Below are 142,353 nucleotides of genomic sequence, written 5' to 3' on the forward strand. Positions count from 1 at the left end.
TGGGCATTAGGTGGATTAAGTCTTTCCACCAGAAGGAACCACAAGAGTCATGTGCATGTGGAATGGTGTCATCATAGTAAGAATCCCAGATAAGTTGGACCCAGGGGATATCGTGCCTGTTGTAGAACTTGTGGAGAAACTTCAGGAGCAAGGCGTCGTTCTGCATCTTAAGGTCGATGACGCCCAGACCCCCATTCTTCTTGGGCCTGCATACCATATTCCAAGCAGCGAGGGAGTTGCTCTTAACACCATCGTCGGTTCTTTTTTGCCAGAGGCAGTGGCGTCTAATCTTGTCAAGTTGGGCGACAATTTTCGGTGGTAGACGAATGGTCCCCATAGCGAACATGATAAGAGAAGTGATCATCGAGTTCATGAGAGAGAGTTTCCCTGCATACGACATTAAAGACATAGCAGCCGTGATGTTTCTTTCCGCTTTGCAGACAAGTGGAGCCAAATCTTGAACCGAAGGTCGAGTGGTGCCTAAGGGGAGGCCAAGATACGTGAACGGCATGGAACCCACAGTACACCCTAGGAGGTCAGCCAACTCTTTGCATTTATCCGGCGGTGTGTTGATCGGTACTATAGTAGATTTATGAAAATTGATCTTGAGTCCGATGGACGTGGCAAAGTCTTGAAGGATCTCCTTAATCTTTGCAGCTTGACGGACGCATGCGGGCATGACGATGATCGTGTCGTCAGCGTACTGGATAACAGGATAGTCTCCATTGGTGTTGCGTGGGATGGGAAGTTCCAGGAGATTATTTCGAAGGGCATCATTAATTGCAGACTGGAGAAGATCAGCGGCAATGACAAAGATCAGGGGTGACAGAGGGTCACCTTGTCTAACACCACATTTGCACTGAAAGGATTTCCCCGGAGTACCATTGAGCAGAACAGAAGATTTACCAGAAGTGAAGATGCACTGGATCCACTGAAGCCATTTGTTATTGAAACCCACCTTTTTCATAATGTGCAGCATTGCAGAGTGCTGTATGGTGTCAAAGGCTTTGGCAAAATCTAATTTCAGCAGAATTATCTCCTTTTGTGATGATTGGCATTGGTGTATGTATTCGAAAGCCCACGCAAGACAGTCATGTATGGATCGACCCCATAAGAATCCGTACTGGTTGCGGTGTACAATTTGCAAAATGATTTTTTGGAGTCGATTGGCCAGCAGTTTGGTGATCAACTTGAGGCAGCAGTTTAACAAAGGGATCGGGCGAAAGTCATTGACCGACTCTTGTGAGGAATTCTTTGGGATCAGGGTAATATAACCATAGTTTAAGCATTCTAGGTTCAAATTTCCCCTATGAAACTCGTTGCACAAGTTGTAAAAATCGTGTTTGATGATTGGCCAACATGCTTTCAGGAAGGCGCCATTGAAGCCATCCGGGCCCGGTGCTCTGTCCGGGGGCATATCTTTGATCACAACATCAATCTCATCGTGTGTGAAAGGGGTAGTAAGGCTATGAAAATCAACTTGCTGTCTTAATAGAGATGAGAGATTGAACTTCATGTTTGGTTTGGAGCACGTACCCAGTCTTTGTTTAAAGGCATTAAACAGAATAGCTTCCTTGCCAGCATGATCCTCCACAACAGTCCCTAGGTCAGATTTTAAGGTGGCAATGCAGTTCCTTCTGAATCGTTTAGTGGCTATCGACTGGAAGAACTTTGAGTTTTCGTCTCCGAACTTGATCCAACGGATTGTGCATCTCTTCTTCCAGTATTCTCGTTGATAGTTAAGTAGCCTGAGGAGGTGGTTTTTGAGGATGTTTCTGAAATTACGTTTAGGGACCGAGAGGGTGCGACGCTCTTCAATTACATCAAGCTCGAGCAGGACCTTGTTAGAATTGTCAATGGCAATCTTGAGGCGAGAAATCTTTTTACTCTAGTGAGTTAAGGCATATCTAACAGCTTTCAGTTTTTGACAGAGGATAGATGCCGCATTGTTGTCCTTGCCAAATTTCATAGGCTTATTCCAAGCTTGTTCAACAACAGACAAAAAACCTGGGTGCGCAATCCAATAGGATTCAAATCTGAAAATTCTGCTCTTGGGGATATTGGATTGAATGACCACAGAACAGGGTATATGGTCATATACAGGGTGGCCCAAGGGGTTTACCATAGTGTTTGGAAATGATGTAGTCCAATTGAGAGAGGTGAAGAACCAATCTAATTGTTCAAGCAGTGGATTAAGCTGCATGTTAGACCACGTGAATGCACGACCTTTAATAGGCAGTTCAACTAATTCTTGCTCGCGGATGAAATCGTTGAAGGTAAACATATCCTGTGTATTCCCCCCCCCCCCCCCCCCCCCCCCCCCGCGCGTAAATTTCAGTTGTCAGGTGATCGAATGTAATTGAAGTCGCCCAGAAGAAGCCAATCTTCAGACGAAGGGATGGAGAGGTCGAATAACCATTGAGTATATGCGTTACGTTGGTCCCCTTGGCACGGCCCGTAAATATTGATCAAAGTCCAGCTATGAGCATTTTGGGTGGACATGAAGTTGATGCCTAGCGCAAATTGTTTCTCAATAGTGACCGTACCAACAAAAAGAGCACTATTCTAGATCGTGACAAGACCCCCCGAAGCGCCAACAGATGGGATATACGCATAGCTATCAAAGCGTTTAGGGCAAAGCGATTTGAGAGTACTAGCATCAAACGTCTCCATTTTAGTTTCTTGTAGACAGATAACCGCACATCCACTCGACTGGATAGCATTAGATAGCGCTAAATGTTTTTTGTCCGAATTAAGACCACGAATATTCCAACATAGAACATTCCACGATTGCAAAAGTACCATTTAAACGAGGAAATAAAGAAAGAAACCGAGCTTAGGCCGAGGAAGATGTCCCCACCGGATCTTCAGTGAGTGCAGCAACAGTGAGCTCCTCCTCCGGAATGGCGCACAGATGAGTGCCAATAGCTTGCATAGTGGCGATTGCAGTAGGTGGGGGGATTTCCTCATTCAGCATCTGCATGGAGGGATTGACTGTCGAGTCCATGGTAGCAACAGAAGGTACAGCACGCGGTTTCACCTTGGATTTGGTGGCTTTAACTTCTGAGAGAGAGTTTGTACGGAAGCCATCATATTTATTGGAACGGTTGCTGCTACGAAGAGTAGAGGTGTCGACTGGCGTTGGCACTTTCCCTTTGCGTTTGCGAGCTGAAGATCCAACAGCTGTGAGAGGGGGTTCAGAGATTGCACCAGACGCAATCTGAAGCAAACCGGTCTGAGTTTCAGAATGATAAGCAGCCAACCCAGTCAAAGAGGAGCCATTGTCAATATCTGTCCCAATATTAAGAGTTTCAGAATTATCAGGAGGACAATCAGAAGCATCAGCAATTTCAGTGATCACAGCCCTAGAATTGTACCTCGGCCCACGAGGCTCCTGCATGTTGTGACCACTGCTGGACAGGGTATCTGCTTCAGGGTTATTCATGTTGTCAGAAATCTCCTCAATGATGACCGTAGAGCTTGTGACAGGAGCAGGCAAACTGTGCTGTGTGAATTGCAGTCCCGTGGGGCTAGCAGCCACCTGAACCTCAAGCTGTAGGACATCCTGCCTGAACCCAAATCCAGTAGCCCAAGGTCCCCTCGTAGCAAGCAGAGGGCGAATAGCATTGAAAAGGGCAGTGTTGAGCTGCTGTCGGGGTATGGGATTGGATAGAAGAACTTGTAGGAGAGAATCTCCTTGAGCAGATAAACCAAAACGCATACCTTGGTCATGGATTTCCACAGAAATAGTGATCATCTCAGCAACATTAGGAACCTCCTGATTGAGCAGAGCAGCAACAGTGTTCTCATGAGAAGCAGCAGGAAGAATGAACAAGTCTGACTCAGTGGAAGAGGTATCTTCAGAAGAAGTAACAACATCATGCCAGGCCTGCATAGGATTGTCAGTGACATTATTCTCAGGAACAACACCATGCATAACAGTCAGTCCCTGGGAAGCGAGCCAAGCTTGGTAGTTCATGAGATGAGGTGACATCGGAGGAGCAGGAGGTTCTGACCAAGCATCCCACCCATGGTTTGGAGCATCACCATTGGCATGAGCAGGTTGGTTAGGTGGAGCAGCATTTTGCACTAGCCAATTGTGAACTTGCTGCTGATAAAGCTGTTCAGCAGTAAGTTCAGGCCCGAACTGAGGATGAGGATTGCCATCAGGGGGCGGCGGCTCCTCATTAGCTGGCAACACTTCAGGGAGCAGGCCATTCTAGTCATTGCTTCTTAAGATTGTGACCTGCACCGTCCAACAGTCCCTAGCACCACCAAGCTGCCAAACAATGAAACTTTTGGGCACTAAGTTCAGACGAATCACACGTGCTTTGATCAGCATATACCTCCTATCTTGGTGTGGGTTGTACCACGAAACCAGAGAACCATAACCCCCTAGAGCCTTAGTGATGTAATAATCTGTTTGGTAATCGTATGGGAAACCAAAGAACATGAGCCAAATCTCTGGACCAAAGGAGGTCGTGCGTCTGTTGAGGACCTCATTATGAGGCACAAAGGTAATAAGCAGGTTGTCATCCTCTAGCTCTAGAGGAGTGTTAACAGTCGTGTCCCTCAAGAACGAGTTTGCAAATCCAAAAATCCCAATCCCAAGAGGATGATCACTAGATTCAGTTGTAAAGAGATGGGCTTCATGCAACAAACCTTCAATCTCAGTCCGAATGGCAGCTCGTCGCTGCAGAGGAACGTAGGCGCTCGCCTCCGCAATCACCAAGTAATCATGGTTCAGAGGCACAATCGGTCCAACCACCATCCCAGACCTTACTAAGCGGTCAGCAGGGCCAGGCTCCACAGCAAAACCAGGCGGCAGGAAGGGGACGGGGTTGAGGGGGTAGTTTGCCATGGCGGAGAACGGAGTGGGTGGAGGTGTCAATGGCGAGCGAGGCAGAGTGATGGCATTGGTGGCAGGGGAGGTGGGCTGCAGACTGGAGCGAGGCGTTTGGGCAATCGAGGTGGAAGGTGGAGCGTGAGGGGTAGAATCGGCAGGTCGAGTAGATTTGGGAATCCACTTCCATTTTGCTTTCAATCGTTGGAAACACTGCCGAGCCAGATGACCGTAAAAGCCACACGATTGGCATCTAACGGTGCGTCTCTTACACTGTTTGTTGGGAAGGGAGGCCAGAGCTGCGGAATTGATGTGGGGGTGATTTGATTTCTCTAGTTATCGCCAACATGGTCAAAAGATTGCGTCGATGAGATGGGGCAGTTAATTGCCTTGTGATCCGGCGTAGAGCATTTAAAACATATTAGGCGTGCATGACAGCTAGCTTTTTTGTGCCCCCATTGCAGACATTTAGAGCAAAGCGAGGCCCAATTAGTGTCTATCTCCAAAATGTCCTCCAAAGAGTAGTGGGCTTGGGCCAAATCGGCCTTGTGCTGATTGCTTAGCGTAGGAGGCCAGCAATTATGCGGGGGTGCATATTTGAACGCAGATGACAAAAAACACTGGGGCAACGTTGGATATTGAGCATGAAGAGAGCATTTGAAGCTACCCAGGTGAATAAAATCCGCATTATGATTGTCCACCAATTGCTCCTGATTGAGAAAATGCTGCATTAATTGAATATGGGAACCCAATTCCTGTGATGTAGCCGAATCTTTACTAGGCTGAATCACAGGATCCTCAACAGAATTCAAATGATGAACCATCGAATGGGAAGATGAAGCTTCGTTAGAATTCTTGTTCGAAAAATCCATCTTGTCAATTGGAGCAATATTGAACTTGCCAAGCACCTGAGCGGACCTGGAACCCGAGGCAGTGATCGGAGTGGTGGAGCGTAGACCGGTCTTGATCGCTACAGGGGACCGAGAAGAAATGCCCAAGATTTCCTGATCTGCATGCCAAGAAGAGGCAGAGGCAGGAGCTCTAGCATACCGGCCATTAAAGAGATGGAAGTGACAGACAAAATCTGGCCAAACTCGATCTTACAAACCATAGATGAAATGTCCAACCTTGTTGCTTGCAACAGAGAATCGGAAGGAACGATCCATGATCTTAGTAACGCTGAAACCCGAGCTTAAACCTCCTAGGCAACATTGCAAAGCAATACCAACAGACTCCACCGAGAGAGGAAAGGATGCTGAGGAGAACGTGACCACCAAAAAGAATTCCTTGGAGCCTTGAGAAGGAGAGAAATGAACCGTCGAACCAAACCTGTGCCTCACCTGATTTGCAAGGGCAAGGCCCGGGGCAAAGTCCCAATGCAGAAGACCATCCATGATTCCTAGAGCTAGAGATCTCCATTGTTGGTGGAGGTGAGGTGGGCTGGTGAGAGGTGGGAGGGGGAGGAGAGGAGCCATCCGTTCGATCCTTCCTGACACATTGACTCTTATACTAATAAAAGGGCTATTGCTTTTGTCCGTTTACGTTTTCCGTACCTAAAAATCGTTCGTAACACGTTTCCCGTACCTAAAAATCGTTTCATTCAGTGTTTCCGCCGATGCGGAAAAAACGACTCACTTGGTGTTACGTTACTAAGACCAGGGGCGGATCCACAATGGGGCATGGGTGTACAGATGTACACCCAAATTTTTTGGCAAAAAAAATGTAAGTAGGCATAGGCCCAGTTCACGTAATCAGGAGCAGCCCACTACTTCTCCACGCAGCCCACTACCTGGCCAGCCCACTACTTCTCCATGCAACCCACTACTTCTCAAAGATTCTATTAGGATGGAAATTTGTTTTTGAACACCCAATGTTGAATTCCTGGATCTGCCACTGACTAAGACCGACCTCTTATGGGCCGAACAGCTCAACGGCTGAACAGCCCGACCGCAACTAAGGAAAAATGTCTGAGCCAGGACCTTCTTCACCTTCCTCTAAAAAAGGACTCTTCTTCAACCCGTCCTCTGGACTCGAGGAATCCTCCTCCATGATGGCAACTCCTCCGCCCTCCTCCTCGCCCGAACCACCCGATTTGCCGAGACCATGCTAACACCTATGGCGAGTGCGGCGCGGAGCTCGCTCAAGGTCGATGCGCCCTGTGGTGGTGGCGTTCGAGGCGGGTTGACTCGAGCTGGGTTGATCCGACCGCCGCCGCCAGCCATGTCTCTTGATCTCGTGGACGACCTCGCCGACAACAAGCATGGATAGCTGCGATAAATTGTGGACGGGCGCAACAGCGTCCTATGGGCGGGCACCGACGATGTTCTTCGCCTCGTGGACATGCTCCGCATCGATCCCGACGAGGACGTCTACATCTCCCTCCCCAGGGCTTCTATCGACGCTGTGAGGTCGCCGACATCACCGCTGGATGCGCCACATCTAGCTTTCTCCTACTGCTAGCCAATGGGCTGCTGCTCTCCTAGACAAACTACGGTGGCTGCCCATAGGGTGTTTGACGAAATTCCCATCAAGGATGGCATCACTTTTTCGACAGGCGGAATATATTAATATCGTGGATATATCAATTACACCCGGCCTATGCAACAACGCAATATCGTAAAGACAATACGGATGCACTCAATCAAAGACAAAAAAAAAAAGATCCCGCTATGGTGATCAATTCCTTATAGCTACAGCACGAACCACCACCTAGACCACACCCGCAATCCAAATTCCTCAAAAGCTAGATGGCTCTGATGGAGGCTTCCATGACGAAGCAGTAAGGCTTTTAACCTGCATGTGTCACGAATGACAGGGACTCGCTGGTGGTCTGCTCGGCCATGCCATTGTGGCTGTACTTGGGTGAGCAAACCAAGGAACATCAGTGAGCTGTTGCACACGCATAAAGAGAGTCTGCAATGATATAGGTAGTTCGGGCCGCTACACCAGACGCGAGGTCGCCATCAAGATGTCAGCAAGCCTGAGGGGGGCACCGCCCTCGCCGCCGAGCTCGAGCACTAGTTTGCCTCCGAGATCACCTTACTCCTCCGCCTCCGCTAGCACAACATCAGTCTCCCTATGTAAAATTGTTTTTAACTTTTCCTATCGTTCTCTTACCCTTTTTTTCACTTTCACTTCCACTTTCACCACTCCAGGGATTGTTCTCACAGATTAACTAGATAGATAGATAGATCAGCGCTGCTGACAATATTTAAAAAATGCATAAGGGAAATTGATGATATATGTAGGTATGCACGATCTTTATCTGTACTAATACTGAAAAAACAGATTAGTGCTATTGACAATTCACCCAGAACAAGTAGATGATATCCATCCAACTATCAGCTATTCAGAGAAAAGTAAAAGGTACTATTTGAGAAGAAGCACGGAAAATGGCATGCTCTACCCTCGTACTGCTTTGGGCTGCAAGTTGCAACTCTCTTTGTTTCTTCCCATTAGTATGTACTTGACAAGTTAGTGATGTTAATAAGATATTATGCTGATCCCATCTCATTTTTTTTTCTCAAATGATAAGTGTCACATGTGTGTTACGCAGCACTCCATGATTTTTACAACTAAAGTTGCGAGCCGAAGAGAAAAAACAACCCCCCCCCCCCCCCCCCCCCCAAAAATTGAAACTTGCCATCCGAAAAGAAGTTGCCATTCTCGCGTCACTAAACTTGCCATAAAAAATGTTCGGAGTTGCCATGTGGTTGTACCACACTGTGACACTTATCATGGTCCTTTTTTTATGTAACTTTATGGTTACTACCGGACTATGGTACATAAAAAAAATTTGCCAAAAAACTTTTGATCTATTCATCTTCAGTCATGGCGGTACAACGAACACCAGCAATAATAAAAATTATATTCAGATCCGTAGACCACCTAGCATCGACTACAAGAACTGATGTGAGCCGAAGGCGCGCCGCCGTCATCGCCCCTCCCTCGCCGGAGCCAGGCGAAACTTGTTGTAGTAGACAGTCGGAAAGTCGTCATGCCAAGGCCCCATAGGACCAGCGCAGCAGAACAGCAACCGTCGCCGATAAAGAGTAGCGTAGACCGGAAGGATTCAACCTGAAGACACATGAACGTAGACGTACTACGACCAGATCCGAGCAAATCCACCAAGACAGATCCGCCAGAGACATACCCCCACACGCGCACCGACGATGCTAGACACACCACCGGGACGGGGGCTAGGCGGGGAGAACTTTATTCCATCTTCAGAAAGCCGCCGCCGTCTTATCTTCTCGAGCAGAACACAAACCCTAACAAAACTTGAAGGAACATCTAAAAACAGATCCTCCCGCTGGCAGGGTCAGGAGACGAGTCGGACCGGCGACAGCGTCGATGGTAGGCAGAGGAATCCTAAACTTTTGTTAGGGAAGGAGGCGGCTGCGTGCCACACAGTACATAAAGTTGACCACGAGGATATCTATATTCCTACTGAATATAGTTACTTTTTTCCAAAGTATAAGTAATGGGGAAACTACCAAATTTATGTAATTTTGACCATATGATTGCTCTTTGAATCATACTATTCAACACAATTTACTCCAAATATATATTTTACACATAGTATGGTCAAATCTTAGCCGAAGTACAGTATATAGCACCAATATTAAGCACTCATAATTTTTGATGTCACACTCACAAGAATACATCCCGGTAGATTATGGAGTCACTAATTCACAAACTTTATTCTAGCACACAACATGCATAATAATGCTGGGACACAGCATTGCACCGATCGAGTTGCTACTACTGATGGAGCATCTCGTTGGCTATCATCTTGTATTTGTCCTTGTTCGCGCTGAAAACAGCGACGAGCTGCTCCCTCGTCGGCAGGCACTCCTTCACGGTTTCATTCTCGGTATACTCCTTTGCCCAGCGGCGCAGAGCAGGGAACTCGTCGTTCTCGCCCATCAAGCTCACCCCTGTCACCTCCTCGAACGCATAGATCCAGTGAGCCGGCCCGCAGGCGGCGACGTCGAGGTAGCCAATGGAGTCGCCGCCGAAGAACCTCTTCCCTTGGAGCTGCCCTTCCAGCAGCGCCAGGTTCTCCTTCATCTCCTTCACGTAGGCCTTCTGCTCCTCGCCAGCGTCCAGCCACATGGCTAGCCAGAACGGCCTCGCGCACTGCTTGCATGGCCATCAAGTGTATGTTGGATTGTTGGGTAAGTGCATGCTCACGCAAAGTTTTTTTAGAAAAGATGCTCACAAAAAGATGGCGGCTATAATTATGATGGCTATGTCCATCGTTTGATGTAGAGGCCGGGGGTTATCCTTAAAAGAAAAAGATTGCAGCTAGCTTGTATGGACAATAGGGGGATATAGGAGATCACCTTCTGTTCTAGGAACTGAGCCCAGAAACGGGCCATGGCACGGGCGTAGGGATCAGTCGGCAGGAGGGGCGGCCCGTCGAAGGCCTCATCGACGTACTCCATGATGAGGAGGGACTCGCAGATGGCCCGGCCGCCGTGAAGAAGCACCGGCACCTTCTGGTGGATGGGGTTGTGCTTCAGCAGCAGCTCGCTCTTGCTCTGGAGATCTTCCAGGACCAGCTCGTAGGGCACCCCTTTGAGCCGCAGGGCGGCGGCAGCCCGGTGGACGAATGGGCTCCCCAATGTGCCGATGAGCTTAACCGGTTCAGCCATCTTTCCTTTGCTAGCTTACTGCAGGTTCTTGCTTGCTGATATCTTGGCTGGTTAAGCTACTATATAAGATGTGAGTACTTATAGGGATATGATGGAGAGGTCCTCTTGATCTGCACTGGATTTGCAATTCAGATGGTGGGTGCTACTGCTTCTTCTCCAAGAAAGATTGAATTGTCAATGGCCTTTAGTTTCTTTGTCAATGGTCGTATGAGACATGCTACTCCGTTGCTCCAATGTAAACAAATGGATTGATATGATATGATAGTGCAAAGATAATATGAGATGATAGTGACTTTGTTTGACATCTGTATCATTATATGTTTCTCAGCTAGTAATGCAATACTAGTCAAAGTTTCTTGATGGGCAAGCAGCAAGCTGGATAAGTCCGATCATGGACTTGCCTATTGTTTTAATCTGGGCCATTTATTTATTTATTTAGGACAGTATAACCGAACCTAAACCGAGCTCTCTCACGCACCCGATGATTTCGGCCGTCAGATTTCGCGTCTGAATCGGTTCTGACCGTCAGATCTCTGTTTCAGCGTCAGTTTACCGCGACGTGGGCTGCCTGTCCTAATGGGCTGCTATTCTGGGGACTTTTTTGGAGCCCTGGCATTGATCGGGCTTTATTGGCCCATTTATTTGTCTAACCGATGACCTTTCAAAGAAAAAGCGGTATCAGCCGAGGCGACGCGAGCTGCGAGATCCAAACCGAGGCGACGCGAGCGAGGGGATCCGGCGTGGGAGGGGCTGAAGCCGACGCGACACACGCGAGGGATCCAGCTGACCCGAGCTTCGTTCGAGGGGATCCACTTCTCTGCATCCATTGATCCCCTCCTCTACCTCGGGAACAAGCCTCCCCCCTCTCGCCCCGGATTCCAATGGGCTGCGCCGGCATCGCCATCGACATCCCTGCAGGTTCTTTCTTCCCTCCCAACCTCCGGGCATATCGCCATCGCCTTATCGTCCTTGCGCTGCCGCAGATCTTCTTCCCTTGGTTCACTTGATTCCAAGGCGGCGAACCCTAGACGGCATGAGACGACAGTGAATCAGTGATGAAGCCCTCCTCTTGTGGTGGTGTGAAGTGACGACATAAAGCAAGTCCCTATCCCTCTCAATTCCTCTCCTCTCGCGGGGTGAATATTTGTGTTCTGCCACCATGGTATTGTCTGTACGTCCCCTTGCCTGAAGAGATCTTTTTACATAGCCACCTCAAGATTTAGTGTTGATTCCAGACAGATTGATGTGCTGCATACTTAATCACCACGCTGTAGATGAATTATTATTTGTTTTTGTCATATATGTAGTTCATCTTGTCCAACTGCCAGGCCACCGCCGTGGTAGTGCCCATGTCTCTTCTCCAGTCAGTCAGATCGTGCTATGATGCACACATCCTCAAGTCTGGGAAGCAACCCTGGTAAGCCAATTATTAGAAGCGCATTTTTTTAGTCCTATCACATGCGCAATCTCATCAATGGTTAATTTTCCATTATCACGTTTAAGAGTTTCTTGGTCAGCTCTGATAATTGGGATCTCATGGATGCCACCAATGCACACAATAAATAAACATATTTGATGATGCCTTCTTGAACAGATCAGCCTCCCCCCGGCAAAAGAAAAAACGATCAGCCTCCCTAGATTTTTTTTGAATTTTCACCGGGGTGGAGAAGTAATCCTCCCCACCTGAATTGTATTCATTTGTTGCCTATAGACTTTGCAGCCTAATACAAGATAGGGTTCAAGTGAACCAGAAGTACAAGGGGGCACAAGAGGAAGAAATAAAGCAAAAAACAACACATGGCGAGGGGGGACACAACACAACAAGGGCCACTACAGGTGCTCGAACTGCAGCGGCGAGCCGAGACTAAACCATGACACTGCACCGTCGACGCAATCGAAAACACCGGGCAACCAAGATTGCACAACGCCGCGACACCACTTGTGTGATGGGGTACATTCGAACGGTCACGCCGGGCCAAGACGACACCATGGCACCTGTGTGGCACTGATCGTAGTTGAAGGGCATCACCAAGCATAGAACACCACAGAGCACGCCCAAAACATCACAACAAGGGGCACCATAGTCGCTCGAGCTGCAGCGACGAGCCGAGACTAAACCACGACACTGCACCGTCGACGCAATCGAAAAGCACCGGGCAACCAAGACTGCACAACGTCGCGACACCACCTGTGTCATGGGGTACATTCGAACGGTCACACCGGGTTGAGACGACGCCACGGCACCTGTGTGCCACCGGTGTAGCCGAAAGGCATCACCAAGCATAGAACTCCACAAAGCACACCCAAAACATCACAAGACCGGGGGATGAAGACAACGCCATCAAGACGGGAAGGACGGGGAGCGTCGCCCCCATGGATTTCTCCCAAACCCCGGTCACATCCTCCTCACGACGCGACGCAGGGCAACCACCAATAGCGCCAGGCAGCGCTGGGATGGATGGCCCCAGATCCAGGCGAATCCCACCTGCAGCGACGCCGGCAGGCACCCTTGACGCCGAGGGCACCAGTGAGGACCACTGGTGCGATGCCCCCTGCAGGTGAAGCCACGAGACAACGGCAACCCACCGGGGGATCTGGGAGGTGGAGGGCTCCCAAGATTCAGGAGCCATGACGCCACCTTCGTTTGGCGAGCGCACGGAGGAGCACAATGACAACAGAACGGGCGGCGGTGGAGGACGAGGGAGGAGGCCCATGGCAGAGCACGGGACGGGGCGCAGGGGCAAAGACATCCAGATCGGACCCTGCCATGGAAGCCAACACGGCAGGGCACGAACGCGGAGGGGAAAACCACCGGTCTCGGGCGCTGCCGGAGCCAGCTCGCAGTGCAGCATGGGGAGGCGGAGGTGGTCGATGCCAACGGTGGAGAGGGACGAGAGCCAGCCAGGGAGCCAGCCGGAGCCGAGGCAGCCAAGCGGGAGGGCATCAGGTCCGAATCCGGCCACGGACAACCCCCCCCCCCCCCCCCCCCGAGCAGGAGGAGGGCGGATCCAGAGGCTGGAATGCCAGATCCGGCACGGGAGAGGGAGGGAGACACTAGTGCAGAACCGGGCTTTAGCGCCGGTTCGTAAGGGCCTTTAGTGCCGGTTCCACAACCGGCACTAAAGAGTGGGGACTAAAGGCCCCCCCTTTAGTACCGGTTCATCACGAACCGGTGCTAAAGTGCCACCACGTGGCACGAGCCAGGCACCAACCGGTACTAAATGTTTGGGGGTGTTTTGGTATTATTTTTTATTTTTCCTTTAATTTTGTGTTTTCAATTTAATTTAGTGATTATTTTAGTTGTTAAATCATTAGGTGAAAGTACCGCAGATTAGTTTCGACTGGATGCATGTGGATCCTAGCTAAGTGATCAAGTATATGCCATATCCATATTATACTTGATCACCTATAATTAAGTGATCAAGTATAATATGGATATCGCATATACTTGATCACTTAGCTAGGATCCATCCAGCTGAAACTAATCTGCGGTTTCTTTTATAAATGATATAATAACTCATCATCATCATCATCATATTAATATAAAAACTCTTGCATCATATCATCAACAGCAGTAAATTAGCTAGCTAAAAATCATCATAGTCGTCATTACCATTGTTTAATCATCATAGTCATTACCTCTATCTAATCAGCACCAACACTAGCTTAAAGAAAAAACATTCACTTGTACCAGAAGCAAAGATATCATCGAGTTCAACATGGTCATCATATTATAAGCGTTCATAACACCACAAAAGCAAATCACCCTTTGAGATTAAGTTCAGGACGAAGAACACGGACATGAGAGGACAAAAGTACTAAGAGCATGAAGTAGCTAAATCACTCCTGCTGCTCTCTCTCAGGTAAAATAGCATAGAACATGTATAGCTCTCCGGATTCATCATACTGGAGCATGCAGATGAACCTGTCTCCTAATCGTGGGCTGCGCTTCTCATTGCTGCCCCATAGTGAAAGATCGTGGATGTCGCCTAGAGGGGGGGGGGGGGTGAATAGGCGCTTTAAAATAATTACGGTTTAGGCTTGAACAAATGCGGAATAAACCTAGCGGTTAATTTGTCAAGCACAAAACCTACAACAACTAGGCTCACCTATGTGCACCAACAACTTATGCTAAGCAAGATAAACAACTAGGTGATAGCAAGATATATAACAAGAAACAATATGGCTATCACAAAGTAAAGTGCATAAGTAAAGGGCTCGGGTAAGAGATAACCGAGGCACGCGGAGACGATGATGTATCCCGAAGTTCACACCCTTGCGGATGCTAATCTCCGTTTGGAGCGGTGTGGAGGCACAATGCTCCCCAAGAAGCCACTAGGGCCACCGTAATCTCCTCACGCCCTCGCACAATGCAAGATGCCGTGATTCCACTAAGGGACCCTTGAGGGCGGTCACCGAACCCGTACAAATGGCAACCCTTGGGGGCGGTCACCGAACCCGTACACTTTGGCAACCCTTGGGGGCGGTCACCGGAACCCGTCAAATTGCTCGGGGCGATCTCCACAACCTAATTAGAGATCCCGACGCTTGCCCGGAGCTTTACACCACAATGATTGAGCTCCGAACACCACCAACCGTCTAGGGCGCCCAAGCACCCAAGAGGAACAAGCTCAAGGGTACCAAGCACCCAAGAGTAATAAGCTTCTCAACTTGTAACTTCCACGTATCACCGTGGAGAACTCAAACCGATGCACCAAATGCAATGGCAAGGGCACACGGAGTGCCCAAGTCCTTGTCTCTCAAATCCCACCGAAGCAACTAATGCTAGGGAGGGAAATGAGAGGAAGAACAAGAAGGAGAACACCAAGAACTCCAAGATCTAGATCCAATGGGTTCTCCTCACATAGAGGAGAAAGTGATTGGTGGAAATGTGGATCTAGATCTCCTCTCTCTTTTCCCTCAAAAACTAGCAAGAATCCATGGAGGGATTGAGAGTTAGCAAGCTCGAAGAAGGTCAACAATGGGGGAAGAACACGAGCTCAAAGGATGAAGTAGAATGGGGAAGAAGACCCACTTATATAGTGGGGGGAACAATCCAACCGTTACCCCCACTTCAGCCCCGCAGAGAGCGGTACTACCGCTTGGCCAGCGGTACTACCGCTTGCCCCTATAAGCGGTACTAGCGCTCCCCCTCGCGGTACTGCCGCTGGGCCCAGAGCGGTACTACCGCTGGCCCTATAAGCGGTACTACCGCGGTGGCAGGGCGGTACTACTGCATACGAGCGGTACAACGGCCCCCACTACCGTGGCTAGTACCGTAAAACCCGACACGAAAAAAGACCCCTCGAATCGAGGCGGTACTAGCACGAGACCGCAGCGGTACTATGGCTGGGGGCTCCCAGCGGTACTACCGCTCTAGAGCGGTACTACCGCTTGTAGCACCCAAGCGGTACTACCGCTCCGGCCCGCGGTACTACCGCTAGGAAACCAAAACTGCCATAACTTCTGCATATGAGCTCCGAATTGAGCAAACTCAAGCTTGTTGGATAGAGGAAGACGAGTAGCATCAAAACAGCGAAGAGGCAGGGGAGGTATGCCAACAAATACAGGAGTGAAACCTCCAACCGAGAAGAACCAGCATAACCTCCAGCATCGAAAACATCATAGAATATGCGAGTGAACTCCGTTTTCGATGAACTCGAGCTTGTCATCAAGATGACCATAAGCTCCAAAACTCATAAAGAGAAGAACCAAACAAGAACCAATAAAGATGATGCAAGGATGCAATGGTTTGAGCTCTCTATGAACGATACGATCAAGCTACTCATCGAGAGCCCCCCTTGATAGTACGGCAATCGATCCTATAACCCGGTCTCCCACCTACCATCATGAGACCGGTAAAATAGAAAACCTACCAAGAGCAAACCTTTGCCTTGCACATGGTCCACTTGAGCTAGATGATGACGATCTTGACTCCCTCAAGTTGGACCACCTTTCTTGGTTGCGTTGGCTCGATGAAGACTAGTTGATTGCTCCCCGATGCTCCACTATGGGTGAGCCACTCTTCCGCACATCTTCACAAGTCCATTGTCACCACAATGGACGACAAGCTTCAAGCATTTGATCTCTTCATGATGCTTCACTTGAACTTGCACACCGCAACATCTTCACAAGTCCATTGTCACCACAATGGACGGCAAGCTTCAAGCATTTGATCTCTTCATGATGCTTCACTTGAACTTGCACACCGCAACCTAACCCCACAAAGAACTCTCACGAAGATCATGGGTTAGTACACAAAGCGTAATTGACAATGCTCACCACACCATGGGATCGCTTGATCCCTCTCGGTACAACTTGTGCGCTTTGTGTGTTGATCAACTTGATTCACTCTTGACTTAGTCTTGATCAACCTTGACTCTTTCCAACTCTCTTCATTTGGATGATGTCTTGAAGGTAAACATGAATGATCACACAATCTTCTTCTTCAAGACATGCTTGCAATAAGCTCAACTCTCACATGACCAATCTTTGGATAATTCCTTAATAACACCTTGGTCACCACATAAACTCCTTGAAACCAACACATGGACTTCAAGAAATGCCTATGGACAAATCCTTCAAATATAACTCAAGGCAACCATTAGTCCATAGAGATTGTCATCAATTACCAAAACCAAACATGGGGGCACCGCATGTTCTTTCACCTAGTACTTCTCTGCTGGGATCGTTAACAATTTTGCTCCAATCTTTCACTATTAAGCATTCAATGCTATTAGAAATCCTGAATGCACTCATGTGCAATGTAGGATATCTTGGCTGTAAGCTAACCATTGACATGTGACCTTTAGTCTCGATCCACTGAGGCACAACTGTCATCGGGAGTCCCTGTTGAAGAACATCGTATAGTAATTAATATACTTAGCAATGAAAGTTTAGCAAAAAAATAATGTATGCAAAAGATGCACTAAGGACAAATAGTAAAAATCTTACCATCTTTCGTAAATAGATGTGACCGTAGTTCAATACGATCACTATTGGTCGCACGTTTTGAGTACTAACATTTCTAAGTGCAGGAAGAAAATTTGTCTTAACAGTATGAAGATCCTCAAGCCATGAAACATAATGACTTATCTCCTCGCAGTTTAGTTCAGCTCCGGGACAGTAGTAGGTCCTGTCTACCAAGCGCCGGACATGTTTGCTTGAATGGAAATAAGCTGTCAATAGAAATTGGTTGTCAACTATTTTTGAATAAACAATATCAAAGACATAAATATGGTTGAGAAACTCACATAATGGTAGAACTGGAGGCGTCTGCACATCGACCCAGATGTCTCTATTACCTTCAATATCATCTTCCGGACGAATATCAAAGGTGATAACCATATCAGGCTCAAATGCATAAGCCTTGCATAGTGCTTGCCAAGTTTTGCATTCAAAATAGGTGTACGTGTCTGCATTGTATAATTTGACGTTGAAGGTATAACCATGCTCGGTCTTCAGGTAAACTCTCTTTACCTCCATAGTTTCCATAGCACTGAAACCTATCTTATCCAAGACAAAAATTCTTGCATGGCAGGGGATGTGCTACTAGAATAGTGAAAATTTAAAATTATAAGTTGAAGCAAATGAAGCATATATAAGTCATGCTTAATTACGAAAAAAGACTTGTCGTTGTGACTTACTGTATCCACTTCGAAGGTCTCATCCAGCTTGCTGCTGAAGCGCCTATCATCAACAAGGAAATTTCTGTCGCACAGGCCACGCTGGTCTTCACAGTATTCGCACTTAATGAAATTTTGTTCGTCGTCAGACGACATTTCCTATGTTCATATAGGTGAAACATTAAACACTTACTAGTAATATTTTAATTAGATCATCAAATCTCATATACCTAAATTTTCTTACTAAAAATAAACTAGTTCTACTAATTCAACTAGTTCAACTAAGCATTTACTAAAAATAAACTAGTTATATTAATTCAACTAGTTCAAATAATCTCATATACCTAAATTTTCTTACTAAAAATAAACTTATTCTATTAATTTTCATACTAAAAATAAACTAGTTATATTAATTCAACTAGTTCAAATCTCATATATATACCTAATTAATATCTAGCTAATTCATCTAAAATTGACATTAATATTTAACATCTTTTCCATATAATTCATCTAACATTAATATTCTAACATTCTTATCTACGTAATTTATCTAACATTAATCTAAACAACAGAAAACAGAAAATAAGTAAAAACAATATGTGTGTGTGTGTGTGTCTGTGTGTGTATGTGTGTGTGTGTGTGTACGAGCGGGGGGCGGCGACGCTAAACGGCGATGCGACGGGGACGGCGCGACGACGAGCGGCGGGCCGGGGGCGACGGCGCGATCGAGACGGCGACGTAGTACGGGGCGGCGGCGATGGGCGGCGGCGGCGACGGCGGTGACGGCGACGACGGGCGGCGGGGGCGACAGCGATGACGGCGACGACGGTCGGCGGGGGCGGCGAGGGCGGCGCGCGATGGGCGACGGCGGCGGCGATGTCGCGCGAAGTAGTTGGAGAAGAAGTGGTGGTCGATGAAACTGAATTTTTCGTAAGTGCCATATATATGGGAGGGACCTTTAGTACCGGTTGGAGCCACCAACCGGTACTAAAGGCCAATTTTCGCCAGGCCAAGGGGCGGGAAACTGCCCCTTTAGTACCGGTTGCTGGCTCCAACCGGTACTAAAGGCCCACGCATTAGTACCGGTTGGAGCCACCAACCCGTACTAATGGTTGTGCGCTGCCACCGGCGGTGCACAATGTTTAGTCCCACCTCGCCGAGCGAAGGGCAGCCGCACTGGTTTATAAACCCAGGCGCGGCTGCACCTTCGAACTTCTCTATATAGCAGGCTTCTGGGCCTAACTTCGGTGCGCTGCCCTGTGAGCCTGCTGGCCCTTCTGGGCCTGTATTTGCAAACCCTAGTTCTGGCAGGCTTACTGGACAGCGCCCCAACAATTTTTTATATAATTTTCTTCTATTTATTTCTGAGTAGTTTTTTTGCTGTATTTAGTTTCTTTGTGAATATAAAAAAAATAGTTTTTTCTTTTCTGCATTATTTATTTTCTGCTATTTATTTTTGAGTAATTTTTTATATAGATTTTGTCTTTTCTGTTTTATTTTGATGCATACTGAACGCAAAAATAGTCTGGTGTTCAAATAAGTTTAAAAAACATTGAAGTGCCGGTGTAACAGATGAGTTCTCGTCCGAAACCCTGATACTCCGAAAGAGATTGTCCAGTTTGTACACGAGGTGCGTCCAGTTTTCGCCGTGACCCTCTCTACTCTTTTGCACATGCTATGCGGGTGAAATGATGATAGCATGCCAAGTTCCAACATTTTCAGAGTTCATTTTCTAGTGATTTTCAATTTCACCGTCATTTAGCTCTCTAAACAAATCGGTAAATGACTGAAAACAGCAAATGATGTCAGAATGTGTTGGAAATTGATGACGTCGCTTTGAATGGTGTGTACTGAACGCAAAAATAGTCTGGAGTTCAATTAAGTTTAAAAAACATAAAGTGCCGGTGTAACAGATGAGTTCTCGTCCGAAGCCTTGATACTCCGAAAGAGATTGTCCAGTTTGTACACGAAGTGCGGCCAGTTTTTGCCGTAACCCACTCTACTCTCTTGCACATGCTATGTGGGTGAAATGATGATACCATGCCAAGTTTCAACATTTTCAGAGTTCATTTTGTAGCGATTTTTAATTTCACGGTCATTTAGCTCTTTAAACAAATCGGTAAACGACTGAAAAACAGCAAATGATGTCAGAATGTGTTGGAAATTGATGACGTCACTTTGAATGGTGCGTACTAAACGCAAAAATAGTCTGTAGTTCAATTAAGTTTAAAAAACATGAAGTGTCGGTGTAACAGATGAGTTCTCGTCCGTAGCCCTGATACTCCGAAAGAGATTGTCCAGTTTGTACACGAAGTGCGTCCAGTTTTTGCCGTAACCCTCTCTACTCTCTTGCACATACTATGTGGGTGAAATGATGATACCATGCCAAGTTTCAACATTTGCAGAGTTCATTTTGTAGCGATTTTTAATTTCACGGTCATTTAGCTCTGAAAACAAATCGGTAAATGACTGAAAAACAGCAAATGAAGTCAGAAAGTGTTGAAAATTGATGACGTCGCTTTGAACGTTGCCTACTGAACGCAAAAAAAGTCTGGAGTTGTAATAAGTTTAAAAAATGAAGTGCCGGTGTAACAGATGAGTTTTCGTCCGAAACCGGCCCTGATACTTCGAAAGAGATTGTCCAATTTGTACACGAAGTGCATCCAGTTTTGCCCGTAACACAAGAAGTCCGGAGTTGTAATAAGTTATTAAAAATAAAAAAGAGGCGCAATGCTCGTTAATTAGCTTCAAGCCTTTCGGAATAGTGTAGACTGCACTGCACATAGCTCCATGCAGTCTACCTTATTCCTCAAGGCTTGAAGCTAAGCAACGTGAAGGTGAGCATTGCGCCTCTTCCTCGTCGTCTCTGCACTCGGGGCTTATAAACCGCTCCTAGTGCCTCTCTCTTCGCGAGGTGGGACTAAAACACAGCTTAGTAAGAAACTCTAGTACTGGTTCGTGCCACGAACCGGTACTAAAGGCGCTCGTGGGGCCACAGCCTCATTAGTACCGGTTCGTGGCACGAACCGGTGCTAAAGGTTCGCCACAAACCGGTACTAAGGAGCTCCTCCCGCCTAGCCGTTGGAACCGGCACTAATGGACACATTAGTGCCGGCTCAAAATCAAACCGGCACTAATGTGTTTCACATTTGACCCTTTTTCTACTAGTGAGAGACCGGCTCGGGGCGCCCGCCATGGCCATGTCGGCGGAGCTTTCGGGTTGGATCTTGAAGGAGCAGGTGGGGGGTAGTCGAGGCGGGAGGTACCTCGCCGCCGCCATCCGACGCTAGGCTTCGCCCCGCGGCCTCCTCCGGCGACGGCGAGGGGAGGGAGTGGTGGAGAGGGGCGGAGGGTAGGTGGCGGCGGCGGCCTCCAGAGTCGCCCGAGGAGAGCGACCCGGGAGGCAGAGCGAGTGGACCCCCAGCCTCCCTAGATGCAAACAATAAACTGGAGCACTCCAATCTATCTACTACTTAGCCCTCGAAACCAGCATGACTATTAGCCAACTACACTCAAATCATAGAGCTCTAAAATCTACTGTAACTATCTCACATGGTATTGTACTAAAAAAACAGAGTTTTTGAATTTTTCACTGAACTACTACTCAAATCATCCTATTGTTGCGAAGTATACATGATAGCTTACGATTGTTTGAAAAACTAAGACCATGGTCTAACCTAAATGTGAGATTTCATTTTGAATTAGTTGGTAGGCTTAATTCTTTTGTTCTGCTTCAGCTCACTCTTACATAATGCAATTCGTGTCAATTGGACGCAGCCGCTGAGCCCTAAATTGTTATTTTTTGTGACGATTATCGGTATGTATTTACATCAGCCAGAACATCTTATATGGGTGTCTTATCGTAATATTACTACCTGGCAAAGATTTCGTGTATCATATTTACATCAGCCAGAACATCTTGAATTTTAGCAGGTCCTTTCCTACTTTTACCATTCAATTGTTACAATTGTTGTGTGTATCATATTTGTTGTCAGGTGAGCCTTGAAACATACTCCCTTTGTATCAAAATATAAGCTGTTTTTTGGCACTGGAGTATATGTCTTACCAATCCTATCATGATTACGAATATATATGTTGTTTGCTGCTGGAGAAAAATAAATTTGCTGTCCATTGATTGACTGCGTTACAGTAATCATTTCCAGCCGTCACATGAAACAAGGAAATATTTTCACGTGACTTCTTGTTTTGACAGATATAACAAGGAAACATCCACATCAATTTTGTTCTTGATATATTTTATATTGGTTTATAGCTCACTGATCATACCATTTATTTATTTGTGATATAAGAATATTTGCCTTCTCAAACTTCCATTTTATTGGGATTGTATTATGCTCAATTAGTTTGATAGAAGTATACCCAGAGTACGATAAACAAGGAAACAAAGCACACTCGCATAATTGAATTAGCTTTGCCAAGGATATAGGGCAAAACTTCCTCGTGTAGATCTTCTGCTTGTATTGCACTAAGGTCTTGGTTACCATTTGGAATTTTATTCCAGGATCCATGTTAATCCCATACATATTTCCGAGCTTGTAGGATGATTGGAATATTACCTCTGCAGGAGCCATACATGTTTAATTTTGTGCTGTTTATGTTTTGGTACCGATTAGTTGTAATTACTACAAACATTGTTGTGTATCAGTGAATAATATATGTTAGTGAACATTGTTGAGCCATACATGTTTATTTTTTATACCAAGCCATTTGTATCAGTGAACCTTTAGATTTCCCTTGAATAATATATGTTTGTGTTTATGCAAATTTATTGTGTTTTATGTGACATTTATTTTATAAAAATTTTTATAATTTTATCGTATAAATAGATGGGCGCGACAACGCGCGCCGTCAATGATCTAGTAGTTATTAAAACTAGACCCAATCGACTCTTTGTTGCCTCCTCCTCCTATTGTGATCTGATCTTACCAACCCAAAAGAACATGAACAACAGACTCAATAGATTTGGTTCACGTTGAAGACCGGCCAAGCATTGAACTGCTGAAATCCGTATCGAGCCAGACGGTATTGAGGTAAACTGGTAATCAACACTCACACCAAAGACAAGATATTTCACTCGTACAAAATAAAGAAAGAAAGAAAAAAAATTCCACTAGGAATGGAACTGGGGATGTGTGAACAGGTGACATACTGGGGTATATTACAATAGTGACTTTGTTTGACATCTCTATATATCGTCTTATGTTTATTATCAGCTAGCAATGTAAACGTAAGTTGAAGTTTGTTGAGGAGCACTCTGGAATAGACAGACCATGGGCTTGCATGTTGCTTTAACAGGGATGGGAATGCGGAAATCCATTTTGGCTCTAGGGAGCACATGCTCTTGCGTACCACAAATGAATTTTACATATGTCCAAAAACATTGAAAAATAATTGTGTATTCATTGTCACACTTAAATGCTACATGCAAATTTTCAGGGGAAAAGTCGAACACCAAATGTTACACTTAATTTTGTTTTTTTTTCACCAACAAGCCATTGCTATCCCATATGTCGTGAAAACATTTCAAGCACACTTGCTACACTAATATGAAAATCTGCAAAAAAAATAAGAATTTTTAAATTTTATTTGATTTTACTGTTCATTATGGAGCATATACTCCCAAAAGCCAAAAATCGTATTCACTGCTAATAAGGGTCATGTAGTAACTAAGTACAAAAATACCCTTTGGCTCTCAGGTGTAGGTGCTAGTAAGGGGCACGCGTCGGAGGTATGACAAAGAGAAAATAAAACCAAGGAAGAGGCAACTCAACAGAGAGGAGACGTATAACCAGTTGGAGAGGGCACCAACATGGCTGCAGTGGTGGCAACCTCCACAGGCCAACGTAGCCCATGTCATGCGCTTCGTAAGGGTGTTGGCGACCTGCAATTTCAGGTGGATGCCTCTTCCCCTTAACTTCCCACCGCCAATACCGCCCGCCGACCATCTTCTGCTGCTTCATCTCCGTCCTGCACTGCATTGGGTGTGTCGTAGCCCATGTCATGTGTTTCGTAAGGGAGTTGGCGACCTGCAATTTCAGGTGGATGCCTCTTCCCCTCGACTTCCCACCACCAATACCACCCGCTGAGCATCTTCCCCGGCTTCATCTCCGTCATGCACTACATTGGGTGTGACGTCGAGGTGGCATGTTGTCTCGTCTTCCTTTGTGCCATGGACTGGTGACCCGATGATCATGGCGAGAAGCTGGGGCGGCATGAGGAGGAGAAGATTTGCTGGGAGAAGAGAGATACGACTGCTCAGGACGGGAGGCAACATGGGGCTGGAGGCGTGTGGAGCAGAGGTGATTTCAGCAGCGTGGGGTGGTGAAGGGGATGGCAGTGCGGACTTTGATGGCCTTGGGACTCAGTACCTGAAGTCCCCCGGGGGGGGGGGGGGGCTGGGGGCTGGGGGGAAACTCAGTGGCGCATGGTGGTCGCTGCAGGGCCCGGCGACGAGTAGATGCGGCGGCAAAGTGGGAGGCATGTGGCTGGGGAGAGAGAGCGTTGGGTTGTCGGGCACATCCGGAGATATTTTGTTCGCACGCAAAACCGTAATCCCCAATAGACAGTAAAAGAAAGTGCAAAACACATGTCAACCAGTGAAACGAAATACGTGGCGACGTGTGAGGATCCCATGCCCGAGCACTACGGACGCACGGGGTTGCCGATAGCTTAGCCATCTTTTTTTTATATTGCTAACACATACACACATTACCTATAATCAAACCAAATTCTCAAACAAACCATACCACATACAATCTCTCTTCAGATTTCCTATGGGACAACATAATCACCAAAACGAAACAAATTTTCCTACATATTCACCATCACATCATATACTCCCTACCAATCATCTATGATCATCTACTAACTACAAAAAGATAATCCAAAAACGAATAAAGCATCTACTCATCTATCACCCAATGTTGAATAACAATGCAACAAAAATAAGAGATTTCAAGGAGGAAACAGGGGAGAATACCTGAAGGAAGCTTGGGGACCTTAGATCTACGAATTTGAGGGGTGGAACGTCAGACGGTCAACCCTGCCGGTGCAAAGTGCGAGCGAGGAACAAACACCAGGAACTCTAGTAAAACGCTAGACATGCTGGTGCGACCAAAAATGTCAGATCAGGTTTTTTTTGTTCAAAACATGGTCGTATCATGCTTAAATTTTCCATTAAAGTTAAAATGGTGATTGATTAAAAAATGGTGCACTGTACTAGACTTGTGATGTTGTGCAGTGCAGTCCAACGTGAGACAGGCATACAGCTCATTTGACGCCTGTTTCGAGTGAAGCGCGCTTACCCGTGACAAACACACATGCGATCCACTGCCACTCCCTCCCACACAAGAAAACAAAAGGCCATAGTGGATTGAGCGTTCCCGTGTTTATATATCCACTCCCAACGATGCGTTCCAGGCATCCAGTACTGCGAGTCTGCGAATCAGTGGCAGACAGTGAGCAGCTAGCTAGGGGCCGGCCGGTAGCAGCCAGCTCGTCGAGCGAGCCACCGCCACCTTAAACCTTGCCGGGACATGGAGCCAGCGGCCGCGACGATGCTCCCTCGAGCACTACCCATTCTACTGCTGCTTGCGGCGGCCGTGACGGTGAGCACGGAGAGGGCGCCGACGCTGGTGTTCATCCTGGCGGGACAGTCCAACATGGGGGGCCGGGGCGGCGCCACGGTGGGCAACCATTGGGACGGCGTGGTGCCGCCGGAGTGCGCGCCGTCCCCGCGCACGCTCCGCCTCTCGCCGACCCTCCGCTGGGAGGAGGCCCGCGAGCCGCTGCACGCCGGCGTGGACGTCGGCAACGTGGTGGGCGTGGGCCCCGGGATGCCGTTCGCGCACGCGCTGCTCCGCTCCCCGGCCTGCTCGCGCGGCGCCGTCGTGGGGCTCGTCCCCTGCGCGCAGGGCGGCACGCCCATCGCCAACTGGTCCCGCGGCTCGGAAATGTACGACCGGATGGTGACCCGCGCCCGCGTCGCCGGCGCAGGGACCGGCAGGATCGCGGCCTTGCTGTGGTTCCAGGGGGAGGCCGACGCCATGCGGCGCGAGGACGCGCTGGCCTACGCCGGGAGGATGGAGGCGTTTGTCCGGGACGTTCGCCGGGACCTCGCCATGCCCAACCTCCTCGTCATCCAGGTCCGTCGCTACACCACATCCGTGCATGGGTTCCCTGCTCCGACTCCATTATTCTCCACCGTGAACCCTGTGAGTAAAAACATCCATGATCTTGTTGTAGATTGGGATCGCGACGGCGCAGAATCAGGGGAAGTGGCTGGACCTGGTGAGGAAGGAGCAGAGGGCGGTGCGGCTGCCGAACCTCAAGTACGTGGACGCCATGGGGCTCCCCATCGCCAGCGACATCACACACCTCACCACGCAGGCGCAGGTCCGGCTCGGCAAGATGCTCGCCGACGCCTACATCGCCACGCTCTGATGACTAGTAGTGTTCGTGGGAATACTATCGTTGATTACATGGAAGAGTTAATTTGGTGATGATTAGCTGTGGAGAACACCTGAATAAATCAGCTATACTACTCCTGAGTATGTAGGATACTTCATGAGCATTATGACCGCCTTGTTACGTGCATTGTAGGAAATGAAACAATCTCGTCGCCAGCACGATATTGCCGTTATGGGGAAGAAAACTCTTCACTTTGTTAAGTTTATAACTGCTTGGAAAGAAGACTTGTTGTTACAGAAACACTTCCCGTCAACCGGAAGCGCTCGGCAAAAAAGAAGTAGGCTTTGCCTGAAGGGTTTGGGCCCAGTACCCTTAGCTGAGAACTACACTCGGCAAAATATCTGCCGAGTGGGAAATGGCTTTCACCAAGTTTTTCTGGTACTCAGGAAACTCCGAAATTCCAGTAGAACGTGTTGCAAAGCACTGAACGCAACATAAGGCTTGTTTTTTTAGAGAGAGAGAGAGAGAGAGAGAGAGAGAGAGAGAGAAGCAACATGAGGCTTTTTGCAAAGGCCTAGCGAGCAGATCGGACACACAAAACAAAAACAGTTCAGGCATTGCGACAAGGCTCATGTTGCAAAGTGTTGAGCGCAACATGAGACTTGTTGCCAGGGCTCATAATGCAGATTGGCAGGTGTCACGTAGAAAAAATTAAAAAATAATAATATTCAGGGATTGCAACAAGACTCATGTTGCAAAACACTGAGCACAATGCGAGACTTGTTGCGAATACTTGGCGAGCAAATCGGATGGCTGTAGGGAAGGAAAAAAAAGGAAAAAAAATTGTCCAGAGATTGCAACAAGACTTGTCTTTCAAAGCGCTGAATGCAATACGATCCTTGCTGCAAAGGCATAGAGGCTCACGTGGTTGTGCACAACTCCATCAAACGGCAGCCCAGGCGGTCGATCTTTTCATAGCATGGACATATTATCTACAATAAGAGCATCTCCAATAGACGGTTCATATGTAAAAATAACCAATTTTTGGAGCTTCGAGAGCAAAAAAACGCTGCTCCAACGGATGGTCCATCCGTGCTTTCAGGTCTAATTGTCTTTTCCCAGCACTGGCATTATTTTATTCATGGGTTATCCAGGCAATCCATGTTCCTCTTCATCGGAAGCATCAAGTTGTCCCGCATGAATCTCGGAGCAAGAAGGTTTTTTTTTCTTTTAGAAAGTCGGAGCAGGAGGTTGGGCAAGCAACATTTTGTAGCAATGTGTTTCAGAACGCCAACAGTATTATATAGCTATGCTACAATGGCTTTCAGAACGATTGGATCTCTGACATTAGACACACGATGGGATGAGTCATGAGTGTATTTAGTAAGTCACATGCCCAAAATTGACGGACGAAATTCCGCATGAAAACATGTGGCCGGTCAAAATGACCCAAGCACAATTATACTTAAATTGCAGAAAAAATGTGTCTTGTCTTTGTCACATGAAAAACAGGGCACTTCCGTTGCCTTGGCTGCTACTCGGCGAAGATGGCGTTGTTGAGCTGGAACGCCTTCGTGAAGAAGGACGCCCAACAGAGGTAGGTAGGGAGAATGCTGCTGACGGTGAAGGCCCCCATGAAGGCCCCCATGACGACACCCTGCTGCTGCAAGCACCTCTCTTCCCCGCGCGCCTCAAACCGCTGCTGTTCGGTTGCCATGGCCATGGCAACTAGTCCGCTACGACGATCATGTTGTCTACGTCGACGACCATCAGAGATGCAACGACGGGTGACGGCCGTTGCTGCAACCGCAGCCTTTGCGTGCTTCAACGGCCATGACCACGTGCACGGTGATCATGAGGTGCGACGGTGGAATGCGGGGCCACTGCGTGTGCTACCGTTGCTAGAATCGACCACCGCGGGGATGCTAGAACGGGCCACCATGGGTGCTGGAACCGGCTGCCGCAAATGTTGGGACCAGGCCCTGCAACTGTGGGCGGCGTATCCCGACGAATGTTTTTGAGGCGCCGTATCCCGGCGAAAGTTTGCGAGGCAGCGACGTGCTGCATGGGATGCTACAACCGAGTACAACAAAGTTGCGACCGGCACGCAAGAGTTGCAACCAGTGAGGCAAGTACTGTGGCCGTTGCCATTTATTACTGGAATCAGATAAAGTAGGGTTACAACCCCCACACAGTGGAGCTGCAACCAGCAGCGTCAAATACTACGACTGACGCCTATTTTTGCTGGAATTAGAGAAATCAGGGGTTGCGACCAGCGCGTGGACAAGCTGCAACCATCACCGCAAAATGTTTCAATCAGCAGCCGACAAAGCTATAGCTGGCTTCTGAAAAAAATTCAACCAAAGACGGGAATGTTAGAGGCGGGAAACAGCAAAAAGCTGCAACCAACGGCCTAGAAAGCTACAACCGGCTTATGAAAAGGCTTCAACAGAAGATGGCAAGCTGAAGATAGTGAGCGGCAACAACGGACCTGCATGGTGGTGCACGGGGTGCTGCGATGGGCACGTGGCGCACTACGGCAGTGGCTGCTGTCTATACTGGAACCCAGCAGTGATGTTGCAACCAAGGTGTGGATGTAAGTCGAGCTGCAGGACCATCTGATGGGTGTGGCCAGTGCCGATCCAGGCCTGTGCTACGAGCGATGTGCAGACGGACGATGGGGATTTCTCTCTGTGCTCGTTGACCAACCTAGAGAAAAAAGACGATTCCGAAAAGGCATCCAATGGTGCGGCTTGGTTCAATCTGACGGCTGAGACTGGACAGGAGCTCACGCACTACCAAGTACATGTGTTTTCCTAGTTTAATGTGTGCCGCTTAGATGACTACTTCTATAATGCTTGCTGATCGCTAGCTGAACTTGTTCGAAAAAAATCAAGTTTGTCAGCTGAAGCATCTCTCAATTGGTCCCCGTTATGTACTTGTATTTCAATTAGGTGTCAGGAACCACCAGCCGGAAGCTCAAACCAAGATGGTATAGCAGGCAGTACATGTTTATATTTTAATGTGCATGACCTTGTAGGGATATGGCTGGAAATTTCCTAGTACTCCCTCCATCTCATAATATAAAAATGATTGTCAAGCTAACATAGTTTGAAAAACGTTCTTATATTATGATTGTATTATGAGACTTGTTAGCTTGAAAAACGTTCTGATATTAAGGGATGGAGAGAGTACTAATGAACAAGTGTGGTAGTTCAGTTATCACTCTCAACTGTTCTTATCATAAATTTGATGAATTGGGCGTTAGTATCCACTTGCGAGATGCTCAACTGTATTATTGCAGTGTGTTATTCTGAAAGGGAACTGTATTATCCACTTGCGTTTCTGTCGTGAGTGATAAGGTTGGCACCCAATGTGGTCAAGCTCTAGGTCCCCCACTGTCCAAGCATACATGGAAGCATGACCTAGTCTTTGCTCAAGCACATAAACAACTTTAGGGCCACGCCTAGAGCTTCTCAACTATTGTTATTGCTAACAAAGAAACATTTTACAGTCCGGGGTCGAGAAATAGCAAGCAATCGGTATCTACAAAGGTCCATACAAAACGCTGTGGCATTACCTGTGACGTTCCAAACTATCCCATCACCTTTGGTACTTAAGAAAAGCTGCTAACTGTTTTTTTACCGGATAGTAACACATCATTGATGAGTGAATCAAGATTATTCGACGACGTCTCCTTGGACCGAATAGCCACCTCCCTCCACTCGGCCGCTCTCTTCTTCATCTCCCTACCCTTCTCCCCGCCCACTGCCTCCTTGATCCTCTTCATGACCACCTCCCGCCGCACGTCGTCACCGATCTCCATGCCCACCCCCCACTCGAGGCACTTGTACCGGCAGTTGGTTTGCTGCTCGGCGAAGAACGGCCAACACAGCATCGGCACACCACCGCAGAGGCCCTCGACCGTCGAGTTCCACCCGCTGTGCGTCAAGAACACACAAACGGCATCATGCCTCAGCACCGCCTCTTGGTCGCACCAGCTCGCCACGAGGCCTCTGTCTTTGGTGGCCTCCGAGAACTCAGGGGGCAGCACGGCGGCCTCACTCTTCACGATGTCCGGCCTGATGATCCAAAGGAAGTCCTGGCCGCTGTTGGCCAGCCCCCACGCGAACTCTACCAGCTCATGATTGCTCATGACGGTTACACTCCCAAAGTTCATGTACACCACAGAACGGGACTTCCTGCCATTGAGCCACGCAAGGCAGCTGTGGTCTTCATTCCAGAGGCTGGAGCTTACCTTGTGCAGGGGGTCCATGCAGGGGACGATTTGGTCGGTGAGGGAGTTGAGCGGACCGATGGTGTAGATGGCCGGTATGATGGCACGCATCGCGTCGAGTGCCGGCTGCTCGAGCTCATCCATGGTGTTGATGATGACCGCATCCGCGGCCTCGGCATGCTCCACATGGTGTAGCTTGAAGTTTAGCGCGATGTCATTGCGGTCTGTCGTGCGAAGGATGGTTGGGAAGTCTTTCAGCCGCATGTGCTTGCTCATCCCAGGCGCCCAGTCCACCGGCATGTCCATGAACCCGTTTGTCAGTTGCTCTTCATCTGCAAAAAAAAAGGTTATTGAGACTCAAGATTAAGACAATCAAATTTGCGGTGCAGGGATAGCTAGGAGGATACCTTTGAGGGGAATGATGCCATGGTCGATGAGAAGACGGATGTTGCGGTAGCCCATGTAGCCGCAGGCGCTGGCCGTCCAGAACAGCGCGGCCGGCAGGCCGAGCTCCCTCGCAGCGTCCACGGCGAAACTCATGAGGTTGTCTGCCACGACGCACGTGACCGGCGGCACCCCGGATGTGCTGTTGAGGCCAGCAAGTAGGTTCTGCAGGTGAGGGAGGCAGGTGGTCATGGTGGAATAGGCGAGGGACGCCGGGTCCTGCGTGGCGTCGGCGTGTGACGAGGGCAGGCCGTCCGGGATGGTGGCGAAGCCAAAGCCGGCGAGGCCCGCGGCGGCGCTCGGGCCGCGGGAGCGGATGAGGCGGCCGTGGTTGTACTCCGTGGCGACGAAGGTGATGTGGAAGCCCTTGCAGTGCAGGAGCTTGGCCAGCTTCATCATCGGCGTGATGTGTCCCTGGGTCGGGAACGGCAAGCACACCACGTGCGGCTTCTCGCCGGCCGGTCCAGCGGTGTCCATGACTCACCGGCCGGCTCCAATTGTTCGTGTATTGGATCTGAATCTCAACTAGCAGGCCAAGACTAGAGAGCCAGGAGACAGCTTATATGCACGGACGCCATTCCGTTTGGCTTGGGAATCTATTGGGTGGTTCGCTAGCTGTCTACATGTGATGTGGACAGCTTATATGCATGTGTTCTCCGCCACGAGAGCATGTTCGTGCCGCCGTGTGCCGTTCAGTTCATCGGTTTTTTTAAAACATCCTATCTGTTCCTCTTCCATCATCGGAGCACAACGAATACCAGAAATAATAAAAATTATATCCATATCCACATGCCACCTAGCGACGACTACCAGCACTGAAGCGAGCCGAAGGCACGCCGACATCATCACCGCTCTCTCGCCGGAACCAGGCAAAACTTATTGTAGTAGACAGTCGAGAAGTAATTGTGCTAAAACCACATAGGACAAGCACACCGGAACAGCAACCGCCACTGACGAAGAGTAGCATAGATCGGAAGGATCCAACCTAAAGACACATGAACATAGACGAACGACGAACAGATCCAAGCAAATCCACCAAACACAGATCCGCTGGAGACACACCTCCACACGCCCACCGACAATGGTAGACGCACCACCAAGTGGGGGCTAGGCAAGGAGAAACTTATTCCATCTTCAGGGAGCCGCCGCCGTCTCGCCTTCCTGAGTAGGACACAAACCCTAACAAATCTCGAAGACACATCTAAAAATGAAGCCCAACCACTAGCAAGGGGCGGGATCCACCGCGCCCTCATGGCCCTAAGGCCACCGAAGACGAGACGGAACCGACAACGCCATTGGCGGAAAGTAGAAAAACCCTAATTGGGGAGGAGGCAGCTGGGTGAAGAGAGTGTCCCCGACTCACGTCCCTAACTAGGCTCAGTTGACTAGTTCAATTCATCAGTTCACCGAATGTATTTTGTCTGTGGGCACTTAGCATCTACAAAAGATTACTTAATTTGTTTACAAACAAGTTCATGTGGAGAATTATGGTTGGCAGTAGAGAGTGAAGGGGCCGACCCAGTTGAATTCAGGGCGGAAGTGAATTATAGTTGAAAAAATTAAGTAAACCTTTGTAGATTTTTCATAGGTCTAGCATTATTCGACAAAAAAACATTCGATAAAAGTGAAATAGGAACACTGACGCATCCAAGTCCAATATGTAAGGACATCTTTAGTCCATCTCTTAAATTTAGACCCTCGAGAGCGTCCTTATACATTAACTCTTATATTTGAGAAGTTAAAAAAAATGTTTCCTAGCCAAACTCTTAAATTTAACTCCTCATAAAATTTACAAAACAAAGTTTGAAAGTAGTCCATTCGTACACACATTCGATTCAAACTACATATTGGATGACATGAATTTTAAACTACATTGCATAAGTTACTCAATTTGAAGAAATTAAAAATAAAAAAGAAACCTAATCGTCCTCCTTAATGAGCGTCCCACAATCCATGATGTTGTCGTAGTCGTCGCCGGACTCGGAGCCGCTGCCCACCAGACAACCCAACCTCGTCGGTAGCGTCACTGGACGGCCACCTTAACCCCTTCTTGTACATCCCAAGCTGCCGGCGCTCCTCGGCGAATGCATCCAGCGGAGCTCAGCCATGTACTCTTCATCAGTGTGCGCCATCTCGAGACGCTTAAAGGCCTCCCGACTCTCCTGCAACTTGCGGCGGGAGACTGTTGAGCGTAGAAGTCAATGGCCGCCGGACCTCGCCACTTGATAACCCATGTGTAGAGAATTTCTCGTAGACTTTTTAATAAGTAAGAGTGTCGAATCTAACAAGGAGTAGAATGAATCCATTGATGGAAACTAGCAAGAGTTGACTGTTGCAAAGAGTGTATGATTGAAAGTGCTAGTTATCGACTAGAGGGGGGGTGAATAGGCGATTTTTATGAATGTCTTCAAAACACGGGGGTTTTGAAGGCAAACAGTAGAAATGAACCTATTGATATGCAGCGGAAGGTAGACTACACTAGACAAGCCATAGTCAAGTAAGCAATGAGGCGAAAGCACGAAGACTATAATCAGCTAGGTAGTATGGATCAGGATGGAAGATAGTACGAAGCCAAACAACAACAATCTTCACACGGTGAAGTCAATCAGATCATGCAAGCAGGCAATGACTTCACGAAGACAAATTGTAAGTAAAGAGAGGTAAGAGATAGAACCAGTTGCGTGGTGAGGACAAAGATTTGTTGGACCAGTTCCAGTTGCTGTGACAACTGTATGTCTGGTTAGGGAGGCTGAGATTCAACTCAGAAGACCGCGTCTTCACCTTATTTCCCTTGAGCCAAGGACACTTAGTCCTCGCCCAATCACTCTGGTAAGTCTTCAAGGTAGACTTCCAAACCTTCACAGACTTCATTCACCGACAATCCACAATGACTCTTGGATGCTCAGAACGCGACGCCTAACATTCACAGTCCTCAAGTGTAACAAGTGTTCAGATCACGCGGACAGAAAGACTTCAGTGATGCCTAACACTCTTTGGCTCTGGGTGTTTTGGGCTTTGTCCTCGCAAGGATCTCTCTCTCAAATGCTTCGGAGGTGGGTTGCTCTCAAACGACAAAAGTTGTGCACTAACTCTAAGCAGCCACCAATTTATGGTGTAGGGGTGGGCTATTTATAGCCAGGAGGCAACCCGACCTGATTTGTCCGAAATGACCCTGGGTCACTAAAGAACTGACACGTGTCCAACGGTCAGATTTCAAACACACGCGACAGCTTGACTTGGGCTACAAGTAAAGCTGACTCATCTAGCTCTGGATAAGGTTTGCTCTCATTGTCTTCGCTCAAAGACATAGGGTTTGGTTGAGCATCACATCAGTCACTCTGACTTTGTTTACTTGGACCCCACTTAACAGTACGTTGGTTCCTATGACTCAACAAAGAAGAAAAGGAAACTATGAAACAACTATGTCTTCGCATTCCATAGTCTTCATACGATGTCTTCTCATGTCATAGTCTTCAATGTGAATATCTTCACAGACCACCATTGTCTTCAATGTCTTCACACATTTTTAGGGGCCATCTCTGGTAGGTAAACCGAATCAATATGGGACTACTACCTCTGTTATCCTGCAATTCTCATAAACACATTAGTCCCTCAACCAAGTTTGTCGTCAATACTCCAAAACCAACTAGGGGTGACACTAGATGCACTTACAATCTCCCCCTTTTTGGTGATTGATAACAAACTGGTTGAAGTTTTCAACGGGGATAAAAGTATGTGAAAGTTTAAGGATTAAAGCATTGTCTTCATAAGTGGAAAAAGGCTCCCCCTGAAGATGTGCATATAAGTAGTTTGCTTATGAATGCAAATGCACATGACAGGTTTTACTTTGTGGAGATCCTCTTCAACTTATGAAGACAATTCATCATGCATATAAAGATATAACAAAGATAATGCCATGCATAATGAAAAATGGACGTCTGCGGAATGACTTCATGAGGAATTTATCATCGCATCACAGAGTAGCAGACGACCATCAAGTTTAAGTGTTACAACCCAAAGAACCAAATGTATCAAAAGACGAGAGTTGTAAACACTTGGCAAAATATAGCAACCACCCATAAGGACCCGCTTGAAGACTATCAACTCATATGCTTCTCCCCCTTTTGTCAGTAAGGACCTAAAAGGTTTGAAGACATAGAGTATCTACTCGTTCCCATCAGGAGTAGATGCAGGTGCAGGGTCGATGTTGGAGTTTGGTGGTGCAGTCGAGCCTGGTGCAGTGTCGAGACGCGGTGAAGATATGGTTGGTGAAGTGGCATCGTCTTCTTCATCGACGACTCTCGCAACAACAATTGCAGCCGAGGATGAATACTCAGAATCTTCTATGGAAGGAGTCCAACGCCAGCTTGCATTCTGGGGAGGCCTGGAATCAAATTTGAAGTCCTAAGTGAAGCGATCTTAGCGAAGATCATCTTCAGGACATAGCAGGGTGAGACTCTTCCAGGACCGCCGATAGGCTTCATGAGAAACGAACGAGTTCTTGGTGGCCAGGTTTCGAATGCGATTGACATCCACCAAGATGCTCTGCATCTGATGTTTGAGCCAGTCATGATGCTTATCCTGTTTCTAATGTAAGGCCACAAGAAGCTCTCGGTCATCGAGTACACGAGAACGCTTCCGAGGCCTTTGAGCAATTGTACTCTCAGTGTCTTCGTTGTTCGCACGATGAGGCACATGCATATTTCTAGCCAGAGGATAGAATCGAGTTGCAGCATTTGGAACAAGAATACCCTCCAATGGTTGCGAGAAGCTTTGGTGATCAGCATTATGAAGATATAGCGGCTCCTTGGCAGGCTCGGGGTAGATGGCTTCAACGGACAGATCAACCTCAGGCAAAAAGATAAGATGGTTGTGCGCTGAGGGCTGATAGTCAACAGAAGAGTGAAGCTTGATCAGGCGCATCACCCATGGAGCATAAAACTTCAAGCCAAACAGATCAATCCCAAATGCAGCAAGTTGTCTGATGAAGAAATCCTGGGAGTTGAATCTGATGCCATTGACAATATAGAATACCAAAGTCTTCATGGCTCCTTCAAGTTTGGCTTCAGCTGAGTGTCCCTTGATGGGCCATAGAGTATGCCTCGGTATATGATAAACTATGCGGGGCAAGTACTCAAGGTCTTTGACGAAGAATTCCTTGGGATATTCAGCATCTTGAGGCAATGGCTTCATCATACTGAGCATCTGACTCATATTGGGTCCAGGCCTCTGAAAGATACTTTGCAGTTCATTATTGTGAAGCTGACAACCAGGCTCATACAATTCACCTGGAGTGGGCAGGGAAATAGGCTCAATAATGTCTTGAGCTTTGGCTTCATGGTGCACATCGCCTGACATCCACTCAAGGATTCATGTCTTCGGATCCCTGTTGTAGCCACGAATGTCAAGAGTGGCATAGAACTGCAGCAGGAGATCTTCATTCCAGTGCTCTTTGTCAGTGATGAACTATAGAAGACCAACCTCCCTGAAGCAGTCAAGAGCTTCTTCCAGACAGGGCAGCCCAACAATGGCTTCACAATCAAGACGCATGTGTTGAAAGATTCGCTCTTGATTGTATAGGATGTAGGAGTAGTAGCTGCGATGTTGATAGATCCAGAATCGATCGGAAGTGATCTTTGGCTTCGAGTAAGGATTCTTGGCACTGTCAAAGAAAGTATTGTGTGCCCTGAAGCTGTTCACGCTGAACGATCCTAGGGAGGTTGCAGCACCTGGAAGCCTTGGTAGCATGGGCTTTGGCTTCTGGACCCGAGGCCTCTGCTCCACATGGTAGTCATACTGTGGTCCTGGAGCAGTGGGAGGAACCATGATAGGCCATTTTACAGTGACCAGCTATCCATGATCGAAGGCCTGTTCAATGGTGTGAGGCCTTGGAGATGGAACAGTCGCTTCACCATTCACGGTGGCTTCAGGTACCACATTATCTTCAGGCTCCACATTGTCTTCGGCCATGACTAATGGGGAACGCGACAGAAAACAAAAATTTTCCGACCTACGCACCAGCCCAGGACCACTATGGAGACTGCATACATGGTTTGATCTTTTTCGTTACCGACTCGTAGCGCAGCGGGAAGTAGAGTCAATGACGATCGGCGGTGCAGATCCCCGCAGCTAGGATTTACAACCTCCCAACCGCGAGGATGTATACCCTCATCTGCTCCTCAGACAGCCCTCCGGGAGACGGTCGAACAGCCCCCCGGACGGTGTCGCGGACAGCCCTTCGGGAGGACCTTCGAAACTCGAACGGTCACTCGGACAGCCCTTCGGGAGGACCTTCGAAACTCGGACGGTCACACGGACAGCCCTTCGGGAGGCACTCACGAACTAAGACCGAAACTACGATCTCTCTACAGAGTTGCACACATACGGTGTCATCTATCCGGCAGGGCTTCGCCGTCCAGAACTAGTTCCTGCCGGAACCCAGACAGCCTTACGGCTCTACGAAACTCTTTTCGTGGGAGGGAGAGAAGAAGCCAGATAATGCATGGCATGTGTATGAGAGCAAGGGATGAGTGTGGAGGGCTGCCCCTCCACCTCTATTTATAGGAAATCCCAAGGGGGTAGGGTAGTTTCACAAAAAACCCAAAATGCACATGAATGAAGTCCTTCCACAAGGACCTAGGAGTGAAACCAAGGAACAAGAGGGTCCCCAAGGGGGGATACCCCATGTGGCCGGCCACACCCCCATGAGGGGCCCAAAAAATGGCTCCTATCCATCCATGTCATCCCCAAGATCTTTTGGAGCAAAGCCCCAAAAGGTGGCTTTCCATAAAGTAACCATAAAGCTGATTTTCACTATTCACGACGACATTTTTCAGCGTCTGATCGAACTGAAAATATTTATGTGGGCTAAGAACATTTCCAGTACCCACTAAAATGATTTTCAACGCGTTCCGAAACAATTCCGGTTTTAGTGATTTTCATCTGCGAAACGCATCTGAAGTGGCTCCGGCAGCTCCGGAACATTTCCGGTTTTTATCTCGGAAAATTCCAAAAAGCTTCCAGAATGATTCTGGCATCCTCCAAGAATTATCAGGCATGTGCCGAAACCAATTTGACTTAATGGTGTATCCCGAAACAACTTTTCGGTATCATCGAAACTTATCCGATGACCTCTCTTTGCGGTACGATTCCGCTGTCCGAAACTTTTCGGTGTCCGAAACTTTTTCGGTGATTTTCTCTCAGACTCCCTATCTAGTATTCAGCAGATAGATGACCCTTAAGCGTGTGACCCTATAGGTTCGGTGAAGTATAGACATGACCCGGAACCCCTTCCGATCAATGATCAACATCGGAGCCGTGGACACCCATATTGACCCCTATACCCACACGAATAAATATTCGAGTGAACCTCCAGTTGTCGTGTGCTATTCCTGTTGCTTCGCGATATGTTACAAATACCCGAGGTGAGACATGTTGGCATTCCCGTGGATCAACAACTTGTCCACTATGCTAGTTACCTCGTTACCGGTATTGTTCTCTTTTCTCGTTATCGTGTTCCGGCATCCCCGTGATCAAATCACAAAGTGTCTGGCCAGACGATGATGGATACCGTAACACCGAGAGGGCCCAGAGATATCTCTCCATCGTCGGAGGAGCAAATCCCAATCTTGAGCTATCAAGTTACTTGACACACTTTTCCATGAACCCGTAAGCCGCCGTAATAGCCACCCATTTACGGATGACGTTTAACAAACCCCAAAGTTCATGAAGCAAGCATGAAGAAACTCAATACTCTCATGGTCTAAGGAATCATGCAAACGTTAACCATCTCTGTGTTATGTACCAATAAACTTGTGACGAATGAATCTCATAGCATAACATCAATCCGGGTCGATTTTTACACAAATGTTCTCTTAACATTGTGCCCTCAAAGTTGCTGGCATAGACATGCCCATGACCAGGAAACCAGAATCATCATGCAACACTTGAGCTAGTCTTAGAGGCCAGACTAGGAATACTTCTTACCGTTTATTATTCCACACGTGCATTTGAGTCTTCCTCCGAGCCTCGTGGATATTGCAGACTCGAGAATCATTGCAGTTATAGCATGGAACATAAACATAATTATGAACTCGGAGATAAATAATATCATTTATTATTGCCTCTAGGGCATATCTCCTACAGACTCCCACTTGCACTAGAGTCAATGATCTAGCTTATGCTAATGCACTTCACACCTGTGGCACACCGGTGTAAATATGCTTCGCTTGTGATATAGCCTGATGTCCAACGGATCTGACGACTTCAGTTCCGTGTGTATCTTTGCATGTCTTCGCGTTTTCACGTTTTCACAAAATTCATATTTTGTGTGGACTTGGCTTTGTATGTATGTGAATCACAGGTCAAACCTGGATTCCTCAGACTGAGTTATGGAGCAACTACCTGGAGTAGTGTCCCATTGTCAAAAGCCATCTTGGAACTATACTAAGTTCATGAATGAACTATATGATTCAACATCTTCTTTGTCGCTTCTAAAGCGTCAACATACTTAGCCCTTGTTATAGAATTCGCCACAGTAACTAGTTTGAACAAATTCCAACTAACTGTGCCACCACATTGTGTGTTACACAAAACCCTTAATTTAAATCGAAAATCGCATGGAGAAAAGATGAAGACTCTATCGATGTAACATTTTACAACGAACTCTTCATGATCTCTACTTGCGAGAAAACCATGTCATCAATACTTACTCTAGTACTCTGTGACATCTTTCACTGTTGTCCCATGATCAGTAATTTGATCACTTTGGTATCCATACTCGCAACACCTTGGGAGTATCGGACATATCTGGTTGTTTTACATACCATGGAATACATGATTAATCCAAACACAAAAGTGTGTGGAATCTGCATCATGTATTTTACTCATCAGTGTTTTGGGACACCGAGTCTTGCAAAAACTCCTTCCATGTGACTTTGGCAAGAATCACTCCTTGGCGGTTTAAATGCTAAAAGGTTTTAGCATCTTGTCAATATGTATTCATTGCTTAGCCCCATTAGGTAAATCTATCTCCATAGATCATCATGCCTAATATTGAGGCTATTTAGCCTAAGCACTTCATCGAAAAACTATTTTCAAATGAAGTCCTAATTTGTGTCAAGAAATTTATTTCCAATTACCAATGTGCCAAGCACATAAGGTTTTTAGAAATATTATTACGCTCCCACTTACTTTCTTGAATTACAAGCATCTTCGTTACCCATTGATGAAGTCAAAACCCCTTTGACCATTTCATCAAAACACAAAGATTCCAACTCCATTTTGCTCTCTTCTGTCCATTGCTGGAACTCTGAAGTTTGCATACCTACTAGCATCCTATGGATCGACAAATTACTTTGGATTGTATCATATACAAGTCCTAGCTTTCATTTCCATCAGATGGAAATCCTTTTATCATCCATGTTTCATATCTCATGATTGAAATATGTATTAATTGCTAGTTCAACCCGAACCGACTTTAAGCATCGCTACGATGAAAACAACCTCATCGTATTATTTCAACAAGTCGAGCTTTATGGATAAAACATTTTATCCGTATCAGTTTTAAGTTCCATAAATATTCGTTAGACTCTAAGTCTTCCAAAAGGTGTATCAAGGTTTTAATCTTGAATCACTTATATGGAAACCAACTCGGGTTGTATTGGCATTTAGCCAATTCCGGAGTCAGGGCCCATCAACGCTTCCTTGTGTATCGTAGGTATAATGTTGTCTAACAACAATATCTCGTTTGCGCACCTGAGAGGTTTGCACGAGCCTTGCCTACGTGGTTCAGCTGCAAGTTCGACCGAAGTTCATACATTTTATTGTAGAGACTTCTGTATCAGTCGCAGTAGGAAACTCTGGAATTTCTTCCAAGGTCTCTTTCCTTTGATCTGATGAAGATACTATTTATCTCGTCAAGTTGCACTATTCTCCCACTCACCTTTTAGAAAGAACCATTCTCTTTAAAAGCACACCGTTTCGCGGCAAAACTATTTGCCTCGGTATAGTGAGGGAGGAATACCCAACATTTTGGTATAACCTACAAAGTAGCACTTGCTGATTTGGAATAGGTTTGTAACCTTTTACACAAGCCCCATATTCCAAATGTTAAGAAAAGATATAACATGGTTGGGCGTACCATACCATGGCTTCATTTCAACAGACCCGATGTAGCTCTTTTCAGTGTAAAAGCCGCAGTCTCTAAAGCATCACTTTAAAAGGGATAATGGCAAATTTATTTATGTCATCTTTGAACTTACCATGTCATAAATGGTTTGATTACATCTCCACGGACTTTCCACTTGCAGTGGTGTTCCGGGAGGTGCAAGTTTATGAAACCCCTTTCACAACTCATCAGACATTCGCTAAACATGTAACTCAAATATTCCTTTGTGCAATCAAATTGCAGAAACATAATTTTCTTGTTACAATAACTTCTACTTCATTTTTGAGAACCTTTCGAATGATTTCAAAAGATCCAGACTTACGTCTCATCATGTAAATATCCATATATCTACTTGAGTCATTTCTGAAGATAAATAAATCCACCACTAACAACACTTATCGGACTACACACATCAAATGTATGATCACTAATAAGTTTGTTGTTCGTTCCTTATGGCCTGTGAACGGTATTTTAGTCACTTCACTCTTCGGAGGAAAGTTGCAAGTGTCAGATGATTCAAAATCAAAAAGACTTCAAAATCCATCATAATGGAATTTTCCATGCGGGTTTCTCCAATGTGACCAAATGTAGTGCCACACTTGTGTGGTATTCTTTTAGTCTTGCGACATTTAGCGTCAGTGTTATGGATGTATCATATTACCCTCAATATTCATAACATACGTCCCATCGATGATGGAAGTATGACCCTTATGTTATTCATAATACTTAACAACAATTGTTGTTTTTATGAACAACTCTTTTGCAACAAACATTGTGCAATGGGCTAGAGTGTATGAAAATCTAAAATGAATTATGAAAGTAAACCCAGAGGTATTGTATTATTATCAATATTCATAACATACATCTCATTCATAATGAAAGTATGGCCCTTGTGTTATTCATAACATCGAACATAAAAAGTTCTCTTATGAACAACCTTCTTGCAAGATGCCTTATGCAATGGGATAGAGTTTGTAAAACTCTAAATGAATTATGAAAATAAATACAGACGGCAATACACCGATGGAAGGTATAGTAACATTTACTATGTTCCTTGTGTATACCTTAACCTCATTTCTAGCTGGTCTTTCAGGCCATAGTAGTTCTTACATCGAGTTGCAATAGAATGCAATCGAGCGGGCATTTTTGTGATGAACTCACAATACCCAAGAATTAGTGATTAACATGTTTAACCATAATTCGCAAGAACTATATCTTTGACCAGCCTTCTATACATCAAAAACTTGTATGACATTCATACATGAGCTGGATATTCCAGTCTTCTTTCCTTTTGCCTTTATACTTCTAGCAGTTTAACTTTTAGTATTTCTCCTACTCTCAGAAGAAGCACCCAACTTAAGAATGGCATTAGCCCCGGACTTCCTAGGCGTGTAAGTCATACTAACACCCTTTGGACACTTCCTTTCTCTTTAAGTTGTTGTTTTATTCACCTTTCATTATATGACAGGCGTTCTTCTGGATCCCTTTCCCAACAGTCAAATGCATAGTAAACACTTTTACTAATACTTGCAAACAAACATTGATTTGTTTGTATCTGAAAATAATTTTCAGTTCCATGAATATCATATAACTATCCCAACTTTCGAAGTTTGGGTTTCATGGAAGCAAACATATTCTACTTGACCGTAACAGAATTCTAGCTTTTGGATCAAAGGACGAGAGTCACATGATCCATAGCATTAGCGGGAGGAGACGGAAAGCATGCAATAGGACAAAGTCCTTCTCGGCACTTTTGAGGACAATCCTCATATTACGGTACCAATCGTAAAGTTTTAACCAGATATTTAACAGCTATTCAATTTTAACAGGGAAGGTGGAAACGCAAGCCATTATTCTACAACTATTTTGCATATAACACTTAGACAATGTTCACAATTAATTGCACTAAGAATTAAACATGTTAATTCAACAGTGCGCTCCCACTCAAATCAATATCTCTCAAAATTGATTGTGAGTGATACAAGACCCACATTTCAATTGTTCGTCATTGGTGTAACACCACTGATGACGAAAAATCTCAACCGGTAGGCCAACTTGCCAATCACATCTCTATGTGACTCTTGTTCATCTTTCGATGCGTGTGTTCCGAGCTCATGACGGTCATGCCTGAACGTCAAGACAACCAAGTGATCTCGCTGCGAGGTCTCAACTCACCCGCCTCACACTTCTCTAATCGTTCGTACCCGTGTGACACGGCGCACCCCGAAAAGATAGGTGCCGTGATGGTGCTACACTTGGGAGAACACTAACTACTTGGTATTTTAAGTGAGAGATCACCCTAATAAAAGCGACTACCGCGCAATCAAGAAGGGTGCATCATAAGGGATAAACATCTCAGGCAATTCATAATAGCATGATATGGTATAGCCCTTTCTGACGGAGAAGTCTTTCATTTCTTCGTCTTCGGCATTCGCGTCGGTGTTCACCTTCGCGAAGATTGCCACCACCTTGTCGATGCACCAGATAATATTGCTATATCTATAGCTAACAAAATAATGCATTACAACAAGGTTGACACGCAGGTCATTAATGTGCAATCATATGGCTCCAACCATCATGCCGAATCATGACACGCAGGTCATGTTAATCAAATTACATCATATAGTCATCTCATACATAATCGAATTAGTATGAGCACTGCTATACCACATCATATGCACATCCTGCAAAACCAAGTTAGACGCCTCTAATCGGTTTATGCAAAATTTATTTTACGTGGCTTCTAAGGTTTTGACTTAAACCGCAGCGACCAACGTTTTATCATCAAGTATGATTATTCAAGTTGCTAGATTAACATCTCGGGGTGTATGAAACACGGGATAATTAAATCTCGAGCCCCATACTAAACTTCGTCATACGCATGACCCCCGTGCAGATCATATCTGCAATGCCCTTTCATCTGCGAATTTCATCATTCTTTTGACTACGGCAGAACCCAAAGAACTGGTAGCACTTCCATGATCAATCAGGATCACAGATTGCCAGAACTTTGTCAAATTCCACCATGCTATCTCGAGATTGAGCAAACGCAAATTCTAGGGAAGCAACAAGAACCTCGGGTAACAGATTTCATCTGTCACCCGCATAAATAATTTTCAGCAATAGATCTCATCTACTACCTAATTATATTATGCAATACCCATACATCTCCATGTATTCTAGATCGAACCTGCATCTACGCATAGCACGGCTCTTGATGCCACTGATGGGGAACGCGACAGAAAACAAAAATTTTCCGACCTACGCACCAGCCCAGGACCACTATGGAGACTGCATACATGGTTTGATCTTTTTCGTTACCGACTCGTAGTGCAGCGGGAAGTAGAGTCGATGACGATCGGCGGTGCAGATCCCCGCAGCTAGGATTTACAACCTCCCAACCGCGAGGATGTATACCCTCATCTGCTCCTCAGACAGCCCTCCGGGAGACGGTCGAACAGCCCCCCGGACGGTGTCGCGGACAGCCCTTCGGGAGGACCTTCGAAACTCGAACGGTCACTCGGACAGCCCTTCGGGAGGACCTTCGAAACTCGGACGAACACACGGACAGCCCTTCGGGAGGGACTCACGAACTAAGACCGAAACTACGATCTCTCTACAGAGTTGCACACATACGGTGTCATCTATCCGGCAGGGCTTCGCCGTCCAGAACTAGTTCCTGCCGGAACCCAGACAGCCTTACGGCTCTACGAAACTCTTTTCGTGGGAGGGAGAGAAGAAGCCAGATAATGCATGGCATGTGTATGAGAGCAAGGGATGAGTGTGGAGGGCTGCCCCTCCACCTCTATTTATAGGAAATCCCAAGGGGGTAGGGTAGTTTCACAAAAAAACCAAAATGCACATGAATGAAGTCCTTCCACAAGGACCTAGGAGTGAAACCAAGGAACAAGAGGGTCCCCAAGGGGGGATACCCCATGTTGCCGGCCACACCCCCATGAGGGGCCCAAAAAATGGCTCCTATCCATCCATGTCATCCCCAAGATCTTTTGGAGCAAAGCCCCAAAAGGTGGCTTTCCATAAAGTAACCATAAAGCTGATTTTCACTATTCACGACGACATTTTTCAGCGTCTGATCGAACTGAAAATATTTATGTGGGCTAAGAACATTTCCAGTACCCACTAAAATGATTTTCAACGCGTTCCGAAACAATTCCGGTTTTAGTGATTTTCATCTGCGAAACGCATCTGAAGTGGCTCCGGCAGCTCCGGAACATTTCCGGTTTTTATCTCAGAAAATTCCAAAAAGCTTCCAGAATGATTCTGGCATCCTCCAAGAATTATCAGGCATGTGTCGAAACTAATTTGACTTAATGGTGTATTCCAAAACAACTTTTCGGTATCATCGAAACTTATCCGATGACCTCTCTCTGCGGTACGATTCCGCTGTCCGAAACTTTTCGGTGTCCGAAACTTTTTCGGTGATTTTCTCTCAGACTCCCTGTCTAGTATTCAGCAGATAGATGACCCTTAAGCGTGTGACCCTATAGGTTCGGTGAAGTATAGACATGACCCGGAACCCCTTCCGATCAATGATCAACATCGGAGCCGTGGACACCCATATTGACCCCTATACCCACACGAATAAATATTCGAGTGAACCTCCAGTTGTCGTGTTCTATTCCTGTTGCTTCGCGATATGTTACAAATACCCGAGGTGAGACATGTTGGCATTCCCGTGGATCAACAACTTGTCCACTATGCTAGTTACCTCGTTACCGGTATTGTTCTCTTTTCTCGTTATCGTGTTCCGGCATCCCCGTGATCAAATCACAAAGTGTCTGGCCAGACGATGATGGATACCGTAACACCGAGAGGGCCCAGAGATATCTCTCCATCGTCGGAGGAGCAAATCCCAATCTTGAGCTATCAAGTTACTTGACACACTTTTCCATGAACCCGTAAGCCGCCGTAATAGCCACCCATTTACGGATGACGTTTAACAAACCCCAAAGTTCATGAAGCAAGCATGAAGAAACTCGATACTCTCATGGTCTAAGGAATCATGCAAACGTTAACCATCTCTGTGTTATGTACCAATAAACTTGTGACGAATGAATCTCATAGCATAACATCAATCCGGGTCGATTCAACACAAATGTTCTCTTAACATTGTGCCCTCAAAGTTGCTGGCATAGACATGCCCATGACCAGGAAAACAGAATCATCATGCAACACTTGAGCTAGTCTTAGAGGCCAGACTAGGAATACTTCTTACCGTTTATTATTCCACACGTGCATTTGAGTCTTCCTCCGAGCCTCGTGGATATTGCAGACTCGAGAATCATTGCAGTTATAGCATGGAACATAAACATAATTATGAACTCGGAGATAAATAATATCATTTATTATTGCCTCTAGGGCATATCTCCTACAATGACAACGTCATTGGCGTCAGTAGCAGTGTTTGTGGCAGCCTCAGTGTGTTCAACCTCCGTGTCTTCAATGACAGGAGGGTCGGGCAACAGAAATGACTTCTCTTGTTGACTTCTTCAGTGACAGGGGGTGTGGCAACTCTTTCATCTTCTTCTCTTGTTTCTTGATTTTCATCGGCTGATGCAGCCGGAATGTCTTCAGCAGCTTTTGCTTCAGACTCAAAGACATTCGCAGAGGGGGTGGCTTCAGGAAACACTTGACGTGCTACTGAGCTTTGTTGCGCTTCCCCTTTCGGAATGCTTGACATGGTGACTTGTGGCCTAGGGCCTTTGCGAAGCCTGCAGAATGCGGGCGACGCCTTTGGTGAGGGAGTGGTCTGCACCATGTAGTTGTCGTCCTCAAGCACCGGAGTGGTGACTTGAGGTGGTGGAGTTCTGGGTGTCTCATCATGAGTGGGGTGTCTGGTTGTGGGCGATCGGCCCATGAATCATCCTGAGCAATTGGCATCAATGGACGACCAATGCTGATGAGTTCGTTGTTCGTAAGAACAGGCGATGATACCAATTGGTGCTCGAGTTGAGGAAGGACTTCATCATCTTCTACATTGTCTTCACGACCAATGTGTTCAGCTATGATGGGGTCAACAGCTGGAACTTCTTCATTTTCTGGAGCCTCTGAGAAAGCAGGCTCGTGGATCATAAGTTGACGCTCTTGTTTGGTGGAGGCTGGACGGGCAACAGAAATGGGCTCAACAACAAGGGGCTCAGAGGCCGCAGCATGATCTTTCTTTGAAGACTTCTTCAATTTCTTCTTGGATGGGGCATCATCAGAAGCATCCTTGTGCTTGTGTTTCTTGGCTGCGGCTTCAGCTGCCCTTGTCTTCTTCAGTTCTGAAGCTGCTGAGGAGACCTTAGGCTTCGAGCCTGTCATGCTGGACGGGAAGACAATGTGAGGTGCTTCCTGCCTTGGTGTTTCAGTTTGGGCTTCAACAGGCTTCTTCTTTTGTTTGGCAGCCATCCTGGGGTCAATGCCAGGACGCCCGAAGTAGAGCCCCAATTGACGTACGAGGTGAGCACAACCCACCACCACATGCCTGGAGCCTGGGGCGCGCCCTGGTGTCTCTTGGGCACTTTGGGCCTCCGTTTGCGTTGATTCCAAGTCCCAAAAATCACATATATTCCAAAATAATTCTTCGTAAATTTTTATCGCGTTTGTACTTCGTTTGATATGGATTTTTTGCGAAACAAAAAACATGCAACAAACAGGAACTGGCACTCGGCACTGGATCAATAGGTTAGTCCAATAAATCATATAAAATGTTACCAAAAGTATGTGTAAGTTGTATAATATTGGCATGAAACAATAAAAAATTATAGATACGACGAAGACATATCAATGACTAAGGAGTTAGTCACGAGGTGATGTATTACGGAATGAGTAAAGAGACTTGCCGATAACGAGATTGAAATAGGTATAGAGATACCGGCAATCGAATCTTGGGCAAGTAACATAACGATGGACAAAGGGAATTACGTGTGTTGTCATAACGGTTCGACCGATAAAGATCTTCGTAGAATATGTAGGAGCCAATATGGGCATCCAGGTTTCGCTATTGGTTATTAATCGCAGAGGTGTCTTGGTCATGTCTACATAGTTCTTGAACCCTTAGGGTCCGCACGCTTAACGTTCGTTGACGATATAGTACTATATGAGTTATGTATGTTGGTGATCGAATGTTATTCGGAGTCCCAGATGAGATCACGGACATGACGAGGAGCTCTGGAATGGTCCGGAGGTAAAGATTGATATATAGGATGATATGGTTCGGCCAAGGGGGGCTTTAGGTCGGTGCAAAAGGAGTTTTGCGGAGGCCAGGGGGCCAAACGTCGGAGACCCTGGCATCTGGCCCTGGGCCAGACGCCGAGGCCCATGGCGTCTGGGCCAGATGCCAAGGATTGTGGCGTTTGGTCCTGGAAGTCCGAGAAGGACACTTCCTTACGAGCAAAACCGACTTTGAGGAGGCTCTTTCTCCAAGTTACGACCCCCGGGCTCAACATATAAATAGAGGGGCACGGCTAGCACCAGGAACACATCAAGAATCACCAAGCTGTGTGCCGGCGACCCCGTGCCCTCTAGTTTATCCTCCGTCATAGTTTCCGTTGTGCTTGGCGAAGCCCTGCGGAATTGTTCTTCACCAACACCGTCACCACGCCGTCGTTTTGCCGGAACTCATCTACTACTTCGCCCGTCTTGCTGGATCAAGAAGGTGAGGACGTCATCGAGCTGAACATGTGCTGAACGCGGAGGTGCCGTACGTTCGATAATTGATCGGGACGGATCGTGAAGGTGTACAACTACATCAACCGCGTTGATAAACGCTTCCTTTTTGCGATCTTCAAGGGTATGAAGATGCTCTCCCCTTTCGTAGCTATGCATCTCTCTGGATAGATCTGGCGTGTGCGTAGAATTTTTTTTGTTTTCCATGCAACATTTCCCAACAACATTGCCATGTATGCAAGCTATAAGCCCACAATTGTACTTGCTCTTATGAATGTAAGATGTGGCCCCATTTCTTTTAATCAATTTTATTACTTAATTGCTGACACAAATGAAAATTTAATGTGAAATTTTGTAGCTGAAATATATCAACAGATTGTCATATTTTTGGAGGGATCCTCAGGACCTTTCTATCGCCTACACGAACCGACGTATCGTACCGGGGTCATCGACCCGAAATTCTTTGGAACGTGATCCATGTTCCCAATCAGCGTCCCGAAGAACTATACTCGTTGTCGTACCTGAAAGTGCTAGTTATCGACTAGAGGGGGGTGAATAGGCGATTTTTATGAAAGTCTTCAAAACATGAGAGTTTCAAAGACAAACAAAAGAAATGAACCTATTGATATGCAGCAGAAGGTAGACTACACTAAGCAAGCCATAGTCAAGTATTCAATGAAGTGAAAGCACGAAGACTAATAGCACCTAGGTAGTCAAGATCAGGATGGAAGATAGTATGAAGCCAAACAATGAGAGTAGTCACACAGTGAAGTCAAACAGGTAGTGCAAGTAGGCAATGACTTCACGAAGACAAACTGTAAGTAAAGAGAGGGAGAGGATAGAACCAGTCACTTGATGAGGACAAGGATCTGTTGGACTAGTTCCAGTTGCTGTGACAACTGTACGTCTGGTTAGGGAGGCTGAGATTTAACTCAGAAGACCACGTCTTCACCTTATTCCCCTTGAGCTAAGGACACCCAGTCCTCGCCCAATCACTCTGGTAAGTCTTCAAGTAGACTTCCAAACCTTCACAAACTTCATTCACCGGCCATCCACAATGACTCTTGGATGCTCAGAACGAGACGCCTAACCGGCTGGAGGATTCACAATCCTCAAGTGTAACAAGTCTTCAGGTCACGCGGACAGAAAGACTTCAGTGATGCCTAACACTCTTTGGCTCTAGGTGTTTGGGCTTTGTCCTCGCAAGGATTTATCTCTCTCAGAAGCTTCGGAGGTGGGTTGCTCTCAAACGACAAAAGTCGTGTACTAACTCTGAGCAGCCACCAATTTATGGTGTAGGGGGCGGGCTATTTATAGCCACTAGGCAACCTGACCTGATTTGTCCGAAATGACCATGGGTCACTAAGGAACTGACACGTGTTCCAACGGTCAGATTTCAAACACACGCGGCAACTTGACTTGGGCTACAAGTAAAGTTGACTCATCCAGCTCTGGATAAGATTCGCTCTCATTGTCTTCGCTCGAAGACATAGGATTTGGTTGAGCATCACTTCCGTCACTCTGACTTTGTTCACTTGGACCCCACTTAACAGTACGGTGGTTCCTATGACTCAACAAAGAAGAAAAGGAGACAACGGAACAACTAAGTCTTCGCGCTCCATAGTCTTCACGCGATGTCTTCTCATGTCATAGTCTTCAATGTGAATATCTTCACATACCACCATTATCTTCAATGTCTTCATACATTTTTAGGGGTCATCTATGGTAGGTAAACCGAATGAATGAGGGACTACTACCTGTGTTATCCTGCATTTCTCACAAACACATTAGTCCCTCGACCAGGTTTGTCGTCAATGCTCCAAAACCAACTAGGGGTGGCACTAGATGCACTTACAATCTCCCCCATTTTAGTGATTGATGACAAACTGGTTGAAGTTTTCAACGGGGATAAAAGTATGTGAAATTGTAAAGGATAAAGGTATTGTCTTCATAAGTAGAAAAAGGCTCCCCCTGAAGATGTGCATATAAGTAATTTGCTTTTGGAATGCAAATGCACATGGCAGGTTGTATTTGTGGAGATCCTCTTCAACTTATGAAGACAATTCATCATGCATGATTTGATATAACGAAGATAATGACATGCATAATGAAAAATGGACGTCTGCAATATGACTAAGTGTGGGATTTATCATCGCACATGCGGAATTTATCATCGCATCGCAGAATAGCAGAAAACGTAGCAGACGGCCAACAAGTTTAAGTGTTACAACTCAAAGAACCAAATGTATCAAAAGCGAGAGTTGTAAACACTAGGCAAAATATAAAGCAACCGCCCATATGGACCCGCTTGAAGACTATCAACTCATATGCTTCTCCCCCTTTTGTCAGTAAGGACCAAAAAGGCTTGAAGACATAGAGTCTCTACTCGTTCCCAAAAGGAGTAGGTGAAGCTGCAGGGTCGGCGTCGGGGTTTGGCGGTGCAGAAGAACTTGGTGCAGTGTCGATACGCACCGAAGTAGGAGGTGGTGAGGTAGCATCATCTTGGTCATCTATGACTCTGGCATTCACCATTGCAGCTGATGAGGAATAATCAGAGTCTTCAAGAGAGGGAGTTCGACACAACACAGCATTCCTTGGAGGAGTGGAGTCAAACTTGAATCTTTCAGTGAAGCCATCGTCTTGAAGATCTGCTTCAGCACTCAGCAATGTCAAACTCTTCCATGACCTCCGACAGGTTTCATGTGTGACAAAGGTATTCTTGGTGGCAAGGTTGCGAATGCGATTGACATCCACCAAGAGGCTTTGCATCTATCGCTTCAGCCAGTAGTGATGCTTATCCTGTTTCTGATGCAGGGCAACGAGAAGCTCTCGGTCATTGAGAACACGAGATCGCTTCCGGGGCCTTTGAGGAATAGTGCTTTCAGTGGCTTCAGTTTGAGCACGGTGAGGTAAGCATGTATTGCCAGCCAAAGGATAAACACGAGTGACTACCTGGACTCCTTCAATGGGCTGGGTGAAGCTTTGGTGATCAGCATTGTGAAGATAAATGGGCTTCTTGGCAGGCTCTAGGTATATGGCTTCAACTGACATATGAACCTTTGGCAAAAAGATCAGATGGTTGTGAGCAGAAGGCTGATAGTTGACAGCTGAATGAAGCTTGATAAGGCGCATAACCCATGGAGCGTAGAACTTCAGTCCAAAGAGATCAGAGCCTGATGCAGCCAATTGCCTTATAAAAAAGTCTTGAGCATTGAAGCTGATGCCATTGAAGATATAAAAGATCAATGTCTTCATTGCTCCTTCAAGCTTCGATGCAGAAGAATGTCCTTTGACAGGCCATAGAGTTCGCCTGATGATATGATAGATAGTGCGGGGCAGATACTCTAGGTCTTCAACAAAGAACTCTCTTGGGTATTCAGTGTCGCATGGCAGAGGCTTCATCATGCTCAGCATTTGGCTCATGTTGGGCTCTGGCTTCTGAAAGATGCTCTCCAATGCATTGCGGTGAAGCTGACAACCAGGTTCATATAGTTCACCTGGAGTGGGCAGACCAGTGAGCTCAATAATGTCAAGAGCTTTAGCTTTATGGTGTACGTTGTCTGTCATCCACTCAAGGACCCATGTCTTTGGATCCCTGTTGTAGCTGCGAATGTGGAGGGTGGCATAGAATTGCAGTAGAAGCTCTTCATTCCAATGCTCCTTATCAGTCACAAAGTTCAGCAATCCAGCATCACGGAAGCAGTCAAGGGCTTCTTCTAGGCAGGGCAGTCCAGCAATGGCTTCACAATCAAGACGCATATGAGGGAAGATGCGCCCTTGATCATAGAGAACACACGAGTAGTAGTTGCACTGTTGATAGCTCCAGAACCGATCAGATGAAATCCTTGGCTTGGAATAGGGGTTCTTGGCACTATAAAAGAAAGTGTTGTGCACAATGAAGCCATTTGCATTGAAGGACCCTGGTGAAGTGGCAGTACCTGGAAACCTGAGCAGTCTTGGCTTAGGCTTCTGGACCTGAGGCCTGTGCTCGACGTGATAATCAAATTACGGACCAGCAGCAGGTGGAGGAATCAGAATGGGCCATCTGACAGTGACCAGCTGACCATAATTGTATGCTTGCTCGATAGTGTGTGGCCTAGGAGGCGGTACAGGAGCAGTGGCATTGGCATTAACGTCAGGCTGCAGATTAGTTTCAGGTGCAGCATTGGCTTTAGGTGCAACTACTTCTGGCACCACATCAACTTCAGGCACCATAGTAGCTTCAGCCATGACAATGTCATTGGCTTCAGTTGAGTTGTTTGTGGCCGCCTCAGTATTGTTAACCTCCACTTGAGTAGTTGGAGGGTCGGACACGTTCTCCTCGAGAACAACTTCAGGGTTGGACGAGAGTGTAGCAACACGTTCTTCTTCCAATCTTGGTTCTTCTTGGTCATCGGCTGATGCAGCCGGAATATCTTCAGCCGCTTTGGCTTCAGACTCGGGATGTTTTCAGTAGGAGAGGCTTCAGGAAATACATGGGGTGATACTGATTGGCGCTCTTCTCCTTCTGGAACACTCGACAGAGTGACGTGTGGCCTTGGTCCTTTACGAAGCCTGCGAAACGCTGGCGACGCTTGTGGAGATGGAGTTGGTTGGGCCACAAAGTCTTCATCTTCAAGTACCGGAGTGGTGACTTGAGTTGGGGGAGTAGCTAGTGTGTCTTCTTCACGGGGGGATTCTTGAGGGTGATCAGCCCATGAGTCATCCTGAGCAATTGGCGTCAAAGGACGACCAATGCTGATGAGTTCGTTGTTCGTGAGAACAGGCGATGATACCACATTGTGCTCGATCTGAGGAAGGACTTCATCATCTTCTAGATTGTCATGGTGACCAATGTCTTCAGCTGCGGTGGGGTCAACAGCTGGAATGTCTTCAGCTTCAGGAGCCTCTGGGGAAGTAGGCTCATGGATTATCATACGACGTTCTTGTTGTGCAGATGCAGGACGAGCAACAGAAATTAGCTCGACGACAAGGGGCTCTGTGGGAGCAGCCCGGTCTTTCTTCTTGGTTTTATGCTTCTTGGTGGGTGGAGCGTCGTCAGTCGTGTTCTTGGTCTTGCAGTTTCTGGCTTTGGCTTCAGCTGCCCTTGTTTTCTGGAGCTCTGAAGCCACTGTGGGGACCTTAGGCTTCACGCCTACCATACTGGCGAGGAAGACAATGCGAGGTTCTTCCCGCCTGGATGGTTCAGCTTGGTCCACAGTGGGCTTCTTCTGCTTGGCAGCCATCTTGGGGTCGATGCCAAGATGCCCAAGTGCCTTGCGCTTCTCAGCTTCATTGTAAGCTTGAACACAATTTGCAACAGAAGCTTCATTCGCTCTCGAGAACCTTTGGCTTCTTCACGTTTCTTGTGAAATGCTTCCTTGAGCTCATGCATCATAGTTTTGATGTTTTGGACGTCTGTCACGCTGAGTTTGGCCACATGCTTCTTGAATTGAGCCTTTTCATAATCATCGTGTACTTCAGCTAAACAATTCTCTGAGCTAGAGCCAGCTCAGGAGCAATGGCTCCATGAAAGGAGACGCTGAGGCCAACTGGGAGTTGCAGATCATCAAAGCTGAGATTGGGGGTGTCAAACCATTCATCAATGAAATTGTTTAACACTTCCACATCAAAGAGAGGCAAATCATTGAAGATTTCCGCCTCTTGCTTGCTCTTTATCAGCAGCTCAAGAGCATCATCAGTAAGATCGTCGTCACTCGACAGATCAATGGCGTCGTTCTCATTTCTTAGAATAGCAGCAGGGGTCAGTGCTTGACCAGTGGTGTGCATGGGCTTCTTCTTCTTCTCAGACTTGGAGATGCGTGAGAGATCTTCAGACTGCACACTTGGTGCAGGAGGAGCAGTGGCCAGAGGCTTCGCTCGTGAAGCTCTTGGTGCAGTGGAAGGCTTCGAAGCCTTGGGTTTCTTCAGCTTCTTTGGCTTTGGTGGTGCAGGCGCTTCGTCAGAATCTGCGTCATCTGCGGAGTGATCCACGACAGCCCCTTGAACCATAATGTGAGTGATGAGACTTTCTAGGTTGTAGAAGGGCCCAACAAGATTGGGTTCAGCTTCGCGTGTGCCATCAGCACGAGGAGCAGAGGGACCTGGGTTGAAGTCTAATCCCCGCGACTTCTTGTTTTCTTTGGCTGAGTTCTTGGCGAACTGGAAGTTGTGCTTGAACAGATTGTCCTCATGACACCAGAGCAACGAAGATGGGTCAACATCAGCAGGCTGCGGTCCATGGACCATGCAAGGGTAGAGCCTTGTTCAATGGCTTCAGCTCTGGACCTGGGTGCAAGATTTCTGTACAAGATGTCTCCCCAGGGTCGCTTGATGGCATTCTTTTCAGCATATTCCTGGGTCACGAACCTGTACTTGTACCATTGTTCTGCCCAATATCTTCGAATCCATTGGATTCGCGTTTTGCGCTGATTGTAGTCCTCTTCTGGATCTGTCTTGTATAGCTCATAGAGGTCTGGTGGGAAATCCTTCGATATGAAGTTCAGACTGACTGGCTTCAACACCGTCAAAGGCTTCCGTCTGCTGGTCAGACAGGAACTGGCTTCGGGAGAGTTGATATGATGCTGTAAGAATTCTGCAAATGAATTCAGACTATGAGAACCAAGGGATTCTCCCACGGACATGTACCTGTGATAGCATTAGAGATGTGAGGGAAGGGGAAGAGGTCATATGCATTCTCAGAAGATTTTGAAAATAAATCAGTTTAGAAGACATTGACCTCATAGCGCGAAGACATTCACTTATATGTTGAGAGTTGGTTCCAGATTTGTGAATCCAAGAATAAGTACAAGTGAGGAATCTAACTACGTGTGAAGCATAAGTGAATATACTTGGCATCATATGAGATGTAGAACATGATAGATCCAAATTTGTGGAGGCAGAAACCACTTTTGGTAGAAAGGATGAATCTTTCGGATCAAAAAGATGGTAAAAAAGAGAGTTTTAATTTACCACACGATGAACTGCTTTGACGGAGTAGAAGATGAGGCCGAGCAGTTCGATCTTCCGTGCCCTAACTTGGCGACGGAGGACACCTACGGCGGCGGCGGAGATGATGATGTCCGCGGCCGGCGTGAAGACGGCGTCAGAGAGGTTGCGGCAGCTAAGCGCTTCGTCAGCGGCGTCGTCGAGAGCTAGCGGTGGCGCTAGGGTTTGTCGAGGTGGAGAGGTGGAAGAAAGATTTTGACCGCGATTGGATGTGCATTTATAGGGAAAGGGACGGCACAACGCAATTACGCAGGTGCCCCTGGCGGTTCACGTCTGAGGGACACGTGGCGAACATGCAACACATTGGGAGTTGTTCCATGTTCCCATGCACGCCTGGACTGTCGGGTGGTCGTTCCGGCTTCTCCGGGTTTCAGGCAATAAGAATTGAGCAATAAAATAGATTTAATGTTTGTCTCTGTATCTTCTGCTGACAAGGATGCAGAGAAGACATTTGACAGCTTCAACAGAATGCATATGATTTGGATAGATAGAGTTTGAGATAGGAAGCATAGAGAGGTTAGGGTCCGATCACATTCACTTAGTTCAAAAGATTTAAACGAGAAGACATCGCTATAAGTGAATGCTGTAGAGGACAGAACACTAATATATGTATATATCAGAATAAGACCAAATCAACATTGTGAAGATAAACATGAAGTCATGTTAGTATTGAAGACAAATCAAATGCGAAGACATAGCAAATGTAACGCCATGAGAAAAACACTTCAAAATGAAGAATTTGGTGGTGGTGTTACCCACCGTATAGGAAGTATTAGACCCAGACACGGCACACAATTATCGTGGCGCTCTGAAGTCGAATTCCGCATTAATGTATTCACACTCAGAGTGTAAGTCTTCATTGATTGAAGACATACATTACTTCGTGTGTTGCACATCTAAGTCATCAACATGCAAAAGTGTTAGGATGTGTGCCTGATCACAAGACATTTGAGGATTCCAAGATATTTAGCTCACACCACAACTTACAAAACCTTTTCTCATCCAAGGGCTTTGTGAAGATATCTGCCAATTGCTCTTCAGTGTTGACGTGTATGATATCAATATCTTCCTTCATGACATGATCTCTGAGAAAGTGATGACGAATTTCAATGTGCTTTGTCTTCGAGTGCTGAACTGGGTTGTTGGCAATCTTGATGGCGCTTTCGTTGTCGCAGTAGAGTGGTACTTGTTTCAGATGGATGCCATAGTCCTTGAGTGTTTGCTTCCTGCGCGCAGCAAGATCCAGCAGCAATGTATTCAGATTCAGCAGTGGAGAGTGATACACAGTTCTGCTTCTTTGAAGACTACTGAGCCCTTTGGATACCATAATCCTAGTGTTGGGGTGTAAGCCAAATATCGAAGAATTCGCTTCACAACTAAGTGATGCGATTCCTTTGGTGCCGCTTAGAATCGAGCACACATGCAAACACTAAGCATGATATCTAGCCTAGATGCACATAAGTAAAGTAAAGAACCAATCATGGAGCGGTATACCTTTTGATCGAACTCTTTACCATTGGCGTCAAGACCCAGATGACTCTTGGTTGGCATTGGCGTCGTATAACCTTTGCAGTCTTGCATTCCAAACTTCTTCAGGCAATCTTTAAGATATTTCTCTTGAGATATGAAGATGCCATTGCTTTGCTAACGAATTTGAAGACCAAGGAAGAACTTCAGCTCACCCATCATGGACATCTAATATTTCTCTTGCATCATGTGTCCAAACTCATCACTGTATTTCTGGTTGGTGCAGCCGAAGATAATGTCATCCACATATATTTGGCACACAAACAGTTCACCATCATATATCTTCGTGAAGAGTGTGGGATCCAGGGAACCAGGTTTGAAGCCTTTGCTCTTCAGGAAGTCTTTGAGTGTGTCATACCAAGCGCGAGGGGCTTGTTTGAGGCCATACAGTGCCTTGTTTAGCTTGTACAGCATATCAGGATGTTTTGGATCTTCAAAGCCAGGAGGTTGTGCAACATACACTTCTTCAATCTTTCCATTGAGAAATGCACTCTTCACATCCATTTGATAGAGCAGGATGTTGTGATGATTTGCATAGGCTAGTAGTATGCGAATAGATTCAAGCCTAGCCACAGGAGCAAATGTTTCATCGAAGTCGATCCCTTCAACTTGAGTGTATCCTTGAGCAACGAGACGAGCCTTGTTTCTGACAACTTGACCATGCTCATCTTGCTTGTTGCGATATATCCATTTTGTGCCTATTAGGTTGTGCTTGCGAGGGTCAGGACGCTTGACAAGTTCCCAGACATTGTTCAGCTTGAACTGTTGAAGCTCTTCTTGCATAGCTTGAATCCATTCAGGTTCCATGAAGGCTTCAGCAACTTTCTTGGGTTCAGATATTGAGACAAATGCAAAGTGCCCACAGAAATTTGCTAGTTGTGTTGCTCTTGAACGAGTGAGTGGACCAGGCGCATTGATGCTATTAATTATCTTCTCAATCTGTACTTCATTTGCAACATGAGGATGAACCGGACGAAGATTTTGCTCTTGCTGATCATTGTCATCGTTAGGAGGATTGTCTTCGGGCTGAGCATTGTCTTCAGGTTGATTAGGTGAAGAAATGATAAGTTCCTCTTCAGGCTGTGCTTCACATGGTATGATTTCTCCAGTTCCCATGAGCTTGATGGATTAACTAGGTGGAACTTCATCTAGCACATTTGGCAGGTGCTCTCTTTGCGAGCCGTTAGTCTTATCGAACCGCACATCCACAGTTTCAACCACTTTATAGTGAAAGAGGTTGAAGACTCTGTAGGAGTGCGAATCCTTTCCGTAACCAAGCATAAAACCTTCATGTGCTTTCGGTGCAAATTTTGAAGTGTGATGTAGATCCTTGATCCAGCACCTAGCACCAAATACTCTGAAGTAACTGACATTTGGCTTCTTGCCAGTGAGGAGTTCATAGCATGTTTTCTTCAGAAGCTTGTGAAGATAAACACGGTTGATGACATGGCATGCAGTATCAATAGCTTCAGGCCAGAACTTTCTTGGAGTCTTGTATTCATCGAGCATCGTCCGAGCCATCTCAATGAGTGTTCTGTTCTTGCGCTCCACGATGCCATTCTGCTGAGGTGTGTACGGAGCAGAGAACTCATGAGTGCAATGTATCCAAGTAAAGGTTGAGGCTGGTGTTCTTGAACTCAGTACCGTTGTCACTTCTGATATGCTTGATCTTGACGCCATAGTTGTTCATGGCACGGTTGGCGAAGCGTCTGAAGACATCCTGCACTTCAGTCTTGTAGAGAATTATGTGCACCCACGTATATCTTGAATTATCATCAACAATGATGAAGCCATAGAGACAAGCAATAGTAGTGAGAGTAGAGTAGTGAGTAGGGCCAAATAAGTCCATGTGTAGCATCTCGAAGGGTTGAGATGTCGTCATGATTGTCTTCGAGGGATGCTTGGCCCTTGTCATCTTTCCAGCTTCGCAGGCACCGCACAAGTGATCCTTCTTGAACTTGACGCCCTCGATGCCTATGACATGCTTCTTCTTTGAGAGAGTCTGCAAGTTCCTCATGCCAACATGCCCTAGCCTTCGATGCCAGAGCCAGCACTCTGAAGCTTTTGCTAGAAGACATACGGCAAGCTGTGGTCCTGCTGAGAAATCTACCATGTATAGATCATCTTTCCGGTACCCTTCAAAGACTAGAGACTTTTCAGTTTCCATTAGTACAAGGCAACGATACTTTCCAAATATCACAATCATGTTCAAGTCACAAAGCATTGAGACAGCCATTAAGTTGAAACCAAGGGATTCAACAAGCATCACTTTATCCATGTGCTGATCCTTTGAGATTGCAACTCTACCTAGACCCAATACCTTGCTTTTACCAGTGTCAGCAAATGTGATGTGACTCTTGTCAGATGGACGTAAGGTTGAGTCCATGAGAAGACTTCGATCACCAGTCATATGATTAGTGCATCCGCTGTCCATAATCCATTCTGAAGCATGAGGTGTTATACCCTACAGTACAGTTAGGGGGGATAGGATTCACCAAGAGTATTGTGAAGCATAAACATTTGACGCACAAGAGGATTATCAAAGCTCAGATCAAGATTAGGACTAATAGGATGATTGACAAGCGACTCAGGAACAAAATACATAGTGAGACCATTTGGGCATTTGATCTTGCGCCCTACAAGATGTTTTAGGTCCCCAGCAACAGCATCAGACGCCTTTGATTTTCGGCTGGAGACCTTTCCCTGCAAAAGAAAGTTAATTCTTCTTAACCACCCACATCTTCAGGGGTGGCTTAGAAGCAATGAGTCTAAGTGCAGCATCTGAGAACTTCGGCTTTGAAGCCCTAGCAAATAGCCTTGCAGGAGGTGAATAGTACTAATATGAATAAGCAGAAAAGTTCTTAGTTTTATGAACATAGCGGTTTGAAGAAACACGCTCATATTCATAAGTCTGAGTATGATTTCCCTGCAAAACATTGGCGTTAGGGTGACTCAGGTGAGTCCTCTGTCTGTATGAAGCCTTTGGACCATATGAAGCCTTTGGTATGGGATCTGTCTTCTTCCCAGGCGGTGTCATGATGACATTCACAGGAAGATTCTCAAGACAACTTTTGGGAACCTAGATCTTCTTCATAGGTGGCCCATTCCTGCAGTTAGTACCAATATACCTGGCAAACACTTCACCATTCTGATTCTTAAACAGTTTATAGTTTGCATCAAAGGATTCATCAATAATAATAGGGTTAGCACGAGTGAAGCCAGATAAGGTGGATGGATCCACTGAAGGTCCCTTTGTAGAAACCCATGTGGTTTTGGGGTACTGCTCAAGCTTCCAGTAGGAGCCATCAACATTCATTTTCCTCTCGAACCCAACACCCTCTTTCCTAGGGTTTCGGTTCAGAATCTGCTTTTTGAGGACATCGCACAGTGTCTGATGCCCTTTGAGACTTTTGTACATCCCTGTTTCAAGCAATGTCTTCAACCTAGCATTTTCATCAGCAATAGTAGTGGTATCCTCAGCAGAGGGGTTAGTTACCACATCAGCAGTTGAAGATATTGCAACAGTAGCAGCAGTAGAACATTCAGCAACAGAAGTAGCGTTATCACACTCAAGGCATTTTAGACATGGTGGTTCAAATCCTTCCTGAGCGGGACTGATCTGTTGAGCGCGAAGTGACTCATTCTCTTTTTGAAGATCTTCATGAGCCGCTCTCAATTTCTCAAGCTCTTGCTTCCTTTGAAGATAATCATAGGAAAGCTTTTCATGAGTGGTGAGAGCGCTTCATGACGACTTTCAAGTTCCTGGTACTTAATATGAAAAAAAATTATGTCTTCAATTAAGGACTGAGAACGGGTCATTTCCGCGTCCAACAGGTCATCGCTTTTGTCTAACAGTTTTTGAGTATGTTCCATAGCTTTCTGTTGTTCAGTTGCAATTTTAGCAAGTGTTTTGTAGTTGGGTTTGGATTCACAATCAGAGTCATCTTCACTTGATGTTTGAAAGTAAGCATCACGTGATTTTACCTTGGCACCACGTGCCATGAAGCAGTAGGTGGGAGCAGAGTCGTCCTTGTCATTAGCATCAGCGTTGGTGACGGGGCCATTGTCTTCAGTGTTGAAGATGGACTTGGCAACGTAGGCTGTAGCTAGAGCCAGACTTGCAACGCCAGGGTCGGACTCCTCCTCAGACTCCACCTCCGCCTCCTCAGAAGCAGACTCCTCCTCTGAATCCATCTCCTTGCCAACAAAAGCACGAGCCTTGCCAGATGAGATCTTCTTATGAGATGAAGACTTGGATGAGGAGTTGGAAGAAGACTTTGAGGATTTCTTCTTCTTCTTCTTGTCATCAGAATCATATTCCTTGCTCTTCTTCTTCTTCTTGTTCTCATTGTCCCACTGTGGACACTCAGAGATGTAGTGTCCAGGTTTCTTGCACTTGTGACATGTTCTATTTTTGTAGTCATGAGTGGAAGCTTCATCATTTCTTGAGCTGGATCGTGAAGACTTTCTGAAGCCCTTCTTCTTAGTGAACTTCTGGAACTTCTTCACAAGCATAGCGAGCTCCTTTCCAATGTCTTCGGGATCACCAGAACTGCAGTCAGATTCTTCTTCAGATGAGGAAACAGCTTTTGCCTTCAAAGCACGAGTTCGGCCATAGTTGGGACCATAGGTATCTCTTTTCTCAGATAGCTGGAACTCATGTGTGCTAAGCCTCTCAAGTATGTCAGACGGATCGAGTGTCTTGAAGTCAGGGCGTTCTTGTATCATCAGGGCAAGGGTGTCGAACGAGCTGTCAAGTGATCTCAGCAGTGTCTTGACGATTTCATGCTTGGTGATCTCTCTGGCGCCGAGAGCACGAAGCTCATTTGTGATGTCAGTGAGGCGATCAAACGTGAGCTGGACATTCTCATTGTCGTTTCTCTTCAAGCGGTTGAAGAGGTTGCGAAGAACACTGATCGTTTGATCTCTCTGGGTTGAGACGCCTTCGTTGACCTTGGAGAGCCAGTCCCAGACTAGCTTCGACGTTTCCAGAGCACTCACACGGCCATACTGTCCTTTGGTCAGATGACCACAGATGATTCTTGGCAGTAGAATCCAGTTGAATGAACTTCTTGACATCAGCAGGGGTGACACCTTCACCAGTCTTGGGGACACCATTCTTGACGACATATCAGAGGTCAACATCAATGGCTTCAAGATGCATGCGCATCTTATTTTTCCAGTAGGGATATTCAGTTCCATCAAAGACGGGGCAAGCAGCGGAGACTTTGATTATCCCTGCAGTCGACATAGCTAAAACTCCAGATGGTTAAACCGAATCACACAGAACAAGGGAGTACCTTGCTCTGATACCAATTGAAAGTGCTAGTTATCGACTAGAGGGGGGATGAATAGGCGATTTTTATGAAAGTCTTCCAAACATGAGAGTTTCGAAGACAAACAATAGAAATGAACCTATTGATATGCAGCGGAAGGTAGACTACACTAAGCAAGCCATAGTCAAGTATTAAATGAAGTGAAAGCACGAAGACTAATAGCAGCTAGATAATAAAGATCAGGATGGAATATAGTATGAAGCCAAACAACGAGAGTAGTCACACAGTGAAGTCAAACAGGTAGTGCAAGCAGGCAATGACTTCACGAAGACAAACTGTAAGTAAAGAGAGGGAGAGGATAGAACCAGTCACTTGATGAGGACAAGGATTTGTTGGACCAGTTCCAGTTGTTGTGACAACTGTACGTCTGGTTAGGGAGGCTGAGATTTAGCTCAGAAGACCACGTCTTCACCTTATTCCCCTTGAGCTAAGGACACCCAGTCCTTGCCCAATCACTCTGGTAAGTCTTCAAGGTAGACTTCCAAACCTTCACGTACTTCGTTCACCGGCGATCCACAATGACTCTTGGATGCTCAGAACGCGACGCCTAATTAACCGGCTGGAGGATTCACAGTCCTCAAGTGTAACACGTCTTCAGGTCACGCGGACAGAAAGACTTCAGTGATGCCTAACACTCTTTGGCTCTGGGTGTTTGGGCTTTGTCCTCGCAAGGATTTCTCTCTCTCAGAAGCTTCGGCGGTGGGTTGCTCTCAAACGACAAAAGCCGTGTACTAACTCTGAGCAGCCACCAATTTATGGTGGAGGGGTGGGCTATTTATAGCCACTAGGCAACCCGACCTGATTTGTCCGAAATGACCCTGGGTCACTAAGGAACTGACACGTGTTCCAACGGTCAGATTTCAAACACACGCGGCAACTTGACTTGGGCTACAAGTAAAGCTAACTCATCCAGCTCTGGATAAGATTCGCTCGAAGACATAGGATTTGGTTGAGCATCACTTCCGTCACTCTGACTTTGTTCACTGGGACCCCACTTAACAGTACGGTGGTTCCTATAACTCAACAAAGAAGAAAAGGAGACAACAGAACAACTAAGTCTTTGCGCTTCATAGTCTTCACGCGATGTCTTCTCATGTCATAGTCTTCAATGTGAATATCTTCACATACCACCATTATCTTCAATGTCTTCATACACTTTTAGGGGTCATCTCCGGTAGGTAAACCGAATCAATGAGGGACTACTACCTGTGTTATCCTACAATTCTCACAAACACATTAGTCCCTCAACCAGGTTTGTCATCAATATTCCAAAACCAACTAGGGGTGGCACTAGATGCACTTACTGTACCTTGTTCTGGAGGGGTGGCGACCCTCGACCCGCGACCCCGTTCCTCGACCCGATCAACCCAAATTTCTGGCAACCATGGATTGGCCGGCAGGAGAGGCGGTTCGTCGAAGGCATCGTCGATGTACTCAATGATGATTAGGGACTCGCGGATGGCCCGGCCACTGTGGACCAGAACGGGCACCTTCTGGTTCTGGTGGATGGGGTTGTGCTTCAGCAGCAGCTCGCTGTTGCTCTGGAGATCTTCCAGGACCAGCTCGTAGGGCACCCCTTTGAGTTGTAGGGCGGCAGCGGCGCGGTGGACGAATGGGCTCCATAATGTGCGGATGAGCTTAACCGGTTCAGCCATCTTTGCTTTGCTTGCTTGTAGATTCTGGCTTATCTTTTTTTCGTTTGCTTGCTTGTTGATATCTTGCCAACCTAAACGAACTAAGACGCCCGTACTTAGTGGATTCAGAATTCAGAATTCATCTCCAAGAAAGGTTGAATTCTTTTCTTGTTTCTTTGTTAAGCTATCTTTTCATCTTAGTTATAAAACTCACTTGATAATCATTTGTTATTTTTCACTAGAAACGGAGAACATTATCTTAATTAACTAAAAAGTATATACATGAGCAGCAAGAAAGAAAGCGTGAGGTGGATATGTTTGGTATTTTTAATTCCAAGAGAATCATCGTGCATCCTCCTCGATAAAAAAATGGTCGATTGGCCTGTTTTCGCTGCCATGACAGTGTTTTAATAGTGTATACCACCGGTGTAACGCACGGGCAATTACCTAGTTGTTATTTAAGCAAGAGAGTTGCAAGAATGTTTATGCAAAAAAGCAAAAGTAACATAACTGACTGCCTTTGAAGCCAGGTTCATAAGGTAGTATTTCACACTAAATTAAAAGATACATGTGGTTTGTTTGGGATGATTAATGAGATACTACTGAAAAAGGCAGCAGTAACATAACTGATTGCCTTTGACGCTAGGGGCATAAGGTAGTATTCACACTATATTAAAAGATACATGTGGTTTGCCAACTTGGGATGATCAATGAGATTCTACAGAAATATATAGATTAGTGAGACATGGCCGCGATGAGAATGTATGGCCAGTACTGCCCTATCACAAACAACCCGACTAGGCCCATTAGGAGTGTTAGGCCTGCATGTGCCAGCCTCCACCAACTTGCCTGACTTGCAAACATCCTCGCCATCACCGCTTTACCGTCGCTGTAAAACATTTGCACCGCAACGATGAACAAAAAGAGTTCGACCAGCACGAGTGGAAGCACCATGGTCATGCTAGAATACATGGCCTTGGTTTGCTCGACCGGAGCCAGGATGGAATACACCCCGAAAGCGAAGGCGGCGGCGAGGCTCCTAGCTGAACTAGCCAGAAAGTTTACGGACATGAGTAAGGGCCACATGCGGTCTTTCACGTTGGGGCCCACCCCTGCATACATGAGAAAGAGGATGGACAGCACGGAGCAGATGAATGCCAATGTGTTGGCAATGACAAACGAGTCGAAGGAGTAGTGCCCCGAAAGCGTCGGGGTGCCGCCCTTGTGGTTGTCATCTGCTCGGTAGCCACCAGGCACGGCAAAGGCTGCGGCGAACGTCACCGTCGTGATCAGCACTGAGACAAGACCGATGATCTGCGTTTCAGTGGCGATGTTCTGTGATCTGTTTATTTCTTCTAAAGCAGACTTGATGATTTCTCTCCGTTCTATCCCCGAGAATGCTATCCGTGCGGAAACACCAGTCGACATGTGGGCACCTTTCAACAAGATACGTATCCTTTGCCGTGGGTCCTGGAAGAACAAATAAGTAATATGAAGCAAAAAAAAAGTCAATCCATTAATAACGATCGAGATAGTAGGCGGGCGTGCATGCATGGGACAAGAAAAATTGCTTAATTACCCCGTAGAAGGCCGACCCTGCGCTGTGTGCCCTGAGGGTTGCAGTCATGAACGCAATCTCTAGTGGTGTTTTTCTCTTGTTGTTCCTTACATCTAGCTTGACCTGTGGTATTGACACCAGATTACAGACTGCCCCTATATTCCCTGCCAGAACAGCAAGGTGCAGCGCAGTGTTCCCGTCTTTGTCTTGCATGTTCATGACCGACGACGCAAACGACTTGCCCTGCCATCCGCAAGCCAACTTGATGACGCGGATGCTCCTCTCCTCCTCGGCCGCGACATGGAGGAATGTCCTGCCTTCGCCGTCGCGTAGCTTGGCGCAGTAAGGGCCGCTCTCTTCTAGCAAGGCGGAAACTGAATTCTTATCACCCTCGAACGCAGCTAAATGTATGGGAAATGACCCATTATTGTCTGGCATATACGCTGCAGCTGGGCCAGCCTTGAGTAGCAATCCCATCGGTCCCCGCCATGTGGCGGCCAAGTGAAGGGGCGTGCTTCCTGTGGATCGGTCCGCTTGTGTCACAAGGTGATTGTTCCTTTCCAATAGCATTTTCATTACCTGATGAGTTGCCTCTGCAAAGTTTAGCTACCAAAGTCAGCGAGCGGGATATAAAATGAAGGGAAGACTAGTACTGCTCCACCATCACGACGACGCGCACCCAAGCGTCGTTGTGGATGTCACCCAAAGCTATGAGCTATCAACACGTGAGAGAACAAGCGAGGGACACTGATTTTTGCGTTGCCTAAAACGTTGTAGCTTTTCTGTCTTTTATTCTCCTTTTGTTCTGTTATTAGAAAACCAAAAACATGACGTACCTCTTGCTCCACTATTGAATGTGCCACTCCATGATCCGAGCTAGTGCTAGGCAGCCTACAAATATGTTGGGTACCAAGATGAACCGTAGTAGCTCCAGATCCGTGGAGTCCGTGGCCTCAGCTTGGTCTTGGGTAACCCCATATCGGCGGCTGCGAGACGCCGGCCCTGGCTGCATGGTGGCTGCTGCGCAGCAGGATCAATCCCCCGCCGTCTGCGCACAATAACAGGAGGCGATTTGTATGCAGTGACCGGAGGCAATGATGAAGGTTGTGAAGTACTGGTGGCATCGAGAATTGCCTGCGATGATATTGTCTGACCATACCGGAGTTTCATCCTCCTTGGTATGATGGCCGGTCGGTGATTTGCTGTCACAGCGAAGGATGGTTGAGGAAAAGGCGTCATGTGGTGCTGTTGTCTGATGCAGATTTGCCATCGATAGCCATCTGGGAGGAAGGTTCAAGACTGCCTGAGCGTCCCAGTTGGGGATTTTGGCGATGCTTGGGACCTTCCTCCCCTGTCAATTGCTTTGTGGGGCAAGCAACTCTTGTTGCAGCTCGGTAGCCTGCTTGTGCGGGCATGGTCATGGTTTGCATGGAATATGTCATGACGGTGTGCATGTGTAGCTGTTGGGATCGTGGAAAGTGTAGGCGACAACAATAGGAGGACTTCGAATTGATGGTGCTTTTCATGCACCTAGTTTCGAGCTCTGGGTGAAAACCCTAGGTTTCACCCTAGTTGGTCATACTTGGCAAAGTTCCCTATGCATTGTAACCTTGTTGAAGGTTTTGCTTGGAGTTTGTTCATACTTGATCTTCAAGGTGAAAACCTATGACCTTTCCTTCATTGGTTGGCTCCGGTGATGGCGGCGCTCGCTCGTCGCCCTTCATGAAGGCGTTGATGTTGAAGAATCTTACTCGTAGTGATTATGTTCTCAATTGTGGTTGGTGTCGATGGTCATTGCTACATTTTGGTCGTTGTTTTGTTCGCTTCAGGATTCTTTTAGCTCCACATAGGCAAGCTTTTGTCTTGTATGACTTTACTTTGCCATCGTCGTCCTTTGTGTGCGCGTCAATGTTATTTATGTGCATCCTCAGAGGTTGTGTGTATGCTCATTTTGTTTGCACCCTCTTGATGCTTCATTATGAGTCAATAAAAAGCACCCTTTGTCAAAAAGGTACTGCAGCAACCATGGTAACACGCCTACTGTTATGTGTATTGTTATATGTGCACTATTTTTTTGTCATGTACTACAGAAGTTGTTTGTGGGTGTGGCAGCAAATATGTGCCAAATGTGTTGGATCTGACGACTGAGAAATGCTCAAACATAGGACATCGTAGCCTTCTAACTTTGCAAGAGGCAAGTCAGAGGATTTCCTTCCGCGGGACGGGGTTGCACTCGGAGATATCTTGTTTGATGGGTAATTTGAAGTGAGGCACGCTAGATTTCTGATGAGGATACGACGTTAGTGATAGTTTCAGAAAGTTCGAGGTGGTGAGGCTATCATCATATATTTGTCATTTATTTCGTGTTGGGTGATGAGTTCAATTTATGTGAGAATTATGTTAATAATTTTGTGGCTACATGATAGGCTTTGTGGAATTTTACTGCACTCGAGCACTACTTTTTGTCGTTATTCCTCAAGTAACACCTTTGGGAGCAAAAAAAGTCTTATGGAAGGAATTCCAGGAAATTATGGTGGAATCACGTTATTTTATGTGATAATCAACTACCATAAAAGAATAAAGCAAAGGGTCCAAAGGAGGAGCACCTACGGTGGCTCCTGAGCCAAAGATAGCCTATCATACGAGTGTGCCTTCTCGTATGGGTGGTCGTATGGTGTGCCAGGGGAGCCACCTCGTCAGGCAAGCCAGGGGACCCACCTGTCAGGTTGACCAGGTCAATGGTCAATGTTGACTGCTGATGTCATGCTGACGTCATGCTGATGCATTAATTAAATTTCGAATTAAATTAATTTATTAAATTCTAAAAATGATTTAAATCTTTAAAATTTATAGCTCGGATGGAAAAACTTTGTACATGAAAGTTGCTCAGAACGACGAGACGAATCTGAATACGCAGTCCGTTTGTCAGCCACACGTTCCTAGCATAGCGAACATGGAACTTTCCCCCTCCGGTCCGTCTGTCCGAAAACGCGAAACATCGGGAATACTTTCCCGGATGTTCCCCCCTTCGCCGGTACCACCTACTGCCGCGTTAGGACACACCTAGCACCGCTCATTGTCATGCCACGCATCGTCATGCTTATGTTTGCATTGTATTTACTGTTTCTCCCCCCCCCCCCTCTTCTCTCCGGTAGACTACGAGACCGACGCTGCTGCTGCCCAGTTCGACTACGGAGTTGACGACCCCTCCTACTTGCCAGAGCAACCAGGCAAGCCCCCCCTTGATCACCAGATATCGCTTATTCTTCTCTATACTGCTTGCATTAGAGTAGTGTAGCATGTTACTGCTTTCCGTTAATCCTATCCTGATGCATAGCCTGTCCTTGCTACTACTGTTGTTACCATTACCTACAATCCTACATGCTTAGTATAGGATGCTAGTTTTCCATCAGTGGCCCTACATTCTTGTCCGTCTGCTGTGCTATACTATCGGGCCGTGATCACTTGGGCGGTGATCACGGGTATATACTTATATAATCTATACATGACACCTGTGGTGACTAAAGTCGGGTCGCCTCGTAGGAGTACCCGCAAGTGGATCTTTGTGGCGGAGCGACGGGGCAGGTTGAGACCACCTAGGCGAGAGGTGGGCCTGGCCCTGGACGGCGTCCGCGGTTACTTCGACATAACACGCTTAACGAGTTCTTGGTATTTGATCTGAGTCTGGCCATTTGGTCTATACGCACTAACCAGCTACGCGGGAACAGTTATGGGCAGTCGACGTCGTGGTATCAGCCGAAGCTCTTTTTGACGTCAGCGACGGAGCGGCGCGCGCCGGATTGGACTGGAACGCCACTAGGCTAGGTCTGCTTCCGGCCGCCCTCGCAACGTGCAGGTGTGCAATGGGCGATGGGCCCAGACCCCTGCGTGCATAGGATTTAGACCGGCGTGTTGACCTTTCTGTTGAGCCTAGGTGGGGCTGCGACGTGTTGATCTTCCGAGGCCGGGCATGACCCAAAAAAGTGTGTCCGGCCAAATGGGATCGAGCGTGTTGGGTTATGTGGTGCACCCCTGCAGGAAAGTTTATCTATTCGAATAGCCGTGTCCCTCGGTAAAAGGACGACCCGGAGTTGTACCTTGACCTTATGATAATTAGAACCGGATACTGAATAAAATACACCCTTCCAAGTGCCAGATACAACCCGGTGGTCGCTCTCTAACAGGGCGACGAGGAGGGGATCGCCGGGTAGGAATATGCTATGCGTTGCTACTTGGAGGACTTCAATCTACTCTCTTCTACATGCTGCAAGATGGAGATGGCCAGAAGCGTAGTCTTCGACAGGATTAGCTATCCCCCTCTTATTCTGGCATTCTGCGGTTCAGTCCACTGATATGGCCCTTTACACATATACCCATGCATATGTAGTGTAGCTCCTTGCTTGCGAGTACTTTCGATGAGTACTCACGGTTGCTTCTCTCCCTCTATTTCCCCTTTCCTTTCTATCTGGTTGTCGCAACCAGATGCTGGAGTCCAGGAGTCAGACGCCACCGTCGACGATGACACCTACGGCACTGGAGGTGCCTACTACTACGTGCAGCCCGCTGACGACGACCAGGAGTAGTTAGGAGGATCGCAGGCAGGAGGCCTGCGCCTCGTTCGATCTGTATCCCAGTTTGTGCTAGCCTTCTTAAGGCAAACTTGTTTAACTTATGTCTGTACTCAGATATTGTTGCTTCAGCTGACTCGTCTGTGATCGAGCACTTGTATTCGAGCCCTCGAGGCCCCTGGCTTGTATTATGATGCTTGTATGACTTATTTATGTTTTAGAGTTGTGTTGTGATATCTTCCCGTGAGTCCCTGATCTTGATCGTACACATTTGCGTGCATGATTAGTGTACGGTCAAATCGGGGGCGTCACAGTCTTCTTCGACGTGAGCTGCGGTGCATCACCCTCGGCGTTGGTTGTACACGGCGACGTGTTCGTGTGCGAACAATAGGTTTTGTAATTAACAATGTATGTGTTTTCAATACTGTCGACATATTTTTAATTTGCACTGAACCTTTTATTATGTGATATTTAAAAAATGTCCATGCATATAACAAAAATGTTCATAGTATATAATATAATAATGTTCACTGTACATTTATACAATAATGTTCAATGTGTATTTATACAGTAATCTTCAGTGTGTTTTTACAAAAAATATCACATTATATTAAAAAACTCATTATATATTAAAAACTTCATTATATATTTTAAAAATAATCATAATATAATTAAAAAGATCATTGTATATTAAAAAATGTTCAATGTATATATGAAATGTGTTCATCGTATATTATACAATAATTTTCAGTGTGTACACATAGGCCTTCCCCGAAACCCCACAGTCACTAATTTAGTGGTAATCTTTCTAGTTTTAGAGCCCGGAGTTAAAGTTTATACCTTCTCACAATAGCTAAAGTCAGTCGAGTCGATTTTGAAGGAGAAGGATAAAGAAGGAGGCAGGAGGGAAGGAAAGAGAAGGAAGGGGCCCGCCGGAGGGCAACCCCATTATCTATCTAGGGTTTAGGGTGGGGCGCTGGTGGGGCTTCCCTGGATAAAAAAAAACTGGACGCGAGCGGGGATAGAGGGATGGCTGGGGGCAGCAGCAAGACCGGTTGTGGGGGCGGGGCGGCGAGGCGGTCATCGGAGTGCCGCCGGCCGTGGACGGCGGGGACCGGCGGCTAGGCCAGTGGTAGCTGGTAGCGGGAGGAAGGAGATTGTTTCCAGGAGGAAGAAGGTTAGAGGAAGGTGCGGGAGGTTGAAGAAAGGTGCGGGCTGTTGATTTCGCATCCGACAGTTGAAAAAATCGACTAACCCGAAACTTTTTTTTCCAGCTGACTGACATATAGCCACGCCCATACTTTCTTACGAGTTTTGAGAGGTAGTCCGTAGTCTATGCTTGTCCCTACGTCAAACTAGGCATAATTGGCTAACTGTAGGACAAGTGTACGGTCACTTGAACTATGGTTTTGACTAAAGAAATTTAAAAAAACTGTACACGAAACCCTGAAAATTTACAGCATGCATATGGTAATGTGTGACATATGTGCAAAATTTTGAGGACCAATACATTAAAAGGATGAGAAAGAGGAGTCAAGTGACAAATTAACTTGCACCAATTTTAAAAAACAAATTGTTCTACTTGTACAACGGGTAAAAATAAGGAAATCAATTTGTACAAACTGAACATTGCTACACAAAATAATAGTAATGCACATGTTTACATAAGATTTTCATGATTTTTAGGCAAAATACTTTTTCAAGATACTATTATTTTTGGTCTTTTGCTCTAGCACACTGAAATTTTGTCCCTTTGCACAGCACCACTACACAAAAAAAGGATAAAAAACACAACTAAATACTTGTACATCACAAATTTCACAATTAAAAGAAGAAACCCAACAGCTTGTCACATGTGAAGTGAGGCGTGTATGCATATTAGAAGCTACTCTACAAGTAGCTACCAAATAATTAGACACTTGAAATCAAAACAGCTAGTACTAAAAAACTTGCAAAGCAAACGTACTATATGGGAGAAGAAAATTAATTGAAGATATATACCTTTGGCCTGCCTCCCCAGAATAGCTGCGTGGAAGGCATTTTGGCCGTCTGGTCCAGAGTAAGACAGCTCTTGGTCTCCCTCAAAGAGCTGCCTTGCAATGTCCCCGAGACCCAGCAAGAGGGCCAAGTATAAGGGCGAGGCGCCGTCGGCCAGCGGAACACGCGCTAGCTGCGAGTCCGCCGACAGTAGCACGCCCACCATGTCCTTGTCTTCCAAGCGGATCGCTTCGTGCAGCACCGTCTCTCCCTTGCCGTTCTGCGCCCTCAGGATCTCCTTCAGCCCAGTCTCATCACCATCACCGGGTCGAGCAAGACCCAAGAGATGGGTGACCATCCTAGCATGCCCCAGCCGGGCGGCGCAGTGTAGCGGGGTGTCGCCGTTGCGGTTGCGGTTGCGGGTGCCGAGGAGGTGCTTCGCCTTGCCGACGATCACCGTCGCACACTCCAAGAAAATCGCATCGCCTCCGCCCGCGACCACATGCAGGATGGAGTCTCCCGTAGCAGTGGCCGCATCTGCATCTACTGCCATGGCAGCAGCAGCAGCAGCGCGTCCTGCTTGTCCGTCGACAGCATCCTCCGCCTCATTCTTGACGTGGAGGACGACTTCTTCCTCGTGCTGCTGGAGAAGGCGCTTTATCTGCTCCACATCGCCTTGCCCTGCGGCCATGAGCAGCTCGTTTGACATGCTCTGCACATTGGAGGCTGGATCCATTCTTTTCTCGGTGTCAATTCAAATTAATTTTGCCTCTCCTCCATCCGGCGCGTGCGTGTCCCTATATATACAAGCATATGGAGAGATAGATGAATAGATATACTTGGGTTCCTCAAAGGGTCAAGGTATCTGTACGCTTGCATTGCATTCCATGCATGAGAGAAGCGATTCTTCCCCAGGCTTAACGCAAAGCTGCATCCATCTGCTAGCTGTGTGAATCGGTTCGCAGCGACAGGGTGTCAAACAAAGAAAGAAAGGCCAAAGGAGGTGCTGCGGTTTGTTTTTGTATAGTGTAAGCTTGCAGGGCTTAGTTCAACATATACTGTATAAAAGTTTCGGGTCAAAGAATATTTTAAGGCCTCTACTAAAAATAATAACACTATCATCATGTCACTTTGTGGTGTGGGTTGTTTTTTATAATCATGTTACTTTGTGGTGTGGGTTGTTTTTTATATGACCATATCGTGCCATGTTATGATCACTTAACTGCCAGGTCTCTCTGCATAGATATCCAAAACACCGTGGTGTGGCGTCTCTCCTCCAAGGAAAGGCGGTTAGGGTTTCTGCCTCCCGTCGGCGGCGCCGCTGATCTCCCACGTCTACTGTGGCCTTAGGGCCATGGGTGCGTGGTGGATCCCGGCCGTTGTTGGCCAAACACATGAATCTACAATGTATGGTAATCATTTTCTTAATTTATGTTGTCCAACTCCAGCATGCCCCTCACCTATGGTATCCACTCCTAGAAAGAGTGAGAAAAATTAGTTATCGGTTTTTTGAAATAACACACCGCAAAACGAACCAAAATAAACCACCGTTGCAGAATATTCCTTTCATGATAGGCCACCACAGATGGGCACAAAGTGACCATTAGTAGAAGTGTTACCAATGACGAGCGGAAAAATGGACCATTGGTGCTTACTCAAACGCACGGTCTTATTCAATAATGCTAAACATACAAAGAGTTACACGCAATTACACGCTGACTATGATTCTTTCTATCTACTAACCAATCACAAACTTGCCCCCTCCTCCTGATTTTCAGGGGGTAGGCCGCCTCCCCACCTATTGACCAATCAAGTTAACCCTCTTTGTAAAACCTTGTAACTCGTTTGTACGTGTACCATTACTCCGGTCTTATTTCAGGAGAGAAAATTACCACAAATGGGCCCACATAAAGGCCCATCGGTGATACCATCCTACACCTGACGGACTTAACCACTGACGGGCATGAATTATGGCACGTCAATGGTATTTTGTACACATCTAACAAGCTAACCTATCAGCCAATCGGCACAGATCTAAGCCCATTTTAGCGTATAAATCTCTCTCTACCCTAGTACTTCTCTCCCTTCTCCTGATTACTCCACTCTTTCTCCTCCATGCACTGGCAACCCTCTCCACTCCTCTCTAAGTGTGGCCAACCCCTTCCACTTCTCCTCTAAGAACCTCCCCGTGCTCCGTTCCCCCGCTCCATCTCGTCGTCTCAGTGCGGGTCTGCCATATCCCGGCGCCAGTTGTTGTTCACTATTGCAAAAGACCCCCCCCCCCCCCCCACCCCAAAATGATGGGACGAAACCCTCTTCCAGTTACGTGCAGGCTGCCCGTTAAGCCAACATAAGTGGTGCTGGCAATACCATGTAACCTTGCCATTGATGTGCCCAGTGTGTTGGCACGTTCATGGTGGCTACAACACTAGTGACACTAGTAGAAAAACGGGCATTTGGCAGTGAGTCTCAAAAGCGATTGTGAGCAAAGCCAGACAAAGCTGCCTACAATATGTCCACTAGTGCCAGTTATTATTGCTATACACAGGCACATAAGCTGTTAGAAATATAAAACCCTCTGCACGAAACATTGGAGGCGGTTTGTATTTTGAAACCGTCTCTAATTTCTCACAAGCGCATGCGTTTTGGGGGTGCATCCTTTGCCTTCTATTTTCCATCCATTTGCCCTCCTCATCCCCATTCCACATCCAAATCCTAGCCAAACCCTAGCACCAATGACGAACTCGTTGAGCGGGCGCTCTTGTACACTTCTACGTCGGTGACCAACGTTGACCTACTACTCTGGTTGGTAGATTGGCCCATCCGTGGCGAAGCAGTGGTAGATATACCAATTCACAGTGTGGTGGCACATCCAGCCATACACGCAGCACGATGGCAGATCCCCTATTCCGTGGCGGTGCAGTGACCGTTGTGGACCTAGTCCACCACCGAATGTGCGTGGCTGGTGGCAGATCGACCCATTCTGCAGTTGTACGCTGGTCGTTTTGGACCTAGTCCTCCGCCGAACGGGGTGACATGGTGGCAGATTGAGCTATTCCGTGGTGGTGCAGTGGCATACCTTCCCATCCGAGGCGGGTGGCGGCTGCTCGGACATGAATGGCAACGTCGCGGACCTTCACCGAGGCGCGAGGCCTCCCCAGGCGGACGTTCGGCATGGAGAGCTCACAACTGTTATTGGCCTCCATGCGTGACTGATTATTTACTGTTAGTTATTGTGTGTTTATAGAGGCTGGATCTATTCTTTTCTCGGTGTCAATTCAAATTAATTTTGCCTCTCCTCCATCCGACGTGTGCGTGTCCCTATATATACAAGCATATGGAGAGATAGATGAATAGATATACTTGGGTTCCTCAAAGGGTCAAGGTATCTGTACGCTTGCATTGCATTCCATGCATGAGAGAAGCGATTCTTCCCCAGGCTTAACGCAAAGCTGCATCCATCTGCTAGCTGTGTGAATCGGTTCGCAGCGACAGGGTGTCAAACAAAGAAAGAAAGGCCAAAGGAGGTGCTGCGGTTTGTTTTTGTATAGTGTAAGCTTGCAGGGCTTAGTTCAACATATACTGTATAAAAGTTTCGGGTCAAAGAATATTTTAAGGCCTCTACTAAAAATAATAACACTATCATCATGTCACTTTGTGGTGTGGGTTGTTTTTTATAATCATGTTACTTTGTGGTGTGGGTTGTTTTTTATATGACCATATCGTGCCATGTTATGATCACTTAACTGTCGGGTCTCTCTGCATAGATATCCAAAACAACATGGTGTGGCGTCTCTCCTTCAAGGAAAGGCGGTTAGGGTTTCTGCCTTCCGTCGACGGCGCCGCCGATCTACCACGTCTACTGTGGCCTTAGGGCCATGGGTGCGTGGTGGATCCCGGCCATTGTCGGCCAAGCACATGAATCTACAACGTATGGTAATCATTTTCTTAATTTATGTTGTCCAACTCCAGCACGCCCCTCACCTGTGGTATCCACTCCTAGAAAGAGTGAGAAAAACTAGTTATCGGTTTTTTGAAATAACATACCACAAAACGAACCAAAACAAACCACCGTTGCAGAATATTCCTTTCATGATAGGCCACCACTGATGGGCACAAAGTGACCATTAGTAGAAGTGTTACCAATGACGAGCGGAAAAATGGACCATTGGTGCTTACTCAAACGCACGGTCTTATTTCAGGAGAGAAAATTACCACAAATGGGCCTATATAAAGGCCCATCGGTGACACCATCCTACACCTGACGGACTTAACCACTGACGGGCATGAATTATGGCACGTCGATGGTATTTTGTACACATCTAACAAGCTAACCTATCAGCCAGTCGGCACAGATCTAAGCCCATTTTAGCGTATAAATCTATCTCTACCCTAGTACTTCTCTCCCTTCTCCTGATTACTCCACTCTTTCTCCTCCATGCACAGGCAACCCTCTCCACTCCTCTCTAAGTGCAGCCAACCCCTTCCACTTCTCCTCTAAGAACCTCCCCGTGCTCCATTCCCCCGCTCCATCTCGTCGTCTCAGTGCGGGTCTGCCATATCCTGGCTCCAGTTGTTGTTCACTATTGACGAAACCCTCTTCCAGTTACACGCAGGCTGCCCGTCAATCCGACATAAGTGGTGCTGGCATTATGAATGACAAGTAGCTGCTATGTAACCTTGCCATTGGTGTGGCCATTTGGCAGTGATCCTCAAAAGCGATTGTGAGCAAGCCGGACAAAGTTGCCTACAATATGTCCACTAGTGCCAGTTATTATTGCTATACACAGGTACAAAAGCGGTTAGAAATATAGAACCGTCTGCACAAGGCATTGGAGGCGGTTTCTATTTTGAAACCGCCTCTAATTTCTCACAAGCACAAGGGTTTTTGGGGGTGCATCCTTTGCCTTCTATTTTCCATCCCATTCCCCTCCTCATCCCCATTCCACGCGCAAATCCTAGCCAAACCCTAGCACCACTGAAAAACTCGCCGAGCAGGCGCTCTTGTACACTTCTACGTCGGTGACCGACTTTGACTTACTACTCCGGTTGGTAGATTGGCCCATCTGTGGCGAAGCAGTGGCAGATATGCCTATTTGTAGTGCGGTGGCACATCCAGCCACACACGCAGCACGGTGGCAGATCCCCTATTCCGTGGCGGTGCAGTGAACGTTGTGGACCTAGTGCACCACTGAATAGGGGTGGCGCAGTGGCAGATCGACTCATTCTACAGTTGTACGCTGGTTGTTTTGGACCCAGTCCTCCTCCGAACAGGGCGTTGTGGTGGCAGATTGAGCCATTTCGTGGCAGTGCAGTGGTATACCTGCCCATCCAAGGCGGGTGGCGGCTGCTAGGACAGGAATGGCAACGCCGCCGACCAGCACCGAGGCCTCCCCAGGCAGACGTTCGGCATGGAGAGCTGCCAGCTGCTATTGGCCTCCATGCATGACAGGTTATTTACTATTAGCTATTGTAGCGACAAAAACGCTCTTATATTATGAGACAGAGGGAGTATTAGCTATTGTGTGTTTATAGAGTTTGGTAGGTTAGTTGCTTCTTATGGCAATCTGTTTAGTATTTCGAGTTTAGTCTAACTTGTAAGCCATGCTGGCAGGGCACGAGACCACAACTTCTTGCCTTCACAATCGCCGCATGGCGCGTTGGGCCCTCAGCCTCAGATGGACATCTTTTGCAACATCTTGGCCCATACTTCTGGCTGCCCAGCTCTCCCTTCTAAGCATTGGTGATAGGACGCCTATTTAGCGCCTTTGGTTTCCAAATGTCACTAAAATGCTCGCGGAATGTTGCCCAATAGTTCCCACTCGCTAGCTTGCATGCTCATTCGCTTAGCCTCTTGTCTCGCACATTTGGTTTGGCTTATATTGGCTCGCTCGCCTACTTTAAAAATAATTAATACCACATGCCTAAAAAAACCAGCTATTGGTTTCTTGATTTTTTTAAATAATATTCATGAATTTTAAAATAAGTTCAGTAATTTTTAAAAATGTCAATGGAGAAAAATCTGCATGGTTAAAAAAATGTTCGCAAATTATAGAACCATTATCTGATTGAAAAATGTTGTAAAATTTTCAAAATAAAATTAAAATAAAACAAAACAAAGAGGAAGAAAATTGAACAGAACAGAAAAAGTAAAAAACAAAAGAAACCAAAAAGAAGCAAAACAAAAAATAGGGGAAAAAGAAACCATGCAGAACTTTCTAGAATCTACACAAAATCGGGTCGGGGGTCAACCTTTACCCTCTTACATGGGCCAGTCCACTTCCTAAAATGTGCCAATATACGAATTGAACACTGTTTTTCCAAACCTATTTGGCACCTTAAGCGCGGCTCAGTTTACAGTCTCGTTGCCTAGCCCACCAGGGTTCAAGTCCTGGTGCTCATATTTATTCTAGATTTATTTTAGTATTTTTGGTGATGCGGGTTCAGTGGGAGGAGACGTTCCCGTCGACTACGAGGCGCCTACGGTGACTTCGTATAATCTCAAGATGATATGCCGGTTTGGTCTATCGGAGGTGCTCATAGAAGTAGGGTGTGCGTTTGTGCGTTTATTGGGGTGAGTATTTGTCCATATGTACGAGTGCTTATGTTTATACCGTGTTAAAAAAAATACAAGGAAAACTTCCGTAAAAAAGAAAGATAGTGCAAGGCAAACTCCCGTGTCAAGCTCTTGCTTGGGATTGTTGGGTCTGACCCAAGTAGCGCAAGCTGCTGCCGCTCGCTTGTGTGTCGTTCGCTAGATGTCATTGTTTTTCTTTCTATGTTTTGAGAAAAAAGAAACATAAACTTTAAAAATGTTCAGAAATATAAGAAGAATTCATGAAATTAAAAACTGTTCGTGAATTTAAAGTATGTTAGCGCCAAAGCAGCTACAGGGTCAAGAGTACACCCCTCGTCCCAGGTCAACTGGGACACGTTGTCCCATCATTCACAGCTTTTGCCATTGCCGGGGCACGTTGAGCATGCCGTTGGTCACATCCTTCGTAGCTGTGAATGATGTGACTAATAAGACGGCATGTTCCAACAGCACTGATGGACGCTGCGACCAAAGGAAGATGTGCTGCGAGGGCTGTCAGACAGTGCTCAGCCTAGAACGAATCTCCGTGCGAAGACCCAATGGCTAAGAGGCCGACTGAGACTTTGTTAAATCTCGGTCGACCGAGTTTTAGCAATTTACAAACAATTTTTCAGACTTTTGGGGGGAAAATTGTCAAGAAAAATGAAAAGTATAGCGAAAAGGTGAAAAAAATATAAAAAAGAGAAAAATCAAACAGAAAAACATTCACGAACCTTCTGGAAGGTTCCCTAATCGGAATCTCGCTTGCACATATCCGGCCCACCTGTAGTTCGCTCGATCTTTGTGTGATGCGCATAGAAAGGCAAATAAGGATTACTTACGGAGATAACTTTGTCAAATGGAAAAACAACCGAGTATCCGCATCAGCTGCTTAACCACACCCCAGCTTTACAAGGAGTTGTGCACTTCTCAGGGCACTAAGAAGAGGGTGGTACTAAATACTGTCATGTGCAAGGTAATGGCGGAGAAGATTCCCACGAGGGTCACTATTTACATTTTATATAACCAAACAGAAAAAGCAAAAAGAAATAAAACCGAACCAATTTACCGTTTTGAATTTCGGTTTTTTTGTATATAGTGGAAACCCGAACGGTCAATCGAATAAACCAAAGTACAATATATATTTATATTTCTTTAGCAAACAACCATATAAGTACTCGATCACTTGAGCACGTGAGCTAGTCTCACTTGCATTGTCCGACATTCACACGTTTAGGCCCAATCTTATATTGACCTCCCATCTACTCTTCACCACGTTAGTAAGCAAGGCGGTACTTGCATATCATACACATATAGGAGACGAGGCCACATGTTTGATCTGTGGTTTTGCTGAAGATACATGGCGACATTAACTTATGGATTGTAGGATAGCTCGGTGTGTTTGGGTTCTTGTGGACAAGAGTATATGATCAACTTAGAGAGTGCAAGGAACCTAATGCAAAGCTGGCCTTTTGACTTGCAAGATAGTTTATCCGGAGAGGACTATGTGAAGATGATGGTGACACTATGGGCGATATGGAAGGCCCGTAGAGATGTCATTCATGAGAGTATTTGTTAGTCGCCCTTTGCGACATGTGGTTTCATTAAAAGAATTATTCAAGTCCTAAAGGCGGACGACGTAAGAGATGTTGCCAGAGCATCTCAAACGCCAACTCGAAAAGCTTTGTGGATTCCTTCCCTTGCAAGAGTTGTGATGGGAAATGTAGATGGAGCTATATCTGAAGGGAAGAGGAGAAGCGCAACTGCTGCTATATTCTGGTCTGAGGAAGGAAAGTTCCTAGGGTCTTCGGCAATAGTAATCAATGGAGTCATAGAACCATCTACCATCGGCAATAGTAATCAACGAAGGAAAGTTCCTATGCTATATTCCGAAACCATACCAAAATAATTTGGTATATAGCGAAACGAACCATACCAAAATAATAACCAAAGTTTTTGTATATACTGTATATAACCAAAGTTAACAAATTTATGACCGAAAACACATAGTACGTGTTTTCAAATCCGCGTCAACTTTGGTTATTATGATATATGCCGAAAACATACCAAAATAATTTGGTATATATGGAAACCGAACTGCATCTTAATGGCATACCGTATTAACCAAAGTATGAATACCGTACTAACTGAAAAATCATATAAAGCGAATCAACCAAATGCACAGAGTTTCGCGAGGCCAGTCGTCGTCGCCGCTGGGACGCCGGTGATGCACGGTTCTCCAACTACGACTTCTACAAAACACCCTCAATGACTCCAACTCGGAATTCGGCTAGACAGTGTAATAACTAGGAATCCCATCTATTTAGTCTGTCAACATTTTGGCCAGTAAATATATGTACAAAGCATCGAATTTTTTCTCCAGTATATATGAACTAAATTTCCAATGTTGTTTGAGTTTTGATCTAATTTAATTATGTGCTTTAATCTTAAATATTTGACTACTATTCCATTATGTTTAATCGAGAAAAATAGCATATAAAACATGATAGTTATAGTATAGATGATAATCGAATCAAGTAACAAATTGACGAAATTATTCAAGCAATTTGGAACAAAAAATATAAGTATCATATCCATGTATTTTGCCACTGCTGGTAGACCGACAATGACTAAGATAAGGGACAAGAACACGTACGATGCGGTGGAACAAGAGCTGGCATGTTAGCCGCCATGTCCTCTGGGAGGTCGTTGATGTCGGGCAAGTCGTCAATGAGATTGGAGAACCGGTTGTTGAAACTGCATTTGCCTCCCTAAGTGTTTTGGTGTTGATGACATTTCCCTAAAAAATGTTAATTTTGTATTTAAAAACTGTTAATTAAGTATTTGAAGAATGTTAAAAAATTATAGAATTTTTTTGACCATGTACTCAAAAGATGTTAATTATGTATTTGAAAAAATTTAATCAAGCATTTGAAAAATATTAAAAGCATATTAGGAAAATGTATTAGATATATAAATAATGTGTATTGAAAACAGTGAAAACCCGAGAGAAAACAAAAGAAAAACAGATGAAAACAAGAAAGGAAGAAACAAAATCAAAGAAAAATGAAGAAAAGAACAAAAAAGGCATAAAAACCGAGAAAGAAACCAACAAAGACAAAGAAGAAGAAAGAAAATAAAAATGAAAGAAAAAACCCCAGTAAAAACAGAGAAAGAAACGAAGAAAAATCGGTGAAAATGAGAAAAAACTAAAACAAGAAAAGAAAAAGAGGCCAATGGAAACCCGCCTTTTTCCCTTCAAGTAGTGCGTGCCCTATCTAACACAAACTCGGCGATGGATTAGTGGACACCAATGCTACGAATGAACTAGGAGACTAGGAGATTCGGGGATCGAACAGCTATAAGCGAGACATAGCTGTCGCACATTTTTTTCTCTATGCCATTTCTTTTAAGTGCGCTAATGGCCTGGCTCTCACACATTTTTTTCTCTATGACATTTCTTTTAAGTGCGCTAATGGCCTGTCATGTTACTGTAGTTTTTCTCTATGCCATTTCTTTAAGTGCGCTAATGACCCGGCTCTCGAACATTTTTTTTTCTATGCCATTTCTTTTAAGTGCGCTAATGGCCTGGCCTGTTACTGTAGTTTTTCTTTATGCCATTTCTTTAAGTGCGCTAATGACCCGGCTCTCGAACATTTTTTTCTCTATGCCATTTCTTTTAAGTGCGCTAATGCCCGGCCCGTTACTGTAGATACTCGACATGAGAGAAGCTACCGTCTCGCTGTAAGCAAGACATATCTCTCGTGGCCACAATACTGTTGATGTCATACTTAGATGTGATATAGTTTTGTCATATCTGGAAGAGCCCTAGACGAGTTCTTCTACACCTACGTAAATTGCTTACGTAATTAGTGTTACGAAATTCAGGGGGATTAGTAGTTGATTAGGGGAAAGGGGAGTTAGTACGTAAGATTTCGTAAGACTTATTCGCAAGTGCAGCATTTTCGGCCCTAGACACACCCATATAGCACCAATATTAAGCACTCATGATTTTTTATGTCACACACATACATAAGAATACATCCCGGTAGATTATGGAGTCACGATTCCACAAACTTTATTCTAGCACACAACATGGATAATTATACTGGCACACTGCATTGCACCGATCGAGTTGCTACTACTGATGGAGCATCCCGTTTGTTATCATCTTGTATTTGTCCTTCATCGCGCTGAAGAGGGCGACGAGCTGCACCCTCGCCGGCAGGCACTCCTTCACGCTTTCATTCTCAGTATACTCCTTTCCCCAGCGGCGCAGAGCAGGGAACTCGTTCTCGCCCATCAAGCTCACCCCGGTCACCTCCTCGAACGCGTAGATCCAGTGAGCCGACCCGCAGGCCGCGACGTCGAGGTAGCCAATGGAGTCGCCGCCGAAGAACTTTTTCCCCTGAAGCTGCCCTTCCAGCAGCGCCAGGTTCTCCTTCATCTCCTTCACGAACCCCTTCTGCTCCTCGCCGGCGTCCAGCCACATGGCCAGCCAGAACGGCCTCGAGCACTGCTTGAATGACCATTAAAGTGTAGGGTAAGTTCATGGCTGCATGGGCACGAAAAGACGGTCGCTAGCTTGTATGGAATGTAGGAGGATATAGGAGATGATCGCCTTCTGTTCCAGGAACTGCGCCCAGAAACGGGCGGTGGCGCGGTCGTAGGGATCAGTCGGCAGGAGGGGCGGTCCGTCGAAGGCCTCGTCGATATACTCCATGATGACGAGGGATTCGCAGATGGCTCGGTCGCCGTGAAGAACCACCGGCACCTTCTGGTGGATGGGGTTGTGCTTCAGCAGCAGCTCGCTCTTGCTCTGGAGATCTTCCAGGATCAGCTCGTAGGGCACCCCTTTGAGCCGCAGGGCGGCAGCGGCGCGGTGGACGAATGGGCTCGCCAATGTGCCGATTAGCTTAACCGGTTCAGCCATCTTTCCTTTGCTAGCTTACTGCAGGTTCTTGCTTGCTGATATCTTGGCTGGTTAAGCTACTATCTAAGATGCGAGTACTTATAGGCATATGATCTTGCTGATATCTTGCCCTCTTGATCTGCACTGGATTTATAATTCAAATGGTGGGTGCTACTGATTCTTCTCCAAGAAATATTGAATTTTTTTTTAGTTTCTTTTAGTCAATGGCCTTTAGTTTCTTTGTCAATGGTCGTATGAGACATGCTACTCCGTTGCTTCAATGTAAACAAATGGATTGATATGATATGATAGTGCAAAGATAATATGAGATGATAGTGACTTTGTTTGACATCTGTATCATTATATGTTTATCAGCTAGTAATGCAATACTAGTCAAAGTTTCTTGATGGGCAAGCTGGATAAGTCAGATCATGGACTTGCCTATTGTTTTAATCGGGGCCATAGTTATTAAAACTAGACCCGATCGGCTCTTTGTTGTCTCCTCCTCCTATTGTGATCTGATCTTACCAACCCAAAAGAACCTGAACAACAGACTCAAGCGATTTGGTTCACGTTGAAGACCGGACAAGCATTGAACTGGTGAAATCCGTATCGAGCCGGACGGTATTGATTAACTGGTAATCAACACTCACACCAAAGACAAGATATTTCACTTGTGCATAATAAACAAATAAAGAAAAAGCTTGCACCAGGAATGGAACTGGGGATGTGTGAACAGGTGATATGCTGGGGTATATTTCAATAGTGACTTTGTTTGACATCTCTGTATATCATCTTATGTATATTATCAGCTAGCAATGTAAACGTAAGTTGAAGTTTGTTGAGGGGCACTCTGGAATAGACAGACCATGGGCTTGCATGTTGCTTTAACGGGGATGGGAATGTGGAAAATCCATTTTGGCTCAAGGGAGCACATGTTCCTGCGTGCCACAAATGTCCAAAAAATTGAAAAAAATTATATGTGTTCATTGTCACACTCAAATGGTACATGCAAATTTTTATGGGAAAAACTTAAGCATTTTGACATGTGCAAAAGAAACAAGTCGAATGCCAAATGTTACCCCCAAACGTTACACTTAATTATTATTTTCACCGACGAGCCATTGCTACCCCATAAGGCGTGAAAACTTTCAAGCACACTTGCTACACTAATATGAACATCTACAAAAAACAGAATTTTTAAAATTTATTTTGATTTTACTGTTCATTAGGGAGCATATGCTCCCAAAAGCCAAAAATCCGTGTCAAAGTGCAAAATCTGCATCATGGGAATGCCTATTCACTGCTAGTAAGGGTCATGTAGTAACTAAGTATGAAAATACCCTTTGGCTCTCAGGTGTAGGTGCTAGTAAGGGGCACGCATTGGAGGTATGACAAAGAGAAAATAAAACCAAGGAAGAGGCAACTCAACAAAGAGGAGAGATATAACCAGTTGGAGAGGACACAAACATGGTTGCAGTGGCGGCAACCTCCACAGACCAACGTAGCCCATGTCATGCATTCCATAAGGGTGTTGGCGAGCTGCAATTTCAGGTGGATGCCTCTTCCCCTGGACTTCTCACTGTCAATACCGTCCGCCGAGCATCTTCCCCAGCTTCATCTCCATCCCGCACTGCATTGGGTGTGCCATCGAGGTGGTCTATCGCATTGTCTTCCTTTGTGCCATGGAATGGTGACCCAATGATCGTGGCGAGAAGCTGGGGCAGCGTGAGGAGGAGAATATCAGCTGGGCGAAGAGAGGTATGGCTGCTCGGGACGGGAGGCAACATGGGGCTGGAGGTGTGTGGAGCGGAGGTGACTTCAACAACGTGGGATGGTGAAGGGGATGGCGGTGTGGACTTCGATGGCCTTTGGACTCGGTAGATCAAGTCGGGGGGGGGGGGGGGGGGGGGGGGGAGGGGCAAACGCGGTGGCGCATGGCGGTCGCCATAGGGCTCGACGATGAGTGCGGCAGCAAAGTGGGAGGAGGTATGTGGCTGAGGAGAGAGAAGCGTTGGGTTGTCGGGCACATCCAGAGATATTTCGTTCGCCCACAACACTGTCATCTTCAATAAACAGTAAAAGTAAGTGCAAACACATGTCAACCGGTGAAACGAAATACGTGGCGACGTGTGAGGATCCCATGCCCGAGCACTACAGACGCACGGGGTTGCCGATAGCTTAGCCATCTTGTATTATGTATATATTGCTAGCAAATACACACATTATCTATAATCGAACCAAATTATCAAACAAACCTTACCACATACAACCATCAAGTATTCAACATCTCTCTTCAAATTTCCTATGGGACAACATAATCACCAAAAGTCCAAAACGAAACAAATTTTCCTACATATTCACCATCACATCATATACTCCCTACCAATCATCTATGATCATGTACTAACTACAAAAAGATAATCCTAAAACAAATAAAGCATCTACTCATCGTCACCCCGCACGCTCCGCCTCTCGCCGACCCTCCGCTGGGAGGAGGCCCGCGAGCCGCTGCACGCCGGCGTGGACGTGGGCAACGTGGTGGGCGTGGGCCCGGGGATGCCGTTCGTGCACGCGCTGCTCCGGGCGCCGGCCTGCCCCAGGGGCGCCGTCGTGGGCCTCGTCCCCTGTGCGCAGGGCGGCACGCCCATCGCCAACTGGACCCGCGGCTCGGATATGTACGATCGGATGGTGACCCGCGCCTGCGTCGCCGGCGCAGGGGCCGGCAGGATCGCCGCCTTGCTGTGGTTCCAGGGGGAGGCCGACGCCATGCGGCGCGAGGACGCGCTGGCCTACGCCTGGAGGATGGAGGCGTTCGTCCGGGACGTCCGCCGGGACCTCGCCATGCGCAACCTCCTCGTCATCCAAGTCCGTCGCTACACTACATCCATGCATGGGTCCCCTGCTCTGACTCCATTATTCTCCATTTTGAACCCTGTGAGTAAAAACATCCATGATCTTGTTGTAGGTTGGGATCGCGACGGCGCAGAATCAGGGGAAGTGGCTGGATCTGGTGAGGAAGGAGCAGAGGGCGGTGCGGGTGCCGAACCTCAAGTACGTGGATGCCATGGGTCTCCCCTTGCAGCGACGTCACACACCTCACCACCCAGGCGCAGGTCCGGCTCGGCAAGATGCTCGCCGACGCGTACATCGTCACGCTCTGATGGCTAGTAGTGTTCGTGGGAATACTATCGTTGATTCCATGGAAGAGTTAATTTGGTGATGATTAGTGGAGAACACCTGAATAAATCAGCTATACTACTCTTGAGTATGTAGGATACTTCATGCGCATTACTACCGCCTTGTTATGCGCATTGTTGGAAATGAAACAATCTCATCGCCAGTAAGATATTGCCGTTATGGGGAAGGAAAACTCTTCGCTTTGTTAAGTTTATAACTGCTTGGAAAGAAGACTTGCTGTTACAGAAACACTTCCCATCAACCGGAAGCACTCGGCAAAAAAAGTGAGCTTTGCCTGAAGGGTTTGGGCCCAGTACCCTTAGCCGAGAAATACACTCGGCAAAGTTTCTACCGAGTGGGAAATGGCTTTCGCAGAGTTTTTCTGGTACTCAGGAAACTCCGAAATTCCAGTAGGACGTGTTGCAAAGCACTGAACGCAACATGAGGCTTGTTTTTTTAGAGAGAGAGAAGCAACATGAGGCTTTTTGCAAAGGCCTAGCGAGCTGATCGGACACACAAAAGAAAAACAGTTCAGGCATTGCGACAAGGCTCATGTTGCAAAGTGTTGAGCGCAACATGAGACTTGTTGCCAGGGCTCATCATGCAGATTGGGCAGCTGTCGCGTAGAAAAAAACAAAAAATAATAATATTCAGGGATTGCAACAAGACTCATGTTGCAAAACACTGAGCACAATGAGAGACTTGTTGCGAATACTTGGCGAGCAAATCGGATGGCTGTAGGGCAGAAATAAAAAACTGTTCAGAGATTGCAACAAGACTTGTCTTTCAAAGCGCCGAGTGCAATATGATCCTTGCTGCAAAGGCTTAGAGGCGCACCACGTCAAAAAAAGGCTTAGAGGTTCACGTGAAGGGGTCAGACGGTTGTCCATGACTCCATCGAGTGGCAGCCGAGGTGGTCGATCTTTTAGGATTATCATCTGGTCAACACCTAGGATGGCCCTTGTTATACAATGGACGGATTATCTAAAAATAACATGCTATTATTACTATTTTTGCATGGAAATTGAGAGCTTTATTCAACACAAAGTGGTCCTGTCAGCTAAAATAACATTCTATTATAAAGGTCGCCCATCCGTGCTTTCAGGTCTAATTGTTTTTCCCAGCACTGGTACTATTTTATTCCCGTGTTATCCAGGCAATCCCATGTTCCTCTCCATCAGAAGCATCAAGTTGATCTCGCAGGAATCTCGGAGCAAGAAGGTTTTTTTGTTTTGTTTTGAGAAAGTCGGAGCAGGAAGTTGGGCAAGCAACATTTTGTAGCAGTGTGTTTCAGAACGCCAACACTATTATATAGCTGTGCTACAATGGCTTTCAGAATGGTAGGATCTCTGACATTAGACACACGATGGGATGAATCATGAGTGTGTTTCCTAAGTGACACGCCCAGACTTCACGGACGAAATTCGGCATGAAAACATGTGGCCGGTCAAAATGACCCAAGCACAAATGTACTTAAATTGCAGGAAAAATGTGTCTTGTCTTCATCACATGAAAAATAGGGCACTTATTTTGCCTTGGCATGTACTTGGCGAAGATTGCGTCGTTGAGCTGGAACGCCTTGGTGAAGAAGGACAGCCGGCAGAGGTAGGTAGGGAGAATGTTGCTTGCGGTGGAGGCCCCCATGACGATACCCTGCTGCTGCAAGCACCTCCCTTCCCTGCGCGCCTCAAACCGCTGCTGCTCGGTTGCCATGGCCACGGCAACTAGTCCCCTACGACGATCATCCTGTCTACGTCGACAATCATCAGATGCTACGACGGGCGATGACCAGTGCTGCAACCGCAGCCCTCGCGTGCTTCAACAGCCATAGACCACGGTGATCACGAGCTGCGACGGTGGAACGCGGGGCCACCGCGCGTGCTATCGTTGCTGGAATCTACCACCGTGGAGATTTGTGTGGTTATTCGTGTGGGTATTGCACATCTAAGTCCTATGTCATTGATGTTACGCCAAGATTCGTGTTGGTATTTTCTTTTTTTTTTCTTTCCCTTTCATTTTTATGCTTGATTGTGGATGTGCCCTATAACACTGCTTGAAAGAGTTGGAACTTCTTATTTCTAACTTGCAATTATAGAACTAATTTTTTCTAATTAGTTTCTTGTTTAAATTTTGAAAATTCTCTCAATACAATGAAAAAAATCCAAAAGGGTTTCTACTTAATGATGAAATTAAAATGGATAAACAGAAACATGGGGGTTTCCCTCTGTGTGTGTTGACCAATGTAGAGAAAAAAGACGAATCGGAAAAGGCATCCAATGGTGTGGCTTGGTTCAATCTGACGGCTGAGACCGGACAGGAGCTAACGCACTACCAGGTACTCCCTCCATCCCAAAATTCTTGTTTTAGATTTGTCTAAATACGGATGTATCAAGTCACATTTTAGTATTAGATACATCCATATCTAGACAAATTTAAGACAAAAATTTTGGGACAGAGGAAGTACATGTGTTTTCCTAGTTTAATGTGTGCGCCGTGTAGAGTACTTCTATAATGCATGTTGATGGCTAGCTAAACTTATTTTAAAAAAAATTAAGTTTGTCAGCTGAAGCATCTCTCAATTGGTTCCTGTTATGTACTTGTATTTCAATTAGGTGTCATTAACCACCAGCCGGAAGCTCAAACCAAGATAGAAATTAAGTTTGTCAGCTGAAGCAGTACATGTTTCTATTTTAATGTGCGTGAACTTGTAGAGACATGGCTGGAAGCTTGAAAAACATTCTAATATTACGGGACTTGTTAGCTTGAAAAACGTTCTTATATTAGGAGACACAGAGAGTACCAACGGACAAATGTGTTACTTCAGTTATCACTCTCAATTGCTCTTATCATATATTTGTTGAATTGGGCGTTTGTATCCACTTACGAGATGCTCAACTGTATTATTGCAGTGTTTTATTTTGAAAGGGAATGGAAGAATTTGTACCCAAGCATAGTGCCGGATCTAGTGGGAGTGCCGTGGTTACATACATGTCATTTCTATCTCTCTTTTTTATTTTGCGGGAGATACATGGCGTTTATGTCGTGAGTGAGAAGGTTGGCACCCCATGTGGGGTCAAGCTCTAGCTCCGCCACTGCCCAAGCATACATGGGAGCATGACCTAGTCAGGGCCGGCTCTATATTTTGCGGGGCCCTAGGGCGAAGTTGAAAAATAGGCCCCTACACTGATAATATATGTACACATCTATAGATATATAGGCGCAAAATATTAAAGTTTACATCTAACCACACATTCTTATTTAGAGACGTCTATAAGTAACTGATAAGCGCTTAAGTTATGTCATATCATGGCAGAAGGAATAAAAGAGTAGCAAAATATAACAAATACTTTTCGCTGCTAGTTTGATTACCTCAAATAAGAACCAAGTACTTGAGTTCATCGACAATAATACATCAGTTTTTCACAAAAAAAACTTCTTCGAGCATTTCGGGATGCAAAATCATTGATGAGAGTATCAAGATCAATTCTGTCCAAGATATCCTTCTCAATACAACAGGTAGCCAAGCCATTCAATCTCTCTTGTAACATAGTTGACCTCAAACAATTTTTCAGTAGTTTCAGTTTAGAGAAACTTCTTTCAGCTGAGGCTATAGTCACCGGTATAGTCAAGAGGATCCGATAAGCAACTGACACATTTGGATAGCAACCGACAGCTGTAACAAATTGAAGAATCTCAGGTGCTGACATCAAATCATCTGGCAAAGTTACCTTCAACACTTTTAACTCAGAGAAAAAATCATCAAGGTCAACATCATGTGACTTTTCATGAGTAAAAGTTTGTGCAAAAATAGTGCAAGATTTTCGTAGATTACTATCGTCCAATGACTTCAACTTATTTGAGTTGAGTAAGAAACCAAACACCTTTTCAAATGCCTTCAACTGCTCAAATCGACTATTCAATGAAGCAATTGCAGTGTCAACAATGACAAGAAAGTAAGTAACTCTGAAGGATTCAATAGCTGACAGTTGTGGATCTTCATCTACATCATTGATTTCATCAAAATGCCTCTTCCTTTTACTTTGACGTTTTGTACGAAATTTTGGCTCTATGTCCATATTCGCTGCAATGAGTTTGGCACTCTCAATACTAGAATAGAAGCCTTCATCTCTATACTTCTCAAAATATGAAATGACCCCTTCAATGTGTTTGAGAGTAGCATCGATGCACACAATTTTTTCCTGTAACTTTTTGCTCACCATATTGACAGAAAATAAAATATCATGCCAAATAACCATACCAACCAAAGTCTCAAATTTCCCAAGTGCACTGAACAAAGATTGAGCATCACTTACTGCAGCTGGATCATCAGTAGAAGACTTCTCTAGTTCCTTCAAAGCTGATCTTACTTGCTGAGTTTGGTACCTTATAGGTTGCACACTCTTTATTCTACTCTCCCAACGAGTATTAGATAAAGGTTTGAGAGTCAGATTTGGAACATTATCAAGCAAAATCTTCCACCTTTTAGTAGAGCGTGCAAACAATACGTATATACGTTGTATAATACCAAAAAATGAAATAGCTTGTTCGCAAGATTTCGCCATGTCGCAAAGAGTGAGATTCAAACTATGACATGCACATGGCATGTATAATGCTTTGGGGTTAACTTTAAGCAATCGAGTCTGAACACCTTGATTTTTTCCCTTCATGTTGGAGCCATTGTCATAACCTTGCCCTCTCACATCGGCGACATTCAAATCAAAAGAATCCAATGTATCCATAAGTACATTAAAAATACCCAATCCTGATGTGTTATCAACCTTTAAGAACTCTAGGAAAAACTCCTCCACTCTCGGAATGTTACTTGACATATTGACTGTTGGAAATATGCCCTAGAGGCAATAATAAATTGGTTATTATTATATTTCCTTGTTCATGATAATCGTTTATTATCCATGCTAGAATTGTATTGATAGGAAACTCAGATACATGTGTGGATACATAGACAACACCATGTCCCTAGTAAGCCTCTAGTTGACTAGCTCGTTGATCAATAGATGGTTACAGTTTCCTGACCATGGACATTGGATGTCGTTGATAACGGGATCACATCGTTAGGAGAATGATGTGATGGACAAGACCCAATCCTAAGCCTAGCACAAGATCGTGTAGTTCGTTTGCTAAGAGCTTTTCTAATGTCAAGTATCATTTCCTTAGACCATGAGATTGTGCAACTCCCGGATACCGTAGGAATGCTTTGGGTGTACCAAACGTCACAACGTAACTGGGTGGCTATAAAGGTGCACTACAGGTATCTCCGAAAGTGTCTGTTGGGTTGGCACGAATCGAGACTGGGATTTGTCACTCCGTGTAAACGGAGAGGTATCTCTGGGCCCACTCGGTAGGACATCATCATAATGTGCACAATGTGACCAAGGAGTTGATCACGGGATGATGTGTTACGGAACGAGTAAAGAGACTTGCCGGTAACGAGATTGAACAAGGTATCGGGATACCGACGATCGAACCTCGGGCAAGTAACATACCAATTGACAAAGGGAATTGTATACGGGATTGATTGAAACCTCGACATCGTGGTTCATCCGATGAGATCATCGAGGAGCATGTGGGAGACAACATGGGTATCCAGATCTCGCTGTTGGTTATTTACCGGAGAGTCGTCTCGGTTATGTCTGCGTGTCTCCCGAACCCGTAGGGTCTACACACTTAAGGTTCGGTGACGCTAGGGTTGTAGAGATATTAGTATGCGGTAATCCGAAAGTTGTTCGGAGTCCTGGATGAGATCCCGGACGTCACGAGGAGTTCCGGAATGGTCCGTAGGTAAAGATTTATATATGGGAAGTCTTATTTTGGTCGCCGGAAAAGTTTCGCGCATTATCGGTATTGTACCGGGAGTGCCGAAAGGGGTCCGGGGGTCCACCAAGGGGGTCCACCAGCCCCGGGGGGCACATGGGCTGTAGGGGTGTGCGCCTTGGCCTATATGGGCCAAGGGCACCAGCCCCAAGAGGCCCATGCGCCAAGAGATAAGGGAAAGGGAGAGTCCCAAAGGGGGAAGGCACCTCCGAGGTGCCTTGGGGAGGATGGACTCCTCCCTGGCCGCACCCTTCCTTGGAGGAAGGGCCAAGGCTGCGCCCCCCCCCCCCCTCTCCCTTGGCCCTATATATAGTGGGGGGAGGGAGGGCAGAAATATCTAAGCCCTGGCGCCTCCCTCTCCCTCCCGTGACACATCTCCCTCCTCCCGCAGCGCTTGGCGAAGCCCTGTTGGAATCCCGCTACTTCCACCACCACGCCGTCGTGCTGCTGGATCTCCATCAACCTCTCCTACCCCCTTGCTGGATCAAGAAGGAGGAGATGTCGCTGCTCCGTACGTGTGTTGAACGCGGAGGTGCCGTCCGTTCGGCGCTAGGATCATCGGTGATTTGGATCACGACGAGTACGACTCCATCAACCCCGTTCTCTTGAACGCTTCCGCTCGCGATCTACAAGGGTATGTAGATGCACTCCTTCCCTCTCGTTGCTAGTAAACTCCATAGATTGATCTTGGTGATGCGTAGAAAATTTTGAATTTCTGCTACGTTCCCCAACAGTGGCATCATGAGCTAGGTCTATGCGTAGTTTCTATGCACGAGTAGAACACAAAGTAGTTGTGGGCGTAGATGTTGCCAATTCTTCTTGCCGCTACTAGTCTTATCTTGTTTCGGCGGCATTGTGGGATGAAGCGGCCCGGACCGACCTTACACGTACGCTTACGTGAGACAGGTTCCACCGACTGACATGCACTAGTTGCATAAGGTGGCTAGCGGGTGTCTGTCTCTCCCACTTTAGCCGGAACGGATTTGATGAAAAGGGTCCTTATGAAGGGTAAATAGAAATTGGCATATCACGTTGTGGTTTTACGTAGGTAAGAAACGTTCTTGCTAGAAACCTATACAAGCCACGTAAAAACTTGCAACAACAATTAGAGGACGTCTAACTTGTTTTTGCAGGGTATGCTATGTGATGTGATATGGCCAAAAGGATGTGATGAATGATATATGTGATGTATGAGATTGATCATGTTCTTGTAATAGGAATCACGACTTGCATGTCGATGAGTATGACAACCGGCAGGAGCCATAGGAGTTGTCTTAATTTATTGTATGACCTGCGTGTCAATGAATAACGCCATGTAATTACTTTACTTTATTGCTAACCGTTAGCCATAGTAGTAGAAGTAATAGTTGGCGAGACAACTTCATGAAGACACGATGATGGAGATCATGGTGTCATGCCAGTGACGAAGGTGATCATGCCGCGCCTCGAAGATGGAGATCAAAAGGCGCAAGATGATATTGGCCATATCACGTCACTTTATGATTTGCATGTGATGTTTATCATGTTTACATCTTATTTGCTTAGAACGATGGTAGCATAAATAAGATGATCCCTCACTAAAATTTCAAGAGACGTGTTCCCCCTAACTGTGCACCGTTGCGAAGGTTCGTTGTTTCGAAGCACCACGTGATGATCGGGTGTGATAGATTCTAACGTTCGAATACAACGGGTGTTGACGAGCCTAGCATGTACAGACATGGCCTCGGAACACATGCGAAACACTTAGGTTGACTTGACGAGCCTAGCATGTACAGACATGGCCTCGGAACACAAGAGACCGAAAGGTCGAACATGAGTCGTATAGCAGATACGATTAACATGGAGATGTTCACCGATGATGACTAGTCCGTCTCACGTGATGATCGGACACGGCCTAGTTTGACTCGGATCATGTATCACTCAGATGACTAGAGGGATGTCTATCTGAGTGGGAGTTCATTAAATGATCAGATGAACTTCATTATCATGAACATAGTCAAAAGGACTTTGCAAATTATGTCATAGCTTGCGCTTTAGTTCTACTGTTTAAGATATGTTCCTAGAGAAAATTTAGTTGAAAGTTTATAGTAGCAATTATGCGGACTGGGTCCGTGAACTGAGGATTGTCCTCATTGCTGCACAAAAAGCTTATGTCCTTAATGCACCGCTCGGTGTGCTGAACCTCAGCGTCGTCTGTAGATGTTGCGAAACATCTGACATACACGTTTTGATGACTACGTGATAGTTTGGTGCGTAATGCTAACGGTTTAAAATTGTGGCGACAAAGACGTTTTGAAACGTCGCAGAACATATGAGATGTTCCGAAGACTGAAATTGGGATTCAGACTAGTGCCCACATCAGGAGGTATGAGACCTCTGACAAGTTTCTTAAACCTGCAGACTAAGGGAGAAAAGCTCAATCGTTGAGCATGTGCTCAGATTGTCTGAGTACTACAATCACTTGAATCGAGTGGGAGTTAATCTTCCAGATGAGATAGTGATGGTTCTCCATAGTCACTGCCACCAAGCTATTAGAGCTTCGTGATGAACTATAACATATCAGGGATAGATATGATGATCCTTGAGCAACTCGCGATGTTTGACACCGCGAAAGTAGAAATCAAGTAGGAGCATCAATTGTTGATGGTTAGTAAAACCACTAGTTTCAAGAAGGGCAAGGGAAGAAGGGATACTTCATGAAACAACAAATCATTTGCTGCTCTAGCGAAGAATCCCAAGGTTAAACCCAAACCCGAGACTAAGTGCTTCTGTAATGAGGGGAACGGTCACTGAAGCAGTACTACCCTAGATACTTGGTAGATGAGAAGGCAGGCAAGGTCGACAGTAGTATATTGGATATACATTATATGAATGTGTACTTTACTAGTACTCCTAGCAACACCAGGGTATTAGATACCGGTTCGGTTGGTAAGTGTTAGTAACTCGAAATAAAAGCTGCGGAATAAATGGAGACTAGCTAAAGGTGAGATGACGATGTGTGTTGGAAGTGTTTCCAAGGTTGATGTGATCAAGCATCGCATGCTCCCTCTACCATCGAGATTGGTGTTTGCGTTGAGCATAAACATGATTGGATTATGTTTATCGCAATACGGTTATTCATTTAAGGAGAATAATGGTTACTCTGTTTATTTGAATAATACCTTCAATGGTCTTGCACCTAAAATGAATCTCGATCGCAGTGATACACATGTTCGTGCCAAAAGATATAAAATAGTAATGATAGTACCACATACTTGTGGCACTGCCATTTGAGTCATATTGGTATAGAACGCATGAAGAAGCTCCATGTAGATGGATCTTTGGACTCAGTCGTTTTTGAAAAGATTGAGACATGCGAACCATGTCTATTGGTATATATGCATGAAGAAACTCCATGCAGATGGATCGTTTGGACTCACTTGATTTTGAATCACTTGAGACATGCAAATCATACCACATGGGCAAGATGACTGAAAGGCCTCGTTTTCAGTAAGATGGAACAAGAGAGCAACTTATTGGAAGTAATACATTTTGATGTATGCAGTCCAATGAGTGCTGAGGCATGCAGTGGATATCGTTATGTTCTTACTTCACAGATGATTTGAGTAGATGCTGAGTGTATTTACTTGATGAAACACAAGTCTGAATTATTGAAAGGTTCAAGTAATTTCAGAGTGAAGTTGAAGATCGTCGTGACAAGAGGATAAAATGTCTGTGATATGATCATAGAGATGAGTATCTGAGTTACGAGTTTGGCACACAATTAAGACATTGTGGAAAGTATTTCACAATTAATACCGCCTGGAACACCACAGTGTGATGGTGTGTCCGAACATCATAACTGCATCCTATTGGATATGGTGCATGCCATGATGTCTCTTATCGAATTACCACTATCGTTTATGGGTTAGGCATTAGAGATAACTGCATTCACTTTAAAAGGGGCACCACACAATTCCGTTGAGACGACACCGTTTAGAGAAACCTAAGTTGTCGTTTCTTAAAAGTTTGGGGCTGCGATGCTTATGTGAAAAAGTTTCAAGCTGATAAGCTCGAACCCAAAGCAGATAAATGCATCTTCATAGAAAACCCAAAACAGTTGGGTATACCTCCTATTTCAGATCTGGAAGCAAAAGTAATTGCTTCTAGAAACGAGTCCTTTCTCGAGGAAAAGTTTCTCTCGAAAGAATTGAGTGGGAGGATGGTGGAGACTTGATGAGGTTATTGAACCATAACTTCAACTAGTGTGTAGCAAGGCACAGGAAGTTGTTCCTGTGGCACCTACACCAATTGAAGTGGAAGCTTATGATAGTGATCATGAAACTTCGGATCAAGTCACTACCAAACCTCGTAGGACGACGAGGATGCGTACTACTTCAGAGTAATGCGTGATCCTGTCTTGGAAGTCATGTTGCTAGACAACAATGAACCTACGAGCTATGGAGAAGCGATGGTGGGCCCATATTCCGACAAATGGTTAAAAGCCACGAAATACGAGATAGGATCCATGTATCAGAACAAAGCATGGACTTTGGTGAACTTGCCCGATGATCGGCAAGCCATTGAGATAAATGGACCTTTAAGAAGAAGACGGACGTGGACGGTAAGGTTAGCGTCTATGAAGCTCGACTTGTGGCAAAGAGTGTTTTCACAAGTTCAAGGAGTTGACTACGATGAGATTTTCTCATCCGTAGCGATGCTTAAGTCCGTCGGATTCATGTTAGCATTAGCTGCATTTATGAAATCTAGCAGATGGATGTCAAAACAAGTTTCCTTACCAGTTTTCGTAAGGAAAGGTTGTTGTGATACAATCAGAAAGGTTTTGTCGATCCTAAGGATGCTAAAAGGTATGCTAGCTCCAGCGATCCTTCCATGGATTAGAGCAAGCATCTCGGAGTCAGAATATACACTTTGATGGAGTGATCAAAGGTTTTGGGTTATACAAAGTTTGTTAGAAACTTGTATTTACAATAAAGTGAGTGGGAACGCTACAACATTTTTGATAAGTATATGTGAATGACATATTGTTGATCCAAAATGATGTAAAATTTCTGGAAAGCATAAAGGGTTGTTTGAAAGGAGTTTTTCAAAGGAAGACCTGGATAAAGCTGCTTACGTATTGGGCATCAAGATCTATAGAGATAGATCAAGACGCCTGATGATACTTTCAAAGAACGCACACCTTGACATGATTTTGAAAGAGTTCAAAATATATCAGCAAAGAAGGAGTTCTTGGCTGTGTTACAAGGTGTGAGTATTGAGTAAGACTCAAGACCTGACCACAGCAGAAGAGAGAGAAAGGACGAAGGTCGTCCCCTATGCTTTAGACGTGGGCTCTACAGTATGCTATGCTGTGTACCGCACATGAAGTGTGCCTTGCCATGAGTTGGTCAAGGGGTACAATAGTGATCCGGGAATGGATCACATGACAGCGGTCGAACTTATCCTTAGTATCTAGTGGACTAAGGATTTTCTCGATTATGGAGGTGAAAAGGAGTTCGTCGTAAAGAGTTACGTCGATGCGAACTTTGACACTAATCCGGATGACTCTGAGTAGTAAACCGGATTCGTATAGTAGAGCAGTTATTTGAAATGGCTCCAAGTAGCGCGTGGTAGCATCCACAAGATGACATAGACATTCGTAAAGCACACACGGATCTGAAAGGTTCAGACCCGTTGACTAATAACCTCTCTCACAAGCATAACATGATCAAACCAGAACTCATTGAGTGTTAATCACATGGTGATGTGAACTAGATTGTTGACTCTAGTAAACTCTTTGGATGTTGGTCACATGGTGATGTGACCTGTGAGTGTTAATCACATGGTGATGTGAACTAGATTATTGACTCTAGTGCAAGTGGGAGACTGTTGGAAATATGCCCTAGAGGCAATAATAAATTGGTTATTATTATATTTCCTTGTTCATGATAATCGTTTATTATCCATGCTAGAATTGTATTGATAGGAAACTCAGATACATGTGTGGATACATAGACAACACCATGTCCCTAGTAAGCCTCTAGTTGACTAGCTCGTTGATCAATAGATGGTTACAGTTTCCTGACCATGGACATTGGATGTCGTTGATAACGGGATCACATCGTTAGGAGAATGATGTGATGGACAAGACCCAATCCTAAGCCTAGCACAAGATCGTGTAGTTCATTTGCTAAGAGCTTTTCTAATGTCAAGTATCATTTCCTTAGACCATGAGATTGTGCAACTCCCGGATACCGTAGGAATGCTTTGGGTGTACCAAACGTCACAACGTAACTGGGTGGCTATAAAGGTGCACTACAGGTATCTCCGAAAGTGTCTGTTGGGTTGGCACGAATCGAGACTGGGATTTGTCACTCCGTGTAAACGGAGAGGTATGTCTGGGCCCACTCGGTAGGACATCATCATAATGTGCACAATGTGACCAAGGAGTTGATCACGGGATGACGTGTTATGGAACGAGTAAAGAGACTTGCCGGTAACGAGATTGAACAAGGTATCGGGATACCGACGATCGAATCTCGGGCAAGTAACATACCGATTGACAAAGGGAATTGTATACGGGATTGATTGAATCCTCGACATTGTGGTTCATCCGATGAGATCATCGAGGAGCATGTGGGAGCCAACATGGGTATCCAGATCCCGCTGTTGGTTATTGACCGGAGAGTCGTCTCGGTCATGTCTGCGTGTCTCCCGAACCCGTAGGGTCTACACACTTAAGGTTCGGTGACGCTAGGGTTGTAGAGATATTAGTATGCGGTAACCCGAAAGTTGTTCGGAGTCCCGGATGAGATCCCGGACGTCACGAGGAGTTCCGGAATGGTCCGTAGGTAAAGATTTATATATGGGAAGTCTTATTTTGGTCGCCGGAAAAGTTTCGCGCATTATCGGTATTGTACCGGGAGTGCCGAAAGGGGTCCGGGGGTCCACCAAGGGGGTCCACCAGCCCCGGGGGGGCACATAGGCTGTAGGGGTGTGCGCCTTGGCCTATATGGGCCAAGGGCACCAGCCCCAAGAGGCCCATGCGCCAAGAGATAAGGGAAAGTGAGAGTCCTAAAGGGGGAAGGCACCTCGGCGAGGTGCCTTGGGGAGGATGGACTCCTCCCTGGCCGCACCCTTCCTTGGAGGAAGGGCCAAGGCTGCGCCCCCCCCCCCTCTCCCTTGGCCCTATATATAGTGGGGGGGAGGGAGGGCAGCAATATCTAAGCCCTGGCGCCTCCCTCTCCCTCCCGTGACACATCTCCCTCCTCCCGCAGCGCTTGGCGAAGCCCTGTTGGAATCCCGCTACTTCCACCACCACGCCGTCGTGCTGCTGGATCTCCATCAACCTCTCCTCCCCCCTTGCTGGATCAAGAAGGAGGAGACGTCGCTGCTCCGTACGTGTGTTGAACGCGGAGGTGCCGTCCGTTCGGCGCTAGGATCATCGGTGATTTGGATCACGACGAGTACGACTCCATCAACCCCGTTCTCTTGAACGCTTCCGCTCGCGATCTACAAGGGTATGTAGATGCACTCCTTCCCTCTCGTTGCTAGTAAACTCCATAGATTGATCTTGGTGATGCGTAGAAAATTTTGAATTTCTGCTACGTTCCCCAACATTGACACAACGCACAATTAGCGTCATTTGCTCTTCATGGCTCACATCCGGGGTACAGTCCAATATAACAGAGAAATACTTGGCATCCTTGATGGTGCGTAAGATAACCTTTTTCACGGCGTCAGCAAGGAGAGAAATCAACTCATTCTAAATAGTGTGGCCAAGATAATGATGATGTATTTCATTACTTTGAATGCGCCTAATATGTTCTTGCATCACATGATCGAATTCAGCAATCATTTCAACCGTGCCCAAAAATTTACCATTATTATCTTCATACAACTTCCCCTTTGTTCCTCGAAATGCCAAATTACGTTTTGCAAGAAACTTCACTGTAGAAATTATTCTTAGGAAAACTTGTCTCCACCGCTCCTTTTCCTTTGCAATCTCCCGCTGCATGTCATCATCAATTGTATGATTTTTGCTTAACCTCAACCTTAGATCATTCCATGTGTTCATGTTTGTTAAATGCTCAACACTGCTCTCATGTTCTTGGAGTCTTCCACTGAGACGCTTCCGGTCCCTTAACCCATCAGACGCTAGCAAAGACCTGCTCTGGTTTGATTTGAACAACTTGCAGGCAAAACAAAAAACTTTGTCCAACTCTTTAGAGTAAACCAACCACTTTCTGTCCATAACCTCTTTATTAGCTAATTTTCTGGAATAGTAAGCATATGAAAAACGTCTACCTTCGACATCATCAGGGCAGGCAGGGAACTCCAAGCCCAATTCTCTCACCGGCCCCTTTTCAATTGAAATGTCCCTTTTCCGATTATCAAGATTATCCCATGTCCTAGGATCATATATAGATAAAAGAGAATCATCTTGTTCATCACCATTCCGAGCATCAGGTGAAGGCTGCGAATTTTCCTCTCCCGTGTTGTCCTCATTAACATCAGCATCAATATCTGCATTTAAATACAACAATATGTTGTTACTTACTTACTCACTTCTACAAAAATCGACGCTAGTTAGTTACTTACTGTCATCCAAGGAATGTTCATTGACTTCAGGATCATCATTTGAATTATGATCATCATCTTGTCCCGGTTCAGATTCTTGCCTTTGATTATCAACACTAGTTACCACAGGAAAGAACCTATTTAAAGAACCTCTTTGTTTTTCAATGAGTTGATTTTCTCGTTTTTTTTGTTTTCTTTTCTCAGCACCGGACTTTTGTCTTGGTGGCATTGTAACACCTAAGATTTTAAAGAATAATCAGATCAGCTGATCTAAGAGGACTAGGGCACTAGGCAAATATGTATGTACGCAGTGTTCAGAACTTCAGATTACCTTGACTCCTTGTCTCCTTGAGCAAAGCAGAGCAGGGTGAATGGGCGATTAGGGAGACGGATTCACGGCCTGGGCGATCTCCACTGCAGGATCTCGGGGGTCAGGGCCGGAGGCGCAACCGCGCAGCGACATAGGCAGGCGGCCGAGGCGAGGCGTCGAAGTCGAACAGACAAGCGAACCAGGAGGCGAGACGTCCGCGTGCCTGGTCGATGCCTTTTCCTCTCCCGATCAGGGGCCTTTTCCGCTGGGCCCTTTAGCACAAACCTTTTTTTCAGCCCGTATAAAAGCAGGAGGTATACACACACATATGTGGTGATGCCCCCCCCCCCCCCCCCCCCCCCCCCCCAAAACATGGGCCCTTGGGCGTCGCCCATGTTCGCCTAGGGCCAGAGCCGGCCCTGGACCTAGTCTTTTGCTCACGCACATAATCAACTTTAAGGCCACGCCTAGAGGTTCTAAATCAACTATTGTTATTGCTAACAAAGAAACATTTTACAGTCCGGGATCGAGAAATAGCAGGCAATCGGTATCTACAAAGGTCCGTACAAAACGCTGTGGGCATTACCTGTGACGTTCCAAACGATCCCATCACCTTTGGTACGTAAGAATAAGTGCTAACTGTTTTTTTACCGGATAGTAACACATCATTGATTAGTGAGTCAAGATTATTCAACGATGTCACCTTGGATCTAATAGCCACCTCCCTCCACTCCGCTGCTCTCTTCTTCATCTCCCTACCCTTCTCCCCACCCACCGCCTCCTTGATCCTCTCGTTGACCACCTCCCGCCGCACGTCGTCACCGATCTCCATGCCCACCCCCCACTCGAGGCACTTGTACCGGCAGTTGATCTGCTGCTCGGCGAAGAACGGCCAACACAGCATCGGCACACCACCGCAGAGGCCCTCGACCGTCGAGTTCCACCCGCTGTGCGTCAGGAACACACAAACGGCATCATGCCTCAGCACCACCGCTTGGTCGCACCAGCTCGCCATGAGGCCTCTCTCTTTGGTGGCCTCAAAGAACTCAGGGGGCAGCACGGCGGCCTCGCTCTTCACGATGTCCGGCCTGATGATCTAGTGGAAGTCCTGGCCGCTGTTGGCCAGCCCCCACGCGAACTCTACCAGCTCGTGATTGCTCATGACGGTTACACTCCGGGAGTTCATGTACACCACGGAATGGGACTTCCTGCCGTCGAGCCACTGCAGGCAGCTGTGGTCTTCATTCCAGAGGCTGGAGCTTACCTTGTGCTGGGGGTCCATGCAGGGGACGATTTGGTCGGTGAGGGAGTTGAGCGGACCGATGGTGTAGATGGCCGGTATGATGGCACGCATCGCGTCGAGCGCCGGCTGCTCGAGCTCGTCCATGGTGTTGATGATGACTGCATCCGCGGCCTCGGCACGCTCCACATGGTGTAGCTTGAAGTTTAGCGCGATGTCGTCGTGGTCTGTCGTGCGGAGAATTGTTGGGAAGTCTTTCAGCCGCATATGCTTGCTCATCCCAGGCGCCCAGTCCACCGGCATGTCCATGAACCCGTCTGTCAGTTGCTCTTCATCTGCAAAAAAAAAGTTATTGAGACTCAAGATTCAGACAGTCAAATTTGCACTGCAAGGATAGCTAGGAGGATACCTTTGAGGGGAATGATGCCCTGGTCGATGAGGAGACGGATGTTGCGGTAGCCCATGTAGCCGCAGGCGCTGGCCGTCCAGAACAGCGCGGCCGGCAGGCCGAGCTCCCTCGCAGCGTCCACGGCGAAACTCATGAGGTTGTCTGCCACGACGCACGTGACCGGCGGCACCCCGGATGTGCTGTTGAGGCCAGCAAGTAGGTTCTGCAGGTGAGGGAGGCAGGTGGTCATGGTGGAATAGGCGAGGGACGCCGGGTCCTGCGTGGCGTCGGCGTGTGACGAGGGCAGGCCGTCCGGGATGGTGGCGAAGCCAAAGCCGGCGAGGCCCGCGGCGGCGCTCGGGCCGCGGGAGCGGATGAGGCGGCCGTGGTTGTACTCCGTGGCGACGAAGGTGATGTGGAAGCCCTTGCAGTGCAGGAGCTTGGCCAGCTTCATCATCGGCGTGATGTGTCCCTGGGTCGGGAACGGCAAGCACACCACGTGCGGCTTCTCGCCGGCCGGTCCAGCGGTGTCCATGACTCACCGGCCGGCTCCAATTGTTCGTGTATTGGATCTGAATCTCAACTAGCAGGCCAAGACTAGAGAGCCAGGAGACAGCTTATATGCACGGACGCCATTCCGTTTGGCTTGGGAATCTATTGGGTGGTTCGCTAGCTGTCTACATGTGATGTGGACAGCTTATATGCATGTGTTCTCCGCCACGAGAGCATGTTCGTGCCGCCTTGTGCCGTTCAGATCATCAGTTTTTTTAAAACATCCTATCTGTTCCTCTTCTATCATGGGAGCACAACGAATACCAGAAATAATAAAAATTAGGGAAAGTGTTAAAATCAGCCGGATGATCTATCCCAAGCGTAAGCCGCGTCTAACATTTGACATGTGTCCAGGTGGGCCTCGCGCTTCACAGCTTCCACCCTTAGTGCTTATCCCAATTCTCAACCGAGAAGCACTCACCACACGTCTCTTCTCTCCCCGTACACCACGCGTTGACTGCAAACCACTCACAAACTGTCTATTGAATCTCGCCGGCGCTACAAGGCCCTGGATGCGCCGCTCGCGGCAGCGCTCACCGGCGCTACAACCGGAGAATCTCGCCGGGGGGAGTGCTACAACCAGCCGTCGCAGCCACCATGGGTCTGCTGCAATCCTGTCTCAAATCGACGGCTGATGTCGCCGAAGTTGCAATCGCACAGCTCGCTGGTGTCGCAGCCGTGGCCGGCGCCAACGGAGGAAACGGCCGCATCGTCGGGACCGTCAGCCACGGTTGGTGTTGCCGAGCGTGTTGATGCAGCGCCGCCGGTGTTGCGGAGAGGAGCGCTGCAACCCGTGGATCTCGTCAGCGGCGGTGGATGGTTCCATGGAGCGCGCGTGTCGCGTCCTCGTAGCTCTCGGTGGGCGACGGAGCTGCAGTGCAACTCGCCGGTGGGCGGGAGGTAGCTTCAGTGCAACATGCATCGTGCGGCCCGCCGGTGGCGGAGCTCTGTGCAGCGGGCGTGGCGCTACATGCCGGCCGGTGGAGCTGCAGTGCAACATGCCGGTGGACGTCGGAACTGCAGTGCAACGGGCTGCCGCCGGGGCTGCAATGGAGCTCGGTTGGAGTTTCAACGGAGCTTCGCCGGAGTCGTCAGAGCTCCGCCGGGGCCGCAATGGAGCTCGGCCGGAGTTGTAATGGAGCTTCGCCGGAGCGTCGATGCTGCGTTGGAGCTCCGTCGGTGCTGCTATGGAGCTCGGCCGGAGTTGCAATGGAGCTTCGCCGGAGTGTCGATGCTGCGTTGGAGCTCGTTCCGGTTCCAATGGAGCTCACCGGACGTCGTCGGTACTGTGTTGGAGGCTTGGAGCTATGCGCCGGGCTGCAATGGTGCTGTGCTGAAAACTCAGTGCTGCCTACTATGATCCAACGACTCCAACACGCTAATCGGATGGCTAAACAGGCGGATGATTTCTCTAAGAAATCATCTCATCCGGCTGATTTGTAGCAGCCGCCTAAAAATTATATCCAGATCTATAGGCCATCTAGCGACGACTACCAGCATTGAAGCGAGCCAAAGGCGCGCAGCCGTCATCGCCCCTCACTCACCGGAGCCGGGCAAAACTTATTATAGTAGACAGTCGAGAAGTCATCGTGCTAAAACCATATAGGACCAGCACACCGGAACAGCAACCGCCGCCGGCGAAGAGTAGCTAGCGTAGATCGGAAAGATCCAACCTGAAGACACATGAACATAGACAAACGACGAACATATCCGAGCAAATCCGCCGGAGACACGTCCCCACGCCCACCGGCAATGCTAGACGCACCACCGGAGTGGGGGCTAGGCGGGGAGAAGCTTATTTCATCTTCAGGCAGCCGCCGCCATCTCACCTTCCTGAGCAGGACACAAACCCTAACAAATCTCGAAGACACATTTAAAAACGAAGCCCAACCATCAGGAAGGGGCGGGAACCACCGCGCCCTCATGGCCCTAAGGCCACTGGAGACGAGGCGGAACCAACGGCGCCGCTGGCGGAAGGCAGAAAAATCCTAATTGGGGAGGAGACAGCTGGGTGAAGAGAGTGTCCCCGACTCACGTCCCTAACTAGGCTTAGTTGACTAGTTCAATTCATCAGTTCACCGAATGTATTTTGTCTGTGGACACTCAGCATCTACAAAAGATTACTTAATTTTTTTACAAACAAGTTCATGTGGAGAATTATGGTTGGTAATAGAGAGTGAAGGGGCCGACCCAGTTGAATTCAGGGCGGAAATGAATTATAGTTGAAAAAGTTAAGTAAACCTTTGTAGATTTTTCATAGGTCTAGCATTATTCGACAAAAAAACATTCGATAAAAGTGAAATAGGAACACTGACGCATCCAAGTCCAATATGTAAGGACATCTTTAGTCCATCTCTTAAATTTAGACCCTCGAGAGCGTCCTTGTACACTAACTCTTATATTTGAGAAGTTAAAAAAATGTTTCCTGGCCAAACTCTTAAATTTATATCCTCATAAAAATTTACAAATTCGATTCAAACAAAGTTTGAAAGTAGTCCATTTGTACACACATTCGATTCAAACTACATATTGGATGACATGAAATTTAAACTACATTGCATAAGCTACTCAATTTGAAGAAACTAAAAAGAAAAAAAGAAACCTAATCGTTCTCCTTAATGAGCGTCCCGCAATCCATGATGTTGTCCTAGTCGTCGCTGGACTCGAAGCCGCTGCCCACCAGGCAACCCAACCTCGTCGGTAGCGCCACTGGACGGCCAGACTCGTCCTTAACCCCATTCTTGTACATCTCAAGCCGCCGGCGCTCCTCGGCGAATGCATCCGGCGGAGCTCAGCCATGTACTCTTCATCAGTGTGCGCCATCTCAAGACACTTAAAGGCCTCCCGACTCTCCTGCAACTTGCGACGGGAGACTGTCGGGCGTAGATGTCAATGGCCACCGGACCTCGCCGCTTGATAACCCACGTGTAGGGAATAAGTAAAAGTGTCGAATCTAACAAGGTGTAGAATGAATCCATTGATGGAAACTAGCAAGATTTGACTGCTGCAAAGAGTGTATGATGGTTTGTTCGAAAGCAAAAGTAATTGCAGGAACACATGAAGTAACAAAAGTGCAATGGTGCATAAAGTAGTGGACAAATTCTTAATTGCTAAGGACAAGCTGGTTGTTTGACTTATATAAGGATCAAGGCGTTCTCGAGGATACAAAGGAGTTTCACAAGTTTTATTGAGTTATCGTTCATTGTTTTGATAATTTTTGTGCAGTGGAACCTATAATAATGTGTTGTTCTTACTTTAACAAACAACTTACTTATGATTATACCCTCTATGCAAGCATCCACAAATACTCCCTCCGATCCTTTTTACTCTACATATAAGATTTGTCTTAGTCAAACTTTGTAAATAGGAGCAGCCGCCGTGCAGACAGAGAGTAGAGATGGACACATGGTGGTTTTTGGTTCGTCCTTGGATGTCTAGACGCCCGTGAAACACCGACAGGTTTGCTTCTGGTTTGCGAGGAAATGCACAAGTGGATGCGTCCACATTTGAGGGTCCCTGTTGAAGATGCCCTTAGCATCATAATTAAGATGATAGAAACAAATCAAGCTCTAAGACTTGTACAAAAAATTACAAAGATATACATGATGGAGATAGCTCCAGTGGACAAATATGACTGAAACAAAATCACTTGCAAACAGCATCGATGGTCAATCGAAGTATGTAGGAATATATATATATATCGTCGCCATGGATGCATGGCCGGATGGAATGGATCTACCAGAAGTTGTTTGATCCCTGCCACCAAACGTAAAAACTTGGCCGGGGATGAAGATGTCCCTAGCGAGGATGGCGTCGTTCATGAACGGGCAAGCCATTAATCCTTTCAGCGACCCAACAGCGGAACTCTTAATGAAAGCACCAATGTCGGTGTCAAAACTGGTGGATTTCGGGTAGGGGGTCCCAACCTGTGGATCTTGGATCAATGGCGAACAAGGAATGAAGGACACGATGTTTACCCAGGTCGGGGCCCTCTCGAAGAGGTAAAACCCTACGTCCTGCTTGACTATATTGAAGTGTATAGAACGATTACAGAGTTGATCTACCACGAGATCGGATGAACTAAACCCTAGGCGAGTAGGATGATGATTGTTGTTCTAGCCTATACGGACTAAACCCTTTGGTTTATATAGACACCAGGTACTAGGGTTACATATGATAGGTTACAATGAGGAAATAAACATGCCGAATCTTCTATCTTGACTTGGACGACACACCAAGACTCCAATGGTCTCCTACGCGGAGACGAAACCACCTCGTACTCCGGCCTTCCAGCGGTTGTAGTGCGGTCCACCTGTCCGGCCCATGAGAAATGAGGCACGGTCCAAGGACCCCCAGTCCAGGTCTCCCTCAGGCCTTCTTTTTTCTTTTCAACAGAAAAAAGGCCTGTAGGGCCCGGTGGGTGGGGCGTTGCTGGTTCATTCTCCTCCCGAACGAATCAGTCGGTCGATGCCCTTGCCCTCCCGAACGATTTGTTCGGGCTGGGGTGTCTGTAGGCCGAACATACGCGCCTTATCGGGGTCCTTGTGCAAAGGCTGGCATTCTATTATCTTTTCAGTTTTGTCAAGTTGATCTATGTGCCTTGTATTTTGACCTTTATTATATGAAGTACACACGTATTACCATGAAAAAAATAACAGTTTCTCGGCCAGAATGAGGAAACAGCAAAGTCCACTTTAAAGAGAAAAAGAAAAAGGATAACGTGCATCAGAGTGAAAAGATGTGCTACTGTACACATACAAAAATGTACAGAAACCAAGGATATACATCATCAAGACAACTCTGATTGATGACAAAATTAAAGATGAGAACAAAATGAAGAAAAGATTACAACTCCAAGCTTCATCGGTTATAATGAGAGAAAAAAACACTTGCAGACGGATCGAAGTATATGTATGATCGGGTTAATGCATGCATATGGATCTACCAGAAGTTGTTTGATCCCTGGTAGCAGAGGCCGGTGCTCCACCAGGCGGGGACGGCGTCGCCGACGACCATGGTCTTGCCGTCGGTGCCGCCGGTGATCATGAATTGGAGCCCCTTGGACCTGTCCAGCTCGAAGAAGGCCTGGAACGTGATCCCCCAGTTCTGCGTCATCTGGATCCACACCCCGCCCGTCTCCCTGACGGCTATCTGGCCGATGTCGCCGCCGCCGCCGACATTGTTGACGTGGACGAGCAGCCAGTAGGGGTTCCCCATGAGGCAGAACTGGACGCCACCGCTCCTCTGGCACGGCACGCGGCGGAACTGGACGGGCACGATCCCGGCGACCCTTTGGGCGAGCATGTAGAAGGAGGGCGGGGCCATGTCGAAGTGCCTCCGCGGCGGGTTGCACCAGCCGCCGTTGTTGCTGTCCTGGTACCAGTTTGGCGGGCAGAGGTTGGTGCCGGTGATGACGACGGAGGGCGACCCCGGCACGCACCACTTGGACTGCACGCACCGGATCTCGTAGCACCGCCCGCAACCGTCCCCTTTGGCGAACAGCGGGGTGCTCATCGCCGCCGTCCTCGTCGAGTAGAGCGAGGCGATGTCGCTGCCGCTGTAGCCGCACGCGCCGCCTGCACAATGCATATGCGTGTATGCAAAGTTGTCATCACGATTTTGAATCGGATCGGAGGTCCGGTGCATGATCACAAATCATAGGATATTAACTATCACGATCGTAGAAACATAGATTCTATGAACCAATGTCATAGAATAGAATTATAGGAATTGGTATGAATCGTAGAGTCAGAGAATCGTACAACAAAATCGCGATTCTGAAAAACATATGAACTTAGTTAGCGTGCCTATGCGGTGTGCATGGTGCACGCGGGTGTGCTATGAGGGGCACGTACCGAAGTCGTGGCCGAGGCCGGAGTCGGAGCCGTAGAAGGTGGCGTGGGCGTTCTCCCAGCCGTACGTCGGGAAGCCGGTGGAAGGGGTCGACGGCGCCGGCCAGTACTGGTTAGGAAAGCCGGCGCTGGCCAGCTGGGCCACGGCCGCCGCAAACAGCACCACCGCCACCGCTACAGTCGCCGGAGTCCTCGCCATGGCCGATCCTCCAAGGTGGATTCCTTTCCCAGTCGATCGATGTCGTACGCCGGAGTTGGTCGATGCGTACTTCTCAGGCGAATGCAAGTTTATAGCAGAGCAGAGCACAAAGCTCGTTGGCGCCACGTTCATGCGCCTGTCTCAACGAGTTGGGCGCACGATTTTCTTCAATTTCTTTTCTCCGGGCCGGCCGACAGAATCCATGCGTTCATGGGCGCACGTCTGTGTCGTCGTGTTCCATCATCATGGGCCGGAAGAAGCCCAGTGGCCAGTGCAGCCCCACGAACCTGGGCTTCGGCGACCGTCATTTATATAAAAATAAAAACAATCTCATAAACACTTGAAGATTTGACTTCATCTAAAAAACACTTGAAGATTTGACTTTTTACCAAAATAAGAACATTTTTAATTTTCTGCCATACAGAAGACTTTCCATTTTCCAAAACCATTCGACCTTCTGACCTGTATACATCATGTACACTAAAACATTTTCCAAACAAGACTTTCCATTTTCCAAAAAGGCTATTTCCTTTTTTTTTCGTTGGAGTTGATAAGCTCCCACATTATGTTGTAGTCTTCATCTTTTCTCTGTTTTTTTATCAAGGCTGACTCATTCATTCCGCAAACATTCAGAGTTTACAAGGTCATGGATACAATGCCAACACATCAAATAAACCAAACATATGAGTGGTCCACTCTATCTAGCCAACATATGAGCCACCTCACCAGAACCACAGCTTACACGAACAAAAAGGAAGCAAACCTAAACCAGCATGGGAAAAGCAGTATTACACTGCAATGTTTTACTTTTACCATGACAGTTCATGCAACATTGTCTCTGGAGTACACCTCAAAGGCGATCCACACCATAAACATATGATGCAGTTACAGTACTGTTCCGCGTCACTCAGATCATCAGATGCAGGTGCAAGCACAAAGCTTCAGGCACACATAAGTTACAGCAACCTCCCAGCCCAGGCGACAAGCAAAGGGACACAAAGCCTCACTCACTCAGAGCCCGGGGCCACCGCCCCTGTCGAGGCCGTAGTCGGTCATGCCCACGCCGGCCTCGTTCTGGTGCTTGATGAACCCGCCGTCCGCCGCCTTCGAGTAGCTCCAGTAGTACACCAGGGAGGCTGCAAGGTTGATGAGCATCATGGCGGCGGCTGCCGCGAACACTCCCTTGCGGAGCGCGGCACAGCTGACCAGGTCGTGCTTCGTGTAGTAGCCGAGGTACTTGGTGTGGTACGCGTTCTTCGCGGATCCTCCGACAAGGCAGGCCTCCGCGACGAGGAACGTCAGCCTGGGAACAGGTATGAACATGGCATTGTCAGAGTGATAATGATGATCACGACGAAACAGCAGTCTTGAGTATCGAGTCTTAAGTAAGCAATTATTACAGAGAACGGAAAAATGTCGCCGAAACTAAAACAGGAAAAAGATTTGCAGAAGTCGACTATAACTTCCTGCTATTATGAGGTTCTCACAGTAATAATAATCTAGTGCTCCAAATTGCTTCTACTCTGCTTCTAATGATATTATGAGATTTGTCAGATTGCTTGTATTTTTCGAGTCCTAATAAGACACGAGTCACTTTTCTCCACACCATATACATTCCCAGACAATGGTATTTCATAAATTACATAAGCCATAACATTTCAAAGACGCCGAAAATTCATAAATTACTTAATTGCTTTGCTCAGATTACATTACTTACTCATGGTTTCAGAAGAATTAAGTATAGACTTCTGAATTGGGTTTAGTAGGAAATAGCGGTAGACTGTAACAGAGGGTAAGAGAACCATTGGTTCCATAATGACCAATTAATAAAAATTAAAAAAATGACAACTTAAAAGAACAAACTTGAGGTAATGGTAATATTATGAAAATAAGTGTTGAAGAATAGGAAAGCTCAAAAGATGGTATATGATGCCAACCACATAGACCGCTTGGTAAAATCATAACAGAAAATGCAGATGTGCAAGAATCTAAAGAGTTATTGACCGTTATGATTGATCGCCCTTCATTCTAGAGTACAGAAGTATGTTCCACTATAAAACAAGGAAAGACACTTCATTAAATATCCTCAATGAAAATGTGTGCATTAAGAAGATCAAGCTTGAAGCCCCTGAAGTATGCTAGCCAGGACTTACAAAGGTTTAATATATCAAAACAAGACGAAAAGAAATACATAAACAAATATTTAGCTAATTAAAAGATTCTCTTTAAAAAGCTCACATTTTACTGTTTAGAAATAAACTTATCGACTTTACATACAATAGTTCTGACAGCATTAGCAGATACTACACCTTAGAATGTAGGCTCCACACTAAATATTGCTTTCAAGAATCAAAACACCCCAACTCAAAAAAAAAAATAAGAATCAAGACACCCACAAATAACTTTCTATTTGTGTTCCAACCATGGAACAAGCATACTCTCAAATTGGTTCTGCAGCTTAAACATACAAGTAAGCCATATATGCCACACATGTGGCAGTGGCACCATTGGTTTACCTTTTTATTGTAGTCGTAATGGTACTCCAGAAACTTTCGGTGTAGTGCATCCAAATTATGCCTTTTATATCTTTACAGAACCTGGTCTTATCTTACCGAGATCGAGCACGTGTACACGCTTATATGCGAGCCAGAAGACCCTAGAAACATCTCGTGTCCAAAAAGACAACTTTTCAAGTACTGGATGAGTAATGCAATTAATAGTTCTAGTAATACAATTAGAACTAAATGTTTTTCCAGGTAATCTGCGGCTCTTAACTTTTCTTTAGAAGATCGGCATTGCCAAAAAGGACTAATTTTTTTTTATCAAAAAGAACTAAATCTCCACATCCTTTTTTAGGCTAAAATGTTCACATCTTTGTTCATTGCCGTGGCTGTGTTGTCCCATGTACTATTTGAGGGAGGAGGTTGAGTAACTGCATACACGCATTAGCGCATTAGTGAAGCCTTATCTGCTCTTTGTGAAAAGCGATGACGCCTGATGGGGGCATAGAGATAGAGATGAAATAATGGTGACATGACGACATTGATTGTCATCGTCCAGCGATGGTGTGGGCAAGAGTACAAACATGGAAAAACCGCTTTGTCTTCGGCGCAGAGAGCATGTGGCAGGCTGCAGCACACGTATTGCTCATGGTTTTACATGATTGTTCTAGAGAAGCCAGGAGCAATAGCATGGCCTACACTATGATGAAAAGGCTAAAATGCAGGTAGCAAATTTGTGCTGTTATGGATGGACTTTTAGAATATGAATTAACACACTGAGAAGCCTTTCGATAGCAAGCTAGTTTCAGGAAGAATTTATTATGATCCAACAGAATTTGGTAAAAAAAAGTACATTGCTCTTTTGAACAACTGAACTTGAAATGACAGGGTTAGGCACAACCAGGCACCAACATTCACACAATCACACTAATGCAACATACCTCCTAAAAGAAATTGAATATACACTTGCAGAACAAGTGTGAGTTTCATCCATCCCACTAGGAATGGAGTGGATTGGTCTGAGTACTCTGTTTTTCATTTATAAGGGAATAATATCGTCCAACCTGAAGAATCTGCAGGATTGCAGGGCCACAACGTGCCAGGAGTGTAAGTTGCATAAAACTTTCTTATAAATTATAATGGGCAGGCTGAGTAACCTTGTCTAAGCTGGAGATTTTGTCAGAAGGTAATCCAACTGAAGTGTGTAATAAAATGTTGTCTCGTGTAGTAAAATGTTGTCGAGATATCCACAAATTACATTTCTTCAATACTTAGTTTTGGAGCAAGAATGATGACTGCTAGTTACAATTAACCAACACAAAATTACCTTTGGTACCTGAATCCAATTCAGAACATCACAGTTGGTGTGCCTCGGTCCCAAATCTTTAAGAGACCAGGGTCCGGGCAGATTAAGTAAAAAAAACAGCAGGTTTTCCAGTATGCATCTACGATATCTAGTACAAGCTGTATGATAGTACTTCAGAGAGATTCTCTCTGTTATAGACAAAGCTTGATACGCAGAACGGTACAGGCGGCGAGCGATTTCACTTTCAGTGGGCGTATTATCATGGTGCATTCTAAAATTTTCAGCGCTCAAAACAAGAAAAACAATTCTGTACTCCCAAGTCATAGTGGTTCTAAAGTAAGAGAAGCAGATCTCCGTACACCCAAGGAACAGAGCACGAATCGAGCCAAATCTAGGGTTGAGCGAGGCGCACCAGGAGACGGCGAAGGCGGCGACGGCGCAGCCGCGGGAGGAGAGCGCGGGGCCGAAGCAGAGGCAGCGGGTGACGCCGGTGACCAGCAGCTGCGCGAGGAGGAGCACGAAGAAGGCGCAGACGCCGTAGACGGTGGAGGCGTCGGTGTCGTAGAGGCAGTAGGAGCGCTCGTCGTACTCGTCCGGCACCACCTTACCCTGCGAGAAAGAAGGGGCCATCAGCCGGTGCGGCGCGCGAACGGAGGAGGGGTGGTCGGGGGGGCGTACGGTGCTGCGTCGCTGCTCGGCGCCGACGGCGAGGAGGAAGGCGAAGACGTTGAGGAAGATGAGGAAGCCGCAGAGCGCGAGGGAGGCCGGCCGCGAGGAGGCGAACCCGGCCATCGGCGTCGAGTCTCGAGCAGCTCCGGCTCCGGCGGCGGCTGCTGGGGCTCACTGAGCTCGGTGTGGGGAGACAGACACTGGTGGGAGTGGGGAGTGGGGAGTGGGGAGGAGTGGGGAGTGGGTGCGAGGGGCCCATGAGCCGGTGACTGGATATTAATGTGGGTTTCATTTTCCTTTTTGGAAAGGGCCGTAGGTCGAACGAACCTCGGCGAGCTCAACAAGCCCGTTTCGTCGGCTCGTTTTAGCTTGACCTGCGGAGCCAATTTTTATTTTCAACTCCTAAGAACAGATTGTTAAACTCATTAAGATTCTCAATTGACTATAGCTTTACTTCAGTTAATCACAATCAACCAGCCGCCTCCGCAACCTTAGTAGTATGTGATTTATTGGACGCGGATTTTTGGGACATGGTGGCACGCGATGCCAAAATCTCGCACATCCGCATATGCATCACGATTGCTACTTAATATAGGCCACTGCAAAATACATGGCGGGTAATTTGCAGGCCAGAGTAAATACGTAACGTTATACCTGACACGCATGGGCCAGGTCTCGTTTAATTCTCGTATGGATACTAGCTGTCTGGTAGCAACGCCCCTTGCAGGTGTTGGGTCGTTCTTTAATTCTCATATCTGTCATAACTGCACTGTAGCTTCTCTGTGAGTTGCGTCCCTGTGGAGAGCAGAAGAACAAGAGGAGATGGCCCCAGCAGAAACGTTGATACACATGTTATAGCATATCGATACTGATCCTGCGTTTTACTTTCTTGGGTATACGCACGCGCTGACATATATCCAACATGTTCGTCTCCTTGCATTGCAGACTTCTTTTATGACACTTGTGATTAGGTGGCCAATCCTATGTATTAATGTGCTACTCATCAATAGGCAGATGAATCAACGGAATGCTGATACAAGAAGCTTTATTCATAGCGACTGATTCATGACAAACTGGATGGTTTAGTGTATAGAGTAAGACTCATAGGCTAATTAGCCCTAGATATTACAGAGCTAATAACTGGCACAATGATTAAACACACTTGTATGATGATTAGTCCTAATTTACCAATTAATATATTACTACTACATATATTAATATAGTATTAATACATAGAACATCGACTAAGCACACGAATTTAGCTGTAACCATGACAAACTTGCTCCCATATATTTAGATAATTAAATGCAGCTCGCAGATATTTTCATATCGTAAGTTTTCAATTAGAAATATATGTGCGGAGTTGATTTTGATGTCTCTAATTTTTTTAAATGGGAATTGTAATTTTTGGTTAACATGTATGCTTGTGAAGCTGAGATCAAAACCGAAGACGTGAAAAGAAACCTCGTTCTCTATAAGCCATGTAAAAATATTTTAACCTTTATGTAGAATTTTGCCTGATCTTCTATCAATAGACGAAATGATTTTTTTATTAATGTTGCATTTTAAAATTCAAATTCTACTTTTTTCATGATTCGAGTTAACTACGAAGAATGGAGTTAATTGATTTTTCAGTAAGGAATTGATAAATGTAAGGATTTCAATTCTAAACCAATAGTTGAAACAAGTGACGAAACTAAAATACCCCACTTTCTAAATTGAACAATGCTAGGTGGAGAGAGCTGGTGTGATTATGGACAGGGTGCATGCTTCCAACGTAGTTAACACTTCACAACCTGCTCCTAATAAATGAATACAGGTTGAGGTGTGCCAGGTGAAGATGTCACATATGTCGCCCAATATTGTTCATCTTCAACCTGGCGCTGAGAGGAAAAAGCTGGCCATGGCATCAAGCTGTGGTGACGACGGAAGGTTAGAGAGAGAGAGATGGACTCCAGTATGGAGAGAGAGAGAGAGAGAGAGATGGACTCCAGTATAGCTACAATTCCACAACTCCATTGTTGGGATGAAGGAACTCTTAGATCTCCGTGTGCATGGACTAGAGAAGCTAGTTGAGTGAGGGACGAGCTGCGGGATGGATACGATGAATGGGGAGAAAATGCATGGGGTGGTGCACGCTGCCGTTGAATGTACAAATAAATGAGATTAAATCCTCTAATCAATAGCATGGATCAGTGTAGTTATTATGCAGTGGGCCTTACTCACTTATTGGCTGTGGAATACTAGGCCTATACTACACTGGAGCGGTGCTGAGAAATAGATATACGGGCTGGTTGTACAAATACTACACGAATCACGTACGCATGGACGGAGGTGATTCCATCCTCGCGTGGAACCATGTCCACTCGTGATTATTCGGTGATTTATTCTCTTATTGCACAACCCAGTCTCATGTGTTTTGCTGCGCAGTGGGAGGCGATTAGGCGAGTTGTGATGTGAGACCGGCGTATGTTGCGCTATTTTGTATGGATGAGAGGGAGTTTGTTCCACAAAATATTAGTAGGACTCAAAATAGGGTAGCAGATTGTATGGCAAATTATAGCCGTAGCGAGTCTTGTACTGCGGTATGGATGAGCAGATGTCCTCCATGTTGTGAGGACTTATTGCCTCTCGACTGTAACCCTGTGACTTTGGAATAAAATTTCCGTATTATTCACACACACAAAAAAGAGCGTTCACGAGCTTATAACGAACTAAGCCTGACCTTTAAGATTTAGCTCGTTATAAGGCTAACATGCTTAACTAGCCAAGCCTTAATGATCACGACCCCTAATGAGCTGAGCCTAAATAAGCCGAGCAGGTTCGTTATCCACCCTTGCTGATGGTAGACTCTAAGGGGCATGTTCCTTTTACTTGCGGAATTGGATTCTGAGAATTTCTCAAGCGATTAGCTGTGCACAAAATCCGCGAGAATCAACAGTCTAGATTGTTTCAGCTGTTGCAATATGGTATTCTTGTCTGAATTGTCCGTTAAAATGTAGTAATGCCCCTGGATTGTAATTGTGTGGTTTTTTACTTATGTTTTAGATGAATTCTTGATTGATGCTTGCGGGTGATGTTCGTGATAGTGCAGATATGAAAAATACAAAGTTAAAGATGACATGATCATGTTGCTTTCATACTTCATATGCGGAAGAGATCACTATCGTTGTACATAGCTGCTTGTGAATGGGCATTGAATTGAAATCTACGACAACACTGAAAGTCTATTGAATTGAAATCTACGAAAATGTTGGACATGTGTTGAATTGAACTACACAGAACTGACTGTGCCCAGAGTGAGGACCTGGCGTCCAACGGACAGGGGCGTTGGGCACAAGGTCATCAGCCTCGATCTTGACTAGTCCGGCTCCAGCGATAGATACTTCTCACTGAGCTCTGTGTAGCAAGACACTGGGGGAGTTGTAGCGGGAGTGATATTGTGGGGATTAGGTGCGAGGGTGGGGAGGGAGACAAGAGTCGGTGATTGGATATAAATGCACAATGTTTTTCCTATTTCAGTTTTGGAAAGGAACCATGATTTCTCCATCGGTATGAAGCCCCACGAGTTTTAAGCCTTAGTTTGTAATAGCTGAACTGGGCTGCCCTAGGAAAAAGTGGGCAGGGCAAATGAGACTATGAGAATCTACCGTAATGCCAACGTAGCCTAATACTGACAACACTTGGTTTGTCATGTTGCTATTAGATATGAGAGTAGGAGAAAAGACCGTCACCACCGCTCAAGGCCACCATTGTCGTCATCCCGCAACCGACGTCACTTCGCACCTCCTCGCTACTCTGTCCTATCCCAACCAATTTCTTCGTGGTTCTATTGCTGTCCCACAACCTTTTAGGCTCAAGAGAAATGGTTCAAGCATTAGTATTGGATTGTACAGTTTTAGGACTACAGTGGAATTTTGATTTATCATTCCATCGTATGCGCTATTACAATTTCTTTTCGACTCACCACGTTCTAGCACGTACACACCTACCACAACACTCGAAGCTAGCCACATTCTTTTGTATAGTAAAAAGAAAGAGCGGGTGTAGGAGGGATTCACGACGCGATGCTGCAAGTTTTCATTAGTGGATCAGAGCAGTAACAGAGCCCCAGGCTATTATTTTTTCTATGTCATTTTAGTTTCCTTTTCTGTTTCGCTGCTTTTCCATAATTATTATCTGTTTTATTTTTATATTTTCCTTTCCTTTCCTTTTCTTAATTTTGTTGTTGTTTTGATTGCAATTTTTTTCAAAAACATGAATATAACTAAGACGACATGAGTAACCATTTTTAAAACATATGGACTTCTTTATAAATGAACTTCTCTCACATGTACAAATATATTTTAAATATGGGACATCATTTCTACAAATACATGAACAATTATATCTAAACGCGTGGACATTTTTGAGAGGGACCTGAATATTTTTCTTTATATATAGTTTTTCCCTATGATTTAAGTTTGTTTTTAAAATATTTAAATGTATATTAGGTTATTTGTTGGATTTTTAGAAAACACAGTAAAGAGGAATGCCTTAACGGGCCACATCTTGAGTTGTCGGCCCATTACGGGTTGCCTTTAGGCAGCGACATACCTGTCAGCTGTCGCTTAAGTCGGTATATGTATAGCGCAGACTCTATTTAGGGCTTGTGGCATGCCAAAGCTATATCTCGCCTGACACGAGATGGTAGCTCCCCTCAACCGCAGCGCCGTGCATATGGGCCGGCATAGGGGTCGCTTCGTTGTTCGTTTCGGTCGTTTTACGTCCAGTTTCAGTCGGGATTCCTATACGGGGAGCGACGTAGCACGTACCCCCCCCCCCCCCCTCGCTCGCAGTTGTTAACATGGGCCGGCCCATTTCGGGGGTTTCACCCCCAACCGTTTTTGGGACGGTTCTAGAACCTTCCCTGAACCGGTTTTTTTACTTTATTTTTATTTTCCTGTTTTCTTTCCTTTTTTATTTACTTATATGTTTTCATTTTTACTCATTTTTTCCAATTTCCAAAAATCTATTAATTTGTGATTTATTTTTTAAGTCATTAACTTTTTTTTTTGAATGATGAACATTTCTTCAAAAACGTGGTTTTACTCTTACTAATTCATGTACATTCTCCAAAATCATGAACATTTTTTTGTAACCGTGAACACTTTTTATAACTCACGAACATTTTTTCGAAATTGTGAACATTTTCTTAAAGTTTTGAACATTTTTTTGAAATGTGTGGACATTCTCTTAAGTCATGAACATGTTTTTGAATCCATGAAAAGTTTTTCTAAATAATGAACATTTTGAAATTATAGACTAAAATTTCAAAATATTGTACATTTTTCCCAATTTGTGAACATTTTTGAATTAGTAAACATTATTTTGAATCATGAACATTTTTTTTAAATTCGTGAACATTTTTTGAATTAGCGAACATGTTTTTGAATCGTGAACATTTCTTTTCAAATTTTTGAATGTTTTTCGAATTAGCGAACATTTTGTTGAATCGCGAACATTTATTTCAAATTGACGAAAAAAATTCGAGATAGCGAGCATTTTTTTGAATCATGAACATTTTTCTCAAATTCGTGAATATTTTTCGAATTAGCAAACTTTGTTTGAATCATGAACATTTTTTCAAATTCACGGACATTTTTTGAATTAGTGAACATTCTTTTTAAATTCGTGAACAATTTTCAAATTAGTGACAATTGTTTTGAATCATGAACATTTTTTTTCAAATCCACAAACCTTTTTGGAATTAACAAACATTTGTTTGAATCATGGTTTTTTTCAAAATCATGAACATTTTTTGAATTTGTGGACATCTTTTACAAATTCGTGAACAGTTTTTGAGTTCCTGAGAATTTTTCTCTAATCGTGAATACGTATCGAATTCGTGATTGGTTTTTTTAAATTAGCAACTTTTTCTGAAATTTTAGAACTTTTTGATATCCCGAATTACTGAAAAAAAAGGAAAAAGCAAAAAAAAACAAGGCGGCGTCCCGGTCCGCACATGGGCCGGCGCAGCAGTGCGCGAAGGGGGAGCGGGGGGTGCCATATAGGCGCTCCCAGTTTCAGTGGTTTTTTTCACCAATTTCTGTATTATGGTTAGAGTGGTCCCATTTTTTGCGGTTTTCTTTTTTATCTTTTTTGCTTTATGGTTTTCACCAGTTTTCCTTGGTTTTCACCGTATTTGACTATTCCATATCGGTTTTTCTTTCGTTTTTTCTTTTGGTTTTTCTTTTTTTCTTTCGTTCTCCAGTTTTCTTTTGCTTTTTTGTTGTTTTCTTTGGTTTTTTCTTTCTATCTTTTTGTTGTGTTCCGTCTTTACGGTTTCACTGGTATTCTCTGTTTTTGCTATATTACATTGTTTCACATTGTTTTTTTGGTTTTTCAGTTTCTGATTTCTTTTTCTTTTTCTTTTATATATCTTTCTTTGTTTTTTTGTTTCGTACTTTTTTCTTTTGTCCAACACATGTCAATTTTTTATATATGCTAGGAACATTATTTAATACATGTTTAACATTTTTTAAATACTAGATCAACATTTTATAAATATATTCTATGATGTCTACTTTTTCTATATACTCCCTCCTTCCTAGAATATAAGAACGTTTTTTACACTACACTAGTGTCTAAAATGCTCTTATATTATGGGACGGAGGGAGTACATTCTATGTTTTTCATATACAGTCGCAACCGTTTTTATACATGTTCATCATCTTTCAAATATATAATTACCATCTTTTTTTTTTCAAATAATATTTATGTCTACATTTTTTCGGCATGTTTAGCATTTTCAAATACGTGATCAACATGTTTTAAAATATATAATTTGATGTCTACTTATTTCACATAAATTGTACATTTTTGGTATATAGTAGAAACATTTGATATGCATGCTCAACATTTTTTGAATGCATGATTATCTTTTTAAAATAAGTGTTGGTGCCTACATTTTTTATACGTACTATCTATACATCATGAACATCTATTAGGAAAGTTTAACATTTTTAAATTATATGTTTATTGATATCTACAATTTTCATAAACTTTTCCTAGAATTTTTGTAACTCAAGAATAATTTTGTATACACATTTACCATTTTATAAATACATGGTTATAATGTTACATACTTTTTTGAAAAGTGTGAATACTTTTAAATGTCATGAACAATTTTTATGCTATAAACATTTTTTAATTAAGCAAACATGGTTTTACATTGCCTTTACTTTTTCAAAATCATGAGTTGTAATTTTTAAATTCATTTTGTAGTTTTTATTTCACCAGTTTTAGTTCAAGATTTTGTTGGTTTTTTGTTTTTCAGTTTTGTTGTTTTCTTTTCAGTTTTTTTGTTTTCGTTATTCTTTTGTTTTAGTTTCTATTTTTATTTATAATTTGAAGATATTTTAAAAAAAAAATCATGTAAATTTTCAAATCCTCGAACATTTAAAATCACAAACTTTTCAAATTTCATGAAGTTCTTCGCAAATGTGTGAACTATTTTCGAAATTGTGAACTTTTTCCCAAATTTTGTTGAACTCTTTTCAATTTTATGAACTTTCTAAATTTTTTGAACTTTTTAAAAACATTTATGAAGTTATCAAGTTTATGTACTTTTTCAAAATTTGTGAATTTGTTAATTCAAAATTTGTACATCATTATATTTTCTAAAGTGAACAGTGAAATTTGTGAATAGTCAAAGGGGTCAATGGTCAAAGGTTAATTGGAGGTGTTTCAATGTGTCGCCGAGCGAGCCAGATAGGACACTTCATGTGAGCGAGTGTCCATCTTGCGCGGCGGGCGAGCGCTATTCAGCTATCGGGCGCTAAAGTCGTGTATACAACATCTCTATGTAGAGCACTTCCTGTGATTGAAAATGACCAGTGGAGGATGGGCTCCAGGGAGGCCATTTGAAATACCATATTTCCACAGCCCAGAAAAATTTAAAAGAAAATTACATTCGGCTTTGTGTTGTTTTGTGGGTTGGACCTTGGTATATTATTTTCTCAGTTAAGTCCTTGTGTGAGTTATACTTTTCTCATATTTGTATATAGTGCAACTCTCGGTCCTTCGTGACCCTACCATTGTTCAATAAAAAATCACACAGAATGCCGCCCAATCGGCCTCTCCGCCACTTGAAGGTGTATTAATGACACACACAAGCTAAATATCTCATGTAAAATTTACAAGTGCTCAGTAACTAAATATTATATTTCGCCTTGTTCTTGGCATTTTGGCACCTCCGGTCCAATAAAACCAGACAAAGGGAGTATGGTTTAGTTAAATTAACTTTATTAATTTTGCTTGATTAACCTTGCCAGTCGTTATCAATAAACCTTGGTAAAGGCAAGACCAGGAGGAGTTGCAGGTGAAGCTTCACATCATGGCCCAACGTGTCGACCATATTAATGAATAATGGGGGAAAATATATATTACAAGGCAGATGCAAATATATATATATGTGGTGGGGATGGTCCCCGGCCTAAGAAAAACGTGGGCAGATTATGGCCTCTCAAGCCGCGATAGCGATGCAAACAAAACATGCCTACATTCATCCTTGATCAAATCACACGCCAAATCACCGATCATAAATTTGCTTCTTAGTTTGTGCTCTAGTTAGTTTACAAGGTTTCGATTGGGTTTAGCGTCGGATCAAACATGTTGGCTGCAGGCATGTAGCTACTAATACCTATGGTCCTATATGTGGCTAGCAATTATATCTGGGTAGTACAATGTAATGCGTCGGCAGCGGTTGAGCTAAGCACCAAATTTCAGCACATGGAAATAACCCCTATTAATATTGGCAGGTCTATGCAGTACGTACGAATCATAGTACAACCATTAATTGATTGATTGATTGTTGCATGTGTCCCACCCCCAACCAACACAAGGGGTCAAAAACCGCTAACAGTCCAGCACATCATGTATCCTTGTGGGGCATTAGTTGTGTAACGGCTTAGCCAAAAAGAGTTAACTCAAAAACATCTTAAGCTCATTTTGAAAGGAGGGACAGGGCCCGACCGGCCTCTGCATTCTTGGAAAGACAGAACCAAAATTTATTGCTAATGGTGCAAAGCAACGGCTTTGAAAAATGAAATTGAAAACCCGTGGCTACATGAGTAAGCTATGTTGGATTTGTTTTGCAGAAAAAAAAACCATATACATGTCAAGATATTCTATTCATGCCTATCATTGTTTATAGACAATAAGTTATAGGTATGTAAAAAAGAGTTTAGCAGACAAGTTCTAGAAGTATAGCTGACATGTCCAAAAGGTTAACCTCTCTTCTCCAAAACACATGATGTCTTAGATGTTGGCACGACCTCCAACAAAAATCTTAAAAAAATTCATGTCATTACAAAAACAAGGAAAATTATCTAATGAAAAAAGTATTCAGTACGAATCTAAATGAATCTAAATAAGTTCCCTTCATATACCCGTAGTCAGATTCAAATAAATTTTGACTACGGGAATCTGGAAAGCCATGTAATTTGGAACGAAGGTATACTATATTTTATTATGCAAAGCACAACAAAAGGTACTCCCTCCGTTCCTAAGTATAAGACCTTTTAGAGATTCCACTATAAACTACGTACAGATGTATATAGACATACTTTAGAGTATTGATTCACTCATTTTGCTTCGTATGTAGTCTATAATGAAATCCCTAAAAGGTCTTATATTTAGGAACGGAGGGAGTGCACATTTTTTCTCAAACTTTAGAGTACAACGTTGATAACCGTTTGACCTATTACATTACTTATTTATTAGCATTCAGTGTGTGAAATGAAAGGCCCACTGGTTTCGTACTATTCCTTTTGGACAGCAATGTTGATGCCGATCTGCACCGAAATTTGGAGCACATTTTCTATGGCTCTAACTAGCTCTACGTAGAGAGGGTTGTTTGCTGAGACTAATGACCAATTGTCCTTAAGAAGTAATAATCAAACTAAACTACACCCACGTCTCAAAATATAAGGATAAGGTGCATTTGACTTACCAAAATTTTCAAGATACGGTTAATTCCAAATTTACAATTTTCACGTAATTATTATATTCTAGAAAGAGTAAAGGGATATATGACGTAAATGTGTTTTGCATGACACATACAATGATGTTAACCTTACACAGGCTCAGTCCATATACTCCCGCATATATTATTAATAGAAATTCGAAAATTTAGCGCCAAATATAATACCGTGCCTTATATTTTGGACAGCGTGAGTAATGACTGCTCCATTAATTCTCACCGTATTATTAGTTACATGATCCTTTCAGTATACAGTAAAATATCATTTATGAGCCTACAGGAACCTTTGACAATGGACATATGGGTTTTCAATGTTTTGAAAGATTTTCCTTGATCATGTGGCTCATATATACATAACGATACATCCACTAATTGGGATGACAAACCTACCTACTGATTAATGAGGAGAAAAATATATTGTGTCGCAATCCAATATGTTTGGACCACAAGAGGCTGCAACTAGCTGCAAGAGAACTGGTCCATTGATGCAGAAAGCGAATAAATTCAGTGGAAAAACATGTGCAATGGTACCAGTACCACCATACTTTGCTTGGACCATGGAAAATTCCCATTTTAGTTCCGTAATATAATTTTCTCAGCACTATTATCAGTACACTTGCAGTACCATATTGTAGACTAGCTATGTACGTTTGTCCTAGGGTTTCTTTTCAAGTCTTAAAATGTATAGAACCCCTCTGGTCTGGTATACGGAACCCCCTCGTATTTTGAGTCTTGATTACTAACTGGGAAATGCAATTCCGATGGTATAATTTTTGGTATCGAACTTGTGTATTAGCTAAATTGGTGATCAAAACTAGACACAAAACACGACGGCGAGTGTTGAATACCAGACCAAAGAGAGCATATGTTTGGCTACCTCGTGCTGTACGGCTAAGATGATATGAAAGTAGTTAGGTTCATCAAAGTGGCAAAAGCTAAGATGCACCCTCTGTCATTCACACGCACATTGGTGTGCATGTAGATGATATTGATGCATATCCATACAAACTTATTCCTAGGATCCACCGAGACCACACAAATGCCTGCATAAATGTAAAGCAAGAGCAAGTGCAAGCTAGTAGTCCTCTCTCTCTCTCTCTCTCTCTCAACCCTTAGCTTGCAATTCTTCTCTCTTCATGCATGCATGTCTACACAAAATGATATACATACATATATACTTGCAAGCAGTAGTAGTTAGTTAGCTCTCTCCCACACAGGCATACTTGTACAGCTGTGCTACATACTGATGATGGCGTCCCATGAACCCCACCACCACCTACTCGGCTTCTCCTCCTCATCGCCGGTGACTCCTAACCCTGCCGCCATGGCCATGGCCTTCGACCACCACGGCCTGTTCGCTCCACTCCACGGGGACATGCCACCGCGATCCGGAGGTGCCGACGACAGGCCATGGCTGCCGCAAGTGTCGACGCTCTCTCTCTACGACATGGCCAGCCAGCATGAGCTGCAACCTTTCACGGTGGCGCCGCCATCGATGATGTCCATGCAGCAGCAGCCCTTCCGGTTAAATAGCTCTAGGTACCTGGGCCCCGCGAGGGAGCTGCTTGGTGAGTTCTGCAGCCTCGAAGGTGATGCCATGAACGGCGGCGCGATGATGCGAGCTCCGAAGCGGGATGGTGAAGTGGAGGCGTCGTCGCCGGCGTGTGGCCCATGGGGCGCCAACCCGTCTCTGAGCTCCATGAATTACATGGCGCTCGAGAGGAGAAAGGCCAGGCTCTTGTCCATGATTGAAGAGGTAGGTACACACACATGCCTACTATTGTTCTTGTTGCTACTAGTTAGTTACTGCCTATTCGGTCGATCTTATGATTAATTTACAGAGCCATGGCTTAGCTCTCACCCTGACTTGCAACTTTTGAGTCTGTTATTGTGTTGTGAGCACTTACTTTGGTGACGTTTCCTCCAAGGAATCCCATAAATATGTCGACATTGGCATACATTGCATAAGTTAAAGTGATAGATACAGTTTCATCCTCACTCTTATGTACAACTTTTCATCCTATCTAGGCATCTTGCTATATGCAATTAACAAAGCAACTTCTAATAAATTCACTTATATATTCTCACCTTAATTAATTTCCTGGTCTTGATTCTTTTTTACGGAGCTGCATCTGGTTATATATTTTTTGGTAAAAAATTGTAGTCGTGTTGTTTTTTGTGTCACCCACATGATTATACATTTAGAAATCAAGATGCCATTTGTGGTGATAATTGCTAGCTACAGCAAGAGAGTATAACTATCCTAAACTAAATTAAGAAGGATCCTAGCTTCATTATCAATGAATTCAACTCGTATCATGTATTATGAAGGTGGACAGGTGCTACCGACGATACCGTGAGAAAATGCGGGCGACAGAGTTGTCGTTCGAGGCGGTGGCCGGCACGGGGGCAGCACAAGTGTACACGAAGCTGGCGATGCGTGCCATGTCACGCCACTTCCGATGCCTGAGGGATGCGCTCGTGGGGCAGATACGAACTTTGAAGAAATCAATGGGGGAGAGCAGGGATGCCGAGGGCATGTTGGTAGCACCGGGTGCGTCAAAAGGGGACACGCCGAGGCTAAGGGTTGTGGACCAATGCCTGAGGCGGCAAAGGGCGTTCCAGCAATATGGGGGTGCCGCCGCCATTGAGAGCTGCCCATGGCGCCCCCAGCGCGGCCTGCCAGAGCGCGCCGTCGCCGTCCTCCGCTCGTGGCTCTTCGAGCACTTCCTCCACCCGTACGTGTGTTCCAAATAATCTATCTCCATCTTCAACATCAAACTATCCTCATGTCTAAATAGTTACTCTATAGAACTTAAAAACGAAAGTTGTGCCACCATCTCACTAAAGTTTCTCTTGTCCAAAGAGTGCAATTTTAGGCGATTTAAAAAAAAACCAACTGAAAACTATAAAAAGGAAGGTACTTGGCAAAATAAATCAAACAGAACTATGTGAATTAACAGGTATCCAAATGACGTAGACAAGCACATTCTGGCGCGCCAATCTGGGTTATCAAGAAGCCAGGTGTGTTATTCAAACATGAGCACCGTAGAACTACCTTAATATTTTTCATAGAAAATATTTGTTGTGAATATGAATGTATGATAATTGTACACTTAACTAGTAGAACCTTATTCATTTTCTAGGTTTCCAACTGGTTCATCAATGCAAGGGTTAGGCTATGGAAGCCCATGATAGAGGAGATGTACGCAGAAGAAACCATACAACATGACGACGGTGGCACTAGCGGTGGTAAAGGCGAACTTGCTCCCACGGATCATCACAACAACAACTTGGCAGCATGGACGACGGTTACGACAACAGGAGATCAAAGTTGCCATCGCCTTAGCGGCAGAAACAACCCTGGTGACTGCTTCATCCCATCCTCCCTGGTTGCCGACGGCAGCCAATTTCTCCATGACTACCCAAGTTTGTGCAGTGATAGCGGCAGCGGCATGGTGTCGCTTACCTTGGGACTCCAACAGCAACGGGCGTTTACATCACCGGCGATGATCATGCAACAACAATCGCCGCTCATGATTGGAGCTGAGGAGGAAGACATGGTGCTACCGTATAGGAACCTCATGGGGTCTGAGCTGTTGCATGATTTCGTAGGCTAGGAGCCTGGGAGACAAGAACATAATCTAGTGCTACAACCCATATAGGTGCCACCAGATTCTTAGGCAACCTGCACCGATTGATTGAATATGTGTATATTGTTGTACAACTTAAGTAAAGAAGTTAATTACAAATGGCTATGACCACTATTTATTTATTTCGTGCCCAAAAACTTGTAGTAAGCCCTAGGGTATTAGTGAGAACTAAGGAATGGGGTCTCAACGTAAAAATACCTATGTCCAAATGTGGTTGGATGCCACGTCGACCTTAGATTATCGTTCTTTTGTCCTATATATGCGGGTTTGCTTCTTCTCTTGACTGCTAAAATTCTTCTCAAAATCTAAAGCAGCATTAATTAGAGATCATATAACATATTTCCCGAAATATTGTAACCATTTTAACATTTCCTTGAAAATTCTTATTTTGTTAACTATTTACACAATCAAGTGGATATTTGTTGTTGAAATAGATGAACATCTGGCACAAATGATATAATATTTTTCTAAAAAGTTTCATTTTGCACTGAGCATTTTTTCTAGCCACCCTTTCAATTGTTGCGACTCATAGGGACACTTGTAGTTTAAAAAAGTTGCGCCATGTTCTCAGTTCTAGGCTTCACCGATTTCGACTATTTACATGGGCTCTTAGTTTAATTTGAAGATGGCATCTTTGACTGGCAAAAAGATATAAATGCATCATGTTTTGGATTGTACAATTTAGAAACCTTGTGGCTATGATTTTTCACAACATGTTCTAAACCTGTGCTAATCATAGTTTTAAATAGCACGCTAAGCCTTTTAGCGGTGGACCTCTTCTAAGCGCTATAGCACGCTATAGCGTGCTATTTAAAATGTTTGTTCATGTGTTTGAATCAAAGTCCCTTAGCGCAAGACCTCTTGTAAACGCTATAGCGTGCTATAGCGGGCTATTTAAAACCATGGTGCTAATACAACTATGACTGGAAAATAAAGTATAGCTGCTGAAAAAAAGAACATTTTCAGTGTACTTTATAGCGTAGAAAAGAACAATCGTAGGTATGCTAACTAGCTAGCAGTGTTTGCATTACGTGGGCCTAGAAGGAACAAAGAGGATTTGTATTGGGCTTAGTTGTTGTGGGCTGCATCTGCCCGGTTATGCTTCATTCTCCATGGACACAACAGAAAAAAAAACGAACGCTATCTCCTCCCTCCACATCGAGAGATCACTGTATGAGAGCATCTCCAGCGTATCCGGTATAACCCCATCCCACAAATATCGTTTAAGTGCCGCCTTTGAAGAAATTTGCGGTACCGCGAGGCCTCCGACGCAAAACAGATCCAGTAAACTCATCCCGCAAACATTTGCTGGACGAGTTTACCGGATCTATTTTGCGCCGGAGACCTCGCGGTACCGCAAATTTTCCGAAGCTTTGCAAATTCTTGATTTTCAACAATATAAACTGAATAAAATCATAATATAAATTAAACATATAAATAATGGTCCGAAAGGCAATTCACAATACAATAATCGTCTTCATTACAATAAACGTTCAAATTTGAATAATTAATACAACAATAAATTGTTCAAATCACACACAAATACATGTGAAATTTATTAAATTAAATATCGGAGTCTATCTCTGATACGTCTCCGTCGTATCTATAATTTTTGATTGTTCCATGTCAATATTCTACAACTTTTACATACTTTTGGCTACTTTTTATACTATTTTGGGACTAACATATTGATCTAGTGCCCAGTGCCAGTTCCTGTTTGTTGCATGTTTTTTGTTTCGCAGAAAATCCATATAAAAACGGAGTCCAAACAGGATAAAAACTGACGGAGATTTTTTTTTGGAATATATGTGATTTTTGGGAAGAAAAATCAACGCGAGACGATGCCCAAGGGGGCCACGAGGCAGGGGGGCGCGCCCTGGGCCCTCATGGCCACCCTGTAAGGCGGTTGGTGCCCTTCTTTCGCCGCAAGAAAGCTAATATCCGGATAGAGATCGTGTCCAAAATTCAGCCCAATCGGAGTTACGGATCTCCGGAAATATAAGAAACGGTGAAAGGCTAGAATCTGGAAGGTAGACGAACGTAGAAACAGAGAGAGATAGAGAGACAGATCCAATCTCGGAGGGGCTCTCACCCCTCCCATGCCATGGAAGCCAAGGACCAGAGGGGAAACCCTTCTCCCATCTAGGGAGAAGGTCAAGGAAGAAGAAGAATAAGCGGGGCCCTCTCCCCCTCTCTCCTAGTGGTGCCGGAACGCCGCCGGGGCCATCATCGTTACCGCAATCTACACCAACACCTCCGTCATCTTCACCAACATCTTCATCACCTTCCCCCATCTATCTACAGCGGTACACTCTCCCGCAACCCGTTGTACCCTCTACTTGAACATGGTGCTTTATGCTTCATATTACTATCCAATGATGTGTTGCCATCCTATGATGTCTGAGTAGATTTTCTTTGTCCTATCGGTAATTGGTGAATTGCTATGATTGGTTTAATTTGCTTGTGGGTATGTTGCTGTCCTTTGGTGCCCATCATATGAGCGCGCGCGTGGATCACACCATAGGGTTAGTTGTATGTTGATAGGACTATGTATTGGAGGGCAAGAGTGACAGAAGCTTCAACCTAGCATAGAAATTGATGCATACGGGATTAAAGGGGGACCAATATATCTTAATGCTATGGTTGGGTTTTACCTTAATGAACGTTAGTAGTTGCGGATGCTTGCTAATAGTTCCAATCATAAGTGCATAGAATTCCAAGTCAGGGATGACATGCTAGCAGTGGCCTCTCCCACATAAAACTTGCTATCGGTCTAGTAAAGTAGTCAATTGCTTAGGGACAATTTCACAACTCCTACCACCACTTTTCCACACTCTCTATACTAACTTTATTGCTTCTTTACCTAAACAGCCCCTGGTTTTTATTTACGTGCTATTTATATTCTTGCAAACCTATCCAACAACACCTACAAAGTACTTCTAGTTTCATACTTGTTTTAGGTAAAGCGAACGTTAAGCGTGCGTAGAGTTGTATCGGTGGTCGATAGAACTTGAGGGAATATTTGTTCTACCTTTAGCTCCTCATTGGGTTTGACACTTTTACTTATCGAAAGAGGCTACAATTGATCCCCTATACTTGTGGGTTATCAATCTCCCACAGAGTTGCTACTGATGCTCAACAAGATCATCATAGAGCTGGTAGTGTGAAGCACTGCTCTCAATCTTCCGGTAGGTGTCAAGAAATGCATTGATCTCATCTGCGTCCCTCGCAGGCTTCACACAGCTACCAACATTATCATAATAAAACTCTAATATCAAATCCCTCTCAACCTCGATGATCATGATGTGTAAAATACACTTGCAGTCATGATGGGATTTCTTATCCCAGAAGCGAGAAAGGCCTCGAACAATGGCAAACACCGAGCTTGTAACACACCAAATGCCCTCTCAATATTCTTTTGGCGTGCTTTTTGTGCTTCGGCAAAAATCTTGTGCTTCTTGGTTCTGGGGTCACTAATGTTCTTCACAAATGTTGACCACGGAGGATAAATACAGTCAGCAAGATAGTACGCCATGGTATAGTTATGGCCATTGATGGTATAGGCATGGCCATTGATGGTATAGTTGCAAGCCAGAGCTTTTTCACTAGCTAGCTGAGGAAAAAGATGAGATTTCTGCAAGACATTGATATCAATGAGAGACCCCGACATATCAAAGAAGCAATGTCAAATCCATAAATCGCATGAAGCCACGGCTTCAAGTAGAATGGTAGGTTTATGTTAGTGGCCGGTGCATTGCCTGGCCAAGCCATCAGGCAGTTCTTCCACCTCCAATGCATGCAATCAATACTCCCGAGCATGCTTGGCCATTCCCTTTCTTCATTCATCACCATCAACCTCTTTGTGTCCTCCTCATTTGGACCTCGAAGATACTCCTGGCCAAAAATCAGGATCACACTAGTACAGCGAGGTGCTATACAAACGGTTTTTAACCCCTTTCCGCGACGACATTTGGAACCGTCGCCTAGTGAGTGTGGGCGATAGTGGGGTCCTTCCCACACGTCCCAGAAACCGTCGGGGATATGCCCTCCTGGCACACATGCTCGGCAAAATGAGGTCGTGCGCGACCGGCGAGCGACCAAATACGGTTATACGTACAGTAGTGCTAAAAAATACAATTATACAGGCAAAATCATTTCTGGTCGTAAGTACATCCCACACAGTCAGTCCTCGCTAAACGTTTCCGTTTGTATATACATCCCACACAGTCGCTCCAAGGAAAATGTTTCTATTCGTAGGTACATCACACCCAATTTTTCCCGTTAAATCGTTTGTGTTAACATTTCCATTGCACACGGTATTAACAATTTTATTGTTTGCGTTATTGAATGCATCACACACGGTGCGTAAAAGAAAATGTGTGGCAAAGGCTGTCCATCACACACAATTTTTATGTGGTAAACGTTTGCGCCAGGTGGCCTAACGCAAATAGTTTTCAAAAGGATGTTGTGTGTGATTGTTCATTAATATAACACGGTTTATTCCTAAAAATTGTGTGCGTTGCCTGAGGTCATCGCCTACGGTTTTTTCTCAATAACCGTTTGCAATACAAAAACCCAGTTAGCAGGCTAATTATCCTATTATTAATAATCAATTTATTAATCTAATTGACATTTCATATTAAGCACACAATATATTTAATTTTCATAATTGAAATACATCAGAGTACAACATCATATACCTTCAGCACTCAGCTACCCCATTACACAACTGCACCAGCACCAAGTTTCATATGCAACATCTATAACCTTTTGAAATTAGTATCATAGACGGTAGATAGACAGATGTATCTCATCTGGGAAACTGCTGAAGCAGAAGGCGAATATTGAGCCTTCATTGATGTTGAAGGTCTTTGCAACTTTAGGCCAGTGCCTGTGGATGATTGACCGTCCATCCTTCGTCCTCTTCAGGAACACTTCAATATTGAACCATGGGTGTTGTATGAATACCTTCCTCACCTCCTAACCATACAGGTGGTTTGAGAGGTAATCATCAGTGAACTGCTTTGGAAAGGCCTGAAAACAAGGATATGCATAAATATCTTCTCTATATTGGAAATGGGGCAAAGAAATAAAAAAGGCAAGGTATAATAGTCAGTACCATCCTGTAGTGAACTGATGTCTTCTTCATTGTGCAGACAAAGATCTTGTTGTTTTTTGTCGCTAATTTCTTTATCCTAACAATCTTTCTGAGTTTCTTGACTTGACTGATATTCATGGACAACTCATTTCCCCATATGCAAAAATGGTCGAACAGTGGGTCAAAACCTCTGACAGCAGGACCTACATGTGCAAGACCAAATTGTTAAAAACCTAAATATTAGAATGGTTCCTACGATTGCACAATAATGTGCTATTAGACAAAGGACCATGCATGTGCAAACCTTGATTGTAAACCTCAGTGTTTCCCATTGTTTCCCTGCAACACATATAAGGTAGTTAGTCATCAGGTTAAGTGAGGGTTCGCATGCTATCCGTAAAATACGTTGATGAAAAATAAGCACACTACAGATTCATCAGATTAATTCAAGCCACGTGGAAAACCCATTAATCCAAACCAAGCATGATTAAGAACTAGGAAATATAGCACTTGTATATGTTTCTCATGTATTAAGTGCAGCCAAATTCGATTTATTCCTCACATGCACAACAATACAAAATTCTACCCACAACAATTGGACATCGCATTGCAGAATTAAACCAAGTAGTTAACTAAACACCACAACAAATGAACCAAACATTAACTGAGCACCACATTGCATAATATAACATACTCCTAATAGAAGATCAGACAGTTAACCAAACCAAGCATGCTTAACAACTTGGAAATACAGCAATTGTATTTGTTTCTCATGTATTTAGTACAACCAAATTCAATTTATTCCTCACATGGTACACAATAACAGAATGCACCCACAACAATTGAACATCACATTGCAGAATTGAACCAAACAGTTAACTAAACACCACAACAAATGAACCAAACATTAACTGAGCACCACATTGCACAATATAACATACTCCTAATAGAAGATCAGACAATTAACCAAACCAAGCATGCTTAACAACTTCGAAATATAGCAATTATATTTGTTTCTCATGTATTTAGTACTGCCAAATTCGATTTATCTCTCACATGGTATACAATAACAGAATGCACCCACAACAATTGAACATCACATTGCAGAATCGAACCAAACAGTTAACTAAACACCACAACAAATGAACCAAACGTTAACTGAGCACCACATTGCACAATGTATAACATACTAGAAGATCAGACAGTTAACCAAACCAAGCATGCTTGACAAGTTGGAAATATAACAATTGTATTTGTTTCTCATGCATTTTGTAAAGTCAAATTCAATTTATTTCTCACATGGAAGACAATACAAAATTGCACCCTGAAGAATTGAACATCACATTTGCAGAATTGAACCAAACAGTTAAGTGAACACAACAACTAATTAACCAAAAAGTTAAAAGGGTGGGCTCGAGAAAACGCCACGAACTGTCGTTTAAAGCGTCCAACCGCATCACGTCGTCGGCGCGCGAGGCGTTGACGGTGGCCTCGATGGCGAGGTGCTCCTCCAAGATCTGGGGGTCGGCACGAATGGCAGCCATCATGACCTCATCCGCGCATGCGGCCGCGATTTGCTTCTCCGCTGCCAAATGCTCCTTGAGATCCTGGCTATACTGCGTGCACCATGGCTTAGGGTGGCACTTATTTGGTGGAGGGGTCGGTGATTTGGGTGGAAGGTGTCGCGCCGGCGGTCGGGGAATGTGGGATGTGGAAGGAGGAGGAGGATAGGGGTCGGGTGTGGATTACCTGCCTGGATAGACGAGGCCGAGCAGCGTGAAGGAGGGTCGCCGGCGAGGAGGCGGCGCTGCAAGCAAGGAGTGAAGGTTTCAACTTGGAAAGGAAGGCAAAAACAGGGGAAATGTGGTGGTAAGGGGGAGGGGGCGGGGAGGTATATATTTCTGCGGAAGCCGAAAATTTGGAATCGCTTCAGCGAAAAAACTGGCGCGCAAAGTGTCATCAGACACGGTCCCTTATTCAGAACTGTGTACGATATGTGAACATCACAAACGATTCAGATAGCTTAACCCGTGTGCGATGAGTTTGAACGTCAAAAATTTTGGTTCGAATTTTCCTAGTTACAGTGGTCAGCCACGTCATTGCATAATTTGGGTACACAAAGGAGACTACAGCACACCCACACTTCTTAATCGAGCAAGTTCAGCAATTAAACAGAGCAAGTTGACCTAAACATTACTCTAACAAATTAAAGACCGGCGCTCTTAATTAAACAAAACAAAGAGTACTACTACGGCTGGTGCTCGTCGATCTCCGCCGCCGCCTCCATGTCTCGTGCCCGACGGTCTCTTGGGGAAGGGGCTCCATGGCATCCATCACACCATACTCGGCAAGAATCTCGCCATCCGCATCCGTCATCTCTTTGGAATAGGCCGCCACGAGCTGGGCGTGGGCGGCCGCGATTTGGGCTTTGGCGGGCTTCGTCGTGGCAAGGTATGCCGCACAGGAACCGACGGCTGCTCGAACGCTCTCGACGATTGCGAACTCTTCGGCTGTGGGTTGCCGAACGTTGTCGGAGAAGCTTCGTTCGATTTGTGCGTTGACCGCCACGAGCTGGGCGTGGGCGGCCTCAACATGGTCAAGGGCAGCCTCCATCCGAGCTAAGGCCGCCGCTGCGGAACGGACAGCTGCTGTGCCGCTCTCGCCAGTTGCTATCAGAGGGAAATATGCTCTAGAGGCAAAAATAAAGTTGTTATTTTATATATCCTTATATCATGATAAATGTTTATTATTCATGCTAGAATTGTATTAACCGGAAACTTGATACATGTGTGAATACATAGACAAAACACCGTGTCCCTAGTAAGCCTCTACTAGACTAGCTCGTTAATCAAAGATGGTTAAGTTTCCTAACCATAGACATGTGTTGTCATTTGATGAACGGAATCACATCATTAGGAGAATGATGTGATGGACAAGACCCATCCGTTAGCATAGCACATTGATCGTTCAGTTTTATTGCTATTGCTTTCTTCATGTCAAATACATATTCCTTCGACTATGAGATTATGCAACTCCCGGATACCGGAGGAATGCCTTGTGTGCTATCAAACGTCACAACGTAACTGGGTGATTATAAAGATGCTCTACAGGTATCTCTGAAGGTGTTTGTTGGGTTGGCATAGATCGAGATTAGGATTTGTCACTCTGAGTATCGGAGAGGTATCTCTGGGCCATCTCGGTAATGCACATCATAAGAAGCCTTGCAAGCAATGTGACTAATGAGTTAGTTGCGGGATGTGTATTACAGAACGAGTAAAGAGACTTTCCGGTAACGAGATTGAACTAGGTATGGAGATACCGACGATCGAATCTCGGGCAAGTAACATACCGATGACAAAGGGAATAACGTATGTTGTCATAATGGTTCGACCGATAAAGATCTTCGTAGAATATGTGGGAGCCAATTTGATATCCAGGTTCCGCTATTGGTTATTGACCGGAGAGGTGTCTCGGTCATGTCTACACAGTTCTCGAACCCGTAGGGTCCACACGCTTAACGTTCGATGACGATTTTGTATTATATGAGTTATGTGATTTGGTGACCGAATGTTGTTCGGAGTCCTGGATGAGATCACAGACATGACAAGGAGTATCGAAATGGTCGAGAGGTAAAGATTGATATATAAGACGATGGTATTCGGACACCGGAAGTGTTTCGGGATGCATCGGGTACTTATCGGGTCACCGGAAGGGGTTCCGGACACCCCCGGCAAAAGATATGGGCCTTATGGGCCAAGAGGGGAAACACACCAGCCACAAAGGGGCTGGTGCGCGCCCCCCCATATGGGCTGGCCAAATTGGAGAAGGAAAGGGGAAGGAGGAAAGGAAAAAGGGAATAGGATTCCCCCTTCCCCCTCTTCCCTTCCTACTCCGAATAGGAATAGGAAAGGGGGGAAGCGGAATTGGGAGGACCCCAAGTAGAATTCCTCCTTATTGGGGCACCCACTTGGCTGCCTCCCCTCCCCTCCAACCTATATATATGTGGGCAGGGCCGTCTCCAGGAATTCGGGGCCCCGGTGCGAAATGCAAAATGGGCCCCAAAAAATAGCAAAAAATATATAACTAATACTGATAGACATGTTTTCACTTAATTATATAGCTTTGGATGTGTTATTTCGTACAATATTTGAAAATATACCATACAGTAATACCAAAGAGTAAATGTAGTACTAAAAAATAAAGTTATTTTTGCAAATTTTACCGAAACAATAAACTGGACAGATGTTTTACCGAAAAGCGTCATCCATCTAGTATTTCTTCAAATTGAAATTTTAAATCCATTGAATCCACTAGCAAAAGAAAAATCCATTGTGTCATTCTTGAAATGAAATATGCTATTAGTGTAGCATGCGAGCACATAAGGAAGAATCTCTACTCCTAATGTCTGAGTTGGTTGAATAGTCCCCCCACTTTCGACTGGTTTATTTTCGACAGGTTTTTTTTCAACCGGTTTTTTTATCATACTACCCCCACCCCACGCCCACCCACCGAACCCCACCGAGCCGATCACGATCGCCCCCCACCTCGCCCTGACGCCCAGATCAGATCGCACGACGTCTGGATCGCCGCGCACTCCATAGCGCCGCCGCCGCGGAACGACTCCACAGCGCCGCCGAACGACTCGACAGGGCCGCCGCCGCTGGCAGCTTCTAGATCGCGGGGCGCCGCCCGCCGAACGACTCGACTGGGCCGCCGCCGCTGGCAGAATCTAGATCGCGGGGCGCCGCTGTACGTGCGATCGGCGACGCTGTACGGTTTCAACCCCAGGTATAAACACATGTTTTCTTTCTTTGTTATGTCTACGTGTACAGATCGTGTTCAAAATAGATGCAGCCATGCCAGACTTCCGTGACCTAAAACGCCTCATATTAGTGTACAAAGGATGCCAGACTTCCGTGACCTAAAATGCCAGACTTCTGTTATGTCTACTTTTAACAGTCACTGAAACAGTACAGCATAGTTGCATCAATCAACATATCACAAATTCTTTGGACGACGATATTTGAGGTTCAGAGCAGTCCTTGAGAGTAGTTTTGACTGGATTCCAAATTGATTTGGAATTAACAACCTGGATCACATGCCTGCGACAGCGCGTTAGTAATGAAACAATTCTCGGATTAGTAATGAAACAATTCTCGGAAACAATCAGCAAAGTAGAATTGTGTCCCTCCAAACTTGTCAGACTAGCACAACCGCATATGAATCAATTAACACAGCAATGGGAAGATAAAGAATTATTGTGAATAGCAAAGAATAGGTAAGTTCGCATGAAAATATGTTACCTTTCTAGATTCTCGGATTAGTAATGAAACAATTCTCGGAAACAATCAGCAAAGTAGAATTGTGTCCCTCCAAACTTGTCAGACTAGCACAACCGCATATGAATCAATTAACACAGCAATGGGAAGATAAAGAATTATTGTGAATAGCAAAGAATAGGTAAGTTCGCATGAAAATATGTTACCTTTCTAGATTCTAAACCTGTACAATAGCAAGCTGCGCTTGTGATCTTCGACGGCCTTCATCAGCCTGCAGGAAGATGAACATGACATCTTAGCATCTTGGATTCTTAACATGTATCCAGCAGAGTCAGTTCACAAAAAATGCAAAGTAGCAATGTCTGACAGGTTTGGAGGGACATAATGAAACCTGACGCCCACCAAATATGTTACCTTTCTAGATTCTAAACCTGTACAATAGCAAGCTGCGCTTGTGATCTTCGACGGCCTTCATCTTCCTGCAGGAAGATGAACATGACATCTTAGCATCTTGGATTCTTAACATGTATCCAGCAGAGTCAGTTCAGAAAAAATGCAAAGTAGCAAAGTCTGTTCGACATGTCTTTCTATTTTCATATATATAGCAAGACTCATAAATCTGTAACATCCTGCCCTTATGGACTGAATCTGTTGGACATGTCTTTTTTTAGTAGTTACATATGGGGACTCCACACAGCAAGCCAGCGGAACAGACAACTTCATCACATGTACCTGCAGGTATATGTTCACCTATAAATTGTGCTACACAAGTCAAACATATATATGTTCAACTATTTATGTGTTGCAGGCCCGATGGAGGGGACAAGTGTTGACGACTCTAACGAAGTGATTATACCCGTAGCCGATGATGTTGACAAAATTTACCCACGTAGTCCAGGTATAAGGTTTATTTTTATCCTTTTTAGTTGAAAAATCATACCTAACAGACTTGGGCACACCCGATTCTAATGTATCAACATCTTTACTTCTAGGAGTCCATATTACTCCCTTTGAACGGATGATACTTGAGACCGATGGTGATAGCACATATGATACTCCAGGTATATATCAACCTCCTTGTATATGTTGAGCTACATATTTTGGTATGCATGTCAAACACCATCACAGGAGATGTTGCAGGCCCGATGGAGGGGCCAAGTGGTGACGACTCTATACAAGGAGTTATACCTGGAGCCGACGATGTTCACAAGAATTACCCAAGTAGTCCAGGTACTAAGGCTGTGCATATATATTGAGATTGCTTTTATGCTTTTGATTATGTGATAAATCAAACCTAACAGACTTGGGCAGAACCGATTCTAATAGATCAAGCGTGTTACTTGTAGGAGTCCATATTACTCACTCGGACATGACGATACTTGAACAGGCCGATTGTGAAATGACATATGTTCATCAACCTTCCCATCTGATTTCGGGTACGTATTATGTTGTATAAAGGTTAAGACAAAGTGCCTACAACTTTGCCTTGTTTCTGCGATGATATTATATATACTGAGATTGCTTTTATGCTTTTTATGTGATAAATCAAACCTAACAGACTTGGGCAGAACCGATTCTAATAGATCAAGCGTGTGACTTGTAGGAGTCCATATTACTCACTCGGACAGGACGGTACTTGAACAGGGCGATTGTGAAAGGACATATGTTCATCAACCTTCCCATCTGATTTCGGGTAAGTATTATGTTGTAGAAAGGTTAAGACCAAGTGCCTACAACTTTGCCTTGTTTTCGGTTCAACATATTGTTATGTTAACATGATGCAGACAACCCTCCAATCTCATTACTATATAATGTAGATTCGTTGCCAGCTCTCAGTTATCTGACAAAATAACTAGCTAGCATGCAACGTGACAGTTGGCAAGAGAGGCCGCATAATGTTCCACGCCATCCTCATAGTGATATCACTAATGCAGATCAACCATCCTCTGTGGACCTTGACGAAAAAAGAGAGTTGATAAAAGCTCGGAGGCGAGCTGCTTATAGAAAAAAAAGAGGAGGCTACCGTCAAGCAACAAGAGGAAAATCTGTCTGCCCTTACGATATCAGGTAAGAATGCTTTATGGGAAGGCACTGCGATGATATTATATATACTCCCTCCATTCCAGAATATAATTTTAATATCATTTCACATGCAGATATGCTGAATGTGGGTGGGTTACCTCTCGGTGATATCACTAATGTGTGTCAACCAACCACGGTGGACCTTGACGATAAAAAAGAGCAACTAAAGTCTCAGAGAAGAGCTGCTTATCGAAAGAAAAAAGAGGAGGCAGCCAGCAAGCAAAAAGATGAAAATCTGACTGCCCTTTCGATATCAGGTAAGGATGTTTATGTTTCAGCAATATGATGACCGTATTTATACTTTCTTAGTGAATAATGTAGGCGACATATGTTTCCTCACCCCAACCCCACGAATAATTGACCAAGAATAGATAATAAAAATAATTGACCAATAGTTGACCACTGTGTTAACATACAATTCCTGATCATTTAGCTATACATCATTATTTAACCTGACTGTGCATATATATAAAGTAAGCGTTTGTGTATGTCATGAAATATTCTTGGACAATGAAGACCCTAAACCCTACGTGCAGATATGCAAAATATTCCCCTGCTACCTCTCGGTGATATCACTAATGGGTGTCAACCATTTTCGGTGGACCTTGACGAGAAAAAAGAGCAAATAAAGGCTCGGAGGAGAGCTGCTTGTCGAAAGAAAAAAGAGGAGGCAGCCAGCAAGCAACTAGATGAAAAACAGCTTGAGGAAGAACACAAGGGTGACTTAACAGACGAGCAAACTGAGCAGAGAAACGCGCGGAGGATGTTACATGCTGATATGCTGAATGTGGGTGGGTTACCTCTCGGTGATATCACTAATGTGTGTCAACCAACCACGGTGGACCTTGACGATAAAAAAGAGCAACTAAAGTCTCGGAGAAGAGCTGCTTCTCGAAAGAAAAAAGAGGAGGCAGCCAGCAAGCAAAAAGATGAAAATCTGACTGCCCTTTCGATATCAGGTAAGGATGTTTATGTTTCAGTAATATGATGACCGTATGTATACTTTCTTAGTGAATAATGTAGGCGACATATGTTTCCTCACGCCAACCCCACGAATAATTGATCAAGAATAGAGAATAAAAATAATTGACCAATAGTTGACCACTGTGTTAACATACAATTCCTGATCATTTAGCTATACATCATTGTCTAACCTGACCGTGCATATATATAAAGTAAGCGTTTGTGTATGTCATGAAATATTCTTGGACAATGAAGACCCTAAACCCTAGTGCAGATATGCAAAATATTCCCCTGCTACCTCTCGGTGATATCACTAATGGGTGTCAACCATTCTCGGTGGACCTTGACGAGAAAAAAGAGCAAATAAAGGCTCGGAGGAGAGCTGCTTATCGAAAGAAAAAAGAGGAGGCAGCCAGCAAGCAACTAGATGAAAAACAGCTTGAGGAAGAACACAAGGGTGACTTAACAGACGAGCAAACTGAGCAGAGAAACGCGCGGAGGCGAGCAAGTTA

At 45.4% G+C, this 142,353-nt stretch overlaps 11 protein-coding genes, 1 long non-coding RNA gene and 2 pseudogenes across 12 annotated transcripts in view; 4 read left to right on the forward strand and 10 right to left on the reverse strand.

Moving 5' to 3' along the window:
• Positions 1-9,399: 9,399 nt before the first annotated feature.
• LOC109734462 (probable glutathione S-transferase) lies at positions 9,400-10,677 on the reverse strand. Its single transcript, XM_020293672.4, has 2 exons — positions 10,192-10,677; positions 9,400-9,985 (listed from the first exon to the last, which is right to left on the reverse strand). The coding sequence occupies exons 1-2, from the start codon at positions 10,501-10,503 to the stop codon at positions 9,608-9,610; spliced, it is 690 nt and encodes a 229-aa protein (XP_020149261.1). The 5' UTR covers positions 10,504-10,677; the 3' UTR covers positions 9,400-9,607.
• A 14,887-nt stretch (positions 10,678-25,564) lies between these two features.
• On the forward strand, positions 25,565-26,802 carry LOC109734463 (probable carbohydrate esterase At4g34215). The gene is made up of 2 exons (XM_020293673.3): positions 25,565-26,293; positions 26,394-26,802. Exons 1-2 carry the CDS (start codon positions 25,685-25,687, stop codon positions 26,589-26,591), a joined length of 807 nt encoding a protein of 268 aa, XP_020149262.1. The 5' UTR covers positions 25,565-25,684; the 3' UTR covers positions 26,592-26,802.
• Positions 26,803-30,022: 3,220 nt separating this feature from the next.
• On the reverse strand, positions 30,023-84,368 carry LOC109734479 (7-deoxyloganetin glucosyltransferase). Its single transcript, XM_020293686.4, has 3 exons — positions 84,297-84,368; positions 31,203-31,778; positions 30,023-31,127 (listed from the first exon to the last, which is right to left on the reverse strand). Exons 2-3 carry the CDS (start codon positions 31,714-31,716, stop codon positions 30,175-30,177), a joined length of 1,467 nt encoding a protein of 488 aa, XP_020149275.1. The 5' UTR covers positions 31,717-31,778; positions 84,297-84,368; the 3' UTR covers positions 30,023-30,174.
• LOC141026628 (probable glutathione S-transferase) lies at positions 51,461-64,583 on the reverse strand. Its single transcript, XM_073503465.1, has 2 exons — positions 64,238-64,583; positions 51,461-51,615 (listed from the first exon to the last, which is right to left on the reverse strand). Exons 1-2 carry the CDS (start codon positions 64,581-64,583, stop codon positions 51,461-51,463), a joined length of 501 nt encoding a protein of 166 aa, XP_073359566.1.
• On the reverse strand, positions 65,089-73,423 carry LOC109734471 (protein ACCELERATED CELL DEATH 6-like). Its single transcript, XM_020293680.3, has 3 exons — positions 72,690-73,423; positions 66,142-66,713; positions 65,089-66,032 (listed from the first exon to the last, which is right to left on the reverse strand). The coding sequence occupies exons 1-3, from the start codon at positions 73,399-73,401 to the stop codon at positions 65,298-65,300; spliced, it is 2,019 nt and encodes a 672-aa protein (XP_020149269.1). The 5' UTR covers positions 73,402-73,423; the 3' UTR covers positions 65,089-65,297.
• On the reverse strand, positions 82,810-84,272 carry LOC109734464 (probable glutathione S-transferase). The gene is made up of 2 exons (XM_020293674.4): positions 83,861-84,272; positions 82,810-83,755 (listed from the first exon to the last, which is right to left on the reverse strand). Exons 1-2 carry the CDS (start codon positions 84,170-84,172, stop codon positions 83,381-83,383), a joined length of 687 nt encoding a protein of 228 aa, XP_020149263.1. The 5' UTR covers positions 84,173-84,272; the 3' UTR covers positions 82,810-83,380.
• Positions 84,369-85,939: 1,571 nt separating the features above from the next.
• Positions 85,940-87,315, forward strand: LOC109734472 (probable carbohydrate esterase At4g34215; annotated as a pseudogene).
• A 13,595-nt stretch (positions 87,316-100,910) lies between these two features.
• Positions 100,911-102,341, reverse strand: LOC109734473 (uncharacterized). Its single transcript, XM_045230876.1, has 2 exons — positions 101,747-102,341; positions 100,911-101,671 (listed from the first exon to the last, which is right to left on the reverse strand). The coding sequence occupies exons 1-2, from the start codon at positions 101,952-101,954 to the stop codon at positions 100,911-100,913; spliced, it is 969 nt and encodes a 322-aa protein (XP_045086811.1). The 5' UTR covers positions 101,955-102,341.
• Positions 102,342-102,455: 114 nt separating this feature from the next.
• Positions 102,456-104,363, reverse strand: LOC120961862 (7-deoxyloganetin glucosyltransferase-like; annotated as a pseudogene).
• Positions 104,364-109,059: 4,696 nt separating this feature from the next.
• Positions 109,060-110,315, reverse strand: LOC109734465 (expansin-A17). The gene is made up of 2 exons (XM_020293675.2): positions 110,071-110,315; positions 109,060-109,791 (listed from the first exon to the last, which is right to left on the reverse strand). The coding sequence occupies exons 1-2, from the start codon at positions 110,264-110,266 to the stop codon at positions 109,157-109,159; spliced, it is 831 nt and encodes a 276-aa protein (XP_020149264.1). The 5' UTR covers positions 110,267-110,315; the 3' UTR covers positions 109,060-109,156.
• A 725-nt stretch (positions 110,316-111,040) lies between these two features.
• On the reverse strand, positions 111,041-114,994 carry LOC109734466 (uncharacterized). Its single transcript, XM_020293676.4, has 3 exons — positions 114,752-114,994; positions 114,486-114,682; positions 111,041-111,569 (listed from the first exon to the last, which is right to left on the reverse strand). The coding sequence occupies exons 1-3, from the start codon at positions 114,863-114,865 to the stop codon at positions 111,278-111,280; spliced, it is 603 nt and encodes a 200-aa protein (XP_020149265.1). The 5' UTR covers positions 114,866-114,994; the 3' UTR covers positions 111,041-111,277.
• Positions 114,995-125,753: 10,759 nt separating this feature from the next.
• On the forward strand, positions 125,754-128,556 carry LOC109751631 (homeobox protein BEL1 homolog). The gene is made up of 4 exons (XM_020310545.4): positions 125,754-126,522; positions 127,098-127,504; positions 127,730-127,790; positions 127,913-128,556. Exons 1-4 carry the CDS (start codon positions 126,013-126,015, stop codon positions 128,384-128,386), a joined length of 1,452 nt encoding a protein of 483 aa, XP_020166134.1. The 5' UTR covers positions 125,754-126,012; the 3' UTR covers positions 128,387-128,556.
• Positions 128,557-138,293: 9,737 nt separating this feature from the next.
• Positions 138,294-139,276, reverse strand: LOC120969542 (uncharacterized). Its single transcript, XR_005763833.2, has 3 exons — positions 139,211-139,276; positions 139,003-139,067; positions 138,294-138,606 (listed from the first exon to the last, which is right to left on the reverse strand). It is a non-coding gene; the product is annotated as an uncharacterized lncRNA (long non-coding RNA).
• Positions 139,277-139,941: 665 nt separating this feature from the next.
• LOC109751715 (uncharacterized) overlaps positions 139,942-142,353 on the forward strand; it is a 7,799-nt gene continuing 5,387 nt past the window's right edge. Inside the window, exons 1-3 of the mRNA XM_073503466.1 lie at positions 139,942-140,026; positions 140,953-141,135; positions 141,415-141,837. Of these exons, the coding sequence (XP_073359567.1) occupies positions 139,942-140,026; positions 140,953-141,135; positions 141,415-141,837 (691 nt within the window). The remainder of the gene's footprint in view (positions 140,027-140,952; positions 141,136-141,414; positions 141,838-142,353) is intronic.

This window comes from Aegilops tauschii, chromosome 7 (assembly GCF_002575655.3).
Source record: "Aegilops tauschii subsp. strangulata cultivar AL8/78 chromosome 7, Aet v6.0, whole genome shotgun sequence".
NCBI lineage: Eukaryota > Viridiplantae > Streptophyta > Magnoliopsida > Poales > Poaceae > Aegilops > Aegilops tauschii.

What these genes read in the sequence shown, in the direction of transcription:
- LOC109734466 (XM_020293676.4), bottom strand. Translation starts at nt 114,865, where the DNA reads ATGGCCGGGTTCGCCTCCTCGCGGCCGGCCTCCCTCGCGCTCTGCGGC. An exon ending in CCGAGCAGCGACGCAGCACC is followed by an intron (nt 114,683 to 114,751) that starts GTACGCCCCCCC and finishes TCTTTCTCGCAG; the next exon opens with GGTAAGGTGGTGCCGGACGA. An exon ending in GCCGCCTTCGCCGTCTCCTG is followed by an intron (nt 111,570 to 114,485) that starts GTGCGCCTCGCT and finishes ACCTGTTCCCAG; the next exon opens with GCTGACGTTCCTCGTCGCGG.
- LOC141026628 (XM_073503465.1), bottom strand. Translation starts at nt 64,583, where the DNA reads ATGGCTGAACCGGTTAAGCTCATCCGCACATTATGGAGCCCATTCGTC. An exon ending in CGCCACCCCTCCAGAACAAG is followed by an intron (nt 51,616 to 64,237) that starts GTACAGTAAGTG and finishes ATTCCTCATCAG; the next exon opens with CTGCAATGGTGAATGCCAGA.
- LOC109734473 (XM_045230876.1), bottom strand. Translation starts at nt 101,954, where the DNA reads ATGCCACCAAGACAAAAGTCCGGTGCTGAGAAAAGAAAACAAAAAAAA. An exon ending in TGAACATTCCTTGGATGACA is followed by an intron (nt 101,672 to 101,746) that starts GTAAGTAACTAA and finishes ATTTAAATGCAG; the next exon opens with ATATTGATGCTGATGTTAAT.
- LOC109751631 (XM_020310545.4), top strand. Translation starts at nt 126,013, where the DNA reads ATGATGGCGTCCCATGAACCCCACCACCACCTACTCGGCTTCTCCTCC. An exon ending in TTCGAGCACTTCCTCCACCC is followed by an intron (nt 127,505 to 127,729) that starts GTACGTGTGTTC and finishes GTGAATTAACAG; the next exon opens with GTATCCAAATGACGTAGACA. An exon ending in CTGGGTTATCAAGAAGCCAG is followed by an intron (nt 127,791 to 127,912) that starts GTGTGTTATTCA and finishes TTCATTTTCTAG; the next exon opens with GTTTCCAACTGGTTCATCAA.
- LOC109734462 (XM_020293672.4), bottom strand. Translation starts at nt 10,503, where the DNA reads ATGGCTGAACCGGTTAAGCTCATCGGCACATTGGGGAGCCCATTCGTC. An exon ending in CTCAGTTCCTAGAACAGAAG is followed by an intron (nt 9,986 to 10,191) that starts GTGATCTCCTAT and finishes CCATGCAAGCAG; the next exon opens with TGCGCGAGGCCGTTCTGGCT.
- LOC109734463 (XM_020293673.3), top strand. Translation starts at nt 25,685, where the DNA reads ATGGAGCCAGCGGCCGCGACGATGCTCCCTCGAGCACTACCCATTCTA. An exon ending in CCAACCTCCTCGTCATCCAG is followed by an intron (nt 26,294 to 26,393) that starts GTCCGTCGCTAC and finishes ATCTTGTTGTAG; the next exon opens with ATTGGGATCGCGACGGCGCA.
- LOC109734464 (XM_020293674.4), bottom strand. Translation starts at nt 84,172, where the DNA reads ATGGCTGAACCGGTTAAGCTAATCGGCACATTGGCGAGCCCATTCGTC. An exon ending in CGCAGTTCCTGGAACAGAAG is followed by an intron (nt 83,756 to 83,860) that starts GCGATCATCTCC and finishes TCATTCAAGCAG; the next exon opens with TGCTCGAGGCCGTTCTGGCT.
- LOC109734471 (XM_020293680.3), bottom strand. Translation starts at nt 73,401, where the DNA reads ATGGATCCAGCCTCCAATGTGCAGAGCATGTCAAACGAGCTGCTCATG. An exon ending in TCTGGGGAGGCAGGCCAAAG is followed by an intron (nt 66,714 to 72,689) that starts GTATATATCTTC and finishes TAAACTTTGCAG; the next exon opens with AGGCAACTCATCAGGTAATG. An exon ending in CAGGGTCGGCCTTCTACGGG is followed by an intron (nt 66,033 to 66,141) that starts GTAATTAAGCAA and finishes TTGTTCTTCCAG; the next exon opens with GACCCACGGCAAAGGATACG.
- LOC109734465 (XM_020293675.2), bottom strand. Translation starts at nt 110,266, where the DNA reads ATGGCGAGGACTCCGGCGACTGTAGCGGTGGCGGTGGTGCTGTTTGCG. An exon ending in CGGCCTCGGCCACGACTTCG is followed by an intron (nt 109,792 to 110,070) that starts GTACGTGCCCCT and finishes TGCATTGTGCAG; the next exon opens with GCGGCGCGTGCGGCTACAGC.
- LOC109734479 (XM_020293686.4), bottom strand. Translation starts at nt 31,716, where the DNA reads ATGGACACCGCTGGACCGGCCGGCGAGAAGCCGCACGTGGTGTGCTTG. An exon ending in TGGCATCATTCCCCTCAAAG is followed by an intron (nt 31,128 to 31,202) that starts GTATCCTCCTAG and finishes TTTTTTTTGCAG; the next exon opens with ATGAAGAGCAACTGACAAAC.